Source organism: Halictus rubicundus, chromosome 8, assembly GCF_050948215.1.
Source record: "Halictus rubicundus isolate RS-2024b chromosome 8, iyHalRubi1_principal, whole genome shotgun sequence".
Taxonomy (NCBI): Eukaryota; Metazoa; Arthropoda; class Insecta; order Hymenoptera; family Halictidae; genus Halictus; species Halictus rubicundus.
This window is the reverse complement of record NC_135156.1, coordinates 14,007,620-14,112,414: the sequence shown is the minus strand read 5'-3', so window position 1 is coordinate 14,112,414 and position 104,795 is coordinate 14,007,620. Positions and strand designations below refer to the sequence as shown.

Here is a 104,795-nt window from a genome sequence, read left to right as displayed (position 1 = left end):
GCTTGACGAGGGTGAGTTTTTTTAGAGTTGAAATTCGATGTAATACGATTTTGTATAATTTTTTATTGACGTTTAATAATGTTTTGTCTTCAGGGTGAAGTATTGTTGTCTTCGTACAGCTCGACAAGGGTTGTTTGAGTTGAACAGTCGTGTGAGATGTAGGCACGATAATTTCGGGCGAGGGTGAACTTGGAATTTTTCTTTACAGATTATTGTTTCCTGCTTTGATCACTGTAATGGAGCGCCTTGGGTATTTGGACCCTCAGGGGTTGGATGAGAGTTGAAGGAAGTACAAGGAGTGGATGTCCGAGGGTAACATTGTATTTACAATACTATAATACACTATAATCTATCTTTTGGATATTTTCGACGCCTACAGTAAAATATTTTGTGTCTAAATAAGGGTTGAAGATTTTTACGAAGGCAAAAATATGTATAAAATGTACTGTTAGAAAAACCTTGATAGAACGCAATATAAAGTCTAAGATTATTATACATTATTAATTAAAACATAATAAATCAAGGAGGAGCTTGTACGTAACTTTATACAAAATATTGTGCTGCCTGGAATTTGTGTTGGATCAACGTAAATATTTTTATGAAAAATTCTCTTGTAGCTCGTTTGCAGAAATGCAAGGGAAGCAGCGGATCGAACGCGGAAAAATATGTTTGCTTTATAGACTTTATGATGCGGCAACCATATCCATCTACCTGCAGTGACGTTTAATTCTGCGTCGCAGTAGGAACTGTCGATCATGGTCGGGCACGCGATGCTGGCGTTGTATCTCTAAATTAAAACTGTGACGCGATAGCTGATGCGCGACGAACAATCGCGGAATCATGTATGCGCATATCTTCGTGATCAGAGCTCTATCATAGATAATTATAAATTCTATTGTAAATTCTATTTTCAACTTGCTGAAGCTATTCGCGAAGGAAATTTATTTGTCCTGCTTTTACGAACAAGCAATTAGTTATCAACATATTTCAAGTTTAACGGTACGAAGTGGTATCAAGGTCTACTTTCTTAGCCTCTTCTCTTCAATTAACACTTTACCTACCGCAAGCCTAATAATAGGCTTTTTAATGACCAAACTGTATATAAATGAAACTCAATAATATTCTTTCAGAACAACTTGCTAAATTCTGAATAAATTCAATTTATACAGAACTTCTTAACTATTCATCTTCGGTTTTAAGAAGACTAACAAATTGCCGGTAAGTAAATTGTTAAAAGAGTATGAGAGATAATAGTACTTTCAGAAATCTAAAAAGTTGTCGAACAAGATCGGGAAATGGGTACCAGGGTCGCCCACGCAAGGGTAAACTCGAGTCTCCTCGAGCTCGTCTCCAAGAATTCGAGGCAGTCTTGTAGAAGTATGCGAGTCCGATGATAATTCCGAGCATCCCTAACGAAAACACCTTAGCACAGTATGTCGCGGCTAGGAGGGTGGATTTCGAGGGTGCACTCGTTCCGCCCCAACTGTTCCAGGATGAGGATAAATCAAGCACCCGCGGCCCACGTCGCATCATTCCAGAGATATTCGGGATCGCCGGGTCTCGGATGACGGTGGCCAGGAATCGCTACTCGGGTTCAATTAAGCCTCTACAGGCATGCACGTACGAATTCCTCGAGTTCGCCGTTTCTGACGTAAGCGGGCGACCTTGAGCCAGTTTAGCAGGATACCAGGCTGGCGTGGCTAGCCCCCGCGGTTACCCTCGAGGAAGCTTCACCCTAATCGCGTGATCGATCGCCAGCCGAAGGAGTTGGCTCTATCTCTCTATCTCTCTTCAACTGAATGATCGCCAAACGAAGGAGTTAACTCTCTTTCTCTCTCTCTCTCTCTCTCTCTCTCTCTCTCTCTCTCTCTCTCTCTCTCTCTCTCTCACTCTCTTTCTCCCTCGAACTGAATGATCACCGGTCGAAACTGACCCAAGTCCTAGGTCATCACAAAACCGAGAAGGTCTGCTGCACCTACCTGGTTGACCGTCGTTCTGCACTCTCTCCGGGGGTGTTTGCACCCTCTTTGAACTGCATCAACAGGTTCGCGTGCCGGATCTGCTGGTATACCGGAAGTCATCAACGGGAGCCACGCGGCGGCGGTTTCCACCTCGCGCGAGAACGATCTGATCATCCCCTTCGCTCGAGATAACGCGGCCGTCAAGGTTAGCTCTGATAGACGGGATTCGAGCGACGATAACGGTGATAGCGATGTTCAATGGCAGATGGATCGTCGCAGGATTTCTGGGATCTGATGGGAATCTGATGGAAACAAACGGAGAACAACGTGGAAGTTAGGTTTAGTGGAACAGGTGAACAGGTAAAGTTGATAGACTAGGCTAGATAAACTAAGGGGTGCTTCTTATAGGAAAGAATTTTAGAGACGGTCTATGGGGCTGTCCGACTGTGGTTAGGGGATGATTTAGTTTTCGAGGCTTGTTAGGGGTGGTTTTTTCGTGAAAACTCGTTAAACTAAGTTTGAAAAGCTAGCGGTAGGTTCTAATGGTAGGTATGAATTTTAGAGCAATTTTTATGGGGCTGCATGATAGTGAAAAGTTGGAGGGTGATTCTAGCACAAAGAAGTAAAATTACTTTTATTTTATGATACGCTTCTATTGTACGGTCGCCTTGTGTGAAAGTATTCCTTCTTCAGTGAAAGAATGGGGTCTAGATTTTTGAGACTTACCAAGAAAAGTGGTTTGCTTATGAAAATATGTTAAATGAATTTTAGAGGACCAATTTATACGTTAAGGGATGGTTTCGATCGATGCAATGAATTTTACAGCGGATACCGTAAAGCTATTCGACAATTCCGAGTTAGGGGATGATCCTTACACAAAGAATGAAACTTACTCTAACTTGTAGGACCTCGTAACGAACTATTGAAACATTGCTGCAATGTTTAAGGCTGATTGTCGAGGGTCGAGGGTCAAGTTGGAATGCATGGGAATTTGACTTGCGTACGCAATCAGAACACGACAAGATTGTTCCGACACTTAAATAGTACTGTTATTTTCCGAAAATATAAAAGGTTAACAAAGATGCAAGAACAAAAAAGTTCATAAATACGTCGTCGCTAACCTTAAACGTTAAGGGTATCGAAGGGATAGGACCGTTTTCACTTTTCACGCATCTTTTCGAAATAAATTACAGGAAGGATCATTCCCAGGGAAACTCCGTGTAAAATTGTAGGCCATCTATTGTCACCTTGATCGACTCGTATTACACTGAACTTTGCACGATAACTTCGGTAAGGAATTGACGTGTACACGAACAGATACAGCTACTTAGACGATTGGGAGTAGAGGAAATCAGGGAATCGGTAGGTAGAGGTAAGTACAAAATTGCCTAAGCTAATGCATCGAGGCATCCAAACCCTGCGACGCGAAAAGGGAACCGGTTACCTCGGGTTTGGATCCTGCCGCAATCGAATCCTTGGGTGCTTCCTTTTTCCTCCTATTTTACGAATGCATGCGGGTCCTTTGTAAAAATATATCAACGCACGTTAGCACGCGTTCTAACGCGTGCCAGCTTCGATATCAGAACGAGTATTCGAGATTCCATACGTGTTTTTTCTTCTTCTTCTTCTTCTTCTTCTTTCGTCACTCATCCATCCTTGTTTTCTTATTCCTGCCGGAAACATGTGCTCGATTTCGGTTTTTTTATCCCGTTATATTATGCCAAAGCCGAAATGAGAAGTATGTCCAATATTATATCACAGAACGGAATTTCTCCGCGCCGCGCGCGTCTCTGGTCGCGCGGCTAGAAAAATGAATCACGGAATGGACGAATATGTGTGCTGAGTCGCTTTGAACGATTCTTTTCCCCCGACCGGTTTTTCCGTGTGCTCCTCACACTGTATTTCTTTTCGCGACGTCAGAGAAACTTGAATAATTGACAATTTTCGTTCGGATCCACTTATGGTTCGGCCGATCGATCGAACGGTCGCGTCCTCGAAGCCGCGCTACGGAACTAAACTTATGTACAAAAATCACAATAGACTCTGGCGCCCGCGGACCTCAGCCAGTTCCTTCGTTACTCTTCGAACCTCTCTCGTCGGGTCCGCGGGTCACGATCTCCGCAGTATATATACATATATGTGTATACATACATATATATAAATGTAACGTGACTACACACGGAACTAAAGCTAAACAGCTACCTTATCGTCGCTTATCTTTGTTCGTTTCGCGCGTCGACGACGGACCTATGACTCACGCTAACACATATGTATCTAAGTTCGCTAAATTAGCCCGCGACAATCGTAATAATAAACATGTCGAATATCGAGTAGTACCGTGTGTGGGCGGGTAACGTTGCGTAGACGCGAGCGTGTGCAACCGGTGAGTAGAAAAAGAACGAGGAAAAGAACAGAAAGAATATGCTTAGATGCATAGAGCTCTTACTATCAGGATTATTCATTATTCGACCGTGGATTTTACGAGTTCACGGAAATGAATAAGAAAAATACAAAACTGTGAAGTCAGTCAACGAATTTATGCATGTTATTACATTATGCTCGGCTCATTAAAATTACCGATAGAAGCAGTACATCTTCAATTAACTTCTATCCCATACAATTGACTTGGAAAGCTTTTATTTTGCATGAAGATCCGCAGTCTACTCATTCATATCCCGACATCCGGATTGAGATCCGGATCCGAAGCGAGACATCTAGATATTCAGATAGTAAAAGCCCTAGTCTTCATATTCGGTTCCGGATTTCGAGTTGTAATGATTAATCCGAATACTCGAATATCCGGACAGTTAGAGCCCTATTATAGATCGACTATCCTCCTCGGTGAGCCTGAAGAGAGTCAATATACACCGGCGTGTTTATCGCAAGAGAAACAACAAAAAGAAAAGAACGAGACGTCCGTACTGTCATGGTTATGAAAAAGAGCACGCCGCATGGTGAAACGCACCAGGAGACGCGTCGAGATTCTCTGTCCTCAGCCCTGAAGAGCTGGTCTAGCACTACCGCTTGTGGCTGTGGCTGGTCTTGCTTTTGGGGCTGTCCGTGGCGACGTCGTTAGGCTCTCTCCTAGGTCTCAAAATGAAATTCAAGTTGTGCGCGGTGTTCACGGCATAGTAAACATTCGCGGAGTTAGGCAAGACCATCTCCCTGTCCGGCAGCACCTGGGCGAGGGTGTACTGATCCGGGCTGCCCTCGATCCCCAACTTGAGCATCGCGTTACGGATCACTTGGGGCGTCCTCTCGTTGTTCGACAGCATGATGGACTTGTACAGTACCACGCCGTCCGTCTCCACGTTGTCGCTCTCCATCGTCACTTTGATGATGTAGAAGTCCGGCGAGCTCTTGTGCGAGTGGCTCGGACTGGACAGGCCAACTAGGTTAGGCGTGTTCCCGTTTGCAGTGATCACCGGGGCTAGGCGATTATGCTGGTTTCCAACGGCACCGTTACCACCCCCAGAGCTCAGAGACACGTCCAACGAGGGCAACGACGAGCTCGAAGACGAGCTGGACATCTGGGACGGCGACGTGCGACGGTCGAGAGAGTTGTGCGGCGAGCTGGGTAGAGAATCCAGGTCGCAGTAGAACTGGGAGCTGCTCGAACTGGATGTTGAGGCGATCGAGTCGTTTTTACGGTGTCCCTGATGGGCCTGCAAGACGAGATACGGGTTAGAGAACGAGTCCAAACGGGTGGGACTAGTGGGACTAATGCAACTGGTGGGAGAGACCGGACTTGGGCGTTGCTTAAATATATTTGGAAAATCAGGGTTTATGTCGTGTCTTATTTAGTTGGATGCTGTCTCGGAATAGTTGTATGTCAGTTTATTTACACATGAAAATGATCCTTTTACGGATTGTTTCTTTATTTGGCTAATAAAAATGAAACATTTTCCGTTTTCTTCCAAACGAAATGTGCCCAAGCCTGGCTGACAGGGCACTGACCTGCTTCTTCTTGCCACGGTTGCTCAGGGTGTTGCCCGGAGGAGGCGGTTCTATCTGGCAGCTGAGCTTGTAGGCTTCCCGATCGTCCAGCACCACCACCGAATGGAACCAACGATCAAAGAGAGTATCCGTGCTGAAGTTGTACGCGTTCGCCGCACCCTGGAGCAATCTTATCCTAGCCAGCACCTCGAACTCCTTTCGTCTCTTGTCGAAGTTGATCAGACCGTCGGCTATCGTGTCCGATATCGCGGTGTCTATCATCGTGAGATCCGTCAGGAAGGTTCCCAGATACGGTATCGTTCCGTAGCTGATGTTCTAAACAGCAGAAAGTTCCTTTGCTCAGTTTAATTCCAGTTTGTTACAAAATTAGAATAGGAAGATCGCGCGAAATGGAGAGACGAGCTGCGAGGAATTTTAATGGGTTGCTACCAGTTGTGTCTGGGTAATCTACGACTTTGATGCCTCGCCAACATTGCAGCTAGCTGCTGCTGCTGTTGCTATTCGCTTCCCAAGAGTACACAATTTATAGTCGGGAAGCTAAAGTATCAGCAGAATGGCGCAAAGTTTACAGAATAGAAATAAACTACTACAGGAGAACTATTCTATATTCAACGAGACAAGCCGACATAAATAAACCAAGAGTCGTCGAGCTTCTTTCATTAACCCTTTATATTATCTTCTGTTTCTCAAGTCCCAAGAAAACGTGTAAAGTGTGGAACTATGCAGATGTACTCAGCTAACATTTTCATCTGGAACGTCTTCATCATTTTCTGTGTTTCTCTGTGACATTCCAGATGAAAACATTAGATTCTAATTATTATTGAGATTGTACAGATGCATCGACGACGAATTATTCAACAAATTTATTTCTTTGGGTATACACTAAAAATATGACTCCAACTCTGTCTTATTCAAGTGATGACCAACAACCAACTACATTTGCTCACAGATATTGACTGAACTCATTGACCATCAAATTGACCTTTTCTTATAGAGGATTTGCTAACGTAACAGGAGGTTCTAGAAGACTATTAACAGCGTCCACTCACTCCGGCGTGGGTGTTCTGCTTCTGGAATAGCTTCTGCAGGTGTCTGTCGCTCCTTCCAGCGGTATCGGCAAATTTAGCGGTGCCCTCTTTGATCAGCAGCTCCCTCTGCGTCCACGCGTTGTTCTCCTCCGAAAAGATCCTCTCCAGCTCCCTAAACAATTCATGTTTCTCCCTGGGCATGCACTGCCAGCACTTCTCCAGCCTATAAACGGGATTACTCTGCAGACCGGATACTATAGCCTTCAGACTGCTAAAGTTCTTCAACACTCGCAGCTCTTGAGCAATGTCGATCCACGTCTCCAGGATCCTGGCTCGCTCCTGAGACTTCATCGCCGGCTCCATCAGGATCGTCGAGATGACTCTCAGCGAGACAGCGTTGAACTGGTTTACGGTTGCTAGAACAGTGGCAGCGTCGTGGCTCCTCGAACGATCTCTTCTGGACCAGACAGCGCCGAGACACTGGTGGGCAACCAGCTTCTTGAACACTTCAGCGTCCATCCGGGTCAGCTGCTCGGCGAAATGCCGGTGAGGCACTTCGGGAAAGCTGTAGCTCGTCCAGTGGTCCACGATCGGCTCCGGGGAACCTCGTGGAAGGCGACCATTGTCGTACACCATGCATGAATCTGCGGAAGAAGCGCAATCAGCAAACGAGTCATCGATGCGTGAATCAGAGTGAAGAGTCATCGCGAGGAACACGAAATTCTGATAACGGCTTGGTAAACATCCGCGGAAATTGCACTGCGCTGACAAGCAACGACAAACTTTCCCTGTGTATTTCGGTAAGAGCTTTTGGTACACGAGCAATGAAGAAAAAGTAATTCCCTCATTGGAAGCTAAGTACTGTTTGTATCTTTTGCTTTGCCAATGATAAGTAAATAATTTTCCATGTCCTAAAATTACAGTGAAAACTGTTGTAGACTTTGATGTAGGATTTAGCTGCCAGGTGAAAATATCCTCTAAATATATGATTAAAAATCCAGTTAGTAGAATCTTCTATTTGCTAAGATTGGTATATTAAATTTTAGAGTATCGCGGCCTATTGATACATAATAATTGGGTGCCAGAACTCGAGTATTCAGCTTCAATCTCGCGAAACGGGAGCGTCAGGTAAATTGGCGAGGATTTCAGGCTGGTTTTCGCGACTCTCGAGAACGATATTGAGTCGCTCACCTATTTGATCCTCTCGCTGGAACCTGTGCAGCCGATGCCTTGCCTTGAGCTCGAGCTCCGAGCTAGGAAGCCGTTGATGCGTGAACTCCAAGAGTCTGGTGAGCAGAGGATGATTCGGCGGCGATTTCCAGTCACCAGGGTACGCGTCCAACCAGACGTGAAGCGCCTGCACGAGGGTCTTTCGGTGCTGTTCACCTGTCAGGGCGCCGGATCCCTCGTCGAGGGCGTCGTACCTCGCCAACAATAGCTCGAGAACTTCTCGGGGCGTTGTGAACGCGCGATACGTCGCCAAGAAGACATTGATGTACGTCGACTCGAGTTCCCCGTCGTCGTTTGCCAAACTCTCGACCAGACGCTGCACGGTGCCAGCTTTCAGGAAACGGACCCTCACCGTCTCCCATTCTAGGTGCGAAATCTCGTCGTCCGAGTCCTGCGACAATACCAGAGAAACCAACATTAGAAACGTTGAACAATCACGGGCAATCCTTGCACAACCTTCTCGTGAAAGTTGCGAATTTAAATGATCAGAGAAAGAAATTTATTTTTGTGAAAGCACCTTTATGGTTTCATTACCGACGAAACTGGAAAATTTAGAAGCTTATCGCAGGTGCATCTTTATGATTTTAATTAGCATGGAAGAATTTTTATGATCTTAATAAGGAAGGGAACATTTTTATTTTAGTTGTGGTAAAATTTTGTATTAATACGAACGTACAAAATATTTCCGAGAGAAACATATGCAAACTTGGTTGTTTCTGTTCGTATTCTGTATATTGATTTTTTAACAATGACTGAAGTTGGAAATTGCAATAATGAAGAATGAGGTTGATGAACCGAAATGGGTCACATGTCACAGGTCTTTAGGTTCGTAAAAAGCCTGTCACTCAACTGAGTTTATGAATTAACAAATGCTCTTGTTTGTATATTTTTAGGTTTTGACAATTTTGCTCATCCTTGAGAATTCTCTGGAGAAATTTACATTTCACTAAAGTTATTTTAATCAATCTTTTGATTGGCCTGAAACAGGTAAAAATGGAAAAAGAGAACGGCTGGGACTTTCTCCGGTGTTTATGGAGCCGGTTTTTAAGAGTTTTTAGCTAGAGGTATTGTATAGTAATATGTTTATTATTTAACGCGAGCTTTCGAATGCGCCAAGGCTAGCTAGCACAAGTAAGGCGTTCACTTTGTACAACAAGATATCTCGGTTTCCTTTATTTAACTGGGTTAGGTTTGAATTAGCGTCTACGCAAATAGTTCGACGCGAACCGAACCTCTAGGTCAGATTAGATAGGGTCGAGTTGACGTCTCTTTAGTTCGGACTGTCCTTACGCGAATGACTCAAACGAACGTACGCAGACAATACTACTTAACAACGAATTGAATGGTGTCTGGTATCATCAACATTTATGGATCACCCTGTACAAAAACAGATTAAATACTTAGCCAATAACTTACTGAAAATTACAAGGAGTCTTTTTTAATCGTTATGCGTACGTGCAATAATAAAAATTATAAAGGAGGCAAGCCTTTAATCGACCTGCATATGTGTCAAATGTAACAGGTAAATTTGAAACCATATTTAATCCTCGAATATTAATGCGGGCAAGGTTTTGAATAGCTATTTATGATCTAAAAAAAAAAGAGTGCAACCCTTAATTGATCACTCTGTGCACAGTAGAAAGTTCGACATTTGCATACATCCCAGCTGAGCAGAAAAATGAAAAATTCAACGAAGTTTCACGGAATTTCATCTAATTTGCCGAGGAGAAAACTTCCTCCAATTTCAGTTTCTTTCGCGAGTGCAAGTTTGCATAAATTTCCATAATCCAGTTGTTAGCCGCCTGGCATGATTTAAATTGGCTATTACAACCGCATCTTTCTCCGTCTCGTCTTTCGAAAAACTAGTTTACGACGAACGTGATTTAATACGATTCGACTCACCGATGCAGAGAGGCTCCTGGTCGGCCTGTGGTACCGGACCTTCTTCAGGTACACCGTGTATATGACGCCATCGCCCCTTTCTTCGCCCCATAAGCGCCACGTGGGCTGCAAAGTAGAAAAAGAAACGACAATGTTAGCCATCGAGTAAGACAACGGAAGATCATTTCGCGAGAGGATCGGTGGGCGTCGACGACGATGACCCGCCGCTTAATGACCGGCGAAAAACATCGCGAGCTCCGGGGTAGGAGGGGATGATTTACGCTGCTAATTTCACGGGCTATCCCCTATATCACGGGCAGCCGGTCTCTCTAATAGGGGACGAGCTAATCAATGGTCGCCGTGCACTCGGCAGATTTATTGAAATAATTGACTCCCGGCTCGGGATTGACCTCGGCCGTCCATTTCACGGCTTGAATCGCGATTAGCCGGATGGAACGCTTTATCTTCCCGCTTAGGCCTCCTAGAAACTTCGCTGTCGTCCGGATCGTTCCTCCGATCGGTTTCGCCCTCTCTCGTTGCACGCTCGATCATCGACGGCCGAGCGTTAAATCCTTCGGTAATTGTTCGCTAATCAATTCCATACTGCTCTGAAAGGTCCGATGATACATTGTTGTGGTCCCTAATCTACGATATCTTGAACAAATGTTGAAATAGTCGTGCAACGAAAATTCCACGTGTTTCACCGATTCGGATAACCGAGGTTCCACCGTATCGCGGACTAAACGAGCAGACACGACGGGTGCAATTTTAATCAGAAAAATGTCACAAATGAATTTTCTATTGTTCTAGCCAGATATAAAGAAAGCGTCCGCGCGCAAGCGACATTTCTGTCCCGCAGTTCTCGCATGTATCGAGGCATTACTGTGACAAAGAATGTCCGCGTAAAATCCAGAAGATCCTAACGATGCGCACACTGTGTCACGTCGCCGGACAAAGCGTCCCGTAACTATACGACACTCGAGCCGTTTTTCGAAAGTGCACTCACAGCTTGAAGCAGGGCGCGCGTAGCTTCCTCGAACATTTTCAAGCGTTCGTAAGCGCGCGCGTCCGACGTCTCACTTTTCAACGCTCCCCGCGAAAACGAGAAAACTCGGCGCCCCGATCCCCGTTTCCGCGGGCACGGAGAAAACGGGGCGGGAGAACGGAGAGGGCACTAAAGGAGATGCACAAAAGCGTCTAGAAGCCTTGGTTCGCGCGCACGCGAATAGATTTCACGACAAATAAACACGGCCGGCTTGCATCTCTCGCACGGCGGCGTTTCCGACGCCCGGTAATATCACTCTGGAACGATAAACACTCTCGCGAGAGCAACGGGCATGAGAGATCCTTATCCCCGTACGCGAGCCAGATACCCGTGCCTGATTTTAGATCCTTAATTGACGATCGAGCTGCTTTATAATTACAAACCCGTGACCGCTCGCGATCCGCTAAACTTCCTCGCGCGAGAGAAGCCTCGCGAGGCACGAGGGTGTGTGTAAAAATGTGCGGCAGCGCGTGGAATAATATTTTCCCATGTCTGGAGACCTTTTCTTCGTGGGCAATTCTTATGTTTTTATGACGTTGAAAAGTCTTCGCCGGTGAGCACAGCTCAGGTTTTAATTGAATATCATTTCTGTTTAGTGTGGTTACAAAGTTTGCTTTATGGTGCGGCTGGGAATGTAATTTTAATAACACGCGAATCATGTTTTTAGCGCAGACTTCCTTGAGGAAGTTTGCCAGTTATGACAGTCGCTGTTTCTGCCCTTATGTGGACTGTAAATTCTGCGTTAGAGCTGCTTAAATTTAGATTGATGAGCAGAATCTTTGTGCATTTGACATTTTTCCCCTGTTTTAATTTCTATAAAATTAAGAACGAGGACAGAAGAGAAGAGGTTCAGTTGAGAAGAACATTGAATACAGAGATTGAGTTGTTGCATTTTTAAAATTCATTTTGAAAGCACATTGAATCCTAACAATATCTTACGAACATTATTACCAATTTCCCATAAAAAGACGAATGTCTACCAAGTCAAACAAATATTATTTTCCCCACTATACGTTCCTCGTACAGTTTCCTCAAACAAGTCTACAAAAATGCCAAACCTTTATATGGCGTATTATTGGCCTATTATTAGCGTTATATGAATGCCAACGGTGTTGGCATTATAACACCCTTGTAATGTTCTCATGACAAGAAGATGAACGTTTTGGACTACGACGAGTAGTATTGAATTATGTACATTTTGAAAATTTCTGCATGTTTAAAATGAGAAATTAATTTTTTTTAAATGTTTCCATGCGTAATTTAATTATTTATTTTGTTTGGAAAACACTGTCTCGCTATTTCGTAAATCTTTGACATATTTTCTGAGTGAGACTTTTTTTATGCGGTTCCACTGCACCGCATAAAAAAATTTTCTTTAATATGTTGTAAAACATTATTTGTTATAGCTATTTATGAAGTTTCTGAATATCTTTTTTTGTGCGGTTTCCTTTATGCGGTCCGTATCTACCGCACAAAAACAGGTTTGACTGTATATTTAAATGGGTTTCTTTGATTCCTTCTTCGTCAATTAAATATTCAGAAGCACCCGGGGGAATTGCTAATGTTCCACGCTCCAGATGCCACGCTTGCAATAAGAAAATGCACAAATGTCTAATAACATGTATAACATGTGCGCAAGAAACTTAATGAGCGAACACAGCCTGTTATCTGCAAAAACCATTTTCTTACAATTAACTGTGTCTCGTTTCCGAGTGTATGGAAACGAGAGTGTGAATTCAATGCTACTGCACCTCGTACACTGTCCTACACGAATGCATGCACCAAGTTTTAATGCGCTACCCTTTCAACCAGTATTTGCGGTTCAGCTAATCCGTACAAAGTTCATAATTTTTTGTTTAACATGCTCGCTAACGTCTTTCTCGTTTTACACTCGTTACTCAACTTTCATTTTGCTTTAAAAATTTTCATAAATCGCAGAGATCGAATATTCTCAATTTTTACCGACATTGCTTTAGTACCTCAACTACACTGATTTATATAATTATTTCTCAAGTATTTATCAGTGTATTTCTCAGTGTTTGAACACTTTTCCGGTTCTCGAAGAATTGTATAGCTGTACTATATTTTTGAACGAAACGAGCACATTTCGAATGTCGACAATTTATGGAGAATGGGAACGTTGATGAATCGACTTCACGAACGTTCCAAGATTACAATGGAAAAGCGGAGCAGCATTTGTATCAAATCTAGCCAGCGCACGAAAATGCAGGTAAAGGGGTTAATTCGTCGCCGAGAACTCCGCGCCTAACAAGTTTGCCGTCCGGTAAACCAGCACGCGAATAGTCGGCTGTCGGCTGGTATCGCGGGTTCGCAACAATGTTGCCGCGCGTGCACAATGTAAATTCGCCGGGGCGGATTGGTGTTTCGCGGCGATGATGATTATCCTCGCACAAAAGCCCTCGGGGTCTCTCGCGGTCCCATCGATCGCGGATAAGGGCTCCGTGCATTGTGCGCAGCTGTTGCACCGTCGTTGCACTCTGGCAAATGTTGCATGCCCGAGACAATAGCCGTCGACAATTACGCGCGAGGCGTTTCTTCGCCTCGAGCCGACGCGACGTCTTTTCTTTTTCTCCGCGTCGATTTTAGAACGGGACCGGGCCGCCTGGAATCCGACGATGGTACTACTCAAGGGGACATTATGATCCCCGTTGGCAGCGTTGCCTACAGCTACCTCCACACCGAAGCGACAAGTTTTAGTTGTATCTTGAAAACTCGCCATTCTTACCCGAAGAAAAAAAGAAGATGGGAAGAAAAATCGCTGGATATTGCTTCGGTGTGGACGTGGCTTAACAGCGCAGGTAACCTATCCGGAGATAAGTCCGCCACGGCGTTTTCAGCGGACGAAATAAAAGCATAGAACGCGAGAAGTGTGTCCAAGCGGGAACACTATTTTTAGCGGTACCCCGTTCCCTCGGGCAGGCTCCTGGAATTTATTCCCATGGGCCGATTTTTGACATAATCGGCGTTGCCAGGCGTTTCTAATTTTACCCCAGACTCGTCTCGGTCTACATGCTCGCCGAGACGATGATAGTTTGCTAATCTCGCCGCGATACGCCGGGCTGCTCGATAAATGTCCCGTGCTGGTAAACGGCACGTCCGATTCTGCGCGCAGCAGGTTTCCAATTCCAGTTTTTCAAATATCGTTATCGATAGCGTACACTCCTCCGAGACGAACTAGTTATCGTTGCAAACCTTACTCAGGTGACGAAATGTCATACTAGGACTTTTCTAAAGTTCTGTATAAATTTTCTAAGACACCGTTCAATATACAATTTAAGCTTAAATAATCCAAATGTTCCGAAGTTGAAGAAAATTGATATTTAAAATTATCGCACAATAAAATTCTGTTGGGGTCGCGAAAGACCCGGTACGCCAATTAACACTAGGTTTACGGAGCACTAAAAATGACTATTTTACATTTCCTTATAAAAATAACATGAATATATCTATCAAAATCTGTAGCCATTTTTTAAATGATATATACCTAGAGAAATCAATTTGTTAAATAATTCCTCATGGATCCATGTTTGCAATCTCAATATTCGTGAGTTAAAAATATTAGAATCCGTCATTTTGACGGGTCCCGTAAATCTAGTGTTAAGGGCCGATAGTATTACAATCGCTAGCTTTTACTTGCATATTTGATTTTCTTTTCGAGAAAAGTTTATCAGAATTAAAATCGCGTAAAATCCTGATGGAACCCCGAAATCTTCGGAGTGTCTAGGGTCTCTAGAGGTCTCGATCCGTCACTGGCCAAGCCTGTACCATCCTACAGCACTCTCTCTCTCTCTCTCTCTCTCTCTCTCTCTCTCTTTCGTTTTTTTTTTTCTCGAAGCGCAGACGTTCGGATAGCGGCGAGAGAAGGTATCCGCGGCGCGAGAGCCAGGTGCAATTCGACGGGCAGAATGCGCGGTCGTTGCGGATGTTTATACGGATCGTAACAGAAACCTGAAACAACATTCGCCGCGGAAAACCAGCCGCGTTTTTCAACGATCACGGGGCCGCGCACGGTTCGCGGACAGAGGCTCGAGACTGTACACGCGGGTAAACCCCGCTCTGCGGAAAAAGGCGGCTTACGCTCCGGAACGAACCGGCAATTAGAGGCTCGCGGAGAGAACCCGAGCGTGACTTAAGGTCCTCGTACTCCCTCGTCCTTGGAGACGGCTCCGAGGAACACGTCAACTCGCCATTGTTCCCCGGAGGCCTCTCCGGGCGAATAGAAATCCAGCGAGAATCCCTCGACGCTCGCGAACCTTCCGTTCACCGGCGCGATTCCATAAATCAGGATCAAATCGGCGTTTTTAAGCGTTCGCGCAGGATCGGGCAACGGGGAATCCTGCCTGAAATACCTGTTGGTTGCTTCGGGAAACGACTCGATGAATTATTTAGCATTTTAAGCGATCGATCGGATAGAATTTAATTTTTTTTTTCATGAAAATGAGCAACACCTTCGCGATAGTTCGGCGACTCCATCGATGAGTTCTGAACTTCGTAAGCTGCTCGCTACGTAAATACGGCAACGATTTCTCGGTAATAAAGCTCGATATTTCTAGAAGCTTATAACTTCCCCGCGCGGGGCTCAAGGTTATGAAAAACGAAGCGATATGAATATGTACGACAAACGTATTGTTACAATAATTGTAATTTTCTTTTTATATGCGAGGCAAGAAATACTTCAAGGAAACCCATTTACGTAAAGAAGGTCAATGGTAGCTATAACTCCCCGGCAAACAACCAATGATCATGCATGTCGTACATAATCGGCCAGAGAACGTATGCGCACAGGGAATGGACTATTAATTATTCGGTATTCCCTTCTGGACATAATTTCAAGCACAGAGAGAAATGATACGATCGAAGGTGAAACGAAAGGTATGAAGATCGAATAAGTGGTCGTTTGTCTGGAAAAATCAGAGAAAGAAACAATTCGATTAACACCAATCCGGGGTGAAACAGCTGTGCTAATCCGGAGCGAAGCCAATTTATTTATCCCGGCTAAATTAGCGCGAATCCGTTTACAAAGAGAAAGAAAAAACGCAAGGATAATCCCATTCTTCGGCACTTCTATATTGCAAAAATATATGGGACGTTTCACAATTTCTTTGTAATTCGAGACGCAAATGTGAAACACAGAGTTGTTTTCTAAGGTTCCATCAATCACAGAAGAATAACCAAACAATTTGCGTCCGTGTTTCCCTTGTGTTTCTGCCGGAATATATTAGCAAAGTTTGATCCAACTTTCGAACAGCTTTGCTAACTTGCTTCAACACTGGTTCGCATAACTGGCTCGCCCCAACTCACCCCAACGCATTCCGTAAATTAGACAGAATTATGAGTTCCGGTCAATTCAAGCCCATTTAGATTTCTCGATTAGAAAAAGTCAACTCTGAACGCAGATCAAGATTCCACGCGAAACTGTGACCTACAAAGCTACTCGTAGATAATTGGGCTATTATATTCCTGTTTGCAATATTAATCTCAGATTTCCTTATCAGAATATTCAATTCTACTGTTGCTCTGTTAAATCGTGTGAGTCACATTTTCCTAATATCGATATTCTTTCCAGAAGAATTCCGTTCTAAGAACGAATCAGAACCTCAACTTTGAAACTCTGACTCACCCACCTACAAATAGTAATTCAGCTTATGTCTTATATTTCTCCAATGCCGACGTCAGACTTTATTAACTCCTACACGCTGCTCGCGTGAATATTCATACATTTTCTACTCTACATACTATTAAATCGTTAATTTCCCTATCACTGCTTTGTAATTTAAAATACTTATATCAACACATTCGCCACCACCGTAATTCGCTGCCACCACATACATATGTGACGATCACGACTCTGCATACGTTGACGACTTATGTCTTTTACTGTTCTAGGTTTTCAAAAAATCTAACAGAATTCTGGAGTCATTATTTTAATGTATAAGCTTTGCAACGTCAAATGTTTAACACTTTGAACGCCCAACTAGAAACCCGAAAAATTCCATAAAATCAAAGTAAGTTCTTTAATGAAATAAAAATTGCAAAAAATTAAATGTACGATACTGAGTAATCCTCCAACTTTCTTGCATGTTACAGATCCTAATCAAGTTTACTACAATGAATATATCAACGCAAAAATTCATTTTAAAATCTGCAGAAATAATTCCGTCACCCAAATATGGGTGACGCGGCGACGAACGTGTTAAAGGAATTCAGGGGTGAGATTTCCCATATTTGCCCACGGAGGGGCGCGTGCCGTCAGTTATGAGACTGGCTGTACATCCGAGGGTTGTAAAACGCGATTCTAAACGCGATTCGAGGCTCGCAAGCTCGCAGAGCACCGGGCTTATTATGTTACCGTTGCGTCGGCCGTGCGGCGTGTTACGTTCGCTGATCCGGCGACTATCCTTCGATTTCACGAAACCTATCCGAGGAAATCCTCGTTTAGCCCCGTTTAGCCTCGTCGCGAAGGCGCAGTGATCCGTCGATACTAAGAAGGGTACCGAAACCGACGTGTGTACAAACTGGCATCGCCTCTATCACTCCGCGTCAGCCTATAAAAAGCTTAACACCGGATTACAGGGGAGCCCGGTTCGATCGATAGACAGTGGAAATACATCCGCGACTATCAACCGACGACGAACCCCGCCCCGCACCACGGTGCACTTGCTCGTGAACATCGACTCGTGAACCTAACTCTCTCGAACCGCCACTCGACCCGGGAGAAACCAGCGTTCGAATATTCCAACGGTGAACCGAGACACACGGGCGAACCTGGCTGTGCGTCGCGACGACGGCCATCGATTTCTCGAATTAGATTCCGGGAACACGGTTTCCGCCAGCAATCCGTGACTCTGATTGCGGCTGAAATTTGTATGCCGGTCCCGGGCTCTCGTTCCTCCGATTGGAAACGAAAAAGAAAGTCCGATTTTCCGCCGGTTCGTTCGGATAATCAATTTATTTTAGTCGCCCGGCTATGTTCAAACATCGTCAGCGACAGCTCGTCCTCCCCTATGAGCAATGGGACTATCCTTGCGAGACGATTTTTAGGGTCGATCGTTGTTTCAGCAACTACTCATTTATTAGAATTTCGTTATGCTTAATGATGGACACGTTTTACAATTATACAATTGACGAGGCTCGGGAGTATGCACAAGTTCGTTTGTTGGTTCTTTGAAAACGTACTTTTGCGGGTACGGTGTTTACTCGATACATGTCCGAAACACGGGTCTAGCCACGGACATGTATCGGACAGGAGATGCTATTCTTTGATCCACGCGACCTCGAGGCTCTCGAGCTTCGGATAGTTCTACCGGCGAGTCTAATAGTCGTTCTGTTTTGTAATGTAACAGGTCCATTCGTGCAATTTAATCAGCAGAAATTGAGTAAATTATGATTTTGGCACTCCGGGTGAAATATTTGAGTATGTTCTTCTGGAGATATCATAAAACCGCCACGAATGTCCATTCTTCCAACATTGTGGATGTATGTGTTCAAACTGAAAATGTACGCAAGGCTTTAAAATTACTCGTACATTTTGGTTGCTCGTACCAGGCATAAATGTCGTAAAATTTCGAATTTTTCGCATTGAATGTACAACAGAATCGCTGAACGCGAACCAAGACGAAATTCTGAGCGCATCTTGGGCAACAGATAAGAAGTCTAAAAAAGTGTCTAAACATTTCCTCGTTCCTCGATCAACATATTTACAGATAATTCTGCAGAAACACGAGCTATAGGAAGGGAAACGAAGCCTGCATCCTTTCGAAACGGGTGAATCAGCCGCGAGGAGCAACGTTTACTATGAAAATCAGATACGTGATTATTGGCTGGAGTTATCGGAAAAGCTGCGTGCAGCAAAGAGGCACTCATTCCGCTAAACAGTTTCGCAACGCTCGGGGCAACAATTTTCCCAAGCCTGTTAGATAAATCCGCGCGGTGATCTAATCGTCAGCACTTTCTTGACCGCGCGCAGCTCGGATAGCATTATTAGGGTACAACCCGAGGGCTACACGAGATTACGTTTTTTATCTGGGAATCGTTCGTTTCTGTCGTTTATGTTTCTCGGTTCTTTATGTGCCCCAGAAAATATTTTCGTACGCGCTCGCGCGGTTCTCGCGGCCTCGGGGGAACAGTTTCGACGGAGTTTTGCGGATAATGCAATTTTTCCATGCGGATATTAATCAATGTGTACACTTAAGTCGACGGTTTTTATGTAGATTGCTCTTTGATGTTGTTGTTGGAAACTGCTCTAATGTTTGTCTGAGTGTATGGCGCGTGATGCGGTTTCGTAGAAGTCGTTATATTTTAATTACTGCGAATGCAGTGTATCAATGTTACATATGCTGTTTATTTAGAGCTACAAGGTTACCGTTCGTGAAGCGTTCTTGTCCCTGCTTGATTATCCTGTATTCATGAGATTTTTTATTCTAGACGATCGTTCGGGAAACTTGGATATTTTCCTACTCTACCTGCACAATTAAGTTTAATTACTTGTGCGTAAAAACATTCACATTGTGGGAAGCAGTAGTCAAATAAAAATTCATTTCCCTTGATACTCTTTTTACCTTGAAAACAACATAAGAATATTCTTAGATTTTTTATACTTTCTTCACTGTTTTATATTTCACCCAGGCTCTCTTCATAAATGCATGAAAATCCGTCTAGTGATAAGCCATTTTCGGCGTTCCAAAAATTGCTAAGAAATGTTTTCCTGTTCCTGAAACAGCCTGTACAGTCTCCCAAAATGAGTTAAGAAAGCAATCAAGGTGATACGGCATTTTTGGGGAATAGCTGAGAATTCGACGTTCCAGAAATTGCTAAAAAATGGTTTCCTGCTCCTGAAACAGCCTGTACAGTCTCCCAAAATGAATTGAGGCACGAACAGCTGACAAACTGTATTCTAACCATGGGCCAAGGAACTGCCCGTTTCAAAAGATTGACGGAACAGTATGTATATGTCTTTGAAACCGCCTGTAGACCTCGTACAGCAACCGCCATTGGACAAACTATGAATAGAGCGTTTACGTTGATATGCTGTTGCTGTTCTCCCATTGAACGAGAGAACAAGCTACTCGAAGACAAGTGATTCACACTCGACCGCAAGGAGAGGTTCAAAGGAACTTTCGGTCTCGGTGTAATACGTACCGGCAATCATCGAATCGGATTGAATCGAGTCTCGACGGTGGGGGTGGTCGGAGGCTGTGACGAGCGTGAAAGTGTCGCGTGGTCATCAAGTGTGTGTGTGTGTGAGAGAGAGAGAAAGAGAGAAAGAGAAAGAGAGAGTGGGAGACGCCGGAAGTTCAAAGAACGAAGGGTGACAAAACGGAGCTTTGTTGATGCCGAGGACAAAAGCCACTCACGTAGAGACCCGGCCCGCTCACAGACACGCCAAACGGAGAAGGGCACAATACTCGAGGCGTGTTAACGCTGCCGAAACTCTTCGAAGGGAAGTCAGGGTCAACGATTCAGGGCCCTCGAACCTATTCTCTCCGCAGCGAGCACGAAGGACGCTTTCCGAGTCGTCTGACTGGCAAGAAGAATAATTATTACCTTTCGTAGGGGGTCTCAAGTCGCGAGTCTTTGTTTGCGTTGGCTCATAGAAATGTAAAATTAATTGCCCATTATGCACGAATTTACTGCTGAAGATGATCAATAAAATGGCTGTGTAGGAGAGAACGTGAAGGCAATGCCCCCTGTGGCAATTAGAGAAGCAGCTGGTGTGATGTACAATTTTTGCTTTCACGTTGGAAAATGAATAATTATCGATTAAGCAGAAAGTTATTGAACAACCTTTAAACGAGGCAAAAACACCAAATCGAAGCATCCAGTATCGCAACGGAACATCGCACGCTCGCCTAACTCCGTCGGTTAGGCGCTTCACCCGCGACTGAAGACCTGATGGAGTGTCATTAAAGCTAACAACCAGAACTTAGGGCAGCCGGCTAAGACTGGGAACGTTTCGGTAATTCTGACGGGTCTCATCAGCGGGTCTGATCACAGTGTTAAGAGATAATTGCGCGCACCGAAGTAAGAAGGACCCGGTGGAAAAGTTCCTGTAATTACGAATAAATTAATTGCCCCGCGCGCTCAGGCTCAAACTGCACGGATGCACGCCGCTCGCGCGATCCTCCCGCATGTTGCGAAACGAATCCTCTCGTCGGAGGGAACTTTCGATAAACGATTTACAGGTTGTTTTGTAAACAACGCCGGTCTTCTCGCGGCCGGCTCGTCCGACTGCCGAGAACAAAGGAATTTTCTTCGGCTGCGCGACCTATGCAGGCAGCCTATTAGACGCGGCTTCCGGTCAGGCAACGCATAATTACACGGGCCCGTAAGCCGAGTACGCAAAGTACGATCCTCGAGATAAGCAATTAAACGAACTGCTGCCACCCGGTTGCCGTTCTGACTCATGTGCCGGTAAACAAGGTGTCGAACGCACGTTCGCCCACCCGCGAATCTACCCCGACTTTTAATTGCCCGGACAAAAAATAAAAACAACGACCGGTTTCTCGATACAGCAGATAGTGTAAGTGTAAGCACTCGGTTTATTACGAAAGCAATTAGCCACCTGTTCATTCAGAAAATCAGCCATTAAAACTTTAATCGTACCTGGGCTTTTTGGTTTAACCACGAACTTCGACCCTTTCCCGTCAGTTCGTGGTAATAAAATATTAAAGTTGGTTGATTAATCCTTTCATGGCCAGAAGAGGAATCGAGGCAGGATATTGAAGCGAAACTCAGTTTTCGAAAAATTGAGTGGACTTGTTAATGGCGTTCCCAAAAGGGCATGTTCGCGACGAAAGGTTAGGTGAACTTTGACCTTCCGTTATTTTCCCCAGCAATTTTCAAGCATAAAATTCTGCGAGGATGAAATATAAAACTTGGTATGTCGGACTGTCAGACTTTGACCTTTCATCGTTTGCTGAATATATCAATTTGAAAAATATCAAACTTTTTACCAGTAAATCAGAGATATAGACATTAGTACGGTTTTGTGTGAAGCAGAAGTGCGTTCATGGAAGCTGTTCATTCGCAGACATGTTTTGCAAAAGAGAGTTCGAGTTAATGAATAATATAAGAATGGAAAAACGGTGGGTTAAACGAGGAGCATAGGAGTTGATGGGTTAATCTAATTCAGCCTGTTACGGATCAAATCAGGTAGTTACCTAATTTAGATACTCGAGTATTATAATCCCGTGTCTTTAAAGAGAGAGGTAATCATTTTGTCAATCGTGGTTCAATGGAATCTTTCTTCTGACCTGTCCAAGTTGAATGCACCGACGAACACCTCTTTCTTCTCAAATTACTATGTCGCAACGGTATCACACCATCACATAGATATCACACTATCGCATAGAATTCTCAATCAGAAAAACCTTTCACATTTAACGAGAATACTCCCAATTACAGAGCCACTGTAACATTTAGCAAGTCCCGTAATTGCGTCCTCGCGATCAATGAGAAATTGTTATAAGACGAACGAGGACCAATTAGGTCACCGTAACCATATTCCAATTTTGTATTTATCCATCCGCGGGGCTTTAAAGACAAAGAGATACAGTCCCGATGACACTCTGACCCTGATTAGCCGATTAAACGACTTCCACGTGACCGACGACGCTCGCAACCGAGTCTCAGCATGATTATATCGCGTCGTCGCGGAAAAAGTGACTCACTCAGCAAAAATTGGACTCTCGAGAGTCTCGAGCTATTTTTCACGTGTTTGTTGTGCCTCTGGAAGCCTTCGAGCATTTCGAAAACGCAACGATTTTATCCGTAACATTGGTATAGCGCAGAACGAGCGAAAACAATGTACTGAAACAGTGTAGAGGTGAGCGTCCGATAGTTGGCGTGGTTGGAAAAAAAAGAAACTAGCGGAAAATATTTATTTAACCGAGGGAGATTGCGCCGTGGGATGGGAACGTCATCGAGTGTTTTATAGTTCAATGCAAACAGATATTCAAACCTCATGAAGACCATAAATAAAATTTACGATTTTTCGACTCGGAACCAAGGCAAAACGGAATTTCGTTATTTTTATTTTTACCACCCCCGTATCCCAGGCGTATCTTCTTCAAAAAATGTAGATTTACAATAAAAAAAGAGACGAATATTCAGCGACCATGACCGAGCAGCAGCTCCAATGGACCGGAGGAAATCGAACCAATAGGAACCCTCGGAATGTTTGTTCGAGTCGCATGAAAAATCGAACGGCGCCGTTCAAAGCGGAAATAATATCTCCGATCTAGCGTGTCCGATCGGTGAACACGGGATCGATGGATCTGCTCGTCATGCCGAAACACCGGCGACACTTTCCTCTCATGCAGTGCGAAAGTATTACGATCGCCGAATCATGCACAGAAACGGGCGTGACACACTTACCGTTCGTAGAAGCGACTAAGACGAATTTTGCGTGCGAAAGCGGCTCCGCCTTGCGACTGATAGCTTATCGGGGCATCGTAATCTCGTTTCATCGACACACTTATCGAACCGGCTCGTCATGTGTGCCGTCATTCACGGATCGCGGATAATAACGAGTCTGTCCTCTTATCTTCGAGAATTCCTTGCATAATAGAGTCGTTGGTGTGTCGCGAGCGACAGAAATCGAGCAACATTCGGATTTTAATTGGATTCGTCGATTCTTGGCTTTCCTAGCATTCTTTCGTACCGTCGACAACTCGCGACGATGCTTTTGACAACCGGAAATAATATTTTTCGAAGCAATTTAGACATTTTTGAAAATTTATTTACTGCTACCTCCAATTTATTTTATTCAAGTAGAAATGGTGGTATTATTACCATGAGAATTTCTGAACCACGGTATAAATGTCCCTAATGTATAGTGTCTACTCGATATATGTCCAAAATACGGATCTGGCCAGGGACATGTATCGCCGAGGAGTGTAAACATACGTATCTACATATATATCGATTGCTGAAGACTTGGAGAAATGTACGAAGTCGAGGTTAAAGAATGTGAAGGCCCGCTTCGAGCAGGATTCCGAGGCCCCGGAATGGAGCCTGAAAAATTCCCTAACTCTTTTAAAGGAAAGTTTCGATGAGAAACCGCGACGAAACAATTGCCGAGGAGCAGGCCGCGCAGTTTCGACACATTCTAACCAAATGGAATCGGGTTTCCAGTTAGGGAATCGACGCGATAGTGCTCCAGGTCTCTGGTGTCTGATTCGGTTTCATCGAATTCTATTAGACCGCAAAAACAGATTAAGCGGATCACTTCTGAGAAACGGATATTAAATGATCGGTGCGATATTTTTTGGTTGGTGTATTTCTAAGCTGTTTCGGTAGTTTAATATATTTCTAGCGAATAAATTCGATTTGGAGACTAGTCCGATAATTCAGCGTATTTATAATCTTTAAATGGGTTTCATATTTTTTATTGTTTTTAGCAGAGGCGTCAAGGATTCCGATCTGAGAGCATTGTCTGATAACAACAGGAACAATCTACTTATTTTCAGACGCCTCTCACCGTGACTGACTTCATATTCTAATTTATACGCCTGTCTGACAACGTCAGGGACAATCTACTTATTCGAACGATATTTTTAATCGAATTTTTAAACGCTTTTCACAGTTTAATTCATTTGTTTTCGGTGACTGATGTGATATTTTAAGAGCTTGTCTGACAATAACAGAGGTAATCTACTTAGTCCCGATGTAATATTTAATCTTTAAACAGCTTTCACAGTTTGATGCAGCTGTTTCGGCTGAATAAATTGCAATTTGGGGAATTATCTGACGACAACGTGATCGATTCACTTGAACCTAAGACAATGTCTAGATTGTATTTGCTCGAAATGAACAACAATTTTGAAAGCATAACAAGAGCATGGAAATTTTCAAAATTTTGGGACAAAATATCATCCAGGCTGTAGATCACTGAAAAAACAAGATTTCATGCAACGTGTCAAACACCAATGTCGAACCAATGCAGATCACAATACTCACTAATGCTACTACATACTCGTACGTCGAGTGCAATGCGAAAAACAAAGCACCACAGCAGGCAAATAACACAAAGAGGCCGAACGGCAAAAACCGAACCAAGTAAAAAAGAATGAACGTGCAAAGTGGAATCCGAATTCGAATGATTGAACCCGATTTCCGAGAGCCAAATTGGACATTTCGAATACACGAGGGGAAACTGAAATTTTTAGATATTTTATCAATATTCTATCAATTAACTTCAAATATGAACGTCTAAATTCGAAAGTACATGGATCCAATTCAAACTGTAATGTTCAAATTTAGGTATGATCGTCTACATTCGGAAGTACATGGATCCAATTCAAACTGTAATGTTCAAATTAAGGTATGATCGTCTGAATTCGAACTTATGCGGATCGAATTCAAATTGTGGACATCGAAATTCGAAATTACGTGGAAGAAATTGAAATTTGAACACGCGAATTCAAAATTCGAATTTTGACATCTCGGAATCGCGGACGCCAGTCAGTCGAATCGTCATCGATCCGTCGAGGACAGAGGGTCGAGTCCTTCTGGAAAAATTCGGTTGCATCCGTCAGCCGAAACGAAAAATGGTGAGAACGAGGAGAAAGGCGAAAACAAACGTATAGAAGAGCACTCCAACGTGGCAACAAAACTGGATGATGATGAATCTCTTTCGAGAATCTGTTGTTTACCTGCTGCACGTACCACTGCGTGGAATTCTGGTTCTTCCGTTGGCTGGTGGGCTTGCAGGGGCCGCAGAGAAGCAGGGGCGCCAGTTTGTTAACCCCCTTGACGCTGGCCGACGCCGGGGGCGACGCTGGGCTCAGCCCGTCATCCCCCAACACGGGCCACAGCATCCACGTCTGAATGTCCGCGGAACTTCCCCTTCGTCCGTCACTTCGATTCTGCCTGTGCAATCGATCTCGTGATTTTTCGCCCGACGACACTGTCTCTAACCTACCGTATAGAGAGCTCTTGGATCAAGCGATCCGCATCTACCCGTCTACATATACCTCACGTTACATCTTTCGTCAGAGATTTGAAGCTTTCACGGCCGGACATCGTACAGTTATCACTAGACTGCGGAACTGCGTGCGAACTAGAAATTTGCAAGAAACCAAATAGGAATTTATTCCTCTGTCATATGGTTTCATTATTCTCTTAATCTCTCCACTGTTCGAAGCTGTCCACTCTTGTTATAAATGCATACAATCCGCAGTCTAGTTGTCACTGTTCAGGCTTTCAGGTGTAGGCCGTTTTCTAGTGGAATTATTTTCCCAACGTTTAGCAAGACACTCACTGTGCCTTTAACCACCTGATCAAGCTAGCAATGTTACGAAACGTTGGGAAAATAATTCCACTAGGGTACGGCTTACACCCAAAAACCTCAACAGCGACAACTGTGCCCGTTTGTTAGGAACGTTTTGGTACCCTCTCAGTATTCGACGTACAAGACGCAATTTTCTTTCTGTATGCTTCATATTTACAGGATGTTCCAGTATTGATGGTGCAAACGTGGAGGGGGTGATTCTGCACGAGAAAATAAGTCGAAAATGTAGAATAAATTTGTTTCATTGGGCGCCCCGTTTTCGTGAAAATCGAGTTTGCAGATTCGGTGAACTCGTCTGACGCGTCTGTGCATGGCCGACCGAATCTACTTAGAAGTATTAGGCACGGGAACTTCACGAAGTTTCATAGTCGATTTTCTCGGGGAATGGAGCCTGGAATAAAAAATATTTATTTCGTATTTTCGGCTTATTTTCTCCTGTAGAATCATCTCCTTCACCACCGATACTGGGACACCCTGTATACTTCTAGTAATTTTTTCGATGGCAGAAAGATAAGATTCTTTAAAACGATAAGGGACTGCGCTTTTTGAATTCTTTTTTATCAGTGTTCAAGTGAGCATCGTGAGGAAAAAAATTGTACAGGAAAGTTTTGTAAAATATATTTGTATATGTCCAGTACAAGAAGAACTCCTCTTGTACTGCATCAACGAGCAAGAAGGGCGACATAAAAATTTTAAAAATTCAACTAACTGCGTCAGAATTATTGCACATCTTTTAAAAATATTTTTGTGACCGGTACTAGAAGAACTCCTCTTATACTTCGTCGAAGAAAGACACCACAAAAATAAGAAGAAAAAGTACACTGGCAAGAGCTCCGGCGCCCAACAATGATACAAAAATCGTAGATTCATCCTTCAAGCTTCGATTGACGTAAATCGTTTCTCTTCTTTCCTATTGTTTCCTCCACGCTCTCACGTGTTCAAGGACTCGACGAGCGAACATAACCGACACGAGTATAAAAGAAGAGTAAGAAAAGTTCCGAAGCACTGTTCACGAATAACGATCGAACGCCAGTATACACCGCGTTTACGTTTCTCGGTGTGTTTATCGCGCTGTCACTTGAAAACTGATCGATAATCGTGGATCGAGTCGGGTCGCGATTCCATTGCCGACGAGAAACTGCGTTATCGTCGACATTCGAAGCTGAAACCTTCGATTCCCCCGATGTCGGCGAGCGTATAGATATCTGGAAATGGTATCGGTGTATCTAGAAAAGTGCGTCTTGAAATTCTGAAGCTAAGTAACCGATGATAACATTCTGCACCTTTTTATTTCACGTTTCTCGTTCTCAGGCGAGCTGCCCCGTTTTCGCAACGACTGTGTATCTCCGGCGACGTTGAATTGTGAAATTCGCATTAAAACATTATGTAATCGACCCGATCGGGTGATTACACCGAACTGAAATTGTCAGCGAATATTACCGACTGAAAGTATGCATGGTGATCTATGAGTCACGCTTTGAATCTCATTCACCGCGGTCGAGTACGCTTTAAAATTCAAATATTCGTGACCGAGTTCACATTTCAAGTATGACAGGCGAGAGTGTAAATTCAAACGTTGACGAGTGAAGCGACATTTAAATGTTAATGGTCTAGTTTAGACTGCGCGTTAATTGGAATGATCCAATTCAAAACTTTAAAGATTACATTCGAATTAAAATTTCGAACATTAGGAATTAAGTTCAAATTCAATCTTTTACGGTCCGATTCAAATTGAAACGTTAAGGATTAAATAAAAATTCGTACATATACGGTCAGATTGGAAATCGAACTTTGATGGCCAAATTGAGATGGAAAATTTCACAGCAAAAATCCAAATATCAACAGTCAAATTCAGGCTGAAACGATTAAATTGAAATTTAAACTTTTACGGGAAAATTCATATTGAACGTTCAGCGATAACATTCAAATTCCGAGTTTAAAGGGCCAATTGGAAAAGCAATGACGGCCAGATACGAGTTCCAGTCGCGTTAAAATTCCAATATTTCGTTTTAAAACGTATCGTCTGGAGCGACACTCCAATTAAAATCTGTTCCGATAAATTCCACTTGGAGCGCGATATGCGTGCATATCATGGCGCCGGCGACGTCATTAACACAGTCATTCCCCGATCGCAGAAACAATCATTCAGCCAGCTCGCCCCCGCGTGGATTGCGACGAAACGATCAAAGGAAGATGAACACGGGTTCGCAGACACGATCGATTCTTCCATAGGTCAGACCGCGCAACGTTCGAAAGGTCGAAGGAGCAACCGCCGGAAAACGCTTTCGCTAAAGAGGATGCGACAGGTCTGTAGGCGGAATTGCACTTCCGATGATTAGACGTCCACGCTCAAAATGCGCGTTTCGTCGAAATGTCAGGTAGCCTTGTGACTTTTCACGTTTCGACCAATCAACCGTGTAATTCCACCTAAAACCCATCCAACCCCGCTTCCCAATTAGCGCTTCTGCGCGAAACAAAACCATTAAACCGAAAATCATAGTAACTGAATAAATGAATAAATAAACAGAAGATTAAACAACTAATTGCCTACGATACGTGGATATAATGATTGTAATAAAACGTTTCAAACGAATTAGAGAGACTTTAATTAGCGATACTCGGTGTAAACTGCGAAATAAAACTTGTTCGAGTCAATTGTAAAAATTGGAAACAAATGAAAATGTATTTCCCCTTTTAATCATCTTAATGTATCGGAAATAGTATGTACGTCAATGTTCTCAAGTTCTTTTTACGTCTTTACAGTTTTGTAATCAGTGAGATTGCATATCTCACACTACTATAATACATGGATTGTGAATTGTGTAATTATGCAGGTTTTTTGAAACGATTATTTTTATAACAGATTTAAATATCGTTTATTCGAAGCGGTAAAATTTTCAGAAATTTATGTACCATATTTTTCAGTGGAATCTTTTTTTTTTATTATTATAATGCGGGTACCTTTTTGATTCGGTCCGACTTTCTACGTGTTTCGTCGTTGTCAAAGGGACCAGGGGACGCAGAAACGTTCCGAGTCGTTTTTCTCGGGTATGCATATGCGAGACGGAGAATCCTGAAGCGTGGAAACAGCTGAACGAAATCCCCCACGACTCGATAAAAGTGTCGATGCCCGTCGACGCCTCGTTTCGATAAAACAAACGCCCTGTCACCGCTTGCCACGAGGATCGCACGGTCGTATGTCACAACTTTAACCCCTTCCTGATACTACGATTCTACCACATTGCGTCCGTGATACCATGGTACACACATCGAAACTGACGTTCGGTCTGTCTACTACGCGACGGAGCACATACCTCAATTTACAAATATTTACCCGAGAGAAAAAAAACCCGAAAATCTCGCGTCAAATCATTTCCAGCTGTCCAAAAAGAATCTGTTCCCCAAAATTTTTTTTGGCAGGGAAATTTCAAACCAGCATGACAATGTTATGTGACAATTACGTGCCCAATTCAACAGGCACGTAATTTTTCTGCAAATAAAATTTGATCACAATATTCTTAGACGACCGATGAGTTCCGGAGGTACGACGAGCATGATCGAAAGAAAGTGTGCGCAACGACGGTAGAAACTCGAAGCGGGATAACTCGTTAATTAGCAGAGAGGCCGTTCGATTGTCTGTAGATCGCAAATACAATGGGATCTCGACGCGATATCTGCCCGAGAACCGGCGGGCAAACCGAATGCATTATGCAACGCAGCGATTGTCCATAAAGGGATCTAGTGGACCAGACTGTAGCAGGAAGTATGGTTTAAGCTGGCTGCGCGTTTCATGCGAGCATGAATCATTTCGAGGCTCAAATGACTCGGCTGTTACGTTATTTTCTTATTTAACGCGCGTTGCCGGTGCATGCCTTGCGAACCGCGAGAACCTTGATGAAGTTCCGTTCTATCGTTACCACAGTTTCTGAACACGCGTTCTACGCGAGATATTTCAGTTTCAACGTCGAACAGAAATATCACAACCCCATCGAATTTCGATGCGAAACAGAAAATTTCTAATTTCAATTGATAATTAACCGCGGCGAATCGAAGTTCAAAGGTGAACATCCAAATATCGACATCCCCGGATGTGCGCTTTAAATGTCAAACGGGAACCAACGAACTCGATTCTGATTTTAGTATATCGAATTAATTCCGCTGGTAATGATAATTGGAAACGTAAATTACTGTGCTGATTTTAATGAAAAAATTTGATATCTAGTTTTTAGCATTGATTGCGCTTCAAAAATAAGTATAACTATTACAGTGATTGGTACCCCCACAGTAGTCGGGTACCTTACCCTATTGTGCCTCCGTCTCGGCAAAAATTCTCGATTCTCGATCAATCGCGCTTCGTATCTGGAACAAATAACTCTTGGCAGTGCAGTTACGCTCATCGGCGACTCCCTACGAAGAGTGGCAGCAACCAGACACGATAAATGCGTAATATGAGGTCACGGTGTTAATACGTCACGTTATTCACCACAGGACGTGAGCATTAACAGGACTGTTTGTACACAGCATCGACCGGCACACGCGAGAGCCAACAGGTTCGCGGGATCTAACCGACCGGTCTTGCCATCTAGAAAATCGCTTCCCATTCTCGAGAAATCCAATGATCGAACCCCCGATTCTCATTATCCATCGAAATGATCGGCTAACCTCCGTCGCAACGTCGAAACTAACTGCAATCGCGGCTCTAGCTTCTCCGGTTAGGAGATGAACGCGATTTCGGAATCCAGCTTGACCCATAAACTGCCGATTGCCTTCAGGAAACTCGAGAAAAGATTATTGTCTGTCTGTTATTTTTCTCGTGCTTAATCGTCGAGGCGGATCAACCGAGGAGATTTTTAATTTTGTAACGGTGCAATTCTCGTGTTTCGCCTCGAAGCAAGAATTCGAGCCAATCTAGATTCTATATTGGAGTAAACAGTTAAATTTTATTTCCGACAGACACAGTCCAATTAACCTTGGCTCGGGAAATTCCATGGAGTCCGCGAGACTCCACCTCGCAGATGAGGGTTAAGTATCTATAATTATTCGAACGGTTTCATGCGCGTTCAAGATGTTGCTCCTCGAGATTCAAATCAGTTCGTTCGAGAGATCGAGCAACAATATAATAACGCGAGGTTAGAAGATTATTCCTTTTTGCTCGAGTATCGCCATCAGACGACTGTCGTGTTAATTCTTTGGACAATTTTTCGCATGTCGCACTAACTTCTTTAATATTTTCTCTTGTACTAGATTGTCCTTTAAACTTTAAAGAAATTCTAATCATTGTAATCGTAAGACCGGCGGTAGTGCTATCAACGGTATGCATTACGAAACGAACTCCGAGCCGTCTAATTATTGTGCAACTTCGAAATGACTAGAGCTAAGATTGCGAGCAGAGTGTTCGAACATGTACAAACGAAAAAATTGCAATTTTTCGTAATGGAGGTCGAAAGGCGTGTCCAGCGACGGGAAATGCCACGAAACTCGAGCATATAAATAAATCCACGGATGACAAAGGGGTGAGGGGAATGGTAGGGGAGGGGTACGTGACGGTAAACGATTTGCATACTCGATCTGGTCTCGAAAATACGGCAACCTTGGCCCGTCGTTGTTCCTTTCCCGTCGAAAACGTAAAAGACCGACGAACGGGGAGGGAGGGGGAGAGAGGGGACGATAGAGAGGAAAAAGGAGGGTGAATCCAGCGATTATCCGCGTTTTGGACCGTGGCCCGGCTGCGACACGACCGGCAACTTTAATCCCGGAATCGAAAGAGCGGGCCCGGGTATTCTCGTGTGCCAACCCGACGAAAATTGCACCGGTGCAACCGTTGGTCAACGCGCCAGAACACTGGCGCTCGCACGTGCAGCAAACTGCATCGAGCGCCGCCGGCCGATATGGAATCCGCTCGAGCGCGACCGAGACTCGCGTTCGACCAGCCAGCCGATCTGTTCCAATTTATTTTATCTCGTCGATTCGGCCAAGGGAAACTATTCCCGTCGTGCATCTCGATTTTCCGACGCCCAGCCGAATCGCCGACACAATTTCCACCGATCGAATCCGCCGGCGAATTGTTTGAACGCGTTCGATTCGATGCCGAGACTCTTTCGCGATGCCTTTACGGGGATTCATCATTTTTTAGTGATTTCTCTATATTTCTCGTCAAGACCTGGATGATAAATGTCGCGGAATTATCCCCACTACCGCGGAGTGTACCCCGTGAGGGGCCAAGAAGCTCGAGAGGCCTCGGACGCAGAGAATGTAAACATAACACGGCTCGGGTATGTCTCCTGGACGATACTCCACGCTGGCAAGACCCGTGTTGTTGACATATATCGAGTATTCACTGTGATTCGTTTTATTTGCCTCTATTCTTTGTTTACAATTTCTTGGACGTAAGAGAACGTTTATTTCAATAAATGTTTATCCCATCTCCGATTTATTTCTATCGTACGGGACGTTTTAATCGATATCGAACATTTCTCCCTTCTGATTTTTATAAGACAATGTATTACAAAGGGATTATAATAAAATAAACCCCCGGTGTACGTGTTACAAATAGTCCTAGCGGATATTTATGTTAATTATTGATCTTCGAAACTTCCGACTGTACCGCGAAGTACCCGAGTCCTACGCCTGAACCTTTACCGTATATGCTAGGGGTGAAACATCTCTAATCTTATCATCCGACTAAATTACATCAACCCCTTTCAATCGATTCACTCGACTAAGATGTTACTTAGAAGCAGCTTCGTCATTAACACTAGATCTACCGAGCTCCTGAAAATGACGGATTTTTTCTTTCACACTTCGCGAGGTTATAGAAATATTTTCTTGAAACATTTTTTAGTGTACCATGGAAATCCTACGAAATCTGAATAAATTCAATCCTGTTATTATTATACGGGGTTATTTTTATACCACCGGCGATACTATATTTGCGAGCACGTTAAAATAGGAACGTGTTAAACAGACACCTCTTCGGACAAGCATACAATAGATTTCCCATCATCATACTTTAAAAATGGGGCCAAGGTGGAGGCTTATTGCTTCTCGCATTACTGCAGAAAGTTCAAAGCCAAGAAAACAAGTGAAACAGCAATTATCAAACTTCCACGGTTACATTTGAAGGTACATCTAAAGGAATTCTTGTTGTTCGAACCAGACTCGCGCGATGAAGATAAATCACTGGTTATTATTTCATCGTTAGCCTACATAGGCGTTCAAAAAATTGTTCCCGGAGTAATCAATTTCACGTTTCATCCCCGCGATCATTAATTCATCGTTTGACCGGCGCGCGTGTCCAGCTGACGCGTGTCGGCAGAGCGGTCAGCGATCGATTTTTGATGAGACAATCGCAGGGCCAATTAATCGAAGAGGAATGAGCGCGCGTTAGCGGATTATAGGAGGAGAAGGCGTGACACACGGTTAGTCATAGCACGCTAATGCATACGTACACGTTCGTGCACGTGCAAAGTACTATCTCAAGGTGCACGCGGCATGTGTGACGAACTGATAGACCGTTCTCTGTGCTGTTCCAGGAACCCGGTTGCTCGATCGGCACGTGCGTCCTTACGCACCGTATCCCGTTCCCCCGATAACAACCATGATCCTGTGGGACGACACTCGGTGACAATGATCGCTAAGTGGAAAACTAGTGCGCACGTGGCAATGTTTACTTCGGAGCGTTTATCGTGCTCCATTTCGAACCAACATGTGTTTCACGATTGTGTCACGTTGGTACCCGTCGGGGAACGACGATAGAAATTTTTGGGAATTTATTTGCTCATTGAATTAACTATGACGTGATCGATCAATAAAGAATTTGACAAACAGTGCTTCAAAATATTTTTGTTACCGCCATTTCAATCAAACGGACGTCACAAGCACGTCACGAAGCTCCGAATGACGGAATTTTGTTCGCGACACGATCTGCTAATTAGTTGTGCTTCGAAAGAAATTGATTTCGCAAGTCCGTCCCTCAAATGTTCCATCGACATTCGTATATTAATTTCGATTCGGAAAAGTTTCCATTGTCGATCAATTGATCGTCCGCTTCGCAGGGGTGCCCTGTTTTGATCCCCATCAAACGGTCCGACAGCGAGAATAGATACAGCAGATCGAACTGAATGAAAACGACGCGGAAGATAATTGCAAAACGCCAATTCGCGTGGGAATGCATTCAACCTTTCAATTGAGCGGGTCGAATTAACTGATCTATCTTGATAAACACTACCCAGATAAACTGTACGCTACTCTGACGGAGCGAACTATCGTCGGGGATCCGTGACGAAAGCGTCGAAACGCATAGTTTCGATCGAAATTAAACCTGAACCGAAACGCCCACCTTTTGTACCAAGAATTGCCGCGGGAATCACAAATGTGCACAGCTGCGGCGTCCATTCCGCACGCGAAAACTAACTATTCTATCCACATTCCTCCACCGTGACTAAGAAAATCTGTGTCAAGACTGTCGAACAATCGGCCGGCAGTCAGCAGAAACTATCGAACGCTTCGTCACTCATTTGATCGTTACACTCGAGAGATAAAACTCATTCAAGTAATTTATGTAGAGGGTACAAAACGGAGCAGCTCGATGTAAATCTCTGGCCACTGAACCTCGGATTTTATGCAGTCGCGTGGAATCTCAACAAAATATCCGGGCGTACAAATTAATTCTCACAAAGCCAATCAGTAAAGATCCGAATCTTTTATCCACCAAATTGAAATATTCCGCGTCCAAATTTTCACATTTGGAATATTCAACAAGTTCAAGATGAACGAGCTAGAAATTAATTTGTACGCACAAGCATTGATAAGAAAATTGTAAGCTTGTATCATTTTTTGGATTATGAATCGACGACTCATACGTTTATCAGCGAGACGCTGATGCACATAATCACGTACAGATATTTGACCACTCCTCGAGCAAGCACTGTTAAAAACATCGGTCGGTAAACAATCTTTGTTTTCTTATTAACTGTTTTGTTGACTGTCATTCGAGAGACCGTACAGCCCGTTAGATAAGGTCAAAGGAATTCACGCGACAAAACAAATATTGATCTTTCGGTCGTCTTGTATTTTGTAGGCGGTAAGCAATTTCGGTGTATTCAATCCGTCAGCAGAAAAGTTCATTCTCAAGGTCTTTCACGAATAATTCCGTCAGCCGAATACGAGTGACACAACAGTCAACAAAAATTATGTCGGAAGGCTTCAACTGAATGCCTCAATATTTTTTCTGTTAATATGAACACTAGCTAGATTCACACGAGTGACATAACAGTCAACAGAACTGATGTTGGGATGCTCAGAATAAATACCTCAATTTTTTGGAATTAATATTAATATATCTATGAGTACTCGTGGCACGTCGACAACTCTAAAACAACATACATTTTAATAGTTTTCAGTGAAAAACACAAGCTCGACATTTTCTCCACCAATGATGAGACATCGCATAAAAGTGATTACAATAAACCACGGAAAAAAAAATTGTCTATCAAACTTGCAGAAATATCCATGGTCCAGAGTCCCTAAGCTATCGAAAAAAAAAACGAGACCGAATAAGCTAAAAACCTTCGAGGGAAACGGAGGTTGTTTCTCAAGAGGAGCGACACGATCCTGGGCAGGCCTGGAGCATCAACACCTGCTCTTCGGGTTCGTTTAATCACGCTGGTCGACGCACACGCGGCTATAAACAATGTCGTCCGAAGACTCGTAGCACAGGTCCAGAGGATCGCGGCAGGTACAGGTGTGCGCGGAGGAACCTCGTGGATCCTCGTGGAGCCTCGTGGAACCGGGAACAGGAGAAAGGATACGAGAGAAAGAGGAGAGGAGAGACACGCGCGAGTCCTGAGCGAAAACTGCTCACTGTGTCACCGAACCGCGCGGCTCGCCGTCCCGACAACGACTGGCTCAGGCGGCGAACACGCAATTCCGCCGAGCCGGCTGAATGCAATCGAACTGACCACGCTCTTACGTCCGACCGTCTCCACTCGTCTCCATTATCAGCCTCACACTGACGTAAATCCACGTTCCCGTACGCCAACCACCCGGCACCGGGTGCTCAGCTGTTCCTTGCCCATGGGAGAACACGCCGGGATTTTGTTTCGCTTTTTTTTTCCCCGAGCATAATCAAACCGCCTTCTTGCACCTTTCCGACCCTTGTCTCCTGCAACTGCCTCGCCACGGGTCTTCCAGCGGAATTTTTGGGACTTTATTCTTGATCGAGAGTGTGATCTGCGATTGGGAAATTACTATTTCGTCTCATTTGAGTGTTAACCCTTAGCACTCGAATGGCGACTGTAAGGCGCCACTAAAGTTGCTCTATCATTATTTAAAATAGTTTTTACATTATTAAATTTGTTTGTATTTAAAAAATTACTAAACGTTTCAGTACTCTACGAGTAAATTGCACCATTTTCGTATGTATAGCATGACAAAATATATACAGAAGGGAAAGGAGGATTCTGGGATTCTAGGTCGGAAGAAATGTTTCGTTTTAGAGTTAAAATGGCTTCGAGTGCAAAGCGTTAATATACTTATGCATCTCTTGTTGTTTTAATTTTTCTAGTTTCCTTTTTAATCGAGCTTGTGACATGGGATTCTATTTAGGTGCAAGCCTCATTCATCCCTCGTTTTCCAATTTTTTTCAATTTTTTCCCCTGTGGTGGAAAGTTGGTATTCTTCTTCTTCCATTTGAGAACTTGCAACAGCGTCATGTTATACTATTTAGGAATACTATTATCGCCGAGAAATACCACGTACCATACAATTGTGACGTTATCGACGAATAGATTGATATTAATAATTGTAATAATAAATGATGATCTTTTCTGGACTAATTCGCCAGGTAAATTATTCTGGCGTTAATGGTTGCTGGTTTGGTAATCAAAATGTTATAGGTCATGATGCAATTTATCTACGTCCACTCCCTCAACGGTGGTTTGCACGAAATTCATTTAATGAACAGATATGCTACGTTAAAATATATGCAACCTCTCATTTTCATCGGGTTTCCTTCTTTCAAACGAATTTCCAAAGATCAATTCTATTATGTCATACATTCTATTGTGTATCGTAGCACAATGTGCACGTTGTGCAGCATACTATCAAGCATCACAACAATGTAGAAATTCAATGGAACGCCTTATAATGGAGTTGAAAATAATGAAATTCATATCGCGTTTTCAATAAATGCTGAATTCATCATTTTACATTTACAGGTAATGATCTTTACGAACTTCAAACTGAAACGTTATTTATAAATTTTTATACATGTCCTACTCCAATTTTCGAAGTTAGGATGTGTCCATTCTGCTTAAAAATGTTGTACAAAAAGGACAGGAGTACAGAGAACAGAAATTATCAGCCTGAAATGTTGCCACAGATTTAAAATTTAATTATTAAGACCTAGGGCTGGCTACTAACACTTTGCAAATGTAAAAATATTGAGAATATTGAAATTATTAACTTTGTAATAGTAGTATTTTCTGACAAAGAAATTTTGCTAAAAAAGTCCACAAACATCTCAAGCTTCTAAAATATTTTCAGACATATAAACAGTTCAATTACACCCAAAAAATTAAAATACTTAAAATTATTTTGTAATGCTGTAGTGAAGACCAGTGTAGAAAAGAATGCACTATGGTCGCGAGTAATCTCAAGCAGCCATAATTGAGTGAATCGTTTAGCTCTCGCAAAACGAGTAGCATTTCGAAGATTCGCTCTACGCGTGAAATCGTCCCGGTTCTCTCGTGCACTAGCTACGACACTGACTTCTGTCACAGACGTCGGATAAAGTCAATTCATGACATTACCATCGGAAGGAGAAGCGGACTCACGCGATCGATAAACTCGATTTCTCTCGCGAAGCGCCGGGTTCCATAATTCACGAGTTCTCGCGGACGTAACACGATTACTCGTATCTTCGTTTCATTTACTTCGATCTCGGACGTGGCCGCGAGTTTTCCCAAAGAGATCTACCCTGATTATTTTCTTAATTGAAACGCACGAGGAATCGGCCATTCCAGACTATTGATTAAGAGGAACAATTTGCATTCTATTTCCGAGTACTCGCGAACGGCACGTGCTAGCGCACGCATGCACGCGAAATGTTTATTCGCCAGGACCATATTGAACGAGAAAAATTCACGGTGGAGCGCGTCATTGACGACGATACGACCGTGTGTATGACGTAGACGGATTCATGTAACAGCTACGAAACCTGCGTGCGTCAATGTTTATAACAGAGTAAATCGTGTTACGCACAGAACTGAAACGAGACGACCGAGAACCGTGGTTATTTTCGAGTCGAACGATTTCAGAGTTCTTTCATATTTTTATTGAGCCCTCTCTCGCTGTCGCAAACAGATGGTGTGTCTGATCGGTGCTGGCTGAATCTACTTGTTCCGAATTTATACACTCCGCTTTTTCGGTGGCTATTTTTCGCGAATTTTTGTTCAATTACTCCTCAAAATCAAATTACTTAATTCTGCAAAAAAAGATTGATCGGACTGTGATAGCTAAAAATTTTAAAATAGCTTTAAAATTAATTTTCTTCGGTCTGTAAACCCTTACGAAACTCTATTATTATCATTTTTATTGAATGATTGTTACATACTGTGCAATCTCCAAACAATTTACCTAACTCGTAGTCTCGTAAGTAAATTAATAGCTTAGAGGAAGAAGTACACTGTCATCAAGATGGAAATTATCATAACCAGCTAGCGAATACTCTTGCATAATTCACACGTTCGCTAATTTACGAGATCAAGCGAGTCTAATAGACATTTATTGCCATGCAGTTTTATTCTTAATAAAGATTTGCTAAATCTTCGAGGATCTTACCACTTTTACCGTACGCGAACAATGCACAATGCCCAATAACTTTCTACATTTTTAAAGGTTGTTTTTTCTAAGTTTACGAGTTATATGTTCCAATTGTTTAAGGGATTTGATCAAAATTCGTTTCTGCGAATCGCGTGCCTATAATGCCATAATCGTCGTGACCATTGCCGTGAGCGCAGAAGTTATGCGAGTCTTGTATACTGTTGTGCACGATGCGCGCGGTCGCCATTGAATCGCTGGATTTCGTTTCGGTCACGCTTTCTACACGAATCCTGGAAACCCTGTCTCCCACGATTACACGTAATCGGGATATTATCCAGATACGGTCAAAAATTCGCGGAATTGCTATGGCCGTGCATTGCTACAGTTGTTCGTTTCCGCGAGTCGTTACAAAATAGAGAACTTCGCAAACTTGTTCGATCATTAACTCCCTCAACTTGGACCCATTCATTTTCCCGCTATGCTTTTTATATTGTCAAGATAATAAAACCAACAGACTATCCAACCAAAAATAATCAGTAGATAATTTTAACATTACTTTAAATGCTCGTGCACATCCCGCGAAATTATCGATTGAATAGCAGCCCGCCGGGCGAACATTTTCATGAGAGTCCAAGCGAGATAGAATCTGCACTAAAGCAACCCTGTTACAGTCCCTCTACAACCATGCTTCAAACACAGTGCTGATGTGCTAGAGGCACGCGAATTACCAGCAGAATTTTCTACATGTGCCACGAGCCTGAACTCGTGTTATAACGGAAACGAAGTAACAATTAGGTCGAGGCAAATTGGAGAGTCTCGGCAGGGTTGAAAAGATGAAAGTCCCTCGGAAAAGCGAATCGAAAATTAGCACGCCCGTTCCAGAAATGAAATGGCTGTAACTTAACAGCCGGTGCAAAGTACGCACCTATTAAATATTAACAAGCCAGATACAGCACACATTTGACTTTTCCCCGAGCTTAAGAAAAAGACCATAGGAAAGACACAAAAGCTATCGATTCGCGCAGAATAACGAAGCTTCGTTAACGTAGGCTTCTCGAGACTGGAGCAATTAGTATCGCAGACGACGACGGGCATTAAGAAGCGAAAAATCGCGGCGAGCCCGAGGGAGAACTATGTTGAAAACGCGTCTATTTTACGGAAGCGCCCCTCTAGAGAGCCTCCGCCACTACATCGTGAAGATGTTTGCCCGCCTCCTCTGTACAATGGTCCCGGCGGAGAGATGGGGCGTAATTTCATTCCCCATAAAGCGTCCTGAGTCATCAAATTCACCCTGCACACCGCGCTCGAGGGTGACAGAGCCGCGGTGGGGTGGCTCGAGTACAACATTCCCGGTTTCTCCTCGCGAGAGACCAGACCGTGAAATCACGTCCACGGAGATTTTTACAAGGGCGTATTACCACGGACACCGTCGTATCAAGCAAACAGACGTTTTACGATATCACTTTTCGCTGTACTCGACGCAGGCTAGACGATCAAGCGACCCGATCCCGTGGAGGATCCGCTCCTGGAGATGATCGCGTTTGCTCCGTACGCAAGACGATCCTGAACCGGTATAACGAGACAACTCCGGTGAATACAAACTACGATGAATTCTATTGTCGGCCGGGGAACGAAAATAAATCCTTTTCTATCCTTTTCTAGACTTCTTTTATTCGATTTTATGTTCGATGTATTCTTGGAAAACTACTGACATTTTCGAACTGCTTTCCGCGAGGAATATCCCGAGGCGTGAAAGAGAAGAATGGCTCGAATATTGGACGGAATATCAACGATGTTTCCCGAGCATTTCGAAATTCGTGGCACGAACCTACTAGCACGCGGATCGATAAACAATTGCGACCGCTAGTCGGCTAGCTATATTTCACTCGTTATCGAGCCACGGTTACCGGAATCACGACGCCGCTCGACGTGATAAACGCAACCGTGACGTCGCAAATGTGACGCGATCGGCCGGCTACGTCATCGTGTCGCAACTCGATCGTATCTGCGAGAACTACGAGCGCGTTCGCCGCTTGCTGCACTACCGACCGAGCACTGATTCATGGGACGGGGAACGCATGAATGAAGATAAACCCGAGACTTTTGATTCAAGAACTCGGACTTATCTTATCCTACAGTAAATACCCTTTGCACTTCCCGTTAATGAACGTTGTAACTCGGCCGCGGGGATTAGCGCTATGCGACCGAACCTGATTGTACAGGTTCGTGACGAAAATTAGTTGATGAAGTAGGAAACTGTACGAACATTGGAAAATCAGCTGAATTGCGTGTCCGACATGTTGACCGGATTACCATGTCAGAAATTTTTCAGTATAATTTAATTGATGACACCGAAAGTGGAAACGTCAAATTTATCATGCCAGTTGCTGCTTGCAATCCTTTTAATCCTTGTAATCCTTCGAATCCTAGTGCAATTTCAAGGGATTTTAAGGGAATTTGAAGGGAAGACCCTTCAAGTTCTGATGCAATTTAATTCACTCGAAGGTAAACAATAAAAATTAATTTATTGGACCAACGTGGCATTAGACGTTGCGATGATGCCATTATCAGGTTGCAATTAGCGCAGGCAATTAGCAAATATTGCGGTCATAATTTCAGTAAATGGTTCGTATCACGACGATTAAACAAACGATAAAATATTGAAGATAATTTGAACGTTTCTAGACAGGATTCTTGATTCACCGTCTAAATCGTCGAAATTCCAACAGGAGCCCCAAAGTTATTGCAGATCTGTCTAACTCGGAAAGTTTTAAGTACTTTTCTTAAATGGAGAACCATATTCCCGCAGAACTTGGTCCAATATCCATTTAACTTTGATGACTAACACATGCTCGTGAATTTATAGGATAGATTCCACGGAGCACAATGAAATCTCTGGCGATTTCGTACGTACGATACAGAAATTGTTCGCAAAGAAGATAATGTGTAAGACAAAATTGCTGGAGTATTGCTAACATAGTCGTGGCGATAAGACGGTCTAGAATCTCGATCCGATAGCCAATAGAGGCCAGCAAAGAGCCCAATATATATACATATATACGTGTATATCCCGAGATAGAAAATAATCGGGTCAGGTCCCCTTTACACAAGATGGAACCATCATGGAGTCTTTTCTGGGCCAAAATCCCACACTGCCACACCCTCAATGGTCAAGGGTGCCTCAGAGATTCCCACGGAAGAAACGGGAACAGGTCAGGATCTCAAAAGCGCCTCGCTACAAAGGAAGTGGGCCGTTCAAAATGAAGTATAATTAGTAAATTTAAAAGATGAAATAAAAGCAGGTGAAAACACCGTCCTGGAATCTGTCATACAACCAATTCTGAAGAACCTTGTGTTGGTACGCACAGTGATAAAACAAGCGGATGAACATCGAGACAATTCAGAGCGGAGCCCAGAATCTCGATAGTCTCGTCGTCTACTAGAGCATCTCACGCACATCCGGATATCCGAGTAATCTACATCCATACATGTATCCGGCAGCTACTCGAGAAGCGAGGTCGATCGATACACCTCCGGTTAATACGGTACAACAATGCTCGGAGAGCTTTCCAACTGAATTTGACATCGTTTTCGGGCTCGTAGGAGTAAAGGGGTGAGAAAGGCGTTTGAATCCGAATTCACCGGGAATATTTTGAGGCCCGATTCGTCGACGGAGGGCTCGTTTTTCGTGAGTCCCGGGGGATGGGGTAGCGCGTATCGATTTTACGTCGGGCCGCGTGCTCTTGTGCACGTGCACTAATACTAGAAGTGTGCGAGAACTCGATAATGCCGGGCACCCGATGGTCGGGACGAGGCGAGAATTTTTCGGGATCGGGACGGGTTCTTGAAAATTTGGGGATTCTGAATAGGGAAATTCAGTCCCGAGAATTTTCGAGAATCCCCAAATTTTCGAGAATCCCCAAATTTTAGGGAAGCCCAAATTTTAGAGCCCAAATTTTCGAGAATCTCCAAATATTTAAGAATCCCCAAATTTTAGAGAAGCCCAAATTTTCGAGAATCTCCAAATTTTCAAGAATCCCCAAGTATTCGAGAATTCTCAAATTTTCGAGAATCCCCAAGTTTTAGAGAATCCCCAAATTTTCGAGAATCCCCAAATTTTAGAGTAGCCCAAATTTTCGAGAATCCCCAAATTTTCGAGAATCCCCAAATATTTAAGAATCCCCAAATTTTCGGGACGCCTAAATTTTCGAAAACCCCAACGCATTCGAGAATCTCCAATTTTTCGAGAACCCAACCCGTCCCGACCCGATAGCATAATGTATCCGACCACTTTAGGATTCTCGCGCATCTTTAACAGATACACGAATGGTCCAGCGAGCAAAGCGGAGCAGAGCGGAGCAGAACCGAGCGGAGTGGAGCGGAATGGAGCGGAATGGAGCCGAGCAGAGCAGTGCACGGGCTAACAAGATTTACTGTTCGGTGAATTGTGCGGCGAGAAACGGAAACGAAACGTGCCGTTGCGCGATGCATAAAGTCACGTACAAGGATCGAGCGGCGTGCTAACACGTCGCCGAGTACGCAAAACAACCACGTCGAGGAGCGAGCAACCATTCGAGAAACCTATATTTCGTCTGGTGGGATCTAGACACCCTTAACAACAAAAGAAAACGAGGGAAATATTTTTTATTGCCGCGGAAACGCCGGCGCTCGAGTAGGAACACGCTGGAAAGAGGGCTCATTACTTTCTTGTAGCCTAAACAGCGGATAAATATCGTCTCTAAGCGTTTGTGCAGGGTTCAACTCAAAGTTCGTTATGCGATATTTTTACATATAAATAATTATATTCCTCTGAGAACAAGATAGAAAAATATAAAACTGAATAGCACTTCGTCTAATTTCATAAATTGTTACTTGCTTTAAGAACAATTTTCTGAAAGTTCTTGAAATTCACCTATAAAAACGGGAATGGGTATTTGAAATGAGGCATAGAATCGAAGCCGAAATGAACAAATTGTTTCTCGGTGTACCCGATTAATTGATACAGTTGTACACGGGTATTATGAAACACCGTGTATACAACTATTACTGTACTTATAATGGATCGTTTTACGTTTGCTCTGTCGGCCTTCGCGTGCAGCTTTCACCGGAATACCGATAGATTTTATTGCTCATTTTGCGTGCAACCTTCCCGTTGGTTATCATTCTTATAAATCGTTTTACAAACAACCACGAAGATAGTCAAGATTGATCGAGGGAGCCAGAGAACAGTGATGCCTCCCATACTGCGGGCGGCTACTTCGATTCCCATAACGTTTATCTCGGTCTCCATCTTGGGATAGCAATTTCTCTATTCTTTTACCATTCTGGTTCACTGTGAACATTTTTATCGCCTGCAGCGACTTTTCTGCAATAAAAACCGAAGCGTAACAATCGTCGTTTCTGCGGAACTTCTCAGAAATCGAGAATCGTTCAGCATGGATCTTATTTAGCTTATAGCGACGTTCTGGTATCAACGATCCCACGATTTTTCAATGCCTCGTGTCGAAAGAAATTCATTTTATTTTTGTCAATAGCAATCACAACAGGAAACGATTTTCCGCCCGTTTCCTTTCAAACAGCCAACAGAAGGGAATACTTTGTCGGAACGGGTGAAAACTGACCTTTTATTGGCTGCGAGCATTGTGCGGGTCCGCCTTTCGAGGCTTAAAGACTTTCCATCAATAGAGACAAGTATAATGGCGGCGCTGTTGCTTCCTCGGACCTTTGATAAAGCCGTGTTCCTCGCACGAAAACGAATCTGCCCGTACAAAACGAACTACAATAGATTCGAAAGGAAGAATTGAAAAATTGTTCGTCGACTCCTTCGTTTTCTGGCTTCGAAGATCTATAAACGGGGGAGGGGATCACGAGTGTCATCGAGGTCAGGATTGGAGCAACAACCTCGTTATTCATAGCTGCGGCTTTTCGGCCTGGAGACTGTCGGGAGTAATTACGATCCAGCTTGTGCTTGTCAGTTCTAAGGTCGTTTACTTTGGTGGTGGCTGGCCGGCACGCGTGCGTGTACGTGTCCGTGTTAGAAACGTGTCCAGGAGATATGTATATGTATGAAACGCGGGCTAGAAAGCCGAACCAGCCGCGTGGCTGCGATAAAATTTTAGCCCTAGGCGAGACGACGGTGTTCATTAACCCCTCGGGTCGTCGCACGCGGATTTATCCGCGCATACCGATTTCCTTCCGAACCGGCGGTTCTCAAAAGCTCCGCGCGGATTAATACACTCGCGAGCGAGCCTCCTGGCTCCTCCGTAGCCGTGGAGTACTTTTTGAACCATGCTCTTTTTATCCCGAGCCCCGGATATTATAATCGACCGCCTGGGAAATTTTTTTTCGGACCCGCGAGCAGAACGCCGCTCGCAATTACGTGTACGTTGAAAAGAAGCACGAAAAGTAATGAAATTGCGTTATAACTGTACGGTTTTTCAGGACTGCCGGTATAATAAGGTAAATTTCATTTCGTGCAGAGAATTTAATTAATTTAAACAATATTTTCCAATTTGAATGTTTCGTTTCAAGAAGCACTAATGCGACGCGGTTGCGAATAATATAAACAGGTACAAAAACAAAGGAAAATTGATCGAAGTAACTAATTGGAATAGAGCTGAACGGAAAAGGGCCGACAGAAGGGGCTCAGCAAATTGCTCCGGAAGATGAGAGCATCCGGTAAAAAGGGACAGCCATAAGCGCAGCCAGTATCCAGACGCGATTAGATCCTTGTCGGTCGTGTCGTCAGTCGCGAAAGGTTTTCTCCACTTTCACACGAGAACGAGCGTCTACGAGACACGTGTTCGGCCAGTGGTAGTCAACGTCATCGTTCCCAGCGGGTTTACCCGAGCCGGAAACGTTTCTTTGCTCGGTCGGCAATTACGAGTCCAATTAAAGGAGGCTGTTTCACTCCGATCAAATTATCCGCGAGATTATCCGCGCGCGCAGTTATTATTGTTCTATTATTCTTTTGATTACGCGACCAGTGAATTTTACAGTTCTGGGATTGGCTGTACTGTAGTCGATTCTCGCTTTCGTTCGCGGAACACGCGAATTTGTCTGGGCGAGGAATTGCAGCATACGGGAACCTTGACGAGTTTCTGGCGTCGCGTGGGCGTCGTGACTCACAGAGACGCGTGGGTCCCACGCGTGACCCAGAACCCGCCATTTTCGCGGGGCACGAAAAACGATTGGACTCGAAATAACCCTATCGCGAGATATAATGATGTAACTAATTTGGTAAGTTTAGACAAACGCCTAAAAGATCTGAAATTAATGTTTAACGTCCACGAGGTTGCGTAAAATATATTAAAGTCGAAATGACTCGATCGAAATAAGTGGTGATACACTCATTTGTTAAATTCAGAGAAACACCTTCAACATTTATGTTAAACGTTCTACGCAATGACGTATTCTACTTGTTCAACTCAACACGAATACCCAGAAGACCTAATTTCGGTGTTTAACACGACCCAGAGTTTGCAAAGCGGATGCTTCTGATAATTCCACAGCGACCATGACTATATTCATTCAAATCCTTACGTGGCAATTTTATTTTATACATTTCTGAACCCATTTCTGTGAAATCTGTGGTCAACAAAGAATATTAAAAATAATGGCCAACAGTAATCCACTGCTACAGCAGCCGAAATAAATTGCTTAGAGTAGGTTGACCTACAAAAATAGCAAAATTGAAAATGAAAGATTTATTCTACGATCCCCATGCTGGTATCTTTATAATGCCAGTAATGATAAAATAAACAATTTCAATCCAGTGATTCACCGATAAGCTCAGTATTAGATTGAATAACAAATTTTTTGGAATATTTATCGTAACGCTTGAAAAATCTCTGAAGTTCCGTATTAAAGAAGGTACTATTTGTATAATTGATTGACATGCTTTCAAAAACGTCCCCCTCCCCCCAACCCGGTTAATTGCTCTACCTGCGTACCATTCCCATCCGCCTGGGCCAGGTGTTCCGTCACTCCGAACGAAGCAAGGGAAGAAAATGAAGGATGATTTTTACGACGATCGTAAAAAGCAGTTCGGTAGCCAGATCCTCGCGGAAGCGATATTGCAATCAAGGCCGAATCAGTCGAAACAGTTAGGCCGGTTCAAGTCGGTCAAGTCCCAGGCGGTAAAGTCGGATACCGATACGCAGTCGTGGAGAGACAATGCGCTACAAATTTTATTCCCCGTTGTTGCGTCTCGCATCGGGACCGTTCCCTTCTCCAATAAACAAATATTTTGCTTCACAAAAGCGCCACGGCATTGACTCCGTTATTAGCTGACTCATAAGTAATGTTCATTTCTCGAACGAGCTTGATAAGGAAAAAAATTATACGCCGCCGGTGACTCAACCTGTTAATTGCTCGAACCGAAAAACTGTGTACTCCGAATCCAGACAATTGCGCGAAAGAACATTAATGGACAACGGTACTGTAATAGCTTCACTTGTCGTTGAGCTCGATCGTAATTGCTTTGTTCTACTTAAATAGCAACTTAATATTGATTCACGTCGGAAAAGTCTCATCGACTCCGCGAAACGTGGACACGTTCTTTTTTTAACGATTGCAAATCATGTCGGGCCATTTGTATAAATGTTTGCCGTACGCGGCTGATTATTTCACAATGTTAATGAACGCCTGCAGGTATCCACCTGTATTCTTAATGAATGCTTTGTATGTGCACCGGGCAAACGTTTCATTTTTCCTTGTAGCTTTAATATTCGAGAGATGTGCGTTATTTATTATACGATAACGATTCGGGGAATATTAGAGATACAGGAGATTATTAATTATTTCGTTTAAATTTCACAATTTTATCAACCATCCGCCGGTTCAACGTTCTTTGTGGGAGTTCTATGATCGTCGACCATATTCGATTCAACGACCAGATGTATAATGCGCGGCTTAAATACCGTAACCTTCGTCGCGTCGAGAAACTCGAATGTCCTTCGGCGGGACTGAAAATCGCGTTAAACGCTTTAAGTGGATCTAATATCTCAATCCCGGCCGCGAACTGAAATCCTCCTCTAGACACGCGACATGGCGATTATAAAACAATTGTCAAGCATTCCCATTAAATGGATGCTCATCGCTTTCCATCGAGAAGAGGATTGAATACCATGATCTTACATAATTCCAGTTCCGTGCAAATAATTTAGTTTTAACCCGATTTATCCTGGATGTTCAAAGTACTTTCGCTAAAATGCTGTTAAGACTTTTAATCTTGATTCAATTTAACTTGAAACCGGTTTCAAGTCTGCAATTTAATTTAAAACCGATTTAGCATGTATATTCCTTAAGTTTAGTATTTATGTTTTAAATAATTGCGCGGAAATTGCAAAATTCTGTACACAGCACCGAAGTCAATTTAAATCGTGAAATAATTACAAATCCGAAAAGTATTTCCCCCCGTCCTACTATGGCAGACCCCGCTCAACTTTCCCCCAAGAGCCCGTTTTAATAATAAAACAAGACTGAAATAAAATAGTGTACAGTAAGTCGACTTGATGGGTTACAATTTCAAAGGAATGACTTTCTAAAGTAAAAGCCCGTTTCACTAAACCCAATCGCGGATTGATGCGCGCACCTCTTCGTCCCAGGCGTTGAAGTCTCCGAGCGGGCAATTAACGTATAGCGCGTTAAACGCCTTTACGTCTACGATAAATGTCTATAGATATAAATTAAATCGAGTTCTTGATGCTGTCGTACCCTTCCACACGGTTCACAAAAATCAATGTCAGATCGAAGGATCGAGAAATCGAAGTCGCATAACCGGCGACATTTGACGTCAAACTGAAGGGGCCCACTCAAGTGCGCAAATAATTCGCGTGTTTATAATTCCTAATGTGTTTGTCTCGCAAACGAAAGTGCCTTTACCGCCATTATACCGGCGCCTGATTCGCACGCGCACGTTCTTCCGCTGTGACCGAACGATTCTACAGTCTGTTTCAATATTGACATTGCCAACGAGCGCCGGCAAAGGAAGAAAAAGACGCGTTGCTCCAGTTACACCTCGCGCTTCGCACGAATCGATCTTCTCACGAGTCGGTTCGATCGTGAGAAAGGCGGATGTCCATTCAGAACGCAGTACGAAACGAGAGGAATCTCTCTTTCTCTCCTCCCTCTCCACCCCCCTCTCTCACTCCCTCTTTCTCTCTATCTTCGTTTCTGTTTCCCGCGGCTCTACTCGTTACGACGCGAGGCGAGAAAGTATATGGACATTTCTCGTTTAATATTTTCTAGTTGCCGGATTCGCCGAAAACCTTTCTCGTTTGCTTCTTCAACATCTCGAGGAGAATGGTCTATTTTACTTCTATTATTTTTCCAGTCTTCGGTTGAAATTTGCAAAACGCAAGAAGGTTGAAAAAGTACTCGCCAGCTTGACTCTCCAATTTTTGTTCCACTATCTGCCTCCTGCCAAAGTAAATAAATATTATAAACAAACGGACGTATCGAAACATTGCAGAAATTTATCAAGAAGCTTAACCAGACGCTTCGTTACAATTTTAGAAGACCCTCTGCTGACCAACCTAACGGAATTTTCCATTGAAAATAAATATTTCAGCTAGCGTTCGTTGGGGAAACTTGATCGACGTGATCTGAAGGCGTGAGCGGTCCACGCGTAAACTCGAAGGGTAAGGTTGTTCGAGAATTCCCGAAGAAAATTGAAACTTCCGGAAACTTCCACGACGTAAGCTAGATTTTCTTCACCTTGGGTCGCGTAACTAGAAGTAACAGTACCCGTGGCATTGGCACGGCTAGCATCTATCGAATGCAGCGGATCGACTCGTTTATCGTTCGAGTTTCTTGCGGCAAGTCATTCTTTGTTCTCTCGGGCGGCTGAACTTTTCGAGAGACGCCGGTGGAATGCGTTTTCTTTGTCCAGGTAGTTGGGAACCGAGGTAGAGAATCTTGAAAAAGAAAATTGCTACGGATCAGTTTTGTTCCTGGCAGTCTAGCGCGGCATCTGCGCAGGGCCAACTTTGAGGGCGGGACTGGACTGGGTTAGGGACCTTAGTCATCTTAAAATATTTTAGAAACTTGAGGAAAGTATCCCAGAAGCTGTATCAACTGCAAACTCAAAGATTTTAAAGCAATGGTTAGAGGACACGATTTTGAACTCAGTCTGGACTCTGCTTTAGCTAACTCAAAAGGTCCTGGGGTGTCTATCCAGATGAGCTTTGATGGTTCAGGCCTAGCAGGCCGAACAGTCCGAGTACATTCTGGGTTTTTAGGGTGTTCGAACTGTTCCGATTTCGGGGCTCTAGAAAGGAGACCCGCTCGTTCCTACGCTCGCGTTCACGAAGCTCGCACTTCTTTCTCGCCTCCTGCATTCCGCGACGCGCCTCGTTAGACTTGACACGTATTACTTTGCATTCTCATAAGCGTTATGCACCGGCGCTGCGTCCTGCCTTTCTCGTAACTCTGCTAACGCGCGAGATATCGCCGTGGAATCGGGATCTCGGTACGGTCAACGCGATCGAGGAGTTTCCAATCGAGGAAAAAACTTTCCAGACAGACCGAGAACGCGCGACCGAGAGAAAGATAAACTTCGAACGGTCGCCTCGGGGCGTTCTGCGAAAATAACGCTGCCGTAACGTGGCCTAAGCGTGATCTTTGACCGACCATAATCGCAATCGGTTCTACATTATCCCTCCGGGCGGGAAAATTAAAAAGATTCGATTAGCAAAGCGGTGGGGAGTATATTTTGCGGCAAATATACTTTAGACTTAGACCTAGTTTACACTCTTTTCAAAATGGCGGACGGATACGAAGAGCATGCGTGATCAGCAGTAGTTTTTGACTCGTTGGATTGTGTATAAGTAAATCTCGATTGTCCGCTCGTCAAGGATAAATATAGACACCGTTCAAAGAACTTTCGAGTGACCTTGAGACGTCCCTGAACGCTTTCACTTTAGGCTAACAATGAGTATACCGACAAAGCCCAGAAAACAGTGTTAATTCTATATGTCCTGAATAGAGACGCGGTTGGATAACGGTGTTCGTGATGTTCGCTAATGAGTGTAACCTACGAAAATGATTTGCTCGAGCGATTGATCGCAGATACAAACAGAGTCCCCCTAATAGTGGCATACCTTCGCGTGCGCGAGTTTCATTGACTCACGACTTATTGAACGTGTTCCATCGAACTACTGGGCTAACCTGCTGCGATACCATTGGTTCTGCAGCCTCGGAAGAAAGGTCAAGACGTGCTTCGAACGGCAAATGGTTGTAATCAAGATATATTATTTCCTCTCGTTTTGCTTTCGCACCTGAGATCTTTTTCGTGTACGCAATAAATGATTTTTCTTGTTGGATCTTTACATATAACATTATAATAAAAGCGCCAAGGAATTACCGGAGCATCAGGCACGCAATGTCTCGAGAGTTTAGAGCAATTTCAAGCACGTAGGTTACTTCGCGGTCGTTCTAGCCGAAAATTGTATATTCCGCTCTCGTCTTATTTCGTCCTGCCTCGAACCCGCGGTTCTCTTGCGAAACGGAGTTTCACAACCGCAGCAATCGAGCAAGAAATATCATCAGACCGAGAAATTACTTTTACTCCGCACAGATGAGTAGGTGCAGGGGTCACGCTGACCACGTGACCGGTACCAGGATGCCAATTAACACCCGCAGATCGTGATCAATAAATACACCCTCGGAAAATTATCAGTCGCTGCGGAGAACGTGCTTCGACGTACTGCTTTTTATCGATAGAATTGAGGTGTTACACAGAACGCTGATTAACTCCGATAACGGTAACCAGAATTTTCTGAACAGTTCCGTAAGTTCAAAGTCTTCACGGAACTTTCGGTACATATTTTTACAGAACAACTGAAAAATTACTCACAGTTGGGAATCGAGAATAATACTACCATTCTTGAACAGGAACGACCAGTTAAAGGTAGCGAATTTAAGCACAACATTCGTGCTCGGAATGCCACACGGATCGATTAGTCATCGTTGTTAGCGATTGTCAAAAGGTCGTAGCTTGTTGTGTACAAGGTGAATCGAAATCGATTCGTTCCGATACCTCGACAATGAAACCTGTCCGCAAATTTGTCTATTTCGTTTCCTTTGTCGTTTCTAACCAACGAAACGAAAATAAATGTTTAGTTTCACCGTGAAAAAATAAAGCCACCACCGAATAGCAGGTCGATATTATTCAGGACTTCCTCGTAAGAGTTGTTTAACGGTGACACATTGCCAATAATATATCAAAAAAAAAACGACGTTTGAAATTAGGAGGAAAACGGTGTACCTTATGAATAAATGAAAACCGGTCTTGGAGCACGTAACGTGCAACACCGGAGTCGCACAAAGTGGTCAGAAACGTTGAAGATGTGAGATTTAAACTGTCTCTATTTTATTTCAAATTGCAACCAAATTAGTAGAAAAGGTACGAACATAGACTGCAAAATTGTTTAACTTTGTACGTAACCGTAGCAAAGACCGGTGGGAGATTCTAATCCGAATCAGAGCCTGATTACTTTTTTTATACTGGTCCTAATACTTGTGGTACTAAGCACTAGATTATATAGTCCCATTAAATGTAGTAATCGCAAAAATATGTTTTGCTGATCAGATATTTCATAAAAGAAAACGTAACAGTATTCGAACTTATCATTATATCCTTGTGTCAAAAGAAGGACCTAGAAACTGAATAAAAATCAATATAACGTAGCAGGAAAACAATGAAGTGAAAAATAAAACTGAGATGAGAAAGCAAAGAACAGAAAAGGAATAAAGACTGCGAATCGCTATGTTTTCATAGTACAATAAAATTTAAATCAACTCTTGTGGAGGCAACTGTGACGTGTGAAACACGGCTAACCATTTCTGTGTTCTTGCGAGAATATTACAGAATTGGGTAAACATTCTACCGTTCAAGATTTCAAAGTTGTACAAAACAGCTTAATTACAAGAGCCTCAGACTCATTCGTACATGTCGGTTGCCTCCACTTTCATTTTACCATAACGATTCTATACTTCAGATCTCTCCAGTCTATCGTGTTTTTTCAACAATCTACAAGAGCGTAAGTTTCCATAAAGACCCGCAGTCGAATAACAATATGTACTCCTCGAAGCTAACCCGAATTACTTCCAGGGGTATTAATTCCTGCGTGACGGCGTTGCATCAGAGAAAGAGCTTTCAAATCCACGGTAATTTCCGCACGGCGCGCTGTCAACCTGCGAGAGCCTCGTTGCCCGTAATACAGACGCGACATAGAGCCGCGATTCTGTGTGTGTGTGCTGTAGAAATAGAAAGAGAGCGAGACAGAGAGAGACAGAGAGAGAATGAGAGAGAGAGAGAGAAACACAGGCACAGAGCGGGAGCCCAAGAGTAACGAAAGAAGAGAGAGCAATAAAAAAGAGAAAGGTATGATAATTACCAAGGAGTCGTCCCCATTGTCAGCGCTCATAGCCCACCGCTAGCGCGAGGGAATTCGAGATCGTCGTCGCGGTGGTCGTCGTCCTCGGTCCTCTTGGCCGCCCTTCCGGTAGTGGGACCTTGGTCTCATCATTCTGCGGCGTATCCTAAATCCGCAGGGCACTCGAAGGACTCGTTAACAGACACCGGTGGCACCGCTTCGCACCTGTCATCTGGCATTGCAGCGACGACGCGGCTCGGTGGGTATCGCAACGCGAGCAACGAACGTGAACAGGAGTGAACAAGGATAGAGTGTCCGCTAGAAAGGACGAGAAGGATAGAGTGAGAAAGAGAGAAAGATGCAAGGGCTCCGGGACGGACAGAGAGGACAGGACACTGACACACGAAACGTCAACGACACTGGCACGCCGTCGTGCACCGTTCTCGCGAAACTCTACGGGTGCAGACTTTTTGAATCACGCCGTGGACACGCGCCCTCCACTGTGCACGTCACTCCAGCCCGTTACCTTGCTCTTTTTCTCTCACTGGCCGATCAGGCGAGCACGGGACGACCATAAATTCGTCTGACAAACAAACTAACCTCCGCACGGGCTCACGGACAGCCGCTAACTTCCAGCGACGCGCCACTCGACGGCTCGCTAATGCCGTTCCCTTCCTTTCAACCGTTCTACCCCCACTCCTCGGAAAAGCAACGCACGAACGGTGACGACAACCGATATGTTTACGCACGAATTATCTTACCCGTACGCATTGCCGACAGCGTTATCGGCTAACACGTTTCGAAGGCTGCTCGACCGATCGACTCACCGTTCGGGAACCGCGCCAAGAACACCGGGAAACAAGGAGATATCCGCACCGTTGTTACGCGCACCGCGTTCCCGCTACGACCGCCATCTTGACGCTGGAGGGTGCGCGCGCACCTTCGCCGAAGCGCGACCGATTCGAACGGCTTCAAGGGGATACTCGGGTTTCTCCTTTTTCGAAAAATCGGTTCTTTGTTTCTTAATTATAATAACTTCTAGTTTGGGAATAAACAAAATTGTTCATTTCGAATGTTTCAATTTTCGTCAGCATTGGTGGCCGTCCATCGATATAAAAAGCGGTTACGAAAACAGCGAATAACTGGCATTTTTTAATGTTTTGTTTCGCAAAAAATTGAGAATAGAGTTATGGCAAGATCGCTGTAAGAATTCGGAATTTTTCACTTATTAATTATCTTCAGAAAAAATTCCTGAAAACAGCACTTTTTCGAGGTCTACCCTCGTAAACCACGAAGTTTTGCGTCGCCGTCGTCAAACGCGTACGACATACGATTTACTTGATATTTATGGTCGGTAGAGTACCCTCTTTTGTAGTCGGTAGTACAGAGATCCGGAATATTAAGGCGGACTAATTGTACGGTACTTTGATTACAAGGGACTTTGAATAATGACGAGCGCCGCAGTAATTGGCGCGAGGGATACATTTCTGCGGAAGTCGCTTCCGGTAGGGGACGCACAAGCAGTCACAGACGAGGCGATTAGCGACGATAGGATCGTATTACGGGTTTCGGAATAATACCAGGTCATTTTCCTTACTATTGTCGTTCGAGATTCACTTCAAACGTAGGGAAGATCGACGGGTTTTTTTAGCCTTTTCCCATCTTCCAATTATGTTTATATCCTCTCCCTGGTTTATTAACGTTGGGTGGGAAGCGACAATGAATCGTATGCATAAAAATCAGCGCAAGTGCTTGTAGGCATTAAGTGAAAGCAAACACTGGGTTTGTACAATTATCTGTTAGTACCAGATTCTAAAATTAATTGCTCCATCCTCGATGCATACAGAACCGAGTATTCGCTTAAAAGATCATTAGAGAAAGATCTCACTTGCCTTTATGCATGTGGCCTATTATTTCTAGAATGATCTGATCGTATTACATTAAACACGAAGAGTTTTCCTGTATATTACTAAACTTAGGTGAGAAACGACATTACTTTTAGAATGACCTGGTCGTATAACATTAAACACGATTCATATTTTTGTTTCAGGCGCAATGGGAAAATGGTGGATACAGAGGATCAGCGTAGTTTGAGTGGGAGAGGGTTGAAATAATAAAACGTGAACGAGAGACGCACACACAATGAGACAACACGTTACACGACAGACAAAGAGACTTTTTCACAACATTTAATAAAACGCTATCAACTATGTATGCCTTTTTTTTACTCAAATACTCTAAAAGTTACTTACATACGGTGTAGGTTTATATGTATACTTTTAATGTCGGTTACGGAGGTGTCACATCCCTCGCAACGCGATCCACGGGGATCATCCGTCGAATTTTAATTATAATATCTACGCATGTTCCTCCTTTACCCCCTTCGTTTCTTCTATTTTCGAACGTGAGATAGTCTCGTTAGCATTGTACACTGACAACAAACGTAACGATTTAGGCACCAATCAGCGACGATGAACACAGTGTAGAACCACGGAAATAGAAGAGCGACAAAGGTGCTCGGGAGCTGACACGTCCAGTAAATTATGTATAAAGTTTGCTTCTTTTTCTTCCTTTTTTTTTTTGTTGATTCATTTAATACTATCGTCGTTTATCATTGTATTTTTTCCCATAACGTGTAATATTTCAATTAATCGTGGGTATTTAGCGATCAACGTCCCGGGATGCTAAACAGGTCTGTGTCTGAAAATCTACGAGGGTAGATAACAAATGAGGGGAGGGGAGTGTTGGTGCAAAAAGAACGTCCGCGTTAAGGCAATTTTAGTGCCTTCTCTCAGACTTCGTTTCGTCGGTTCGTTTCTCTCTCTCTCTCTCTCTCTCTCTCTCTCTCTCTCTCTCTTCCTCCATCTCTCTCTCTCTCTGTCCCTCTATCTCTCGAAATAAAAAAAGTTTCGCGCGAGTTTCTCTCCTCTCTTCTTTTTTTCTTTTGTTATTCCGCTTCTCGGTTTAAATACATTGTATAATTATTTCGTTTCGCGCGCGAGGTATCAACGATCTGATACGTCGCGCGCGTTCCCATTTTCGGGAGCGAAAACGATCGACGCCCCGTGGTCAAAAACGGCCGACTTCGGTTTTGTTTAATAGAGTTTGCGACCCTTGACATGTCCACAAGTGAACGTATCAATTAGTTCTACTTATATATTCTCTGTATAAAAGTGTATACAATTGAAAACAATAAATAGTTTATACAATTGAACTGCAAAATTGCTCGCGGGGGATCGCCGACACGCGGAGTTGGTGTCACAGGGCTGGACGAAATTATAATTCGGTGACGAGATTGTGTTCGTGAGCGCGCCCGATATATCGAGTCAGGGGTGATTCGATTAAAAAACACATGTGTCGTAAAAAGAACGGAAAACGACAATCAAAACTAGACAAGAACAAGAACCGTGGTACACAGAACCGTGACGACAGACAAAAACGTTCGCCCAAAAGGATAATAATTCGCACAAATGTACAACCCAAAAATGGTTGTAAAAAATATTGAAAACAAATTGCTCAACAATCTTCGGACCTCGAGAAATTAAAATATGCAGTGAAGGAGCACCGAGAAAACAAATTAAAGACTCGAACAGTATGTGTTTTGTAGACAGCGTGCGCTTGCTTATGCTACCCAACCATCCTCTAATATTGCAAAGGGGTGTGTGTCTGTGTGTGTATGTACGTATGTTGTGTACGTTGTGTGTATTCGTGTATCGGCAACGTGTATTCAGTGTGTCCTTAATTACAACACGAGGAAAAATCTATTCTCTATCGTTCGCCATCAGCCGCCGATTGAAAAATCACTCGAGCTCGAATCCCTACACACTGGCATAAAAAAGTCCCATAACTTATTTCCTTAACCTATTTTTTCGTCTGACAAAACTGCATTTTGTTTCATACCTATCTTCTTTTCTTTTTTTGTTTCATATGCACAAGTATCACAATCGCTCACAGATATCTCGTGTTACAAATGTGTTTCCGTGTGTACATGACCGTGTGTACCTATCTCCTCTCGTGCGCATCAGCAAAGCGAACACGCTATCGGATACGTGTTCCCCGCCATGTTGAATCCTCCTGTTTCGCGTTTTTCTCGGCGTTATTTTTCTTTTTTTTTCGCGTATTTTGTGAAATCTCCCGTTGTTAAAAATGGTGAGCGCGCGCGCGTGACCCGCGATCCTACTATTAAAGTATTAAAGTTAAGGTTTCTTATAAACTGCAATCTAAGCTGATCCCATGTTGTTTCTTGGTCACAACCTCGTTGAATTCGCGTCTGTAAACACCGATGTCGCGACAGGGTCCTTGCCGGTTTCCGTCAAGGAGACCGTATCAAACGGAGATTTTCGACGAAGACCTTTTTCTCCCGAAAATCCTTCGCCGAGAGAGCTCGCGGCCCCGGATTCTCTTTCGCAGTTTTCTTACATTTTGCAAATCGGGCCCGATCGCCGCCTTGTCCGTGAAAACAGCAGATCGATTCAGCCAACCGACAATTTCTCTAGAACGGGACAAGGAGACGACACGGTGCCCGAACTATACATATATTTCCATCCCGGGCGGACGCACACGTAGCCGCATTTTGAAATTTCTCTAACGACAGTATTCACAAAACTTGTCGTGCGATCAACCGCGTCGGTGATTCCCGAAGAGAACCGTTTTCTTCGATTCGACTCCGGCAACCACCGTAAACAATTTTATACTCGGATTTATCTAACGCGCGGAACGACAGAACCGGTTGCACCGGAATATCCGGGACCATTCGTGTCTCACTCCTGCCATTTTCTGATTATCCTCTCATGCCCGAACGTATCCGCGAGACGTTTCAACGAGATTCAAGCTCGCCGACGTTCGTTCCTCTACATCCTCGTCGAACTGTCATACGAGTCGTCGCTGAGCAACGTGTTTTTCAATATGCGACTCAATATGCAATTTTTCCGACAATCGTGGGTTCGTATCCACAGTTCGACCATTCTTTAAGCGGACACGGTCTCGACCATCGACTTTTTAATAATCTCCCCGAAGTTCTCGTCGCACTCCTCCGTGCCCTCGGACTGTTGCTCGTTACCTTGGCCCTTCTCTACCTCGACCTTCGTTCCGTTTCCGTGGTAAGTACCGTGCGCCTGCGGTTCCATTTCACCGTAGTACGAGTATCTGCCGGAGAGCAGCTCGGAGAACGGTTCCAGTTTGCCAATCTGCTGTACAGCTGCGTGCGGCTGTACCGAGTTCAGGTTTGTGTACTGCGATCCGGTCGTCTCGTCCTGGGCGAATGTGGTCTCGTAAGCGGTAGCGTGCTGGCCTGGATGGACCTGGCAATTCCCCTGTAGCGTGGCTGCGGCGTCCTGCCCGTAGGTCGCGTAATGCGAGAACCCGGGTGTTCCTGGTACCGCTTGAAACTGCGGCTGGAATTGCACCCTAGACGTAGAAGGAAGGTTAGCGTAAGGTTGGTAGTCCTGATAAGCGGGCTGCTGGAAGTTCACACCGGCACCGGTTTGCCCCGAGAACGTTTGAAATGCTTGACTAAACTCAGGATGTAGTTTCCTTTGAGGTCCCTGCGTACCATCGACAGTGTCCTCGCTAGGATAACAATCATCTCTAATCGCGTACAGATCCAGACTATCCTCTCTGGCGCCAGGTACGTCTGGCTGACAATTTGGCCCACCGTCTCCGGCATCGTGGTTCTCGTAATGCAGCGTCGTGAAACCGCCACCGTTCAAACACGACTCTGTATTTCTATTCTCCATCACGGAACCCAAATTGATCTCCCTCAAGGGACTTCTACCATTCTGATTGTCGGAAGCATCATGATCCGTACCGTCCTCTTCCTCCCGCTGTTTCTTCTCCAGCTCTAGCCGCATCAGCGTGTGAATGAAATGCGTCCGCACGCGTACTGGATTAAATTCGATCCGGCCCGAACTGTTCGCGCAGCCATCGCGGGTGCACCCGCACGGGAACCCGGCTCGATCGACCTGTATAATCCCACCAGAAATATTCGTGTTAATTTACATTCTCCATTGTGTCACAACAAACAAATATTGCGTCAACCCATAAGCAATGGCGCCTTTCCTCTCATACTTTTTAAAGTTCAAATGTATATACAATCACAGTTGACGCTTAATGTGCAGAGGAAACAGTCGGGGGCAAACAGTTAAAAACTCAACAATGACCTGCTGTACAGATAACATAATAGCGAACATATTACTGATCTAAATGGAAAACAATGTTGAGAACAGTTTGATACTATTTTATCATCAAATAGAAATTACTAGCTAGTTGCGATAACTCGCAATTTATCGGAACCGTTCATCGGGTTAAATGTATTGGGTCCCAGCCTACTGACCTGACACTTTACGTTCGCACGACTGCAAGGACAGCTCTCAGGATCGCAGTACCCTTTGCACCCGCAGCCGCAGTGTTCCCTGCTGGCTCTGATGTCTCTGCACTCGTCCTTCTCGATGCCGTCTATTCTTCGCACCCCGGCAGCCCTGAGCAGGGCCCGTCTTTGCCACGTGGGGACCGGCTGCAGGAAGTAGTAGCTGTCAATGTCGAGCTCCTCGTTGTCGCTCTGCTCCTCGTCGGTGTCGTCGCTGGGGTCCTCGGAGCTGGACGCCGCTTCGGCAACGCAATTCGCAGCTCGCTCAGAACGCAGCTGGGCCAACCTGGCACGATGGATCCGCCTCTGCTCAGCAGCGTGCTCGGACAACGAGAACCTCTCAGCGTGGGTGTGCGTCGCGCTCATACCAAGTGTACTGCCGCCCTGTGGGTAATGCATCAATTTCTATTAATACGTACTTTCGCGTGTTATTATCGTTACGGCCTCCTACGTCTATTATCATTTGCCTGCGACGCGCAGATGCGAATTTCATTTTTATACTGGGCAAGTTCAAGGCGGTCTTTAAAATTCAATGCAGACTCAGTGTAAAGAAAAAATTCTGTAATTCCTCGGACATGCTTGTAAGTGACCAATCTTTTTTTTTAGAATGCAGAAAGGACGTTCGGGGAGAAAATAATAGAGTGGAGAAAGAATTGGTGCTTTGGAATGAGAGTTTAGGGGTCTGTCTCACCTGAGAAGGCACGCAGGTGAATCCCTGTGCCCTGGGAAAGTAGTAGACGGTCACCGCGTCGAACTGAATGTTGCGTTTCTTTTTCATGGACTCATCGGTGTTGCTTCTCTTCGGGTTGGGAGCCCCTTCCATGCAGTCCGTCAATCTTCTTTTTAGATTGCTCTTCGGTGGACTGGGGAACGTCGTCAACGGCGTCTGCGGCGTCCCTGGTGCGACTATGTTGGGGACGAAACCGTCCAGTTGATTCACGGCTGAAAGATAATACCTGTTGTGACTATCATATTCTAACAATACCTCTCGTTCGTGCGTACGCTCGACATACTGAAAATTATTCAGCCCGAACGAAGAAATACAATATTGAACTTGACATTCTGCCGGCGATATCAATCGCCGGGGCTCCGATACCGCCTTTATTTTTAAACTACTCGTCCCAACTAAAATTACACCTCAACGCAAAAGTTCATTTCCAAACTAGCTAAAACGGTCGTATACGAGAACAAATGCAATCGTCCAATATCTTCCTTTTAAGCTGGAGAAAATAGCTAGCCAAAACTTTCAAATTTTTACGGAAACAACAAATTTTCCCCCGGTAAGTCATCAGAGCTAAATAAAACTTTAAACACTCTATTCAGATTTCCACAAGTTTCAAAATCAAACAACAGCCTCGACAGTTATGTTTGTTTTACGTTACTTTAAAGATCGGACACTTCGTATGCAACAACATAGAAGCCAAATAGAACTGTCCACTGTTAAATTGCACTTGCTCATACTTATCATAAATGCATAAAACCCGCAGTCTCGTCATCAGGGTCTCTCAAACATCTACTAATACCGAAACTATAAATTTCATCGGCGTGCTCACCCTTCTCCTTATCGGATAGAATATCGTCAGGTATCCTATCCAAGAACGAGGTCTCGGAATCGCTTTCAGGTGCCGGCGCAGGTCCAGGATCCCCAGGAATCTCGCTGCCCAGTCCGGAATCGCTGCCATCGGACCTGACTTCGTCCCTAGCACCTGTGGCAAGCGCCAGACTCTCGGCGGAGTCCTCGGTGAAAGCCTCCGGCCTCTCCGCCTCGAGTCTGGTGATGATTTCAGGATTGATGTCGACGCAGCACATGGACTCGCTCTCGGGGCAAGACACTTGGTCGGAAACGGCGTCGTCGTCGCATGCACGAAGACGCACGTTCGTCATGGAGGACACCTCGGAGCTGTCGGAGCCGGTCTCAGTCTCTGTCTCGGTATCGACAGCCTCCGCGGCATCGGTTGAAGCTTCCAGAGGCTCTACAGGCGAGGTGGGTCGCGCGTCGGACGAATTTCTTTTGCTCAACACCTGGAGACTCTCCGTGCAGGTTATCGATGCGGGTGACGCGGCTTCCTCGACCTGGTCATCGTTCTTCTTCGCGCATCCGGCCGTACTTTCATCCTTGGTCGACTTTTCCGGCGTTCGCACCTTGGGCAACGTACCCAGCTTCTCCAAGACCACTTTGCACTGCTTCATGTCACCCAGCGACGGCGAGAACAATTCAACGGGCGGCGTTTTCGACCTGGTCACTATGGGCGAACCTAGCTGCTTGTTCGCCGACTCTTGCTCGGTCATCTGGACGATCTTCTTCTCGGGGCTGCACCTCTGGACGTAATTCGACTTCTTCGACGCGTCTTCCGGCTCCGTTTCCACGTTCTGCGCAGCGTCTTCGTCGCTCCTCTGCTTCTTCTTGTTGTTCAGCCTCTTCTTGTCGGACTTGTCCGGCGTCAAGATATTCGAGCAGTCGACTCGCTCCAGCATGACCACCAGATAGGGTCGCGACTCCTTCGTCTGATCCGCGCTGCTGGGACCATCCTCGGCACCGTTGGTCTTGCAAGGACACGTCTCGATCGGCTCCTCGCACTGTTTCTCCTGACACGGCCGGTAATCCCTCTCGGAACACTCGCCGGGCAGCGAGCAACAAGAGTCCTCGTCGGTGAACGCGTCGGTGAACTCGAGGTTCCGACGACAACCCCGGTCCACCTCGTCCTCGCCGTTCACGCGTTCCTGAATCGGCGTGGACACTCCGTAGTGCCTCGGCTCCGTGCCGATGATCCCGGCCTCGTGTTCAACGGAATTGTTCAGGCTCAGTCTACAGCTGGTGGAGAGCGAGTTGTCTAGCAACCTGCCGTTCCGCGAGAGACACCGAGCGCCGACGTCGTCGTCGAACAGACAGGAGTCCGAGGAGAGGGATATCTCGCCCAGGGTGCGCTCCCGGAGGCTCACCAGCACCGGCGAGATCCTCCTCACGTCGCTCCTCACTTGGTTGCTCCCCTCGTTCTCCGGGATCTCGACGCCAATCCGCTTGATCTCCGCGTTGATTGGCAGGAAGTCGCTGGCCGGCCTCTTCCTCGACACTGGCGAGCCTATCAGCACGCCACCCCCACTGTCGATCACGCGATCCTCTTCTTGTTCCAGGCACTTCGTCGGCGTGGTCGCGTCGGCACAATTCTGCGGCTCGACCGGCTCCTTCGTCTTCGTTTCGTCCGCATTGTCCTCAACCTTCGCCATCGAGCCGCACTTCTCCGGCGTCGGACCCATGGTCTCAGAGTTCATCTTGGCGTCCGAAGTAACGTTCTCGGACGCGGGACATAGCACAGCACTGTCGGCGTCATCGTCGCCGCTGGACGATCGATGAGCAACGTCCTCGGGATCGGCCGTCGGGCCGGCATCGTCGACGGGCTCGGTGGGCTCGGCGACCGGTCCCGGCGACCTTATCGAGCTGGAATCCTCTTGGGCCTCGACAAGACGCTCCTCTGCCGAAGGCGATTCCATCTCGACGTCCTGATCTGCGATCACACAACAGAGAATGTCCGTTAGCCAACGATCGACCGGTAGACCTCGCGATCGCGTCCAGGGGATACGGGGGTCGAGGGAGAGGAAAATTTCGCGGCGAAAACGCGCGCGTCCCCGGGACTCGAGCGTGTCTCTTTATCACCTCTGTGTCTCGAGGTGATCGCGTGGCCCGCATCGTCTCGTTTTCTCGAAATATCATAACCAAAGAACGGTGAAAAGGATGGAGGGATCAATAATCCGCGCACTGATACCGCGCGCCGGCGAGCGGCGAGAGACACCGCCGAACCCCGTCAACTCGGGGGATCGGTCTCTGTTCCCACGAGAGGGTCTCTGGTCCCTGATCTCTGGTCTGCGACCAGGTGGCTAGAAACGTATGAATCGGTTGCTTTCTCGGTTTGTATCTCGGTTGCTATCTTTCCTATCGCGTCGACCGAAATAAAAAGGGGTCCGCATATAATCCTGGCCGGAGATTATTGATTCAAAGCTGGCGGAGAGGCGAGGAGGGTGGGCGGGGGAGGAAGAGGAGGAGGAGGAGGGTACAAGCAGCGGGGGGCGAGGGAGGTGGGAGAGAGAGAGAGAGAGGTTTCTGTCTGCCTTCGGTTACCATGCGCACCTTGTACCCTTTATATACCCCAGAGAACTCGGCGACAAGCCAGGTGTAAAAGGGTTCGCGTCTTCATGTCTCCTCCGTGACCCCTCTATCCCTTCCGTGCCCTATCGCGCTCTCTACTCTTACGCGCTTCTCTCCCTCTGCGATTCCTCCTTCTTTCCGTCCGAGTTTCTTTCCAGCGTCCGAGTAGCGCGTACCCCCACGATTTCTCCCCCCTGCCACCGGGTCCCCGCACCACTACTCCCACGAACACGAGGTGGCCCGACCTCGACCAGGCTCTCCCGATATCCTCGAACCGTTTAGGTCGTCTCGCAACTCCAGCTGCCTCCATTCTGACCGCGGACGCGTCCGTCCCTGAGAGAGCCGCGTCGATCGTCGGCCTCCATCGGTCGCGAGCGAACGGGCCCCGCGTCGCACAGCATGCAACAATGCCCGGGGGCCAGATGGGGCCCGGATTCGCGGAACCGACGTATCCCGAAACAGATCGGCGAGAACAAGAGGATTCGAAGTGGTCGCTCGAGCGGAGAGCCAGTCACGATGCGGCCGAGGAGGATAGTCGCGTTTGTCCCCTCAAGAAGAGGGTGCTATAGCAGCTGCTGGTATCGTGCGAGGTAGCTGAAGAACAAGAAGAAGAGCGATCGTTGGAACTGCTGTTCCTCGGCACAGAAGAGGAGCGATTAAGCGCGGAACGCGTCGGCGAGGAGAACACGGCTCAGAGAGCGCGTAGAAGCGGAAGAAGCCAGAAGCGAACGCGTGCGGAGTGACGATGACGGCGTGTCGTCGCTTCGGGGGCAAGCTCTGCGTGAACGTGCACGAGGTGAACTGAACAGCCCGGCGATCCGAGAGCCGTTCGATCGCGAGAAAGCGAGGGAATAAAAAAAAAACGAAGAAGATGGTGAACGAGAGAAGCTCCCTTCCGAGCGGAGAGAGCAGCAAGCGTACGATACTCGCTGAGAGAAAGAGAAGCGAATCGAATCGAATCGAATCGGATCGAATCCGAAGAGGCGCGTGCGTCGCGTTCGACAGCTCGGAGCAGAGTGAGCGGTGCTGCCTGTACGCCGCGTCGATGACGATTCCGCTCGGTCCGCCTCGGCTACCCTCGGCTCGCTCTCCTCCGCGCTAGTGAAGGGTACACTGTACTCTCTATACTCTCTATACCGGCGCACTTCTACGGCGCGCCAGTGTGCGTCGTTCACCCCCACCAACGGGACGCTCGTGAATGTGTAATACAGTGTACGGGGGGCTACGAAACGTAGGCACACACCGTGGTTCTCATCTGACCGATCGAAACCGAGCTTCGACGATGACGCCGACGACGACAACGACGACGACGACGACGACGACGACGACGACGACGCCGCGCCGCGGCGATCGATCCCGAACCGTGTTTTCGAGCTTTTTCGGAAACGGCCGCCCCGCGACCGAGCGCGAGCGACGATCCGCGAGCATTTAGAGAGGCACAAAGAGCCAAGCGATCGGAGCACACCGGCGACCGCCAGTTGGAACATCGATTACGCGTCCGGTGAAATTCTGCGGCCTTTCTACGGTAATTCTATTTCACCCGCGCACAACGGCGTTACTTGCCAATCCATCGGCCACCAGGCTACGCCTACGCAATCGGGAGAGTGGAGAATTAACCAAAGGTGTTCTTAACTCTTTCCACCGGGACGCGATTTTTACCGATGTACTACTCGGCTGGATGAGCGCCGAGCAAGCGGACGCGGATCCAGAGGAACGATCGAAATTTTCGGGGATGTTTGTCTTGGAAGGGTTCATCAGAACCTGCTGTGATTATGTCTGGCTATGATGGAAATGTCTAAGCTGATTATGGATAGCTTTCTTTCTTTCACGGTTTCCGGGGATCATCCCGGTGGCCCTCCGAGGTCCTCGAAGCCATAAAACTTTCCCCACTTCCTCGACCCTCTTCACCACCCCAAATGTCTAGTTGGGAGACCGATAACGGGGCTGTTTATAAACCTTTAAGTGACCACAGCGGCCTCATTTATGCTAATCTGAATTTTAGTCTTTTACAATGTAAGTATTTATTTGTAAGTTCTAATGTAACATACAAATGATTTCGATTCAATAAAAATAAATATTAAAAGTTGATAGTATATTCATCAGTTGCAGCCTTGGATGTCCAAGGTGGGAGAGCCATTTCGTTCCGCTAAAGATAGAAATCAAATTCAATTGTGTTTAGATCTTCGTAGAAGAAGGTCTTTACAGAATTATACTCTGTGGTCCAACTCATTGCAATGTCCCGATATACGAACGTCCTCGAATCGAACAGTGGAGTCGTCGGTAGTGATGGCTATAATTTGTCCAAAATGTTCGAATGGTTTTTCAAAGCATATAGCGTTTCGTAGACCGATAGCTCTTCCCGTGTGCAACACGGTAATTCGAAACAAGGAAAACCGTGAAGAGTATCCGAAACAAATCAATACTCCCGCCGCACGATCGGACGCGACTCAAACCCGTCGCTGTTCGTATGCCGCAACATTGACTGAAGATAAAAAGAGAAACTCCCTGTTGCAACGCGGAGAGGCTCGAGCAGCCCAGACACGAAATCCGTTCTTCTCGTAGCATAATTAATACCGGTCCCGTACAAAGTCGCCGAAAATCTTGGAGCGCCTCGGGATCGCTGAATATTTCCGTCGCGATAAAGCCGGAACGTTGACGACCACAATAACGATACTTCTTGCGAGTCATCGAGCCCCAAAACGCAATAATCCCTTTCGTCCCGAATAAAAAGCGTCTTAACTGCGAAGCAAAATCGATTCACGAATCTGTGGATCTGAAACTCACGGTTTTGAGAATTAACCGATGAAAACAGAAATTAAGTGGAGGCTAATCCTGGTGTCTGCTATGCAGAATTTGCTGCAAACTCGCGATCCGCTGTTCGGTGATTAGAAACGCGCTTGCGACTCGACTCGACTAGACTCGACCAGCCGTTCGATTATTTAAATTAACCTCGTTTACACTTGTCGGCGATTATCGAGCAACATCGGTCGACCGGCGAGTGTCAGCTATCGTTGCAGCAGTGTCGCGTCGAATTTCGAGGATCCTGGACCTGGTGCAAAGCCTCCGAAGCTCCTTCCATCGAGAACCGGAAACGGGAGATCGTTGGTAAACGCGGAGAATCGTGTGCATTATCGATCCGAGCGATTGACCGGCCTCCCAGGAGGAAGACGATAAACTCGGCCGACGTGCTCCACGATAATAACGCGGCCACGATAACAACGACGTCTCCGACGCCCGGAAAATATGGGAATAAACAATGACGCCGGTCCCGAATGGCTCGTGACCACCGCTGCGATACCAACGATACGTTCGCGGTGTGTTCCAAACAGGTTTCCGTCGTTATGTAAGCGACCACGCACCGATCACTGTATCATTCTTATCGTTACCCTTGCATGCGACTTTCCCGGCGGATTCGCATCGGCGATCGCGATGGTCCCAATTTCTTCACATTCGCCCATAACCAATTTTTTAAACGGCTAACTTAGGACTTGAATCAATTTGCGACACTAGATATATTTATTCGAGCAACCTACTTCGCGATATAAAAAAAAAACCTGCAAAATTATGAACTCGTCGTATTGATCAAACTGGGACTTTTCTGAAATTCTGTAAAAGTTTACTAAGATTTTAGAGAAACTTGCTACGACATAGTAGCGAAAATTAATGTACAGAAATTTTCTTGGGGTCATGAGAGACCCCAGGCTACCATTTCTGGGTTGAATTTGCTACAGCCTACATGCGCGTAGAAGAATTAATTTATAAATGGCGAGAAAGGATATCAGTCGCATTGCAAAAAATAAAATGATTGGAGAGTTTGTACTACAATGTATAAACGCGTCTTGCTTTCAATAGCTTGTGCGGTGCAGAGAAACATCCCTTACGAGGTCGCCCCGATAACACTACGGGGGTGAAGATGAATTTTTAACGTGCAAACAAATGCGAAACATTGTACACGGACGTGAGCGGCGAGCACGATAGCTTCTACGCAGGAAAGAATCGAAGAAAGTGCTCCTCAGCGGCTCGATCGAACATGGCGGCGATCTAGGAAAACAGGTCGTTCGAATCATTTCCAACCTATTTTCCCATGGACACCTTCATCATTTTACGTAACGCGCGCAGCAGATTCTAATCGGTCCGGACATAAAAATCGAATGGATTTAGCGCAGAAGACCGACGGACGCGGCCATGTTGCTTTCAATCTTCCATAATTCCAAAACTATAGTACCCAAAGCCGGTCTCCAAACAGCATTTGTCTTCGTTCTACTCGTTCGAATTGCTTTGAAACTTCGAGTGGCAACCTGGCAGCCTCGAAAATACGATTAAATCAAAGTAATAAGTCGAATGAAAGAAAAATGAAATTGTTAAGATTTGTGACGCTTCCAACGTTCTGCCGTTTAGCAGATCCTGATCACTAGACAGCGGACCTTCATGCGAAATAAAAATTGTCTCGAGACGGAGGCCCCATAAAACTGTGTTTCAGAACAGTGTTAATTAATTGCTCTAGAGCTTCCACTGTTCTGTATTTCATCCACCCATTTCTCCCATAAACGCATAAAACCCGCAGTCCACGAAAATTACTGCAAAAATTCAATTTTAGACTGACCAAGTCGACCACGTTGCAAATCTACGTTCAATCTCCCATTATTCCAGAACTGTAGTGCCCGAACGATTCTCCAAACAGCATTTGTCTTCATTCCACTCTCCGAAACAGTTGCAAATCGGTACAAAGTAGAATCCAAATTCCCGACTATTAAACTGAATTAAACAGGGAATCGTCGAAGAATTACGATCGAGCGGATCAGCGAGGCGGATCGGGTCCTCCGTTTTTCGAGTTCGAATGAGATTTTCCGTGTTCTTAGTCGGACGTAATACATTCGAAAATTGGAAAGTCCCGCATCGGTGGCGGCGCTCGTAGAATTGGCGCGGTATTGTCTACGGGTCTCCTCTCCCGCCAGTCCCTCTTTCTCTCACTCCCTCTCTTTCTCTCTCTCTCTCTCCTCGTTTCTCCCATTTATATTTTTCTTTCTCTTTGTCACACGCACACACGAGTCTCTCTCACGAACGGTTCAACGAACGAGAGAGCGCGGCGCTTGCGCCGGGCTGCGCGACCGCCGTAATTGTCGCTACGCTGCGAAAGTAGAAGGCGTACAGAGAGCGCACCGGCATGGCATCCCTGCTCGTCTTCCTTCACCGTTCCACGGTCTTTTCTTTCTTTCTTCCCTTCCTTCCCTCCCTCCCTCCCACGCTTTTTTCACCGCGTTTCATTCTGCGAAAGCAATGCCACCGTTCGCCACGCGACAGCGTATCAAAACGCTGCACGCTGGGCCAGCAAACGCAAAAAGCTGGGCGAAATTCGTGTCTCTGTTAATTATATCAAGTTGTTCGCAAATTTTTCGCTGTTCGCGTACAGATCGCATCGTTTTGTTATCGCTGGACTGCGAACCGTTTTGCGAAATTGCCTGCGTCAATTGCAAGACGCAGGAGCCAGGAATTTCTTTCCTCCTGGAACGATTCTCAAATTTTTTGAATCCCGCCACTGTTTCAAATTCCTTCTACTCATTTTTCTGACAGATGCATGATATCCGTGAAAAATGCGTGGGACGTCAAAAGTCGTACAAATCAATTTTTTGCTGACAAAAATGGGATCTCCGAGAAAACGGTTCTAAAAATCGTTTTTATTTTCCCTAGAGAAAACGACATTACTTTCCGAACAACCCGATGCGTTGCTACGTAGAAACAGAATACGCAGAATAGAGTTCTTTCGCGCGACGCCTCGCTTTCGAGAAAATCAGGCTCGAGAATGTTTATCGGGCGCACGTGCGCCCGGCTAACTCCTGATTAAACACAGGTGGTATCATCGACGTTGCTCCACGCGCGAAAATAACCGTGGAACTTTGTTGTCTGGAGCCCGATTCACGAAAAAGTACGGTTCGAACGGGCTCCCTCGGGATTTCTCCGGGTGCAAGTGCACTCGACACTTTTTAATTGGATTCGCGCGGTATCCTGAACGAAAAAGTTCTGTTCTACATTTTTGACTGGCTTTTCGGGTAGAATCATCTCCTTTTCACGGTACCATAATCTCTGTGCACGCTGTGTTTATTTAAGACCTTGCTCATTCGTCACTGTGGTTTGTCGGTAGACATTTATGCAAAATAAAAATTGTGTGAATGAATGATAAGGGGCAGAAGTTAATTGAAAATGTGTTTCCTCTTTTAATCCTTTTTATCATTTCATACAGTGAGCACAGTCTGTGACCTGTTCATGTTTGCCGTAAATGCATAAAATCTGCAGTCTAGCTACTAGCCACTTCAGGTACACTGATTAAGCTCTGATTAAGAAACGAATACATTTCCCGTCGAATTTCGGGGTCCGCAGCGGTCGATTAGCCAATTTTCAAAATGGCCCGGCCAGGGCCAAGAGAATCATAGCTTTCACTCCTATCGGACGTAATTGGGTACGTTTGAATTTCGAAAGCTGCAGTTGTATCGGTCCACCGAAGCTTTTATCGCGTCAGTGGTTGAGATTTGTAAGTTCCAGGATCGATTTTCTTCTGATTAATAGTGAAAAAAGGTGGTGTTGAAGCGGGGAGTATTGATTCGATATTCCCCCCTTCCCCAAGCTCCGAAAGGAAAATATTTTTTGCTGCCTCGAGTCGCGGGACAATGGTCATCAATAACAGCAAGAATATTAGAAGCGAGACGCGAACAATCCGGGGCGAGTATGTAAATTTGTAGAATATCGATTGGCTATCAATTTTGTATTTAATTGGAGAACATTGTACAATGTTTCTCCGCTGCGAGGCAGACATTTGGAGCAGCGGAAGCAACGGGAGGGGAACGAAGGGGAATTTCCACGCTTTATGGAACGGGAATGATACTCATCAATTAATAGATGATCTGCGTTATAAGAGACGCACGGAGAATTTAAGCGTCGAGCTCGTTGTTTTATTAACGGGAGGGTCGATAATTCGCAGACGCCGGGGTTAATAAATTAACATGAATCGAATCGGAATTCCGTAACAAAACCAGACAATCGGAAATTCAAGTACAGCAGTACTTCGACTATCCGAACGGTTCAGTATTTAAAATTTTAATTCCACGCGCAAACAATTCAATGTAAAAGAATTGACTGTCTCCTCGCTTGATTGACGTAATAGCAGCCTAATCGCCACGAACAGACTAGATCGAAGCAACATTGCAGACGATGCTCGATGCTGCACGCTCGCAGCCATCGATCCGAGAAGGAACGCGCGCGAGATAGCAGCGTTTTGCCCCGATCGGGTTTAAAATATTGAAATGTATTCCAGGTAAGAAGTCGAAAAGTCGCTTGCGTAATTGCACATGCATAATCGCGCGTCGTCGTCGTCGCGTCGAAGTTGGCCCGCGTTCGATTTCTTCCCGCGTGTCGACGTTTCGATCGGGTATCAAGGTCGCGTTCTTGAGCCACATCGCGAAATTTCGCGATGTTTACCCGCCTCGTACGTAGAGGCACACGTCACTTCTCGTAACCGGCCGTAGCTCTTGTACGAACAGGTGTGTCTGCACGCTAGAGCGCAGAAGGAACGCGACGACGGTGATCGTACCGCTTTCCAGCGAAGACCCAATTTACATTTGCCTCTTGCCCCCCCGTAACGTCGCGCGTCGGCTTCGTTGCAATTTACTCTCCGACGATTAAATAATTCCACGTACACCGTTAACTTTCGCGAGAAACGGCAGAAGCTCGCCGATTTCCAACGAAATTCCGACAACTTCACGATCTGCTGATCTTCTTCGATCTGTTAGCCAGAGGAGAAAAAATACACGTTGTTTTGTATTTATTAAACACCCGCTGTATCGAGCGTAACGATGGTAACGTGTTTCTCGCACCGGAACAGATCGAACGTATGGAATCACATTTTTTTCCAGGCTAGCCCCGGTTTCGAGAAAATCGAAGAGTTTGTCCGTCGAGGCTGTCCACCGTTGGCCGAATCTACTGCGATCATTTAAATTGTCTGCGGATCTTCGCGCGCATTTGCATTTTTATGGGTTATTTATGACTCGACGCCACTAGCTGTCCGCGAAAAGAAAAAACCAGCCGCGTTTTATATAAATCGACGCCACGACGTTCGTAAAATTTTGGTGAAGTAATTAGAACCTCCGGGAGACTCGACTCTTCGTATTCTGAATCGTTGTTTTGTGCTGCTTGTATCTTTATTAACATTACGAGATCGTTCAATACTGTGAGAGTAAGATAACGATTTAATAGTTTTCTGAAAATCAGAGACTAGCAACCTGATACACTTCTTCCTGATTTTTCAATAGCGATAATTAAACTGCGGATATATATGCAAAATAAAAATGTTCTGTGTCAGTCGTAGGAGATTCAAATGTATTTCTCTTTTCAATACTTTTAATAAATCGAAAGTAACGTAACAGTGTTCTTAAAGTCTTCTAATGCCTTTGCAGGTTTGCTTTTCACTGGTCTACTTCTACCTGAAATGCATAAAATCGTAAACCAACAAAATTTCCTGGACTGATACAATTTGTACGACTGGAATTTAGAAGAAAATTGCTGACCTTCTTTTAAACGTGACGCACTTAATAAAATTTCTACGTACTTATTCGTCACAGCGCTCGTCAGTCGCGCAGAGTTATGCGCATAGCAAAAATAGTGTTATTTCGAGCCTGTACACCGGCTCCGATTATTTTACGGAAACCATAACGCATTTTGTCAACTGGAAGTTTCCTGTTAAAAACAAAACGAAAGTCCCGCTTAATCGTCGTATACACACTCGCCGTTTACACTTCCAATAAACGAATTAAGTCCCGTTATCTAGTAATAACGATTGCGAGAGTCCACGTTATTGTGCTATTGTTTGTGTTCGCCGATAATGCCACGCAGATAAGAGTAAAATCGATGAGGGAAGTGCGACAGCGCGTTGTTACGAATGCTCCTTGCAAGTAGAAACAGCCAGTCATGCACAGACGCGCGAGCCAGCCACGTTTCCGAAGCAGACGCGTTTAACTCGCAGCTCTCTCTCTCTCTCTCTCTCTCTCCCTCTCTCGCTCGATTTTCTCGAAAAAGCGAGACCGAGAATCGCGTTAGCTGGCTTCGGAAGCACAAATTCCCGGATTGCCGTCGACAGTTTTAATTTTCCCGGAAAAAGAGAAACACAGATTCGACGATGCGCGCCGTACGACGCCGTTCGCGTAAAATCGCCGAGGCGGGCGATTCGAGCGAAGATATTCAAAAGAGACAGTTTGATCGGGCCTTGATACGAATTTTCATGAAAAAGAAGCGGAACGCGCGGCTTGGCCCCGGGTACCGGCTTTTCTAAACTCTCGGGCGAGTTGGTGCGAGCGAGAGGACGCTATGGAGGGGTCGCGGGAGCGAGCGAGTGACGAGATCAAAGCAGTTTTACAACACCGGCAGACGCTGCGATATTGCTCCGTCGTGCTTTCTGCTTTCTGGGAAAGGTCCGAGGCGCTCTCTCTCTCTCTCGGTTTCTCTTCTCTTTCACCCACACAGCCAGACGTTAACTTTGAACGTTGCACGAGCACACGCCCTCTCCGTCCGGCGCGCGTCGTGCCCTATCCCGCGTCTCCCTCTCTCTGCGCCGAGCTAGCCCATTCTCATCAGAAGTATTTCTCGTTCCCTCTCTGTCGGACCGGTCCCCCCCGTGTTCTGTACATGCGCCTCTCTCGCCCACTACTTACACAAATCCTCCTACCCCGTGTCTCTCACTCAATCTTCCAGTTAGTGCCGTCTCGCCGTCTCCCTTCTGCCCACGCTCGTCTCCCTGTTTCCATCCTGCTCTTCGCTCCACCGTTCGCTCTATCCACACCGACTGCTCTCCTCGTCCACACACAGCTTTCCTGGCACCGCTTTCTCATATCCTCTCTGCGCAGCCCACCATGGCGCATCACTATAGTGCGCGCGGCCCACTATAGCGCGACTAGACCCGGGCTATAGTGGTCTACTGCGACGCCAGGACAAGGCCGAGAACGGAGGATGCGCGCGGGTAACGCGCGCGGAGATCGTAACTTGCCGAGCACCTACAAACTCCGTTAATCTATTATTGTAAACAATCTACCACATGATGGTATGAACCGTATTATTGTAAACGATCTAGTAAATCGAGCTCCCTAGAAGAGATTAGGTGTAGAGCTAACTGCCTAGTCCCCTCGTCCCTCCGATAACATATGGTTCCCGACATATGGCTCCTCTCAAACTGTTTCTCTCCTCGATGAGTAGCAGGTATTGATGCAAGCAGAATAACCATCATTTTCTTTGCTACAAACAATTTTGCAATTTTTGATATTTCGTTTACAAATGTCCACCGACGCAAAAGTGTAGATTCACTCCTGGAACGGATGACCGTTACTTTCCTTACACCCTGTACAGTTTCTAAATCCTCGATAATTTACGATCTCCGCAGTATACGAGATCAACGAGAAACCGGACTATGTCAGTTTTCTTGGTATCAGATAATTACAATTTGAATTTTATTTAATGGTCATTTCTTGTGGCGTGAAACATTTTTTTTCGCCATTTCTCCAGAAGCGAAAATAACCTTATGTCCTAAAATTTGAAGTAGAATGAAGTAGTATTAAGAACCCATTGTACGACGGGAAAAAAATTTTAATTGGTAAGAAGTGACCAAAACACCGCACGAGATTTGACAATATAGCCAAAAATGATACCAAAGGAAACACGAGAGCGTCCGGATTCTGTTTGATCACACCTCATATAAACAATCCAGTAGGTGGAGCTTCTTAGAGGAGATAAGATAGTAGCTGGTTCCCTCGGCCCTGTTCAGTTGTAAATCCTCAGCAACTTCTGACCTCGGTGCAATGCCGAACGCTCGCCGATTTCCCGTGGAAATCGATCGTCAAATCCGTCCAAATGTTATCGCTCGCCTACTCGGCCATCGGCTTCGATCACGCCAGATATTTCCCAGGATCAATATGGAGCACGCCTCCACGCGCCAACCTATTTATCGTGTTGTACTACTGAAACGCGACGAGCGACACGCTCCACGAACGTTTGGCCTTCCTGCTCGACGACCGATCGCTAATTGCTGCCCGCTCGTTGCCCAATCAAACCCGGCGACCGTGTTTCTGAACCCCCGTGAACCTACGAAGAGATTCGGGTGCCCGCGGTCTGACTTCGAACGGTTATACTACTTACTTGGAAATGATGGGAATCAGAGTGCGTGGACTGATTTTGAGCGGATTCTTTGGGTTTCCGAGATTAGTGGTATTGGAAAGACCGCTTGCTTATTTCTAGGGCGCCTCGAGTACTCGTTTCCTCCCACTACTCGCGACGACCCAATAAATGGCGTGGGAGCTTTGCTATGGCAATGGTGGGAGCTCCATTCTGGCTACGTCTTAAGGGGTTATTACGGTTTTCGAGGACGGGAAATTGATTTCTCGCATTTTTTTGGTGGGTCCCACTGGTATGGGGAATATGTGTTTGAATATTTTATTTGACAAGTTACGAGGTCGTCTATGTTGAGAATGTTGGGATGATGTATTGATATCTCGAGCCTTGCGTTATTGTTCCGGAGTTTGTAAATATTTTGAACTTTTTCAAAGTGCATATAAATTACTAATATTGTCGCCTTTCTCGTAAATTCTTCATTTCTTTCTCAAACTCTTCATTATATCACTCATTCTGTATCATAGTTCAGCTATGTATCAAATACATATTTCCAGTACATGATTTTACACGGTGTAAATTAAACACAATATTTTCTCTACTTTAATATTACTAGATTGTAGCCCATTTTTTCAGAAAGAATGAGGTCTAACGTACATCGTCCGCCATAAAAGTTGTCTGCCCCCCTCCAGTAACTCCAGGCTTATAACACGTAAGTAACGAGAGTGATGTGGACAGTTATTGTAACCAGCACTGTACCTCGGGTCTCTTCTTCTAACAATACGAAGCAAACCGTAAAAGCACTGACAGAAGAAATAAATTTCTTTGAGCCCTCCAAGTTATCAAGAGAATTTTATTCTTGATAAAAATGGGCGGTTTACTTAACCCCTGAGAGGTGGAGCGACTATACCACTTCCATTTACTATGAACAAAATTTTAGTTGACTATTTTTCTACACTACAACCTACAGTGAATAATCTAAAAATGTTTCCTTTTGGCGACAGCTCTCTCACGACACGACCTGCACACTTACTAACAAATAATTAATAACTTCCACAATTTTCAATAAAATTGCCCACAAAAATTAGTGCTGTTACTTCAAACGTGCGTAAATATATGCGAGAAATTTCAGCTCCCTAGCTTCATTAGTTTTCTCAGAATTAATTCCCAATTACTGAGAACCTGAGGAGACGCGTCTAGAGCAACCCTTAGGCATTGAAATTAAAAACGTTCTCTGGATTCTATGGCAGTGTCCGCTTTTGGGACACCCTGGATATCGCGAACCGGCGTACCGCAGAGCCTATCCGTACAAGTGAACGCGTGTTCACAGGGACGCACAACCGTCGGTGTCGTGTCGCGTGCGGATCTCGTGCGTGAACAGGATCGTTACCCTGTGTGCGGGTCCCAACACACTTCGAGCACGGTGGTGTAGGTCGCTCCGGCATAATAAGACCGAGGGAGCGGAATATAATGCAGCCTCCTGCGCTCAGTGGCCTCCCTGGAAGCTGTGGAATGTACCACCCACACCCTCCCGCCCTGTACAGACCCGCGCGCGCGCGCCCGCGCGGCGTTGGTCGTCGTAAACACTTCCCCGGGGCCATTAATACGAAAAAAATCTCGAATCGGTGCGGCGCTGCGCGGCGCGGCCCGCATTCATACACCGGCGAAATTAACCGGATTTTTATAGGCCATTACGGAACGGAATAGCTCGACACCTCGTAACAATTATTTTCAGACCCGCTATTTTTAATGATCCTGGGGCCACGCTTCTTTCGCGGTTACGGTTCGTTCGTTCCAGTTAACCGCGGAACGTACTGTACATCTTCAAACGGCACAAAAAGAAACGCGCACGCTCCGCTGCAGACACTGCGCGCCGAAGAACGTGCGCGAGGTTCCAACAGTCTCTGAGTTCCCCTTTGAATCGGCATCGAAAAATTGTGCTGGCAGGCAGTTAATAAATTGTGTAAAAGTACTCCCCAGCCCCCTTTGAATCGACGTCGGAAAGCTTGTGTTGGTGGGCTGTTGATGAAGGACTAAAAAATATTTATTCTTGGGTCCTTTACTACTGCTTCAAATTAGCAGAATTTCGTGTCAATACTGTTCGTGGCTCCTTGGGACCAATAGCGCAGCGCCGTGTGGTGGGGATGAACGCTACGCGCCTCCTACTAGGTCACGTGACTCATTGGGGGCGTGCTCCACAGGTTCCTGACTTCGTTGATCATATTCAACCGCGCAAATTGGTCTCGTACAACTGCTATGATTATTTTTAGAACACCATGACCCGTTTCTCCAAAGATGACGCTTGAAATATGTCCATAGTCGTATCAGTTGTCCATTCCACTCTTCTGTAACGAATCCGAAGTAATGCGAGTCGGATGGACAGCTTTTATGATCACAAGTGTAGTTACTCCTTTCAGGAAGAAATATCCTAATTGGTTAAATTAAAACTATACAGAAAGTACAGTAGGTAAGAGTGCTTCGATTTTGCGGGTTGAAACGGATGTAGGTTGTACGCAGCCAGGACAGATTATAGATTTCCCTTATGAATATTGGTGTACCGAGCACAATCGGCTGAAAACCAAGCATATCAATCAACGCGGCGATCTGTCGTGATTAAGCCGCGCGCTCAGGTAACTGAATCCGCCGATCGATTTTCTAATTTCTCTGTTCGGCTCTATCGACACCACGGTTCGATGCCAATTCCGCCAATTACTCGCGCGAGCAGCTGGCCAATGGCGAACGCGTGTCGCGCGACGGCTCCTGGCCATTCATTAGCCGCTCTGTATAATAATACAGCGTGTAGTAGAATTCTGATTTGGCGTTCACAATGCCGGTCACACCGTTCACCCGTACCCAGGGCTCGTGTAAACTGGTTTCGTTCGGCATTGTCGCCGCGACCTGTTCCTGCGCGTCAAAGCGACTACGCGAATTCTGTTGCGAACGGGGCTTGCGGACCGTGAACCTTTCGCGTATCGAATTCACGGTTCTACAAAGGTTCTGGAAGCAATACAATTTTTATTTCAATTAAAAACCGCCTGGAGTTCGCAACGAAGCTCGTAACAAAAATTTTCTGTGGTATATTTACAATCTGACTGATCGCGATCGGAGCCGGTGGGTGGAGTCAGCGAGGTCGACGCCCACGGTTGGCAGAAGGGTGGGGGGAGCCCCGATCGATCACGTGACCTCTGGCCCATGCGCATCGTGTCTTCACGGTTTAAATACACTCTAGGCCTCGAATGACTCGATTGAGAACTCGATTGATTTTGTGAGTGTAGAAATTGATTGAGAAAGGTGTTTAATTCAAGATAATGCGTATTTAATTATCTTGTGCTCCGCGAGCTATTAACAATTTTATAGCAACCGGATATTTGAGGCTGCATCGGAGAAAAGTAATGGTTCAATATTTCCTAGAAAAATTGTTCTTTTAAAGATTTTTGCAAGCGCAGCATTACTTCCGCGGTGACTTAAGCAAGTTTAGAGGAATGGCAACAGAGGAGAGGCAAACGCGTCCTCCGTCTGAACTCTCTTGTTATACATAATTTTCATCGGGAAAGCGTATCGATCGTCGCCATACCTAAGGAACCAGTAATACATCCGCGGCAGAGAGTACATAGGATGGCAAACGACAAAAGAACTGGGCGCCCGGCCGTCACTATAATCATCGTGCGGCGTCTACATTCACCGCAGGACTTCGGCAGTCCTCCGGAACCATTTTCCCATCCGATACAATATTTACCACTCCCCGGAAGAGAACCCTTTCGCACAAAACAGAAACAAACTTCAAAATACAAGCACATTTGCAAAGCACGCACCCCTAACACTTTCGTACATGTTTGGGATGCTACCAGCATTCGTTTCGTCGCCTATCTTATCTTCATCTCGTTATCTTTTACGGATAAGTATTCGTAGTGAAAGAAAATCGCGGGTATAAGATTAATTTTACCAGTCTCGCGTAAACTACGAGATCGAGGACGCGGCACGTGAGCACCGATGGTGATAAGAAACTGCACTTGAAACCTGGTCATTGAATGGTTAATGAAAGCCTAACCTGCCGTTGGAGGGACGCGCGAGACGAATCCGTTGGAAATACGCAGCCGGAAAATATTCCCGATAATGAAACCAATCCGTCACGTCATCGTTGCGACGCGGAGCATTCGTCGTCCGCGTTCCTGAAAAATTTCTCGTTGCAGGGGCCGAGGGAAGCAGGGGTGAGCAGGTAGGTAGAAAATCTAACAAGAAGCAACACGACCACGAGGATGCTAAAGGACAAGGGTGGAAAAAGAGGAGGAAACTGGGGGGCGGGTAGACGAAACGAACGAACGAACCCACGGATATTTTGCGGGGGTGGGAAAGAGACGGAGGCCGAGCTGCGGGGGTGTATATTGGGGCTTGTAAATGGGGGTGGGGGCTGTTCCACCCCCGGCCGAATCGATCCCACCGCAGTGTAGCACTATAGCAGTCCACGTGCATACATACCATGGACTCTCCTCTCTCTCCCCATCTCTCTCTCTCCTCCTCCCCCCCCCCCTCTCTCTCTTTCGTATTTTCTCTCCTGCTCTCCTATATCCATGGCACTACACCGTAACAAACCAACACAGCTACGCTGGAGCTCGAGCGAGCGCCGCAGCGTCGGCGTCGGTTCTGAATGAAATTTTTTTAATGATCGTGATTAATGCGTTGACACTCGTCCGCGAACTTTTACCGGCTCGAATCGGCCGCCTGTCTCGCGATGTGGGGCGAGCAGGGGTGAACAGAGGTTGATGGTGAATCCGCTCGGTGTCAGAGGGTGTCTCTATTATTTCTGGAGAGGCTTCCCGGTCTAGGATCGTTCTGGAACCAACCCTGACGAGTGGTTCGCACCCACTCGTCACCGCGGAATTATTGTTTTCCTCGGAGGGATTCGAAATTGTAGGCCACCGAGTCAAAAATCCCTGTTTCCAACCGCGCCTCCAGACTCTTTAGTGCTCGGTTGAATAATCTTAGGTTCCACACACCCCCGTTTAAATATGTTTCAAAAAATGGATGATTAAAGCAGTGGATAAATCCAAAGAAGATAATCCTAAACAATTACAAAGTTGGGCGAGGATTAATCTGCCCACTGCCTTAAATCGAATCTGTTCATTTCTGTCATAACTGCATAAGATCCGTCATGAAAACCGCACCCAGGAGTTAATTAAAATCTGCTCGATTAAATTTACAAGAGTCAACCCCACGCTTCTCCCACCGATCAGTTGTCGGTACCCTGAGCTTTGGGAAAGCTACCTCGGTAGATAAGGATAGAGAATGAGTACACAAATGAGTCTGAGTTATTTTCATAGTCGCAGATCAAGAACGACAAACCGTTCAACCCTTAAGTGTTTCGTTCCTACTGCGACGCTTTATGGACTCTAAAGGAGGAATAAGCGACAAACACGATGAAATCGGTCGGAAATCGGAGCGAAATCGCAGCAATAATCCCTAGCCTGGCCGTAAGCAGTGTACGTTTTCAATCTTTACAGCTTGTAGAGGGGGGCAGCGGGTCGCCAGATTGCCGGGAACTTCGGGCAAAATCGGTAGCCGGAAAGCGAAAAGATGTTATTACAAATCGATACACGTAACGCCGTTCGTGCCGTATCCTCGTGCGCTGATTGGATATCCTGTACGAGGATTACTGACGCGTTCATTCAATTCGTAGTATCTACGTACAACTCTCGCGCTGAACCGACGGCTGCAGTCACAGAGCAGCACCGCTCTCTCTATCTCTCTCTATCTCTCTCTCTCTCTCTCTCTCTCTCCCTCTCTCTGCGAATCGAACGAGGCTGACGGGGATGGGGCTACGGGGGTGAGGAGAGGTGTGGGCAGATAACGGGCACCGTGCATTATTACGCGCGTCGTCGTACACACACAATCGGCGCACGCATTCCGCTACAGAACCGCCTCGTGGCCCACAATTTGCCGAGCTGGTGACTAGAGGAAATTAAAAATGGAGAACCACGAGAGAACTCCGAGCGAGCCGCTGGTTGCCCCGTGGGGCTCCTCTGGCCCCGGCCGAGAAGCCACGCCTACTCGGGATCTTTACATAAAGCAAAATTTGTCTTTGACCCAATCACAGTCATTACAGTTTATTCGTGTAGTTATTTTATAAAATCCGCAGTCTACTCAATCCCGTTTGATTTCGTATGAAATATACGAGGTGATTCAGCTAAGTGTCCAGCCGCCAAATTATTTATAAACTATGGACCAGGTATTTAAATTCTCTGTATGTATCATTGGTACAAACCCCATCGCGATATGAACATGCACCATTTCCGAATCACTGAAAATTGATTAAGGTCACGTGCAAGTAGCGAGGCACTACCCTGTAGTGTACATACGCGACCGAACGTCGTCGCTTCATAGACGTCATCGGTGTCAATAGACAAAATGCATGCGACGATCAATCACCACTAGTCCGAAGACTAGTGTTGCAAGATCGTGTTACCTGAGACTGGCGTAAATAACAAGTTAATGGCCAGTCGCGAGTCGAGTTCCCCGGGCGAAAGTGTTTTCTAATTATTCACCCGCGACCATATTTCCCTGCAAAGCCACGCTCCTACGGATTATGCGGAACGTTAACACGAACATAAATACGAAGCTCGCACGACGACGCTGCTGGCCCGGTATAGCGACCATAGTCGTCGCTCATTGTACTCGGTTCAATAGACGAGGGAGACTATAGGTTTCTCGAGGCAGCACCGTGTACGAGAGCGTACGCCGACCCTCTGCGAGAGCGTTTCGGAGCATTACGCGTTGCATGGGACCTCTCATTCAGGTTTAACCGCGATGCAATTTACGGGCTCGACATACGTTTGCCGGAGAACGTGTCCGGGCTGGAACGGTTGTCTTTCTTAATTAATAAAAGGCCGGAGTGAAACAATTTTCTGAGAGGGAGATACGAACGTTCCGCTGTGCTTCTTGTCCCACGATGCGTTTTCAAAGACCATAGATCTCCTGATGATCGACAAAAGTTAGATAATTGCTGATTTTTCTTTCTTTGCTATAAGATTCATTTCTGCTAAAATGAAGTATATGTATTACACATACACGTGTTTGCTTTATCTTAATGCGGACAAAGGTATATTTATTATGTTGCAGAAGATGGAGACTGCCTTCACAAATGGAGACAAAGGGTTAAACGCGGAAGACTATGTGAAAGGGGTTGAAATTACTAGGAGACTGTTCTGTTGCCATTTTAGGAGTCAGATGTAAGAAGATTGTCTTGATCTGTCAACAATGATTACGATATAAATACAGAGTGAACGCTTGAATAGTAAACCTAACCGGGACCTGATCCAGATCACTTGGGACTCGGAAGTAAAAAGACTTTCTTGGTTCGCTAACGATCATTGGAATATAAATGCTCGAAACCTGGCAAATTCTATTAATTGCGGAAGATTTAATGCTCGTGTCTGTGGGATATCTCGTTATTGGAAGTATGTAAAATATGGAAGCCATACATTCAAAAGTCACGGACAATTCGAAGTTCCGATAGCAGACGCAATAATAAACCAATCGAAATAACAGAAAGCCCGGACCAAACGCGGCTACAGCGAGCTGACTAAATCACCCATCGACCCACCGCCGATGCACCCTATCAGCTCGTGCGTGGGTGCGAACTCGCCGAGAGAGAGAGAGAGAGAGAGAGAGAGAGAGAGAGAGAGAACGAGTACAGTCCACACGCGTGAGTGCCCGCGCGTGCAGGACGATCGTGGGCGTACGGGCCAAGGGCTGGAGATGCCACGACCAACCGGAAGAAGCGGTAGAAAAGACCTAACACGTATTTATTCATAACCTGTTGGTCGAGGCGAGTCCGATCTACCTGTTACATTGAATGAATTTAAATTAATTATTAGACTGTATCGCGGTCCCGCGAGGGAACCCTCCGATTATTATTCGCCCCGAGAACGAGCGAATAAAGGGACAAGACGAAAGAGGCTTCCGAACCGCTTTGTTAACTTGATTGCGAATGGTTCGTAAACGTTGCGATTGCAGAAGCATTTATTAATTTTTATATCAATCTGTTTCAATTATGCCGAAATGGATTCAGAAATTCAGTGACTCCTTACTGCATTATTCTTTTTACGCAGGTTATTTTTTGTTTGAAGGCATTTTTCCTGACCTAAAATATCTATTGTTCGTTGTTTGTTTTCTTTTATGCATTTAAGGTAATTTCTAAGATGCAAACGTAGTGATGTAAGCATGTTTTTTAAATAATAATGCGACAGTTTTTAGTAACCGCTTGCAGTCGCCGTTCGAGTATAAAGAAAGGTTCCTTGTCCCTTAACAGTTTTCCAGTAGGAAAAGTAAATCGATACCGTACGTCTACATTTGCTTCAATGTATATTGACACAGATTAATGGAATACATATTGATAACAGGCGATTCCAATTTCATTGAAATTTGAAACAGACGGTTCCAATTTCACCGGAATTTAAAACAGACGAATAACATTTATATTTTTTGAATTACTTTCGAAACCTTCGTCGAGTAATTCGTTTCTTGCGAGCACAACCGTGCTTGAACAGCTTTTGGAATTTCTGAATTAATTCGCGCACGAATTGCCTAAATAATTTCGTGCGTTGCACCGGCTGTTCTCTTTCTGTACCGGCGGAGCAATTTATTTCGCAAGTTTCGAAGGAACAAGGCCTGGGAAAAAAAGATGGAACAACATCCCCCGTGAGTGGAGCCACGCCAGGAAATGAACTCCTGGTTAACGGGACTGTACCGGCGAGGTCAGGCGCATCTCTTTGCCTTCTCGATTGCTGGCGTCCCTCGCCTTCCTCTTTTTCTTCGCAAACAGAGTCTGCACCTCGTACTTGCTCGTTGCGCCGTGTTTGCCGCGAGTTATTCAGAATGCCCGATGCCCGACGAGGCATTCAAACGTTGCCGATCGTCTTGCGTGCGCCGCGGACAATTGTATAGAAACGCAGAAAATCGCCGAGCAAATTATCGCGCGCCATTGTCACACGTATGCACCAATAGTTCCTTCTTTCATCGACTCGCATTACGCATTCGTCGATAATGTCACAATTACATGGTACTTAAGAACAATCGTGTTCTTTAACTGTTCTAAATAGGATGATTAACGATACAGTACTCTATATACGTCGCCAAGGCCTACATGGTAAACGTCACGGAATTATCCCCACTACTACGGCCACGAAGCTCGAGAGGCCTCGGGCGCCGAGGAGTATGAACATAACACAGCTCGTGTATGTCTCCTGGACGATACATGACGCTGCCAAGGCCCGTGTTGTTGACATATATCGAGACTTCGCTGTACTTTAGTAGTATCTCGCTGCTCCAGGAAAAATCGGTAACATTTGTGATCGCCGTGGACCAGGAAACGAATCGACGTGAATTTATCCGGGAAGTGAATATTTCGTTCGAATCTACGAATTCCAGCAACCGGGGTGGTCTAATATTCCGGGCGACAAGTTGCTCCCGCGATTTATTCGTTCCGCGAGCACGCACCAGGACGAAGCGGAATCGAGGCGTTTCGTCGAGGAAGTACATGTCATTTCGACGGAAACACGCGATGCACCGTTACGTTTCTTGCCGGAGCGAGCGTAACCATCTTGCGCGAGTCCGCTCGATCGTCACCGAGTTTGTCTACGTCGATCGTCCCTCGAGGGTCTTCTTCAGGGTTGAAGCCGCTCGCGAGATTCCCGATGTCTGCCAGGCTTACGTTAAATCGAACAAGAGAGAGAGAGAGAGAAAGAGAGAGAGAGGGTCGCACGAAACCCGAGAGAGCCGGGTTTTATTATTCAATAAAAACACAACGTCCCCTCCTCTGATATTAGATTGTTATTTAAATCAGGCTATTACTGACCCGGCCGCCGACGATACCCCGGCAAAAGGGACTCGGCAATTCTTTCCTCGTTACCCCGCATTCTTGACTTCTCTTATTCATGGATAACGACACAATAATCCCGGAATGTTATGAAATTCTTGCGAGGCGCGGTAAATATCCTAGACCCACGCTCTCTCGGCCCTCTCGGCGACCGACTTGTTACCATATCTCCTTCGCTGCAAGGATTTTCGTCCGCCATTCTCGTTTTCAATAACAGAAGCGTTTCACTTCGAGCGCGTCGTTACCGGAGAAGTTCGTCAAGTCGGCGTTATTTGAATGAATGAAGAACGTCATTTCCATGCGATGAGTGCCAACGCGACGTAGGAATTACTTTGGCAAAAGCTTGTAGTACTCGGAGATGACACTACACGTTCTATATCGTAGAATGTTAAACTAGCTTTCGTTGCTGCATGGAGCAGTGAATCGCTTTCATGCCCTTCTACTAGACACCTATTAAATTTTATTTCAGTTTTCATAAAAAAAAATCAAATCGACCCGCTGACGATAAAACAACCCCCACCCCTGTGCAAAAATCTCACGTTGCGAAGGATAAAAAGGTAATACGAGGCTTGCTATATTTTTTCTGATCCCGACGAATCCGTAAACGCCTCCGTACGTATAAGCGTCGCCGGGCTGCATGTTTTTCGCGGCAGAGTAGCCTAGCTGGAGGATCATTTCGCGGGCCACCCGATAGACTCCGGCCAAAAATATAGCGCGGCTCGGATTCCGTCTAGATACAGCTGGAGGTATCCGATCGATCGATCCCGGTTCGTCGAGCGATCGCGACGATTCCCGTGGATACGAAGGAAGCCGCGCCGAGCCGAGCCGAACAGCGGCCGCCCGGTAGGATCGTTCTCTCGTGGACCGAAATAGCGTCTCGTCTGACGTCACTCGAACGTAGGATCACGGCGTACGGATGACGAACAGTGAAAATACCGTGTTGGCTCGTCAGAGCTCGCGTTACGCGCGGGGTCGCATGTGCAGCTTTCCTCGTACGACACGCGAGCAGCCACTACTGCGCATACAAGCGCGCGCGCGCGCGTGTGTCGCGACCGTAAAACGTACGTACGTGCCAGGATGCGTCAAGTATTCGTGGGCCGGGGGTTGTGCGCATCCAGTCGTCACGTTTCGTCGGAATGACGTAATTTCCGAGCGGGGCACACAGACGCGCGCGTTTTCGGGCAAAAACCCCGCGGACTCCCGCCGCCAAAACAAACGGGAGAGGAACCGTCGCGCGGTTAACCGGTGCATTGTTCCCGTCGCACCGGTTAGTAATCCGCCCGCGTGTATTCTTGGAGCGGGAATGAAAGATAGCGACCGGACGAGCCACAGGTTTCCGGGGGATATCGTCTTCTCTACACGCTACTCGGATTGGAACCGAACCAAATGCGATTCTTTAACACGCCCTATTACATATCTAATGTATCGGATAAGGCGGATTCCACGGGCCACGAGCTTCTGGGTGACCGGGCTTAGGGCATGAGCGTTGGACATCTCTCGCATTGCTTCCTTTCGATCGCCATTTTGTACGCCCAGGTATATTTTTATACCTGCGATCTTTTTTTATCTAAAGTTACACGTGCGTTGAAGCTCTAATTTTCTAGCAGGCAATTTGAATGGTTCAGCTTCTGGGTGAGTAAGCTTAGGGTATAGGTCACGAGTAGAGTGGTCTTCATGCGAAATCGAAATTGTCTGGATTTGTTACAAGAAATAAGAGCCACTTACGAATTCCTTTCCTGCCACAATTATTTCAGTAGATCGAGCATAACATACCTATTAATACCTCTCGATTCTTGTAAGCTTCACGCTATTTCAAACTGCAGCTCGTGCATAATGTCCGCAGTCTAGCTCAGTCTTCCTGCTTTTCTCCATCATTCTGTATACCCTTCAGATATTTAGTACATCATTTCTCTGACCCAGGGTTACAAACCGTTCCGTCTAAATTTGAATTTTCTGGCAGACAGTTTGAATTATTTATCCCTTAAATGAATGGGCTTCCGGGCCCATTGCTTATGTCCACCATTTTCCACATCCTTAGTCCGCGTCCTTGTCGTATCTCCTTGGTGCGTACCCGGTACATGATTTTTTGACCCAGTTAAAAACACCTGTAGCGCGTAAAAAATTCGCCGTTCCAAGCACAAGCTTCCAAAAAGGATCATACACCTAATTCAAGGATTCCATTCAGCGCATCAAAATGTCCCATTCAATTTCATTCGGATCCACTCCTCCGCTATCTGCATTTCAGGAAATCCTCTCGGAATGCGTTTCCATCTGAAGTCGACCTTGCGAAATCTGTTTACAAGACCCGGAATTCGCATAAACATCCACGGTTTACACTTAACACTTGCGGTCCGTAGTGCGGCGCACAACTACGGTGGGCGTTGGTGCGCGGTTCTCTTGTTCCGAGGAACGGAGGCAGGGTAATCCCGGCTCCGGGAGTCATCGAGTCGAATGACTACGGACCTGGAATTCGGTTTCCCAAGCGGCGGGGTCCCGGGAAACGCGATTTCCACTGAAAAAGTTGAGCGCGGGACGTCCGGAACGGCGGCGAATTTACTGCAGATAGAGTTGGGAAAGAAATTTCCGTGCAATAAAACGCTACAAGTGGATTCGCCGGTAAGTTTGCCGCCTCGGCGAGACAGCGTCTGGCCGATGGACGACTGGTGTCGAAAGAAAAACCCAATTAAACTTCACGGTGCCGTTGCGTGTCGCGTTGTCGTCGACTGGACCAGGGTGAATAAAAGAGGAGGAATAAGGAGAGCAAGAAGAAAGACGAGAAGAAGAAAAAAGAAGAAGAAGAAGAAGGAAAACGTCGAACAGACTCGCCGATCAAAGAGAGAACGGGCCTCCGGTGACCCACTTTCGGCGGCTCAGGTTAGCCCCGCGCGAAAGAACTTGCAATAACTTGTCCTTCACGCGTCTCCCCGCGAACTTAAGTCCCTCGACTTTCCCATGCTCCTCTCCCCCCTCCACGGGATCACATTTTTCTGCATTCCCTCGCAAAAAAAACGGGCAAGGTCTTGTTTCCACGAGTCGACAGAGGGCGGCGGCGGCTGAACGTGACTCAGGCGCGAGGAAGATTAATGATCTTCAATTAACGACGACACCCGCCGGATGAAAAGACGTTCGAGTTATCGAATCACGGGGATATCTCTCCGAGGTCCGATTAGGGGATGATGCGGAGAGTCCTCCGCGTGGAAAAGAACCGGGGGTTTTATCGGCGACCAATCGGAACGTGAAAGTCTACCGGGGATAGACCGGTAAGGTAGAATGCAAGTAGAACGAACGCGCGAGCGACGGTTGCAAAATCATCCTGAGATTGCTCGGGCCGACCGACTGGCTGGCTGGCTGGCTCTGGCTGGCTAGCTGACTGGCCGAGCATTGCGAGCGTTTCACAACGGCCATTGTTAGATGGAACGGTGTCGAAACCGCATCAATTTTAGAGGCGACGGGGACGAAATGGAAGGCCGTTCCTCCTAGTGGCCGTGGCGAGGTCGTCGCATCGATTTTCGATGCGTCCTGCAATGATTTCGAGAAACCCCCGGGGTTTTTCGCTCTGGACAATTGGGAATCGTGCTGATTTTGTGGCGGATCATTTTCCACCGATTTGAAAGCAACGCAAAATATTTAAAGTGTTCAATCAGTACGTTTAACAATGAACGTGGGAATGAATATTGTGAGGTAAGGGGTCAAGTGATCAACGTTCCAGCCACGGTAAATCAGGGAACAGTGCGTGTTTGGCCACGCGACATCCGAGATGCGAAGACCAGTTTTTGCGCGGGCCTTGGGCATAATTTTCGAGGCACATTCCGTCGAAGCAGACGCATAGATTCATCCCCGCTATCCACCCTTCGTTTCGCCGGCGTCCTTCGCGCGGCACAATGCTCGCACTCGTCGCCGGTCTATATGGAAATCCGTTATCGCGTTTCACTTCATGAATTCGAATGTTATGAGACGCAATGAATTTAACGCGCGGGACACTTACCGGCGTGGCAACGAGAAGAGGAGGAGGGAAAGGGGCAGGGACGTCTCCGGGTTAAGTCCGCCTCCTGCAACGTCGTTTGTTTTCGCTCTTGTTTATGCTTACGAGCGACCGTGCTTCACTTGTACCCCTCGGAACATTTCTATCCTCGCTACACCCCGTCGAATGCGCCGACACTTTTCCGCACACGAATTCCTTAATCTGTACTTTAGGCGGGACGCGCACGACATTCTAGAAACGTAATCTCGTCGATAAGATAGCGAATACTGAGGCATGAACGGCCGAATAGTGGTTGCGAAGTGTTCGCGAACTAGCGAATACTAGACTGTCGGATGGATCATGATCGATCGGTTTAATTGACAGTACAGATGATCGAAGAATTTCATTGTACGGCGGACTTGTTGCTTCCGTTGTTTGTGCTCGAGTTCTTCAGCTGAAGATTTGATGTATTGAAAATTGGGTACAGTGACTTCTCTATATATGTCGCCGAGGCCTGCATGATAAACGTCACGGAATTATCCCCACTACTGCAGGGTATACCCTGTGAGGGGCCACGAAGCTCGAGAGGCCTCGGACGCCACGGTGTGTAAACATAACACGGCGGATTTTACGCATTTATGGCTATTTTTGTTTTGCAGTCTGCTAATCAGATTTTCATTCCTTTACCTAACTATCTTTCCATATCTGCATAGCACGCCAATAAACTACAATTGATAAGTAACCTGGAGCCGTCTTAACCGTTCAAGAATAAAAATCGCAGAGAAACGTCGGGGTTCACAATTTAATTAAGGGATGATTCATCGCCTGCGACTGTACTGCACAATGGGCACGAGCGAAGTAAAAGGGGAAATTACAGGCGAAAGGTCCAGTAACGCGTGGAACGGCGTTTAAAAGGTCCCGTGAATGGCCAATGCCGTTCTCCGGAAGAGTACCATCAAATTCGCTGAAAGTGACTACACTCGAGATGGTATCGCGCCGAAGAAAGCAACTTTAATCGTGTCCCTTTCATTCGGAAAGATTGAGGGCTTATCAGCTCCTTTAACCAGTGTTTATATCAAAGTAACTGAAAACCGATGATCGAGCCTCCGGTGGAAGGGTGCCAGGAAGACAAGATGGACCACGTTGGGGCCGAGTGCTCACCGAGTCAATAGACGTCCCGATGGCATAGTGCAGAGATAGTGAGTTGCCCAGCACCCACAAACTGTATCACAGTATAACCTCGAACAGGTCAGGGTCGTTTGGACAATAAGAGGAATCGGTGCATGAACGTTAGTCATACTTCAAATGGAATATTATACATTCGTGACAAAATTGGATAAGTACAGTTTAAAATAGTATAAACGATAAGAGGTACAAAGAAGTATAAAAAGATTAAGAAAATCAATATTTTCAACTTGCTAAACTTATTAGTTGGCCCTAGTATCTAACAATTGACGCACAACAGTTTTATTCTGCATATAGACCCGCAGTATAATTATTGTAGACAGTCCAGTCGATGACATGAACCGTATCGTTATAATCTTGTAGATGGAACTCTCTGGAGAAGATTAGGTAGATCTAGCACCCTAATCCTCTCGCCCCTGTTCAGTTTGTAGATCCCCGACAACTTACGATCTACATACTGTAGACGGTCGCCACGTGTGCAGTATCAGCAGCCTTCGAAAATGCGATTGTGTGGGTGGATTCTCCACATGTACCTGACCATTCCCAATTCCCAACTTTTACCGTGGATCGCGGTTAATCTCCGCGGAGACTTCGGTTCTGCCCCTCTTCCCGATTACCACGCTCCACTTGAAAGACCTACGAGTGCTGTTAAATCCGATCGATTTAAAGAACAAACGATTGATCTCCACTTGTGGAATGCGCTAATGACCGTTCAATTTAAACTCCACCGGACGCGCGCGCGTGCGCACGCACAGGGAGAAAAAAAAGAGCGAACGGTGACTCGGAATTCTCGACTTTCCGTTCACTTTATCCTCCGTTGCTTCACCGGTCATAAATTTAATTGCGTCGCATGGGGTGAGACGCGGTACAGAGGGTGCAACGAAATTCATAGCTCTTCGTTGAACTGCGAATTTTAGTAGGGTGCTCAGCCGTGGAAAACGATCTCAGATTTCGGGAAAATCTTCCAAGCACAGAACTGACCTAATCCACTTGGAGAACTAGTTGAGAAATTGAAAGGGTGGCTGTAGAGAGACGTTACTTAAAATTCAGAAAAAGAGTACAGTAACAAAAGCAAAGCGCTATGAATTATAATCAAATAGTATTGGTGTTAATATACTTTTATACTGAATATAAACCCCTTAACTCGTTAACCCTTATGTTGGCAACCGTGTAACCGGGCGTTCATTTAGTATAATTCCTTCAACAATTTTCTGTGTTTTTCCAAAAATGTTCTGCGACAATTGCAAGAAATAGAAACCAAGGAGAAGCTTCGTTCCTTCTCTGATAATTTTAATAGATAAGTACGTATAAAAAGTAGAGCTTCTTAATTGTCTCAAACCCTTCGATTGATCAAAGTTGCGTCCAGTGAATTTTATAGTCCCCTGATAGGTCCTTTAATTTTACCGCTAACGAGTGGCTCGCGGAGCAGTGAAACGGGTTTGTTTGTCGTCGTTTGTTCGCAGGTTCCCTTCGGGGTGTAAACGGTCGACGACCAGTGCTGACCTCGCGGTCGGGGGTTAACCTCCTCGCGGTTGGGGCAGATTAGGATAGGTTAGGGTCACGGACCACGGGATTACCATGGGCAAGAAGGACTGCGCGAGTCCTCCTCCCGGTCCATCTGCGATTCCGGGAAGGTTGTTCGCGGGGTTCGAGGGCGCGGATTTGCGAAACGACGGGTTCAGTTTTATTGCGCGCGCGGGCTGCCTTTAATCGTCGCTCTGCTCGGTTCAAGGTTGCCTCGTAAAACGGCACTTTATTTCCCAATGACCTCCCGAGATGCATCGCGCGATCCATTTTCTTTCTATTCGATTGCGCTTTCTATCCCATTTACCGGCCCGTTCGCGGAATCTCGCTATAGTCGGTACAGCGGTGCCATAGTGGACCGTCGAAGCATCGTCAAGAGGGAATGCTGTAGATACAATTTCAAACAGTAGAAACATTAAAAAAATTTAAGAATGTCAATATATTGTCTTCCATGTAGTTAGCGAAAAGATCAGCAGTCTAACCACGAGTTATCCTACTTTTACCTTACGTCTCTCAAATAGCTACCAGAGGACTCTGCTGCGTTGTTTATCTACTCGTCTCGTTGGATCGAGTATAAATTTATACACGGTTAGCCAAGGTGCCTCGCAATTTTCGGCTCCTTCGCAGCCAGAGAAATGGGAAAGGAGGAAAGTGGTTGGTCGCTGGCGAGCCCGCCTCAAATATTTACGCCGCAACAATGGGAACAATATCGGTTGCCTAGCAACGCTCTGTTAAGAGACCGCATTCTACTTTCGCCTCTCTCTCTCTCTCTCTCTCTCTCTCTCTCTCTCTTTCTCGCTCTCCCTTCTGCCCCGTCTTCGATTTCACGGTGTGTCTCTCGGCAACCACCTTCCTCTAAATGCCATGGCCTCTTTCTAAAACCTTCGCGCGCTTTCTCCGTCCTTCTCGGCCATTCCACGCCATTGCATCCCCCGGAGTCCTTTGATCGGGACTCGGAATCGGATGACGAGTCGCCAACGCTGGGGTTCGATCTATCGGAACGCAAGAGACCCCGAAAACGGGTGCAAAGAGAGCCTGAAAGAGAGGATACGCAGAAACACCGAGGAAACATTGTTACTGCTCTCGCTGACAGAAACGGAGAGAGAGAGAGAGAGAGAGAGAGAGAGAGAGAGAGAGAGAAAGAGAGAGGGAGAGAGAGGGAGACCAATAATGTGTGGTGGAGGAGAGACGCAAAGGATGGTAGAACAAGAGGGGAGGGATCAATGCCGGTTGCCCTGGCAACCACGGCACCTGATCTTCATCCATCCTGGACCATACTACTCAGTCCAGCCCCGTGCACGAGAACGAACCTGGACGAGGAGTCCTCCAGGACACAACCTGCCGCGCATGGAATCGCAAGCAATCGAGAAATCGGCCCGGGAACGGCGTCGGTCACCCTCGATCCGATCCTCCGCTTCGGACCTCACTATTCATCGATCCCGAAGGCCAGGGAAAAAAATACTCGATTATCCCGCGAAGGCTGTCCCTGGACGATGCAAACACCCGGCAAAAGTTGATCCCGTGCGAAGGATGCGCCGTGAATCAATCGATTCCTTCGGCTCCGCAGAGCCGCTCGGTTCCTTTCTCCTCCCGATTTGGCTCGATATTGCAGGACCTCTCGCGGGCCGGATTATATTTACCCTCGATTACGTCGGCAGAAAAAGTCCTCCGCGTGGGTGGATCGCGAATAAAAGCAAAGCATAAAATCGCGAGACGACAGACTCCGCTTTGACTTCTTGCGCGCTGCATTAGTCATGATGGCGCGTCATACTCCGCAGGCCACGCCACAGCTTCGTCGAAATAACTGCTCGGGAGGGAGCACGATGCTACTTTCTTTCCCCTTTCCTCGGCAAAAACGGCAGCACTCGCATTTTTAAGTGTGCATTTGCAGCCCGGCTTATTTCCTGGAAGCCTTTAGCCTGCTTTCTACTGCGATCTAGCAATCCTGCTGGCAGGAGGATCGTTGGAGGACACTGTTTAAACACCACGTCGAATGGTGGACATACTTCTCATCTTTTCTTCCCCGATGGTTTGATTCAGCTGGGAAAAATCGCGATTATAATTGCAATGATCGGAATCAATTGTCCAGTTTTTTCGGGGAGGGGAGAAATCTCTGGAAATGATTTGAAAGTAGCGAAGCTGGAAAAGGGAACTACCGCGTTGGTCAAGAGTCGGTCGTTCCCGGAGGTTGCATTGCGCATGCCTTTGCGCATGAAGCGAGTAGACGCCATTTTTTTTCCTTTTCAATCGGCTCCAGAGCGAACAGTATTCCAGGAATGAAGTCGATCTATCTGGATCTCACTTCTTCAGCGAGGAATCATTTACGTTGATAAAATAACCGTCGAACGGGAGGGAGGGAGCAAATGGTTGGAATATTTCTCGAAAACAGAGGAGACTGTAAGCTCCGGTTTCTGCGCATCGGCGCGAGTTTTGGCGGGTCGATGCGCCATTGTTGCTCCGGCTGCTGCGACCGCTTTGTTTTCCTCCTCCCCCCTCTCTCTCTTGTTCCTCTCTTCTCCATTTCCTACCCCGTCCTCCGACGTTTGCCCCCCCCCCCCCCCCGCTCTCTCTCTCTCTCTCTCTCGACGGCTCTCTCATTTCACCATTTTTCACTCGACGCACTCCCTCGCCCGTCCGCCCCGCGTTGTTCGTTAATGAAAAATAATAAATCCAAAACTATCGAGAGAAACAGCCCGAAACGGCGTTGCTAAACGAACGAATTCCGGTTTACCCTATGTTTACGATCCAATATCATCTTCTCCACGGTGAAAAAATATTGGACTGCCGCGGGGCGCGATCAATCCCTATCTAACTGCCAGACAGGAATTCAATTTAAAGAAGAGGAAAATCTGATGCTCCCAATTAAGCCGCACAAAAGTTGACCGTAGGGGTCATCATTTTTTGCGTGCAATTGTCTTGTCGCATTACGCTTTGCCGTTATCATCAACCCAACTGTCCCACCGTACAACGAGGCTGGCCTCTAAATCGGTCGTTCGATTCCATTCTTAGTCTGATTTATGTTTTCCAGATGACGAATAGCGTGGTGCTCAAGGTGCTGCGTGATTCACCATGCATTGCGCATTATTACTAAATACTTATTAATATTTTTCAATTCCCAAGAGTCATATTCTGAGGTAAGATGGTTTCCGGTGTTGTACGGCTAAACATGGGTATTAGAAAGTTTTCCACGGGGCGGAGGTATTTGCCGTTATGCAGCGAAAGAATGTTCGCATGCGATATCTGCGTATGATAACAAAGATATCTGCCGGCCAATGTTGAGTACCGTGCACCCTCCTTCTGTTCTGCCTGCTTATCCCACTTCGTAACGGGATGCAAAATTTGTATCCGCTCGAATCCTCGCGGTAGCGCGCGTTCTTGCGTCAATCTTGCTCCGTATCTAACAAACAGACCCCACTGTACATTGTGCGTAGAATATTTTTTGGATATCGTGTCGACATTGCCAGATTACAGCCCCTCGATTGTAAACACGATTCTTGGGCTTGTTTTATTCGCTACTGATGCAGACTGTGCAAAGTTTGTATTTTCTTCTCGCGTAAAGCAAAATTACTCGAAATCTGATCGAAAATAAATTCGTTCTTTTTATTGAAGGTCATATACTGACAGAGTATGAATATGGAGGCTGACGAGAGTCACGTGCGCAAACAGTGCCGTGTGTCGCCGCGATATCGATAACAGCGTGACTCGTCATCGGGCAGACATTAATTTTGGTTGCGTGGTTGATAAGCCAACATTGTTGCGACCCATGTAACGACATGGGAGCACAAGTACTTTTATCGACATTACAACGTGGAGAGCTGACCAGTGATTTTATAAATCGAACACTTCGATGTGATTCCCAGGTCGAAAAGCTCTCAAGATTCTTTGTACAGAAGCATACGATGCTTCTTCCATCCGCCATGTTCGTTTCGGTCGACATAATTCCTCGGGAAAGCGAGTTAATCGATTTCTCTCAAAATTATTCATTTGGATCCTCGCTATCAAAATTTCTTGATAATAACAAAATTCTACGAACCGGACGTTACCTACGTGAAAAAAATAATGGTCGTGTGCTTACGTGTCTCGCTTGCGATTATTTCAATATTCATTAGTGGATGTAATCGCGAAAGAAATAGTTTTTATCATTCGATGTACGTCAGACGAATCGCATGTCCTTTAGACACCTGCGATAAGATTACCGGAAACGCGTCATCCGCAGTTCAGTTTTTACGAAGTTTACTCCGAACACAACAAATATGAAAATTCTTTTTGCTGGGTTATCGAATCTGAATTCGTTCCTGCGAATCTGGTTTCTAAATTGCTATGAAAATACCTGAACGTTCACAGCACTGCCATTATGCTTTTAAAAAGCACATGGAAGCTGCGAAGCTACTGTAATCGCAAACGGCTTATTGGACGAGGAGGTTCGTTAGCGGATTCGATTATTCCGTGTGCATACTCGCACTACGGACGGTATAATTGTTAATATTAAACTGTCCTTTCGGCACCTAGAGATAAAGCACTATTTCATTGATAGGGACCATTTTTCCTGCGTATTTCGTAATTGTACAAATATACTACTAAAAATGAAGAAAATTATTTTCATTTTGAAAGTTGTCTCTTGCTCCAAGCAATCGACAATATATAAACATGTAGGGTAATCGTTCTAGTAGTCAGCCATTTAAGATTAGTAGTCAGCCATCTTGGGCGCTGTTATTATTAATATACTATCTTCTGAACGTTTTAAATGAGAAATAATAGTTTGTTCCTAAATATTACAATTTCCAGGGAGGCTAACTTTTAGGTAGGGCCTGAAATAATGCACAATTATCCCACACAACCTCGCCAAGTACAATTTCACTAAAACGTGAATTTACCCCGCGTTTGTAACTCCAAATTTACTCCGAAAAGACATAGAGGATCGTCCAGAAAAACGAATATTTGATCGGCAATATGAAAAATGGCGCGCGAAATGCACCGGAAGTCAGGCTCGGAAGATAGTATGTCACGTTGCCAGGTTCGTGTGCATGCACAGGTATGTACGGTCAAAGAGTTTGTTGTTATTTACCTTGCCGTGTAAGAAGCACGATACCGTTCCCTATGCGGTTAGTACGCGTGTCCCATATATACTGGCCGCAGTAAATCCATCGGCGAGGAGAGTGTATCACGGGACAATGAATCAAACGTTGTTTCAAGGTGTTTGTGTATACGAAACCGACGTGAAAATGATCGCGCAGGCTGGCCAATGGTCTGTCGCGCTAGCATCGACTGGCGATATTTGCGCTGGTCGCTCGTGACAACGGATGCTCGTCTGATCGCGGCGACATATCGTTCGACGGCTAACAGGAAACGACTCGGATCGACATCCGTGCATCGTCGTTTCGCATGGGTTTTCATCCATCGCGAAAATCGTCCTTCCCGGCCGTCACCGCATCGATATTTTCGGCGACGAGCGATCACAGCGTGGGCGCATGCCTTCTCGCGCATCAAGTTCAAAACTTTGCGAACGGATTTTCCTGGAGAATGCAGCGAAAGAAAAGATCAGGAAAGATGCAATAAGTCCCGGAGGCACGGCCCCTCCGAGAATGCAGGTATCTTTCGCGTGCCAGGTACGTAGAAAGGACTACATACCTATAGCGACCCCGTCGTGTCTTTCGCCCAATCGGGAAGGTAAGGTTAGTTCTCCCACTCGCGATAGAAAATGTATTACGCTACGAACTCGTTGCGAACTCTAAACCAAACTGCACCGAAGACACGCCGAGCTAGAACTCGAGGAATTCAGCGTTTCCCCTGTACTATCACCTCGTCGAATATTTCAACTCCGCTTTCAGAACTCGGAGAGGTAAAACGATGTAGCACGGTGGCGAGGACAAAGAGGCTCGCTTGGGGACGATTATGACATCATAACCTATCAACGTCGTGAAAAACAATCGTGGGTGAACAGTACGGTTTTGTCGTGTCGTCTCGCTCTCTTTTTCTCTCTCTCCCTCTAACGAGAAAAGAAACTTCGGTACGTGAAACGGTTGTCTCTGTCGCTAACGATTATTTCTATAATCTCTCCACCGTTTGGTAGATTCATGACCGATCATCCAAAGAGAAACGACTACGTCACCCGAACAGAAACGGTCGTTGTCGGTGGAAACGCAACCGGCGGGTTCATCTGTCTGCGTAGATGAGAATCGTGGATGCTTACCGGTTTACTGTCGATCGTCACATTTCCAGGTTGCCAACGGGTTGCCAACCGGTCCGAGCACGTCGTGGTCCTGGCACTGACCAACTCTTTCACGAAACGGTTACCGTGGGACACAAGCACCGAGCCATCAAACGATCACACCATGGCGCGCAGCAGCACCAGCAACAGCAGCTTACAAGCCAGCTTCGAGCCACCGTCAAGGCACGCACACAATATACCCTGTCGAAGCGAGCACGCACGGCGTAAGGTCCTCCCAGAAGGACGGAAGACGATCGAGTGAATGCTTCGCAAATCAGCGGCCATGATGGCGCCACCCGTCGATCGTCTACGAACCAAACCACATTTTCTCCAAGAAACCACCAGCAAATTAATATCAGCTTAGCGAAGCTCGTGTGTCCCCTTCACTCCTCGTTTATTGTACACAACCTCGTAGCGTACAATTTCAAATACACGAGGCAATTGAATTTTTTCGACAACGAAATCGCCAGGACAGTCGAATTGCCAGTTCCTCGCGCCGTCGCCAAGATGGCGCCACCCGATGGTCGCGTAGGCCGTGATTGAGATAACGTTATCTTTTTTTCAATTTGCAATTGGTCTCCCATCAGTGCAAATAAATGCTCTGCTGATTTAATCACACATGAAGGATCGCTGTTGGTATTCATACAGGATTCGATCAGTTCCGTTTAAATAGAGAGACCTTTTTTTCGCTCGATCACCCCCCTCACCAATCATGGCGGCAATATAAAGTCCGTTGCATTCGGCGTTGAAAAAGTTAATAAAAAATTCACAACCAGCAAATCATTAACTTTCCGATATCGTCGTCGAAGATTAAACGAAGAGTCGCAAATTTAGCGATGAACTCGTTCTAAAATAAACGACGAGTTAATCTTTTGGGGGAGGGGAAGCGGAAATTTTGCGCAATGAGAGCGACGATATTGAAATACGAGTTGTCGTAAGATTTCTTTAAGAAAGTTTTGCGGTTTCTCTAGTTTTAATACGTTCACTGTCCGTGTCTCTGGCATCCTAGCATTAGAATGCGTGGTTTAAATTTGTCGTTAGACTGTTGATTTTATGCATTATAAAAAATATGGAATAGATGACATTTAAAATAGTGGGACGATTGAAAAAAATCGAAATGCGCCAACGCATTCTTTTCGATCTATTAAAATTGATGAAGAGAGAAAGAATTTTTTTTTGGTTTCTATTTTTTGTAATTGATGAAGACAATTGTTATTTTGCATAAAGATCGCAGTCTAGTTATCATTTTTCTATTCTACCTGTTTTCATCGGCTAACACGTTTCCATTACATCAGCTTAATTTTTCGTGTGTTTTAAATAAACGTTATTCAGTAGTGACCGTGACTGAATCACATGTGACGCATGGGACAATGAACGTGTTAATGCTTTTAAGAAATGAAGCTTGTATAGAACGAAGGCTTTGAAAGAATTCTTCGATGTTTCTCGAGTCTCTTCGTCTTTCATTGAACAATTGATTGAATTATGACATAACACTTTTGCTTGTGGTGTGTAATTATTCTTCCAGAGCGCTCGCTTGATCAGTAACCTTCTTAAATAGATTTTATTCGAGCACTAAACAGTGATGTCTACACTCTACAACAAACATGTTCGTCTGTTCTCTTCGTTAGTAATATCCGCACGCGTTTATTGTTATCCGTGCGTCGTCATTAGAAATCCCCATACAAATAATGGTAGTAATTATTGCTTGCCATTCAACGGCTTTCGTTACGTAATTTCTCATTACTCGTGTCGGGCCCTGTCGAAGGACTCACGATCCTAGAGTCAAAGATCAATAAATTATACCGACACTCCTTCTTTTTTTTTCTATACTCGATAGATCCTCGCGATCAAAGGAAACGATTAAATCCTCGGCACGTCGTAGTAAACTCTTAATAAACGTATTAAGTATATAAATAAGTTATACAATCGATAGCTCAATTCGAATTATTAAATATATATATATATCTATATATATATTATGTATATGAATATTTAAGATCTGTATGATTAGAATATATCATATATATATATATATATGTAATATCTCGACATATATCACATGCTATATTTACTATCGCGTTGCTCGGACGGGATTTGGAACATGTATTCCTAATCCTTTTCGCATCATTTCCCTCTCTGGCAGTTGGCGTTTGTTTGGTAAAAAGGGAAACAATCGTATGAAACTCGATCACTCGGTGGATTTCAGTAGGAGTCACGTCCCGTTTTACCAGAGATAGAAAGATGCTGTCGCTTATTGCTGTGCTAGTAATGGTAGACCGTTCGTTACTTTCTTGGCCGCTAATTGTTTACTTAACCGCTAGTACTTTCATCGAAAATTTTTGCCTTAGTATCTAGTATTGACTTCATGTTTATCGAACTCGGAACGAACGGCGCCCGGGGACGCCGACGTCGAAATAATTCCCCTCTAATACTTTCAAGTCCCGCGTCAGGAATCTTACGAGCTAACATTCTAGACTAGATCCTTAAACTCGATCGTCGGAACACGGAGGATCGAACGTTCTCCGCTGTGCCCGAACACTCTCGAAACAATTCTACCATTTCTCGTTACTCTATTACAGTGTTATAGTATGAAATCTTTGGATACTCTTGACGCTATAGTCAGCACGAAAACTGGCCGCTCAAGGTCACCGTCCCTGCTACATGTCTTCGACGTTAGAGTGTACAAAAAGACAAAACTGTTCTCGTTATACAAATAGTTTTGATTACTCGAAAGATCGTTCGTTCTAGATGGAACGAGGCCTTTTCTATGGACAGGAATCTAGTCTCTCTCTCCGCTAAAATAGGCAGACATAATGGGAGGAAGTGGTCTTGAGCATCCATTACGTTCCATCTAGCTCATCCCTTACAACTATACGAAGAAAAGGAAGGCCCGAATCCCTAGTTTGATTCTCCGCTGGTCACAGCCCCGTCGGTCGGAGGTCCGCCGGCTGTGACGCTTTGAGGATCGCTCGATGGAAGTCCCGGCATGTCCTGCACACCTTGGAACAGCTTGCCCGGGAAACCATGCAAGAGGTCGTAGGAGACAGGTGTGGGCGGCAGAGCGGTTGTGTGAGCGTGCGGCGATTGCAACACTGCTATCACTCTCCTCAGCTCCTCCAGTGCGTTACCTGCAGAGTAAACGAAAAAAATCTAAAATCGGCCATTTAATAATCTTACTAAGCTGAACCTGATACATTCATAATCAGAAATTCTTTTAACCTGTCCACTGCTTTAAATTGCACCCACTCATTTTTGCCACAAACACATGAAACCCTCAGTATAATTGGGGATCATTCTGATATTTCGCTTCTCGGGCAAAATTCGCCCATATTTAGGTCTTAGATACCGCAGAATGTGTTGTTTTACAAATACAATTGGTTAAATTGAAGTGCAGAACGAGAGATGGATGAAAACTAACAATAATTGTACGTCTCTCTGAAATATGTGCAATGTTATTTGTCGTTTTCAATGAACGCCTAAATAATTCTTGCAACAATCATCATCGGATTATTTTCTGCCAGCTCATTCTGTTTTTCAGAAGAAAAGACCCTAAAGCGCGCCATAACGGTTGTTCACCCCACTCCTGGCAACCATAAATTGTGAAACTGGGGTGGGGCGAACAGCTATTGTGAGTATCGATGAGTTTAGAGTCCCTTCTTTTGACCAACAGACCGCAATGGTGCGCTACGACTGTTGGGATTAGGCTACCCAAGGAACGACGATAAAACGTTGACGTTTCAAACAGTTTGCTGATTTTACCTTGCATGAGGATGTAGTTCTTCGCCAGGAGGAGGGTGGCAATCTTCGACAGCTTTCTCACGGACGGACTATGAGCGTACGGGATAACAGACCGCAGCTCATCAAGCGCATCGTTCAGATCGTGCATCCTCTTGCGCTCCCTCGCGTTAATATTCAAACGCATGCTTTTCCCCTGCCTGGTGGTCTTCGATTTCGGCGGGCAGTTTAATCTGGACGCGCCGGGTCTGCGAGAAGTGGTGTTTGAAAAGTTAGCCGGTAATATTGTAGCATTGTAGCCAGTAATTGCGAAAGGCAATTGTTGAAATGGGGTCTCGTTAGAGGATCGAGTACCTCTCGTGGTCAGGCCTGTTTTCATCAGACAGAGCGCTCGAAGAAGCATGTGGTTGCGGTTGCTGCTGAAAATAGAAGCCGCCGAGGCCGACGGCGCCCAGGGGAGTCCTCCTTCCAGGTGCACTTTGAGGGTGTTCCGACGAGTAGCCAGCTGGAGGGGCGGAAACACTTGGATGAGACGCTCCTGGCACCGAGTACATGGACTCTAGCGACGCTGTGGATTGCGGCGGCAGCGGATGCTGCAAAGGTCGACATTTCATTAACAAATGTAGGATGAAAATGTTTTAAATTGATCCTTTGTTAAAGAGACGCCCTATAGTCCCGCAGGCGCTGACGCTTTCTCGAGCGTACCGCGATCAAAATATTATTGTCGCTCACGCACGCACGCACACGCTCATTCTCGCGGGGTCAACGTACTCGGGAGAGCCCGCGAACGTCTGTCAGCTGTTGTTATTGTCAGTTTACTTTTTCCGCGTTTCTTTCCAATTCGTTCGCGGATTCTCCTGCCCGTTGGCGCTTGCCTCCTACACAAATAACAAACAATACGTATATAGGACTTATTAACCCTTTACACTCGAAGCTGTTATGACTAGACTGCGGATCTGTATGCAAAATAAAAATTGTCTATATCAATTACAACGAAAAAGAGTTACATAGGAATTCATTTGTTCTCTCAATCATTCAAATAGGTTTCAAATAATATATCGATAACGTTAAATTAACTTCCGATGTTATAAAATCCGTACTCTAATTATGACTTCAAAATTACGTTTCATCTAATCTGGAGTATTGTCGTTACATACTATTCATTTTGTAACATAAAATATTTTCGTTACATTTTGTTTCATTAAATGCAAGGACATTCGGGAATGCAAGAATTGTTTTGAATTATAGTCTAGTAATGTTTAGGGGTGCCTCGGAGGGGACAGTTTAGTTGAAAGTATTAATAAAAATATTGATACCCACAGTGCTACGGTGCTCCCAAGCCCATGTGGGATGAGAAGCCGATCTCTGCCAGGATCCTTGCTGCAAATGCGCCTCGGGAAGACCCTCCCTCCTGTCGTCGTCCTCGGTCGAGCTGCTCTCGCCGTCATACGACCTCATGTCGTCAGGGATTCACGTGTGTCGGTTCCGACCTTAATTCCCTTCTCCTCGAGTTCTACCAGCCAACCCCTTCGGACGCGCGACAGCTCCCGTTCGCATGAAAACGCCGCCTATTCGGTGATCATCGTCGAAGCGTGAGTAACGCGTACCCACCGAACGGTATCATCGACAAGCATAACATAATCAATAGTAACCGCAACACTTACCGACGAATTTCTTTCCGCCGCCGGTCATGCACGGCGCAGGATCCCCCCGAACGCAGCCAGGATCAGCAATATTTTTTGCGCACCACCGCGTAACAGGTCATCCCTCCAATGGGATCATTGCTACCCTTCGCAGGCTCCTGGGAACCGGATCGGCAACATCCAGTTCAGATGCTATACTTTATTTCTTTGAACGACCGTCGTCCTACACTGGTCCTTATAAACAAATCACTGTTTACGAACGACGCTGATCACAGCCATGTTACATCCGAGCGATTTGACAAGGGTTCGATGTGCTCCTGATTGGCTGATGCCGGTGGACGATCTTCGATCCCCTTGGTACCTTGATTTATGTGGTTTATTTTGTTGTTGTTGTTGTTGTTGTTCTTTATTTGTCCCACTTTTTGTTTATCGCTTGTGCCGATTCATTTGTACCTAATGAAATTAGCACCCACAGACAGGACACCGTCGCGCGGAACACGCACGCGTCTATTGTTTCCAGATGCCCTGCGCAGAGGGTGCACCGTCTGCAACCCCTAACGTAGTTCCAGCATCCGCCGACAGGACGAGGCAGCGTCGATTAGGGGATGCTGGACTGGACCAACGGCTGGCGGACCCTGGCGATCGGAGGAACAAGTTCCACGGGATGGTACGATCGGTTCTTACCATCTGGATAGGTCGATGCCACCTGAATAGAGAACGACGGGGCCTTCAGGGGGTGCAACAGAGCTCCTGCACCCTCGTAACTCCTGTTCGCTCTTTTTTTCCCCGGGACTTTCATTCTGGAGCCCCGACGCACATTTCTTTGTTGCGACCGACTCACCGGTTAAAGTGATGCGTATGTTACAAAAAATTTTGATTATTGACCCTTAGGTTAATACACTACTTTCTAAATGTTTTATATGGGGACATCGTCATCATTTTTCTTTTTAAGCAATTAATTTTTAAAAACGCCGGAAATTTGTCCTAATCCTTTGAATTTTATGAAATGTGACGTAGATCCTTCTGTCAACCAACCCTCCATTTATTTGTTAGCTATTCCAGTGTGCATAACAGCTTGTTTCTCATAAGTAAATTTTTTAATACTATTTTTACTGCGATTTTTTGTATATCTATTTCGACTTAATTTTTTTATCTAGAATTACCCCATTTTCGGTTGTGCCACCAGTTACCGATCATCCTGTATATTCAGAGAAATATATTTTATTGAATAATTTGCCCTTTCCTGCATCTGCCCGCAGTCTCAATAAATTTTCGTTTTTGAAATTTTGAAAGTTGTCTTTTGACATTTTTCGTAGAAATAGTGTTAACAATTAATCTACCGGAAGCCTAATAAGAATTTTCTTTATATAATAATCCCAAATGAAATTATGAGATTACGCTACTGG

At 45.6% G+C, this 104,795-nt stretch overlaps 4 protein-coding genes across 12 annotated transcripts; 1 reads left to right on the top strand and 3 right to left on the bottom strand.

Annotated features, from left to right (window-relative positions):
- Positions 1 to 2,985: 2,985 nt before the first annotated feature.
- Positions 2,986 to 54,503, bottom strand: Rgl (Ral guanine nucleotide dissociation stimulator-like). Of its 5 annotated transcripts, none has more exons than XM_076791998.1 (7): positions 53,640 to 54,503; positions 25,778 to 25,994; positions 10,079 to 10,183; positions 8,138 to 8,567; positions 6,968 to 7,590; positions 5,919 to 6,233; positions 2,986 to 5,626 (listed from the first exon to the last, which is right to left on the bottom strand). In XM_076791998.1, the coding sequence occupies exons 1-7, from the start codon at positions 53,654 to 53,656 to the stop codon at positions 4,979 to 4,981; spliced, it is 2,355 nt and encodes a 784-aa protein (XP_076648113.1). In that variant the 5' UTR covers positions 53,657 to 54,503; the 3' UTR covers positions 2,986 to 4,978. The 5 variants fall into 5 exon arrangements, with proteins under 5 accessions (XP_076648113.1, XP_076648116.1, XP_076648114.1 ...); XM_076792001.1 differs by lacking the exon at positions 53,640 to 54,503 and adding an exon at positions 35,983 to 36,119 and having other exon boundaries at positions 25,778 to 25,990; XM_076791999.1 differs by lacking the exon at positions 53,640 to 54,503 and adding an exon at positions 35,983 to 36,115.
- Positions 54,504 to 55,791: 1,288 nt separating this feature from the next.
- Positions 55,792 to 98,135, bottom strand: Axud1 (AXIN1 up-regulated 1). 5 transcript variants are annotated; one of them, XM_076791997.1, is made up of 6 exons: positions 97,994 to 98,135; positions 61,536 to 63,485; positions 60,674 to 60,924; positions 59,950 to 60,366; positions 59,425 to 59,578; positions 58,685 to 59,024 (listed from the first exon to the last, which is right to left on the bottom strand). In XM_076791997.1, the coding sequence occupies exons 2-6, from the start codon at positions 63,469 to 63,471 to the stop codon at positions 58,837 to 58,839; spliced, it is 2,946 nt and encodes a 981-aa protein (XP_076648112.1). In that variant the 5' UTR covers positions 63,472 to 63,485; positions 97,994 to 98,135; the 3' UTR covers positions 58,685 to 58,836. The 5 variants fall into 5 exon arrangements, with proteins under 5 accessions (XP_076648108.1, XP_076648111.1, XP_076648109.1 ...); XM_076791993.1 differs by having other exon boundaries at positions 55,792 to 59,578; XM_076791996.1 differs by lacking the exon at positions 97,994 to 98,135 and adding an exon at positions 96,869 to 97,003 and having other exon boundaries at positions 55,792 to 59,578.
- LOC143356372 (uncharacterized) lies at positions 96,789 to 99,822 on the top strand. The gene is made up of 3 exons (XM_076792005.1): positions 96,789 to 96,835; positions 96,997 to 97,409; positions 98,023 to 99,822. The coding sequence occupies exons 1-3, from the start codon at positions 96,828 to 96,830 to the stop codon at positions 98,271 to 98,273; spliced, it is 672 nt and encodes a 223-aa protein (XP_076648120.1). The 5' UTR covers positions 96,789 to 96,827; the 3' UTR covers positions 98,274 to 99,822.
- A 141-nt stretch (positions 99,823 to 99,963) lies between these two features.
- On the bottom strand, positions 99,964 to 104,214 carry Oli (basic helix-loop-helix family member olig). The gene is made up of 5 exons (XM_076792003.1): positions 103,411 to 104,214; positions 103,067 to 103,314; positions 102,101 to 102,339; positions 101,771 to 101,994; positions 99,964 to 101,139 (listed from the first exon to the last, which is right to left on the bottom strand). The coding sequence occupies exons 2-5, from the start codon at positions 103,202 to 103,204 to the stop codon at positions 100,910 to 100,912; spliced, it is 831 nt and encodes a 276-aa protein (XP_076648118.1). The 5' UTR covers positions 103,205 to 103,314; positions 103,411 to 104,214; the 3' UTR covers positions 99,964 to 100,909.
- Positions 104,215 to 104,795: the final 581 nt, after the last annotated feature.

What these genes read in the sequence shown, in the direction of transcription:
- LOC143356372 (XM_076792005.1), top strand. An exon ending in AGGTATCTTTCGCGTGCCAG is followed by an intron (nt 97,410 to 98,022) that starts GTACGTAGAAAG and finishes TCACATTTCCAG; the next exon opens with GTTGCCAACGGGTTGCCAAC.
- Oli (XM_076792003.1), bottom strand. Translation starts at nt 103,204, where the DNA reads ATGAGGTCGTATGACGGCGAGAGCAGCTCGACCGAGGACGACGACAGG. An exon ending in AACAGGCCTGACCACGAGAG is followed by an intron (nt 101,995 to 102,100) that starts GTACTCGATCCT and finishes CACTTCTCGCAG; the next exon opens with ACCCGGCGCGTCCAGATTAA. An exon ending in GAACTACATCCTCATGCAAG is followed by an intron (nt 101,140 to 101,770) that starts GTAAAATCAGCA and finishes TTTACTCTGCAG; the next exon opens with GTAACGCACTGGAGGAGCTG.
- Rgl (XM_076791998.1), bottom strand. An exon ending in CCAGCGAGAGGATCAAATAG is followed by an intron (nt 7,591 to 8,137) that starts GTGAGCGACTCA and finishes CTTCTTCCGCAG; the next exon opens with ATTCATGCATGGTGTACGAC. An exon ending in AGCAGAACACCCACGCCGGA is followed by an intron (nt 6,234 to 6,967) that starts GTGAGTGGACGC and finishes TCTGCTGTTTAG; the next exon opens with AACATCAGCTACGGAACGAT.
- Axud1 (XM_076791993.1), bottom strand. Translation starts at nt 63,471, where the DNA reads ATGGAATCGCCTTCGGCAGAGGAGCGTCTTGTCGAGGCCCAAGAGGAT. An exon ending in TCTATCCGATAAGGAGAAGG is followed by an intron (nt 60,925 to 61,535) that starts GTGAGCACGCCG and finishes ATTATCTTTCAG; the next exon opens with CCGTGAATCAACTGGACGGT. An exon ending in TCACCTGCGTGCCTTCTCAG is followed by an intron (nt 60,367 to 60,673) that starts GTGAGACAGACC and finishes CATTACCCACAG; the next exon opens with GGCGGCAGTACACTTGGTAT.